General features: G+C 38.7%; 6 protein-coding genes and 1 long non-coding RNA gene across 15 annotated transcripts; 4 read left to right on the top strand and 3 right to left on the bottom strand.

The window, feature by feature from the left end:
- Nucleotides 1-19,903: 19,903 nt before the first annotated feature.
- Nucleotides 19,904-26,928, top strand: LOC105040885 (YTH domain-containing protein ECT3). Of its 3 annotated transcripts, none has more exons than XM_010917625.4 (9): nucleotides 19,904-20,690; nucleotides 21,352-21,416; nucleotides 21,606-21,765; nucleotides 21,859-21,935; nucleotides 23,047-23,502; nucleotides 23,657-24,181; nucleotides 24,668-24,880; nucleotides 25,519-25,674; nucleotides 26,227-26,928. In XM_010917625.4, the coding sequence occupies exons 1-9, from the start codon at nucleotides 20,663-20,665 to the stop codon at nucleotides 26,356-26,358; spliced, it is 1,812 nt and encodes a 603-aa protein (XP_010915927.1). In that variant the 5' UTR covers nucleotides 19,904-20,662; the 3' UTR covers nucleotides 26,359-26,928. The 3 variants fall into 3 exon arrangements, with proteins under 3 accessions (XP_010915927.1, XP_019704415.1, XP_073110531.1); XM_019848856.3 differs by having other exon boundaries at nucleotides 19,908-20,690; nucleotides 21,658-21,765; XM_073254430.1 differs by lacking the exon at nucleotides 19,904-20,690 and adding an exon at nucleotides 20,702-21,283 and having other exon boundaries at nucleotides 21,658-21,765.
- Nucleotides 26,929-30,817: 3,889 nt separating this feature from the next.
- Nucleotides 30,818-35,241, bottom strand: LOC105040887 (serine/threonine-protein kinase RHS3). 2 transcript variants are annotated; one of them, XM_029263314.2, is made up of 4 exons: nucleotides 34,815-35,241; nucleotides 33,921-34,137; nucleotides 33,275-33,797; nucleotides 30,818-32,182 (listed from the first exon to the last, which is right to left on the bottom strand). In XM_029263314.2, the coding sequence occupies exons 2-4, from the start codon at nucleotides 34,126-34,128 to the stop codon at nucleotides 31,333-31,335; spliced, it is 1,581 nt and encodes a 526-aa protein (XP_029119147.1). In that variant the 5' UTR covers nucleotides 34,129-34,137; nucleotides 34,815-35,241; the 3' UTR covers nucleotides 30,818-31,332. The 2 variants fall into 2 exon arrangements, with proteins under 2 accessions (XP_029119147.1, XP_010915930.1); XM_010917628.4 differs by having other exon boundaries at nucleotides 33,275-34,137.
- A 4,700-nt stretch (nucleotides 35,242-39,941) lies between these two features.
- LOC105040888 (cyclin-A1-4) lies at nucleotides 39,942-46,719 on the top strand. Its single transcript, XM_010917629.4, has 11 exons — nucleotides 39,942-40,437; nucleotides 42,912-43,398; nucleotides 43,614-43,747; nucleotides 44,958-45,050; nucleotides 45,130-45,263; nucleotides 45,346-45,421; nucleotides 45,497-45,573; nucleotides 45,665-45,698; nucleotides 45,798-45,947; nucleotides 46,173-46,307; nucleotides 46,393-46,719. The coding sequence occupies exons 1-11, from the start codon at nucleotides 40,225-40,227 to the stop codon at nucleotides 46,462-46,464; spliced, it is 1,605 nt and encodes a 534-aa protein (XP_010915931.1). The 5' UTR covers nucleotides 39,942-40,224; the 3' UTR covers nucleotides 46,465-46,719.
- A 2,477-nt stretch (nucleotides 46,720-49,196) lies between these two features.
- On the top strand, nucleotides 49,197-52,683 carry LOC105040889 (uncharacterized). The gene is made up of 3 exons (XR_012139996.1): nucleotides 49,197-49,334; nucleotides 50,269-50,351; nucleotides 51,777-52,683. It is a non-coding gene; the product is annotated as an uncharacterized lncRNA (long non-coding RNA).
- A 21,175-nt stretch (nucleotides 52,684-73,858) lies between these two features.
- LOC105040890 (protein REDUCED CHLOROPLAST COVERAGE 1) lies at nucleotides 73,859-105,853 on the top strand. 4 transcript variants are annotated; one of them, XM_073254428.1, is made up of 27 exons: nucleotides 73,860-74,113; nucleotides 74,253-74,419; nucleotides 74,564-74,625; nucleotides 75,293-75,385; nucleotides 77,374-77,446; nucleotides 77,672-77,947; nucleotides 78,143-78,210; nucleotides 78,318-78,449; nucleotides 78,644-78,685; nucleotides 79,390-79,914; nucleotides 80,016-80,173; nucleotides 80,253-80,808; nucleotides 81,781-81,843; nucleotides 81,942-82,043; nucleotides 82,154-82,471; nucleotides 82,552-82,644; nucleotides 82,743-82,844; nucleotides 82,943-83,047; nucleotides 83,690-83,823; nucleotides 85,650-85,833; nucleotides 86,721-86,852; nucleotides 86,983-87,095; nucleotides 87,353-87,443; nucleotides 89,137-90,298; nucleotides 90,380-91,695; nucleotides 94,587-94,650; nucleotides 105,583-105,853. In XM_073254428.1, the coding sequence occupies exons 2-25, from the start codon at nucleotides 74,359-74,361 to the stop codon at nucleotides 91,468-91,470; spliced, it is 5,736 nt and encodes a 1,911-aa protein (XP_073110529.1). In that variant the 5' UTR covers nucleotides 73,860-74,113; nucleotides 74,253-74,358; the 3' UTR covers nucleotides 91,471-91,695; nucleotides 94,587-94,650; nucleotides 105,583-105,853. The 4 variants fall into 4 exon arrangements, with proteins under 4 accessions (XP_073110528.1, XP_073110529.1, XP_073110527.1 ...); XM_073254427.1 differs by having other exon boundaries at nucleotides 73,859-74,113; nucleotides 89,143-91,695; XM_073254426.1 differs by having other exon boundaries at nucleotides 73,861-74,113; nucleotides 89,137-91,695.
- A 1,746-nt stretch (nucleotides 105,854-107,599) lies between these two features.
- On the bottom strand, nucleotides 107,600-114,694 carry LOC105040891 (uncharacterized). Of its 2 annotated transcripts, XM_010917636.4 has the most exons (5): nucleotides 114,487-114,694; nucleotides 112,065-112,574; nucleotides 109,048-109,149; nucleotides 108,027-108,059; nucleotides 107,600-107,941 (listed from the first exon to the last, which is right to left on the bottom strand). In XM_010917636.4, the coding sequence occupies exons 1-4, from the start codon at nucleotides 114,619-114,621 to the stop codon at nucleotides 108,045-108,047; spliced, it is 762 nt and encodes a 253-aa protein (XP_010915938.1). In that variant the 5' UTR covers nucleotides 114,622-114,694; the 3' UTR covers nucleotides 107,600-107,941; nucleotides 108,027-108,044. The 2 variants fall into 2 exon arrangements, with proteins under 2 accessions (XP_010915938.1, XP_010915937.1); XM_010917635.4 differs by lacking the exon at nucleotides 108,027-108,059.
- A 4,905-nt stretch (nucleotides 114,695-119,599) lies between these two features.
- On the bottom strand, nucleotides 119,600-124,559 carry LOC105040892 (cytochrome b561 and DOMON domain-containing protein At3g61750). 2 transcript variants are annotated; one of them, XM_010917638.4, is made up of 4 exons: nucleotides 124,101-124,559; nucleotides 122,368-122,764; nucleotides 121,568-121,842; nucleotides 119,600-120,461 (listed from the first exon to the last, which is right to left on the bottom strand). In XM_010917638.4, exons 1-4 carry the CDS (start codon nucleotides 124,263-124,265, stop codon nucleotides 120,201-120,203), a joined length of 1,098 nt encoding a protein of 365 aa, XP_010915940.1. In that variant the 5' UTR covers nucleotides 124,266-124,559; the 3' UTR covers nucleotides 119,600-120,200. The 2 variants fall into 2 exon arrangements, with proteins under 2 accessions (XP_010915940.1, XP_010915939.1); XM_010917637.3 differs by having other exon boundaries at nucleotides 121,568-121,851; nucleotides 124,101-124,555.
- Between the last annotated feature and the right edge of the window lie 19,620 nt (nucleotides 124,560-144,179).

The following is a 144,179-nucleotide window of genomic DNA, read 5'->3' as shown; positions in this document are numbered from 1 at the left end:
AGTGTGGCGGGGAAGCCGATGCAAAAAAGAGCGTCGGTTGCCCCTTGAATTGTCATGAGAGCTTTATAGCTCTCGAGGTGGTCGACTGGGTCGGTGGAGCCGTCGTATGGCTCCACATTCGGCATTTTGAACCGACTGGGAATCGGCTCATCGAGGACCAGTCGAGAGAGAGGCTGGGCGGTCTGGAAGTCGACGTCGTTCGAAGACTTCTGGCCGTCCATCTGCAGTTGGGCGAGCCGGCGGTCGATCTCCTCGAACCGTCGCTCGTAGTCGTCCGCTCGTCGATGCTGGGAGACCCCAGGGGTGGAGCCTCCGGAGGATTCTGAAAGAGTGGCCGACGGTGTGCGCGGTCGCTTCTCCTTCCTCGCCCGTTCCAGCGGGGAAGGAGAGGGCCGCTGAGACCGTCGGTCGTCGCGCCGCGTTCGCCCCTCCTCCTCCCCGTGGGAGCGCTGTTGAGAGCGCTCGCATGGAGGCGACGAAGGTCGGCGCGGCCGTCGGCGGCTGCTCCTGGAAGGCATAGGTCGGGCCGCCGGTTGTTGCTGGAGGCTTTTGACTGCGTCGGTCAGTACGGTCATCTGCCGTACGATGGCCGCAATCTGGGCCTCCGTGGTCACTGCAGGATGCGGAGAGCTAGGCTCCACCGTCGGTGGGGGCGGGGAGGCTTCTTCCCGGCGGGAAGAGCGCCTTGCCGACCCAGTGACTCTCGATCGTTGAGCTCTTGTCTTTGTCATGCTGCCCCCTTCCTGGCGCGCCAATCTGTTGCGGCCAATCGCCTCGTCGCCCGATCGCCGGGAGGCGGCTCCGGCGGGGACCCTCCGACGGTCAAGTCAGGGAGATGACTGGGCAACAGTGAAATGCAGACAGAGAGCTCTGAGAAGGAGAGAGGGAGAGGAAGAGAGAGGAGCGAGCCTGCGTATGTGGGAGAGACGAGCGGATCGATCCTTTGCACTGTTGCCTTCCCCGGTATATATAGTGGAGCACGGTATGGCGCCGTCATTAATGGCGCGGACAAGTGAGGAACTGTCAACTCACTGTAGGCTGTCAGAGCCGCCGTGAAAACATCATGTCGCCGTGTAGCCGTCTAATCACCAGGGTTGACCCGGCTCTCGGCGGGACAATACCTCTAGGTAACTGTGCCGCATGTCCGTGTCAGAGCTGACAACGTCTGGCGGCCGTACGGCGGTTGGTGGAGTCGGCCGACCCAAGGTCGGTGGCCAGCAGAGTGGCGTCGGACTCCTCCGTCGGTCGGCGAGCTTCAAGTGGGTCGGCTACCGGACCTCTGGGTTCAGTCGGTCGGGAATAGACCGTGGAATGGCCGTGGTTAGCCGCTGATGGCGTCCGTTGGCCTGCCGCCCGACTTACGATCGGCCAGTCAGAGTCGTTCGTCGGGCCGTCGGTTAGTCGGTCGGGCCGCCAGCCGGTCGGGCCCTCCGACAGTCGGTCGGTCGGTCGGTCGGGGCCCCGAGGTCGGGCCCTCCGATAGTCGGTCGGTCGGTCGGGCCGCCAGACGGTCGGGCCCTCCGATAGTCGGTCGGTCGGTCGGGCCGCCAGCCGGTCGGGCCCTCCGATAGTCGGTCGGTCGGTCGGTGGTATCCCCCAACACTACTAATCCATATAGTGTTGTATCTAGCTTGAATCAAGTTCATTATCAGTTGCAGACCAGTCCAATGTTGCATAGAAACAATAGTGCATGGTTTTAATATTTTGAACAATTGTACTTCAATTCTATCATAAAACTGTCGATAGCTAATGACTCAGCTGGTTAGCACTAGTCACTCTGGAGAAATCTCAATTCAAATCTGAGTGGTGCCAAGTAGTCTTTGTATTCTTGAAATCTTGCAGCATAATATTAGCTACTCAGATAAAGAAGACTTCAGGATAACCTGAATACTAAAACCAGCTCAAAGACATAGATCGAGCATCATTGTGGTACGGTGAACATAAGAAAAATCTTTATCGAATACTTTGCTGGGGCGGTCACTGGCTTTAGAAGGACACTGAGTTCCAGATTGTCACAGCTCAAAGATTTGAGGCAATCTTTTGGCAGGTCAGATTGGCTGGCCGCATGGGGCCAGGGGAGGACAGCGTGTCTGAGTCGGTGGAGCAGTGGCCAAGAGTAACATTCGAATCCGAGGTGGCGGTCGCCTCGCTCCTCCCTACTAAGAATCTACGTGATTCCAGATTCTTCCCCTGCTTCACCCGTAATTCCCTGCACCCATTTTCATCTCTACCCCCACGAAAACAGTCGACAAACCAACCTCTCAAAAGACCCAGCTGTAAACCCTTGCTTGATACAAGGGCCCGACTGCCACTCCATGTGGGCCCTCTTTATACGGAGAGCGTGTGCGTAAAAATAGGCGCGTCATGATGTTTGTCTCATGTGAACAAGGGAGACGGTGGAACGGAACCAAGGGGGTGTGGAGAGAGAAAATATTCATTGCAATGATGTAACCACGGTTGTAACAAATCAATCAATAACCAAAAATGAGTGAAACATGGATAATGAATAGTATGGGATATAATCTATAAAAATCGATCAAATACATGATAATCTATAAAATATATATAAAAATTTTTATTAGTTATTATAAATTTGATATAATATCACCATTACAATAAATATTTATTTTTTTTCATACGAAAGGATAGGTGAAATTTTTATTTTTTTATTTTTTGGTAAGAAAATAAATTTTTTATTATTTTGCTAGGAAAACAAAATTTTTGTTTGGTGTAAACAATTCAACCATGCACTAACATATACAACATGTTTATATTATTTTTTTCCTTTCTCCTCTATTTTTTTTTATCCACCTTCATACGTGTCTGTTAGTAGGTTGACTGATCTACTGCTCTGCCGATGGATTTGATTCAATTAATAATTTTTCAAAAAATAGAATTGGAGTAGAAGCCACCCGCTAGCACTCCAGGGGCTCCCCCTCTTGGATGGCTGTGATGTGGTTTGACACGGCATTTGGTGCAAGCTGGTCAAATCCGCATTGCTCTTGACCAGCTAGCTTTCTTGCATGACGAACCCGTTGTCTTAGTTGGAACACAAAGAAAGGAAGAATGAGAAAAGTTGATGTTCACAAGGTACTCTTCTTATCTTGAAGGATTATCTTATCAAATTTAGGATGAGGCAAGTTTGTCTTGCTGACATGTATCCTACACATGTTTCTTGCGTTCAAGTAACCTATTCTGAGATATACATTGAGAGAGTGGAGTCAACTCCCATAGCCCATAGAAGGAGGTTGGCGACGCTTGAATCAATTAACGAGCAGACCAGGACTCACATGAACCTTCCATTTCAACCACTCCTAATCGGTAGCTTGTCAATAAATCAAGGATTTTGTTAATCCTTCAAAGCTTAGGTAGAACGGAAGCAGTTAGCTTTGTAGAGTTGCAACGCTATGACCGGAGAAATTAGAGCATGTTCCACCGTAAATGAACAAGTATGCCGCCGTGTTTTTGATTCTCATGTTGGTTCATACATATGAAGCAATTAAATATTTTCCTACTAATAAATATTTTTGGAGTTGATTATTCTGTTTTGGTTGTTTTTGATTCAAATGGTTTTTCCATCGTAATACCTTTACATGCCCATGATCTGCCAGGTTCATAAGGTGGTAACCGGGGGCAATTTCTTTCTTTCTTTTTCTTTTTCTTTTTTTTTTTTTTGTTTTTTTGGGTTGGGGTGGGGATGTTGAAAAAGTCAGTAATGACCAGATCTAATATAACTTTCTTCACGTTATAATGAGACTTTCGTTTGTTTCGTTGGCAGATATTCCTTATAGGATCCACCTAAGATATTATGATTAATTTGCTTAGACAACATCACGGTTGTGTTTAACTAGTATAATTGATTAGCCCCACCATTCAATCAGTATTATAGTTTTGTTGACAACATTAACCTTTTGATACGACAGTTTTTCCTTCTAAATTACTAGCATTTGATAATTGAAAGTATTAAACAATCTTTGTAGCACAATGCAGATGCTAATCCATAAGTATTGTTGTTAGTTAGCGGGTGGCGTAACGGCTAGCGGTGGCGATGCGTTGGCTGACTTGACCGGCCAGAGTTGGATCTAAGGACATTAGTTAGAAAACAATTACTCCTATAGAAATTTCTGTGGAGGTATCATTAGTTTGCCCCAAAATATCGTCATCCAGTTGAATATGCCCAGCCTTTACCTGCCAGTTAGCAAAAATTTGATGATAGAGCACGGTGAAAGGTAATGGTGTAGTAGATGCTCTGGCTAATTGAGGAAACAATATTCACCGCATTATGAGGTGGGATGAAGCTTCTCTCCCATAAAGGAATTTTGGACAGTGTAGGAGACACGGTTTGTACCTATGGGAGGGCGTGGTAAGTTTTGACGACCCCAAAAAAAACCAAGGGGTGTAAAATCTGCCGCAGATGGTTGGTTAGAAGGGATCTTTTATATTATGTGTATATTTTGCATCAAAAAAAATGATACAACTATCATTATTATAAAAAAAATATTTTTATGAGAAAATTATTTATGATAAAAATATTTTTATCACCAATAAAAATATTTATGATGAAAAATTAAATTCATCATAAATAATAAAATATTTACGATGAAAATAATTTTTCATCGCAAATAGATTGCTATTAGTGACGAAAAAAAATTTCATCATAAATACTCATTATTTGCGACGAATATTTTCGTCGTAAATAATACAACATCTATTTTAATTTTAAATTTTTAAATATTTACGATAAAAATATTATTATCTTAAATAATTTAAATATTTATGATGAAAAATATTTTTTCATCGAAAATAATATTATTCCCAACTAAAATATTTCATCGCTAATAATTAAAAATAAAAAATTTTAAAAATTTAAAAATTATAGATTATTTATGATGAAAATATTACGTCATAAATAATTGAGTATTTAAAATAAAAAATATTTTTCATCGTAAATATAAAATTATTCACGATGAAAAAATTTTTTCGCTAATATTTGAAAAAAATAAAATTTTTAAAATTTAAAAATTATAGATTATTTGAGACTAAAATATTACATCATAAATAATTTAATATTTATGATGAAAAGTATTTTTTATCATAAATATTAAATTATTTATGATGAAAAATTTTCATCATCAATATTTCAAAAAAAATAAAAAATTTTAAAAATTCAAAAATTATGGATTACTTACGATGAAAATACTAAGTTGTAAATAATTTAATATTTATGATAAAAAATAATTTTTCATTATAAATAGTCTATTATTTACGATGAAATTTTTTTATGGTCAATATTTTGAAAAAAATAAAAAATTTAAAAAATATAAAAATTATAGATTATTTACGATGAAAATAGTTCATTATAAATAATTTAGTATTTATGATAAAAAATAATTTTCATCATAGATAGCTATTATTTACGATGAAAATATTTTTCTCATCAATATTTTAAAAAAAATAAAAATTTTAAAAATATAAAAATTATGAATTATTTGTGATGAAAATATTATGTTGTAAATAATTTAGTGTTTGTGATGAAAAATAATTTTTCATCATAAATAGTCAATTATTTATGATAAAAAAATTTCATCATCAATATTTTAAAAAAATGAGAAATAAAAAAATAAAAAAAATAAAAAAATAAAAAATTTATATATTATTTGTGATGAAAATATTGCATCGTAAATAACTTAGTTTTTGTGATAAAAACTAATTTTTTATTATAAATAGTCTATTATTTATGATGAAAATATTTTCATCATTAATATTTTGAAAAAATAAAAAATTTAAAAAATTTAAAAATTATGAATTATTTGTAACGAAAATATTGCATCATAAATAACTTTAGTGTTTGTAATAAAAACTAATTTTTCATCATAAATAGTCTATTATTTACGATAAAAATATTTTTACCGTCAATATTTTGAAACAAATGAGAAAATTAAAAAAATATAAAAATTATGAATTATTTATGATAAAAATATTGTATCATAAATAACTTAGTATTTGCATTGAAAATTAATTTTTCATCATAAATAGTCTATTATTTACGATGAAAATATTTTCGTCATCAATATTTTGAAAAAAATAAAAAATTTAAAAATATAAAGATTATAGATTATTTGTGATGAAAATATTGCATCATAAATAATTGACTATTTATGATAAAAAAATTATTTTTCATCTTAAATAGTCAATTATTTATGCTGAAAATATTTTTATCATCAATATTTTGAAAAAATAAAAAATTTAAAATTATAAAAATTATAAAAATATTTAAAAATTTAAAAATTAAAAAAAATGACTTCCGACACTGAAAAAATTATTCTTCTAATACTCAGACTTTATTGGATGATGCAACAAAATTTTTCACCCACAATCGAAGCAATCATCTATAAGATCCAGGAGCAAACTGTCTCAGAAAATTAAACGCAAGAAATTTGATTCAAAGAAAATATCAACATCCAACTGTATAAAAAATATAACTTTATCAATTATTCGATGGACTAAATTATGTCATTTACTTCTAAACCATCCTAAAAGAATTTGGCCAATAATCCTTTGTGATAATAAAATCCTATAATATTTTTAACAAAAAAAGATAATTTTTTGAACGCTGTTCTTAATCTGTGCCAAATAATGCACCACAGCAGTCCGATCCCTGGAATCACTAATTGATATCGATTCTCCATCATAAAGATCAGACTCTATATAGAAACTAAGGCTAGCAGATCATCTAAAAATTGATCTAAATAAGGTATATGTCAAAATATAAGAACACGATCAAAATTTAACTCACATATAATAAATATTGTGAGTTAACATCTGCAATGTATCAGTAGAAAAATGATTATCATTCAATAGTACATGATAATATGTTATCCTACTGATCCCCTAAATAGAAATAAAATATAAATAAATTGATAAAAAAATATTTTAAAAACTAGATAAAACTAGATTATGCAAATACTTAAAACTAAGAAGATTACTTATAAAAATTAGTTCACTAGTTGCCGCTCATCATTATAGGATAGAAAAGGTGGAGATTAGCCCTTTCTAATCTAGAAAAATAAAATAATAAAAAAAATATAAAAAAATATTAATTTTATAACAGCATGGCTGCAAAGATAGAAATCAAACTCTATCAGATGACAAATCTTTGTGTCGATCACAGTTTCTAATCATATAAAAAATATCATTGAATTTTCAAGCCACTTAATTGATCAACCCTAATAAAACCATATGAAGATCAACTAGGCTCTTTAATATATTTTAGATCCACAAAAGCATACATTACAAAGGATAGCCAAGCTGCATTTTTATGTACATAATATTTTTTGAAGAAAAATCATAAATTAACTATTTATATAATTTTTTTATTAATAAAAAATTAAATTTTTTGATGAAATTATTTTGAAAAATCTTTTTAGACTAAAAATTTTTTAGATTAAAAAAAATTAATTTTTTTGGATGAAATTCTTTTAGAGAAAAAAATTTTTTAGTAGAAAAATATTTTTTTAACTAAAATTAATGACAATGAAAATTAAATTTTCATTGCTAATAATGTTATTAACGATGAAATATCTCTTTTTTATCATAAATAAATTTTTTTATTTTTTTAATGAAATTTTTTTTGATAAAAATTTTTGATGATGAAAATCAAATTTTTGTTGCTAATAAAGTTATTAATGTCGAAATTTTTTTCGTGGCTAATAAATTTTTTGGATGAAATTCTTTTAGCGAGAAAATTTTTTTAGTAAAAAACTCTTTTTATTTTTTAACAAAAATTATTGACAATGAAAATAAAATTTTCATTACTAATAATGTTATTAACGATGAAATTTTTTTTATCACAAATAATTTTTTTTAGAAAAAAATTTTTTTAGTGCAGAAATTTTTTTTGACGAGAATTATTGGCGACAAAAATAATTTTTCGTCACTAATAATTGTATTAGCAATGAAAATTTTTATTACTAATAGTTCTGCATTCAATGCATGTCAACTCGACATCTCTTCGAGCGAAATCTTTCCCCTTCTCTCTCTCCTCTCTCCTCTCCTCTTTCCCTCTCCCCTCTCCATCTCCCTCTCCGTGCTCTCCCTGAGCTCTCCTATCTCTTCTCTCCTCTCTCCCTCTCCTTCTCCCTCTCCATGCTCTCCCCCCCTCTCTTCCCACCGACAAGCCCCTCTCCACCATCGCCATCGTCGTCACCATCGTTTGCCATCCATCGAAGGTAAGGTTCCAACCCTTTTTTTGTGTTGATCGGGCCACCGGGAGATGGAGGGGTTGTGGGGGGGGCATGGGCGGCCGGTGGCGCCATGGGGCCGGGGAGGGGGTCGGGGGGCGACGGGGGGTGATGGGGCAGAAATGGGGCCGGGGTGGGGTTGGGGGTGGTTGGGGGTGAGACGGGGGCGGGGCGGGGGCCGTGGGCGGCCGACGGCACCATGGGGCGGAGGAGGGGGTCGATCGGTGGAGATGGGGCCAGGGAGGGGTGGCTAGCGATCGAGGTCGAAACGGGGGTGGAATGGGATTGGGGGGGGGGGGCCGAGGGCGGGACGGGGTCGGGGAGGAGGCTGGGGGTGGCCAGCGGTGCCACGAGGCTGGAGAGGGGGTCAGCCAACAGAGATGGGGCCAGGGAGGGGGCGGCCGACGGTCGGGGGCAAAATGGGGGGGGAGTTGGTCGGTCGCGACACGGTGGCGCCACAGTGCCGCGGAGTGGGTCAGTCGGGGAGGTGACGGTGGGGAGGGGGTTGGCCGGGGAGGGGATGGGTGACGGCGGAGAGGGAGGAAGGGAAGAGAGAAACAAGGAAAAAAAAATAAAGAAATAAAAAAAATAAAAAAATAAAATATTAATCAAATATTTTATTATTTAATTAATAAAAATAAAATCTGGATCAGGATCAAAAAAAAAATTAGATCAAGGTCGGGATCCGGGTCGAGATCCCGATTCGGATTGGGATCTAGATCGAGATCCGATCAGGATCTAAGTTGGAATCTAGGTTGCGAAGGGTTGGAAAGGGCGACGGTGCCGCGGGGGATGGCTCGCGAGGGGTGGGTGACGGCGGTAGCACCGCAGGAGTGGGGGTCACAGGGGCCGAGTCGAGGTGGTGTGAGGTGTGTGACTGCGTCGGTGTCGTGGGAGCGAGGGCCACGGGAGGCCGAGTCCGGAGCTCATTTAAGAGAAAAAATATTTTTAAAAAAATATTTTTAGATAAAAAATATTTTTTAAAAAATAAAAAATCATTTATTATTTTGAGATAAAAAATATTTTAGAAAAAAAATAAAAACCATAAGATCCTCGTGATTAGGTTTCTTGTTATTATTTTACGTTAATATTATTTTGGATACTTAACTACTTATAGTTTTATTATTTTACGTTAATATTACATAGCTGTTGTTTATTACAATTTTATTGTTTTATGTGCTGTTTTATATATTTTTACTTATTATAATTAAATATAAAAAATATTTATATTTTAGAGAAAATTTTACTAAAATTTTTGATGAAAAAATTTCAATACAGTGTTACTCTTTTTTGATAAATTAGAAATCTATTTTTAAATGTATATTCAGAGATGGTTGTTAAATTACGTTGAGTCGTAGATTTCCGTTCAAGAGTCGATTTTGATCGAGATCGACTCTTGAATGTCCTGTATTCGAATTTTTTTTAAAAATAATAATCTTATTATTGTTAAAAGTTGATATTTTATTTCATTATGTGGTACTCAGTAGTTATCTATCCACTATTCTCTGGATATATAGTGGATAGGATGCGTAGGCACCATATTTACGTCGTATACTTGGAGAATCATGGAGAGATACTGTCGAAATTTTTACAATAATGAAACAAAATATCAACTAATAACAATAATAAGATTATTACTTTTTTGAAAGGGACATGACCACACCTGTTAGTAATGATTTGAAATGGATAAGATCATGCATTTTTACTTTATTAAATTGGTGGAAGGAGATTTTTTGTGTTACTGTTCAATCTGTATTTTTTAATACGTACTATTTTGTATAAAATGATCCGTGTCTAGATCCAGATCAAAATTTCATCTGAAATTTGGATCGCAATTCGTTCGAAATCTGGATCAAGATCCGATTCGGATGAATACCACTGAAAATTTTTTTGTTGTTAATGATTTTCGTGTTTGTTGTTAAATGGATATCAATAAAAGTTGGATGAATGCTAGATTAATAGGGCTGATCTGCTGTTCAATGAAGTTGAAGCTGATTTTGTATTTAATCTTGATGAGTCAGAAGATGACGATCAGTTTATAAATGATGATGAGATAAAAGACGACACATATATCGATTATTGTGATTCGGAGGAGGATCTACACATCGAGAAAGATACGAATATTGATGAATAGATCTATATTCTTTGTTCAATCTTCTCTTGCAATAATAGTATGCGATATAATTCTATTTATTAAAATATAATTTATTTATTATTATTATTATTTAATATTATATTTATTTATATGTCAAGAATTGCAGGTATGGCATCAAGAGACAGACGACGACGTTCGCTGTCTATCCCGGAGGCTGAGGCGCCTTTATCGATTTCCACTGCCACACCAGCTCCGTTGCCAGAGGGTCCTGCACTGGCAGGTCCCAGTGAGATGGGTTCGAGTGAGGCAGATCCGAGTGGTATTATTATATTTTTTATATAATAAATTTTGATTTTTTTATTTGGATAGCTATCATACTAATGATTTATTTATTGTTGTTTCAGATCAGTCTCTATCAGTAGTGAGGTGAGGACGAGGTCTATTGAAGAATTTTGCTCTAGAGCGTTGGAGATGCGAGCACCCGGAACAGCATCTCCATATCGAGATACCATCTGACTACACCAGGCCCATTAGGGGATGGTGCGAGCCGTGGCAGATATAGCTGGGCATCATATGCCGCAGCTATGCCCTCGTGATGCTTTTCGATTGAGGCATATTGTACTGGCTCAAAGAGAGATTTTCTACACCCAATTATAGATAAAATAAATTATACTGTGAATATTTAATTAGTACGATATTTTTATAATATTTGTTATTGATAGGGTGTATTTGATATTATTGATTTAAGGAGGATCGTGTGCGGCGAGCTGTGGACGCTCATTTATTTTTGCATTTCAAGGAGTATCACCACCATATCCATCAGCATTGGTATCATGTGATGCAGGATCATGGGGTGGAGGCAGCACGGCAACGACTTTATGACAGCATCACTATGGATGATTGGACTGTCATATACCGACATTACAAGGATCCGACATATCAAGTTACACATCCAAATTTCTTTTTTTTTAGAGTTTAATGATTGAATCATTTATTCTTAAATTCAGTTTGTTACCTACAAATTTGACTGCTAACTGTATAGAGAAGATGTGCCCAGAATACCGTGAATCAGGCTAGATAGATCGTACCATATTATAGGGGTTCGAGGTCGTTCACTCGTCACATGGAGCAGATGGTAGGTAATTTTTAATTAGTATATAATCTTTTAGCTATTTAAAATTTTTTTAATTAATTATTCTCAAATTACAAAGAGATGCTGAGAGTGACGAGCTTCTTGATAGGATCGATATCTACCAGCGGACCCACCAGCGATGATCAGAGAAGTGGACGACGGGAAGCCAGGAGTTCTTTATAAATTTTTTTAATTATTTTTTTTCATTCGTAGTTTAATTTTCAGTACGAAATTAAAATAGCTATAATTTTAATTTTCAGGATCGTATAATAGACATTAGATCTCAGCCTATCTCTGAAGGCTCGATCGCACCCACAGATGATGAGATCTGTGATCAGATGCTTGGTACGACATCCTATTATATTAAGGGTTTAGGGCATGGGATCACTGCTCCCTTATCCTCACGCTCATCTAGGGCTGACATCCATGCTGTCTGTGATGCTCGACTGACAGAAGTGCAGAGACAGGCTGAGTAATGAGTTGATGAGTTAATTGCACGTGTCGATGAGTACCAACGGCTTCAGATCCAGATGATGGAGCGGATGGTGCAAATGGAGTAGATGAGGGAGCAGCAAGCCGTTCCGAGCTCATCCGAGCGCTCTCCTTCCCCAGTCCGTTTTCTTTCTGCAGATGCCGACACATGACGGCCTATTTGTGTAGCTTTTTATTTTTATTTTAGATATCTTATAATTTTAATTTAATATAATAAAATGATAAAATTTATTTATAGATTTATTGTGTAAATTTTTTATTTTAATTTTTAATTTATAAAAAATATTATAAATATAAATTAAATATATATTCATAAATTATTTTTAAAAAAATATCTATAAATTATTAGCGATGGAATTATTTTTGATAAAATATTAATCATCAAAAAATATATTAGCGATGAAAAATTGATCATAAATAAATTTTTTTCATAAATTTAAAAATATTAAAATTTTATATTAAATTAATAGTAATAAAAATATACATCAAAATTTGAAATATTTGCGACATAAAATTTATGCCACTAATATTTTTTTAAATTTTATTTTCATAAAAATTTTAAATTAAATTAATAGTGATAAAAATATTTTCATCGTAAATAATTGTATTTTGCGATGAAATATTTAAGTCACTAATATTTTTTTAAATTTAATTTTTATAAAATTTTTTAATTAAATTAATAGCAACAAAAATATTTTTATCATAAATAATCATATTTATGACAAAAAATTTATGCTACTAATTTTTTTTAAAAATTTGATTTTAATAAAAATTTTATTTAAATTAATAGTGATAAAAATATTTTCGTCGCTATTAATTTAATATTTATTAGGAATAAAAGTTTTTATAAAAAAATATTATATTTACGATGAAAAATTTACATCGCTAATATTTTTTAAATTTAATTTTTATAAAAATTTTTAATTAAATTAATAACGATGAATAAAATTCATCGTAAATAATTGATTTCGTCATAAATTATCTTTTTTTATAACTAAAATTTTTCATCATAAATAGTTTTCAAAAAAAATAATTTTTTAATGATGAAAATTTTTCGTCGGTAATATTTATTATTTGTGATGAAAATTTTTTTTTATCATAAAAAATTATCAGCGACGGCATTATTGACGACTAAATATTAGCGATAAAATTTTCATTGCTAATAGTTATTAGTGATGAAAATAGACTATTAGCGATAAATTTTTTTCGTCGTTAATATCCTGTTTTATTGTAGTGCACATTATTCATATTGAAAATAGATGATTATCTCCAAAATCTAAATAGTTATGCTTGGTGCCAAATATGATATGCACATAGGATAAGCGATAGCCGTTCATTTTTCAGATGTATGACATAGCGGTTATGAATGGTCGTGCAGTCATTGTAGTGTAAAACATATACCATAGAAGATCCCAATTCAAATATGATACATATGACATCCAAACCTAAATTGCTAGAAAAAAATAGTGGTCCAAGCCCCCTTAGTACCAGCATTGGCCGTGGGATTTGAATTTGGCTCCATAGCTATTGCATACAAGAATTGTGTATCAATGTGACAATGTAGTAGGAAAAAGATATTGATATTATGGAAACATATTTCCTAATGTCATAAAACAAGCCGTAAGAGAATTATATTGACATTTTTGAGAGAAAAAAAAAATACTGACATCATGACAACATATTTGCTCATGCTGTAAAACCAACATCCACTTCCTTCTCCTTCTCCTCCTCCTCCTCCTCTCTCTCTTTCTCTCTCTGGATGGGTGGATGTCCATTATCGAGTCCAGATCCTTTGTGGTGCATATTTTGTACCACAGATTATCATACACCATAGGATAATTATCACATCACCCATCATAAAAACAGATGACTACTATTTATCTGAAAAATAGAAAGCAACGTGTTGCATGCGAAATACGTCGCTTTGGATGCCAAACACAGTAGTGAGGAGTTGAGCTTAGGGGCTTCCATTTTTGAGATGGACAACATGGCAGCTGCTCAAGGTTCGCAACTCTTTGCGGTGCAAAATATGCATTGTACATCTTGGTTCTTGATTGATACACGATGCATTTGTGTTGATGAACAGATTTGAACTTGTACAGGTATTCATACTAAAGTCTATATTGGTTCTCATATTTTTTATGCATGTGATTGCACCTAAATCATAAACATGGTGTTTTACAAGGAGGAAAAAAAAACTCATAAACATGGTAGTTTGTAGATAGGCTTTGGCCCTTTTTTTCTTTAATTTTTTAGAGACATGTGATTAACCAATTGACCCCAAAAGCCTAAAACGATGATCAAAAGGATCCACAATGTATATCAAGGTTAACACATGCATGTACATATAATTACATGCAATAAAAGGGCTAATGTTGTGATGTCTTGCATTGTCTACATTAAAGGCTGCTTTCTAGATTAATTATCATTGATATTAGATACTATCGAAGCAGTGCAAGTTATTATGGTCTTTCCTATGGCTGCATAGCTAGAATATTCCTTTCTTGTTTGTCTTTTCATCATCTATATTCTCGTCAACACGTTCCGGATACATTAAATGACCAACTTAAACACTAATGCATCAAATTTGGCGAATGCCAATATGCACCTCGTTATATACCATTTGTTTCCAACCTCTGACATGGTGCTCGATGATTGGCCCAATTAACCTCCACGTGACAGTTATCCACCGTCATATATTGCACCAATCCCCACAGAAGACAAGAAACGGAACGGGAACCCAGAGGTGATTGTGATTGTAGGAAATCCTCCCCCAACCTGTTTCCTGCTCTAACTTGGACGTCAAGGCTTCGTAATTACCCATCGGCATATATACGAAACGCGGACGGATGATAGCAATGGGTCCAGCGCGAAGGAGAAGAATAGAGGAAGGGTCAGGAAGATTGCGGGTCAAAAACGGATTCCGATGGGACGATAGATCTAACCGATGCTACTGAACTCTGTTGAGATAGTTGATCGATAGCCGAGTAAGTGCGCCTTGCTTTCGAATGCAAAATAAGTCTGTAAATAATTTTTTTTATCGAAAGTTATCTGATGGAGATCCTTAAATACTTAAATTAGTTGAAGTTAAGAAAACAGTAAAAAAGAACTAGGAGAGCAAAAACTCAGAAATATCTAGCCAAAATTTACCTTGATCCCCCTCTTACACATGACAAGTATACTTAGTATTAAACTGATGATGTTCGAAGATATCCTAATCCCCCTCTTATACATGACAAGTATGCTCAGTATTAAACTGATGATGTTCGAAGATATCCTAAACAATATGACTACTTATGGCTCGATGATTAACTTGGCAGTTGACTGATTATGTTACTCGGATGTTATCTGAGTATCTATGCGTGCTTGCAAAAAAAACAATAACTCTCGACCTCGAAAAATTAGAGGACAGGGGATTGATTATTCGACATGAGCATTAATTGATCATAACTACTGAATCATGGGTTAGAGTAACCATCCATTTACAACCACTAGAGATTCGTAACTATCATGTTTCGGTATTGAAATCAAAGGAAATTATCAGATAATGGTTGCTCCACTCTACATAAAGGGAGGTAGTAGAGAGATTAGGATAACTTTTGGCTACATATTTCTGAGCTTTTGTTTTCGTGGTTCTTTTTTATTATTTTTTTAATTTTATTTAATTTAAACATCAGAGGATCTCTGACAGACAACTTATGATAAGAAGACTTTACATGCCCATTTTGCATTTGGGAGCAAGACATACTAACTCGACTATCTCGCTAGAGTTTGGCGGTCACACTAACTTTTAGATGTTACAACTTTTGGGCTGTGTTGGACCGAAAAGTGTTGTATTGGGCTTTTGTCAGCGGTTAGTACGATACGGGCATTTGTGTATTGGACTGTAGCAGGCTATGTCACTTCTTCTAGAGGCCCTATTTGTTTCTTCAGCAGCGGCAATTCTTTTTCAGAGGAAATGGGCCAAAATCCAAATCCGTTAAGTCAATGAACACGGAACACCCCTATAATGTAGGCCACAATTCCCGATCATTTACGCCTTCAAGCTAGTCTCTCCAGTCTCCTTCGTGAGTTCAGATCCTCTCAAGTCCATGGCTGGAGAGGTTCAATCAATCACAGCCAACCGTGTATTGTGTAATGGCCATGATTAAGCAAGAGCCACCAGCTGTGATATCAATGTGCTGCATGGGCTTTACTTAATCATGGCTATTGCACCCAGACACTTGTGATTGATACAGACTAGCTCTCTCTAGTCCCACAGTGGACTGGAGAGCATTTGAACTCCCTGCTGATCATAAGCTAGTAACATGTCAAGATGTCGAGGCTAGGGAAAGGAAAATTAGATATTGACAAAATTTGACAATGCAATCGTAGTAATATAATCATGATATATTTCTTTTTAATTAGTTCAAATAGTATATATACAATTGAAATATGAGTGAGAAATTATATTTATAATCATGTTAGTAGGAACCTCCTACAGCAGCATGTGGACTACTGCATGGCTCAGCCTTATGCAAGATTATATTCAGATGCATCAGTTTTTTCGAGCATTTTGTCGCATTTTAATCATGTAAAACCATGTCAATTTGTACGATATGATGGATTGACATTGACACCAACTTGTGCCATGTTATAGGCCCCTTATAGATTAAATACATAAGTTGAATTATAGGACGCACCTGCTGTGAGAAAGGAATGCTATTTTGTGGCTATTATTATGCAATTGGTAGCATCCAGAGGATTGTAATTTACTTGCAGGATATTGAATATTAAAATATTTCCATTTTTTTCTGTTTAAATACTATTGGAAGCATTTTGAAGATATTGGAGATGAGCACTCATATCCTAAAAAAAATAGCACCTATTTGAAAACTTCATCAGCATTTATAATAGAGTAAACTAATAAAAATTTTCTATTTGAATTGAAAATTAAAAATAACTTCTCAGTTGAGTTTTAATTAAAAGTAGCTCTTCATTTTAAACATAAATTAAAAACAGCTTTTCAAATGACATAAAATGATTGAATTGCCATTTTATTTGGAATAAAATAATGATTGCTTTAAGTAGTGTTGTAAATAAACATAATAGAGAATAGGTATTCTTTGCTCACCAGCCAGTAAAATAATTTCTTCCATCGGGTATAAAAATTTTAAGTTAAGACATATTGAAACAATCGATGAGCACTACAAATGTCAAATAACAACTAATGTTCTTGCCTTTTGACTGTTTGTGATCTATTATAATAGATTACGTTACCGATCCTCCAAGAAAAAAAAAAAAAAATGATGGTTAAACGGCAGGTATGTTAAGAATCCTATTGTTAATGTACGACCCAGGAGGAAGGCTTTTGAAATTGCCATGACAGCGTTAAAAATATTAAAATGGCTATTCTTTTAAAAGCTTAGTGGGTTCAACTTTACCGAAATAAGCCAGTGCTTTTCCGGGTTTCCATTCAACAAAATGGATAGAGACTACCCAACGTGAATCAAGTCAAAGAAAAAAAAAAAAAAAAGAAGGTTTAGGTAAGACTTCTCGTGGTTTTAATTTAACAATTTGTTTATAGCAAGAGTGCTTTTTGGAGATTCGACCTGCTTCGAAGGATCAGATCCTCCCTTTAAAGCAAAAGGACATGCAATGTTTAACCACCATCCCTTTAGAATAAGTGATCTAAATGAGGCCATTTGATTCCCCAACCATGCCCTAGAATAGTGGAATAAAACAATTTGCACCATCACCACCACATCAGATCCCTAATGTTCAGATTTTTTTATCCACTGCCATCCTTTGTTGATGGTCGACCACCAATAAACAAATCAATACGACATGAAGCATCTCTCGATGTCTGATTTTAATCTGCCCGGAGAACCACAATAAACATGGCAGTAGTCCACTCTTTTGGTTTGGAATAAATGTGGCATAATTCTGGGTTCAATCGAGGTGTAATCCATGACTATCGTTTCTTGGAATAGTCATGCTCTCATAATTAAATATGTTTAATCAAGATGATATATATATATATATATATATATATATATATATATATAACTTAAATATCATTTGGCAAACATGACTGATATAATATTCCAAATTCTATGCGTGCTTTATTTCCAAACCAAATATTGTTTGAGAGTAAGAGTTTGTTTGCATGAGGGCATAGTTTATTAATTGGATGATTCATTTCAGTTGGAAAATGAGAAGAGAGGCAACAATGGGATGAGAAGGGTCACCGCATAAGGTCTCTTGGATCTCAACATGCCAAAAGATAAGGATAATCTATTCCTCTGATCTACACTAATCTTACTTTTTAGGATCTTATTCTCACCAGTCTCCTTGGAGGGGGGGGGGGAAAGAAAACCTTTTTTCCCATTAATAACATCTTCTTGTTGCAACATACAAGGAATATTTGTTGAAATAGATTGTATAGGTCAAGACAGCCGTAGCTCTTCTTGCCATCATGTTAACATAATTTGGCACATCTAGTTTTGGTCATCACACCAGAAAGCATCGATCCAACCAAGAAAACAAATACATAGACATCCTTAACGTGGATGTACAAGTATTACTAAATGTTAGTGGGTATTTCTCACTCACTTACCATCCCTTATGTGTTGATAGGGGAGTATTATCCCTCACAATCATTGATAAGGGATAAGGGAAGTCCTACCCTTCTCAAAACTCATATTATCATACTATCAAGCCATTTTCAGTAATACTTTAAACTTCTTCTTAGGTATTGTATATGTACTCATGATCAACAACTTGGATTCTTTCATATTTTTGGATTTTAATATAGTCATATTTTTAAAGGCTAGTTTGAGACTCTAATTCAAGATTTTCACCGAGAGAAAATTCTTACTGATATGTGGGACGAGATCTGAAGGAATGCATTATGCAGGAGTTGAAGCTGGATGGACTTTCTATTTATAAACAAAAGGCTATGATCATTAAGCTAATGTTGATCACTAATCAAAATATTTGAGGCACTTTCAATGCAACATCTGATGATATTACCTTTTTATTAACCAAAAAGCTTCACCTCACCTTTCCATGCCTAACTTAGAGCATTAGAATGTGATGATTGGTGGATTAATTAATGAGGCCTACCTATTACTCATGTGCCACTATATTGAACCATTTTGCAACCACCACATGGAGGAGGTGAGTGGTGCTGAGAAGCAACACTCTTTTATAAGTGTTTAAAGCATCACTTTTCAGGGCAACAATAACAGATCAGGTCTAAAATAGGCAATAAAGTATGGATTGCACAAATTGCAATAGACCATAATATCTTCATCTCTTGAAATTGGTTACTTTTAATGGACCAAATATCCGAAAAGTGATGATATTATGTAGAATATACTGACTAGTGATGGATTGAAATGAAAATAATGAAATACGGAAGTAATCAATATTAGTGAAATTCTTATAGGTATGATAGTTCCTCCAACAACTAGTTATAGTGTGTAAATATACAAGGGGAATATGAACGAGCCAAACCTTACAAGCATGAAGCTTAATTTAGCACTTAGGGTTTGGAAGAATTGCAAGTCATAGAATCCCATAATAGACAATAAAGAGATGACTATATAAATCATACACATTGACCTCATTACATGTGAATAAAGGTATTGGGTAGTTTTGATTAATATATCATATAAAAACACTAGATAATGAGGTCAATTCTAAACTCAAAGCCTCCATGAAAACAAATTTACCATACTATCTTCCTTCTACCTTGCTCTACTCCCTTTCTTCCTCTTCTTTCTGGATTTGACACTTGTTGGTTGCCATCATTGAAAGTTAAACTAACTCAGATTCTTAGCCAACCACTAATGAAACAACTAAACCTTTTTTTCTTAACCCAAAAAAAAAAAAAAAAAAAAAAAGACACTAAACTTTTGCCCAAAAGCAAACCCCACTTTCCCTATCAAGTGGATCACCCCTTTGCTTTGAACTAGTCACTACATTTGCTCCCAAAATCCTCTAGTGTGCATGTCATGCATAAATGCCCCTTCTGGCACGCTATAATGACACCTTCCAGAGCCAAGTCCAAGCATGCCCAAAGCTCTTTTCCAATTGTCCATTGACACATCGAATCTCGTGAGTTCTATTCTACCCCCCCCAAAAAAAAAAATCCTCGTGAGTTTTATATAAACTCTGGAATGAGGAAGACCAATTTAAATATTCCTCTAACCCTGGTTAAGCTACATAATGTCTCAAAACTAGGCTGTGTACCTTTCCAAATTTTAGTTCCCTCCGCTGCTTCCTCTCTCGGGGTTATCGGACGGACGGCAGTCGCGCCGTTGCGGGGCGCGAAGCGGCGCGTGCCGTTGAGATCTCCCCGCTAGGACTGACGTGGCTGTTTCTCAGCCGTTCCTTTTCCTTCCCTCTCTGTTTCCAGCTCCCAAAACCAAAGCTCGTTGTTCCCACCAACCATCGTTGTTCTTCTCTACTCTTCCTCGCTCCCCTCGCGCCAGCTCGTCGGTAGCGCTCGCCGATACGCGTCTCGTAGCGGACCTCCTTATATTTTCGTATCAGTTTTTTCGTACCGCGTTTCTTTTTTTCCTTTTCTTTCTTTTTTGGTTATACTGTTCCATAGTGGTGTCGTTCTAGGGTTTTAGAGTGGGCTCGGTGGTGGAGTTGGAGCTCGAGGGAAGAGGGGAGTTAGAGTTCTGGTGCGGAAGTTTGTGGTCCTATCTCATGGCGTCAGAGATCGAGACGGATAAGGGTATCTTTTCTTTGGTTTTAGTTATTTTTTCGTTTTTCCTTTTTTGGACCCGTTTTGCATTGGATCGGTTTGTTTAACTCTCTTCTCTAGCTGATCATTGGATTCTTGTAGAAACAGATTTTTTTTTTTTTTTTTGAATCGATAAGTGCTCTGTAGCGATTTTGTTCTAGTTTTTTTTTTTTCCTGCGAGATTTGGTAAATTGATGCTGGGATTGTTATCGAGGTTTCTGATGTGTTGGTTTGAAATATCTATAGGTTTTTGAATGATCTAGATTTTATGCAGACAAGTTCTGCCGCCTTTAGATGCAAAGATTTGTTCTTCTTTCCGTCGATTCTCTCTGGTCAGCGGAGAGGTCATGTGGATTCGATGAAGAGTCTCGTGCTTTGTTAGGTTTTATGCTTTCATTTGTGCAGCCTTTACGATTTTTTTAATCAAAGTTAGAATTTGCTGTATCTCGTCTTCTAGGCTTTGTCAAGACAACAAAGGAAATTAGCTGATTTTTTTGTCATGATGGCATTCTGATGCATTCTGTTATGATGTGAATTTGATGCATAAAGAAAGTCTGTACCTTGGATTTATCCAAAAAGATATTGTAAGTGCTCTCTTTTACTTCTTTTTTTATTTTTGTTGGGATTATTGACTTCTTCATTTGTAATCCAGTTATGGAGGATGCGATGAAAAGTTTGAAAATAGATTCATCTTCTAAAGCCAGCACCGGCAATCTGGTATGTCGAATCTGTTAGCTTCTTTGCCCTACTATATTTGTTTGATTGTTTGTTTAAATCTTTCATGATTCCTTATTCTGCTTCGCTTGAAGTGGTTGTACTGATTCTTGTTCTTCTGAATAAAACTAATCATATTCTTAGGTTTTGCCAAACTTTGATTTCTGTACCCTTCTGTTTATCTCTCTCTAGTCTGGGCCAAAAGATGGGAGCACATCTGATGCAACATCATGTATCTCTTCAGGCGATGCAACAAGCAGCATCAAAGAAAGTGACGTGGACCAAGAGGCTTTGCTGGCTGAGCAGAGCATCTACTATCCTGTTAATGGAATGTATGCATACTATTATCCAGGTGTGCAGCAACTATATGAAGCAATCTGGCATTCATTTTTTGTAAATTTCAAGAAACATTGATATATGCAATCTGATGGTGGTGTCTTCACAGGCTTCGATGGCTCATTTGGGGAATGGGATGGCCATAGTTATTTAAGGGGGACTGGAGGCTTGGAAATTCAGCATCCTGTCAGTACTCTGTTCATTTCTATCCTTCTTATAATATGAATTTTAGGTGGAGAACAATAGTTACTTCGAGATCATACTTCATTTCTTGTTGCCAGTGATCTGTGACATGCTGAAACATAGGAATGTCTAATGAACTTTCATGATATATTATTTGGATCTCTTGTACATTTTGCAATAGATTTTGTCTGGCAAATCATCCTTCATTTGTTTCAGAATTGCTTGGATAGTTAGGTATCAATAGATTTCTCTGTGTTTATGGTTCAAGCATGGCCATCTATTATGCATGGCAGCTACTTAGATAATCGGTAGGGACTTACAATATATGGTCTCAGGGACTTGCAATGTATGGTTTAACTTCAGGTTGTTGATGAATTTGTGGCCTTCACTTAATGGCATTGGGTGAATATTGTGCCAATCTTGGAAAAAATTGTGCATGAATCTCTGTATCAAGTGCACAGAGTCTTTAAAGATATTTAGGTTTGTTTGGTTCATATATCATTTTCATTTGGTTCTGCCTAGTATTGAAAGAAATAAAATAGCTCTTTATTTTCTTGTTTCCATATACAGCTGGTTAAAAAAAAAAAAAACAGCTGAAAGTACTGTTCATCTGAATTATCATACACTTTGTCTCTGGTCACCATATGTTAATGATCTATCTGCTTAGTTTGAAGTTTTCAAAGTCCTTGTACAGGATGACTCGTTTAAAATGGTCATATCGTTGCTAAATTCTCCACTTAATTATCTTCTTTTCTTATACTCTTTGCAATGACTTGTTCCAAAAAAATGAATGGATATTTTTTTTTTTAATTTTTTTGAAGCAGTGGAGCATTGTCTGCATTTAGCTGAATTGTCTTATTTGGTGCATGGGTTTTCACTAAGCAATCATGGGTCATAAGAAGGAAGCGCACACTTGAATTTTTTTATATGTATTCACTCATAAGGACCTTGCTATTCCAGCCTTATTTACTTTTCCTTTAGCCAATTAGGATACTTATAATTGTTTGCCTATTTTATCTTACTTCTTTGATTTTTGTGCTCATCATAGGAAGCATGCAACAAGAAATTTAGGAGATAAGGGGCTGTACTCATTTATGTTCCTGTTGTTTTTCAGGCTAGTCAAGCAGATAACAGTTCCCTTGTATACTGTTTTCCTGGATTTCAGCTTGGACATACCCCTTATGGTCCATTTTTACCTGTGCCTATGGTCGGTTTTGATGGGCAATTTTTGGGCCAACAGCTGTACTACACAAGTCCAATATTTTCCCCACCCTTGTTCTCTCCAGGATTTGTTTCCCAACCAGATGCTTATGCACCAGAGCTGGTTCATGCATACTCATGCGATTCGTCTCATTTATCTGCTGATGGGCTCTATGGTAATGGATTTGCTGGAGATCCAGCATCTCGACCCTTGAGATATAATTTGTGTTCACAAAATCATAGACCTACCCCTGCAAAACCTTCAGTGCCATCCAAGTCTAATTCTGTGGAAAAGAAAGGAACTTCACCAGCATCAGATGTCCCACTAGATCCTGCCATTCATAACCAGTCTTCAAATCCTGCAAATAAGGTACTATAATTATCTTCATTTATGATAACTCGTGCTTCAGAATCTGACTTTTGGATCCAGGCTTACCATTTTGGATGACTTTGTCAGCTTACATACATATTTAAATATACATACATCTGGATGCACGGCTATTTTATCATTACTTGGTTTTCAGGATGCTGTTCTGCCCAAAGTTTTTCTTCCAGCAGACAAATTTCCTTCATATTCTAACCAAGGAACAAGTGGCCTATTGTATCCGAACAACCCTACTTTCATTAAAGGAAGTGGACGTGGGTGCGCTGGGACTGAGAAGCTAAAAGCAAGAAACAATGCTCAAGGACCTGGTGATCTTGACATGCTAAGTGAACAGAATCGCGGTCCTAGAATAAATGGCAATAAACAAATATCTGAGGTCAATTCTGTTGGATTTCCCTGTGCTAAGGTGAATGATGGTAGCAATACCGCAAATGCTGCTGTAAAGAAGGATGAATACAACCTTCCAGATTTTCCAACCAAGTATGATCATGGATTGTTCTTTGTTATAAAATCATACAGTGAAGATGATATTCACAAGAGTATAAAATATAATGTTTGGTCAAGCACTCCAAATGGAAACAAGAGACTTGACAATGCTTTTCAAGTTGCACAGGAGAAAATGGCAGAAAAAGGCAGCAAGTGTCCTGTATTTCTCTTCTTTTCTGTAAGCTTACTTACCTTGAATCAATTTGGCTAGTGACTATATCATCCAACATTTGTTAGCATGCTTTCATGTATCTATTGTGCACCTTCCTATTATAGCAGTGCTAGATACATGATTTACTCGAATGTCTATTCTAATCTTTCAAACCAATTGAATCTATCACAGACCTGGACTTGATTGTGTCTACATATGACATTAGTGCATGATGGTGATAGTAATCATGACTATATTCTTATGTGCCCATTTATCATGTCATTGCTTCTGTGTATAAATTAGCTAGCTGCATTTTTTTATTTTTTTAACTTATAGTTGTTAAACATTATTATCAATTCCTGTGTTTTACTAATGGTTTCATAGCTATTAGCGACATTGCTTCTTGTGAATCATGCAAGTGCAAGATTGGTACTGTTATTTTCTTGCTTAGTAGTTGCTAGCACATTTGTTTTCTTGTAACTTTCTTTCTTCTCTTTTCTTTTCTTTCCTCAGGTAAATGCAAGTGGGCAGTTCTGTGGTGTAGCTGAAATGGTTGGTCGAGTTGATTTCAGCAAAAATATGGATTTTTGGCAACAAGACAAGTGGACTGGTTTTTTCCCAGTCAAGTGGCATATGATCAAAGACATCCCAAACCCACAGCTTCGTCATATAATTTTGGAGAACAATGACAATAAGCCTGTAACAAATAGCAGAGATACACAGGAGGTATGCACACTCTTGACTATATTGCTACAACTAGCAGATGATAGTGATGTAAGATGCATCAGATTTCCTTATGTGGCTGTTCTTATTGAATGTGGCATTGGAAGATTTACAAACAGTAATTTTTATTACCAATACCTGAACTGTATGATCCATGCTGTTGCAATATTGAAGGCTAAATGCTTGAATTTATTTGTTCTTTGGATAACCTTCTTTTTACCACTACTTGAACTGGGATATCCTCATAAACTGTTATGTTGGAATAAATTTTCTTTTCAGAAATTGACCAGCTGATTCTTTTGAAAGGCACTTATGAAAAATAGACTGCATTGGCCATGCCGAGTGGATCTGAACTGGGCCTTTGGTTGGTATCATTATGATAAGAATCAGAGAATTGGTCAACCAGTGAAAACTGGTCAAACCTGATGGTTTTGTTCAGACTTCAGATTTTCTTTGCCTTGGTTTTGTTCAAAAGTCAAATTTATCCTTTTTTATATTAATGTAAATATTTCAGATTATTCAAATCTCTATAAATTAAACTATAAGTCATTCTGACTAATTCGTTTGTTATCATAGGAATGCCTTTACTCTGAATATTATCTGTCATGTTCACTTGTTACATGTGTTCTAATATATTTCAGGTCAAATTTCCCCAAGGCACAGAAATGTTGAACATTTTCAAATGCTACTCTTCGAAAACTTCAATATTGGATGACTTTGATTTTTATGAAAACCGGCAGAAAGCAATGCAAGACAGGAAGATCAAGATACCAGCTTCAAAAATGGAGCATCTATCGGTAAATTAGCAAATGCATTCCTCTACGATCCAATTTGTTAGTTGCAAGTCTTATGATGGCAACATGGTTTTCCTTTTCTGTGGTTACTATTAGAGATTCAGTGGATAAGTTATTAAATTTTTAAACTTCTGCTGGTCCACATGCAATTTTGTAGTTTGTGAATAAATCACAACTGAAAATTAAAAGTACTTCAGCTTCTTGGGCTTTTTAATCAGTGCAAATTATTTATTATGTAAAATCTGATTGTGTTTTTTGATGAATCGTATTTCCAAAATTCATATAGCCTGGCATATGCCTTCTTAGTGATACTTGCAATATTATAGCTTGATGCGTTGATGGTGTTATTCATTCTCTTTATCTGTCTTTCGAGTATTATTCAACAACATGAAGTCTGGTAATTGTTGCCTGTGGCAGAAAGTTGGAACAAACAGTTAAGAATATTTAAGAAATAAAGTCAATGCTTGCAAATTTGTTAAAATGCTCATTATTTTAAGTTTAGTTAAGAGCCCTATGCTTTTCCTAATTGTATTTTGTTTGGTTTGGTTTCTCCAGAGAAGAGCTAATGAAATAGCTGAAGTTGCAAAGCCAGGTGATCTTAAGTCAATGGTTTCCAGTCTTCAGTCAATTGGATTAGCAGCTACCAAGACTGAGGAAGATGTCCTGGTTAATGGCATCTCTAAATAGTGATGATGATTGTTTGAATCAGGCTGAAGGGCTTTGAAAGATCAAATGAGTGGTTCATTGGCTGTGTAAATGCGTAGGTGCCACTGGTTCATGCATGGGATGACTCGGACCTCTTTCGAGCAAGGAAACATGGAGGAAATTCCCTTTTTTGATCACCTGGTGAGCAGTGTTTACTGCGATGATTGGGTGGAGACTTTTTAAGGTGGGAGCTGATGGTGGATGGTCTGGTGCTCGGTGACCATGAAATTCTCCTTTTTCTTTGCTTCTCTTTTCTGCTTCATGCCTCCTTGATCTAGTTTTCGTGTAGTGGATGTTCTTTTTCTTTTGCTTTGGTGGCTTATAGTTTGGTCGGAGGTTTTTTGGTGGGCGGGGACTGGCTGAAGTTGAAGCTTGTCCTTAAGAGTTGGTGATCGGTCGATGGGGTTGGTGGATTTTGTGCTGGTTTGCATCTCCGGGCTTTCCAACTTAAAAGCTCAGGAGCTTGTGGACGCAGTGTTGTAAAGTGGAAAAGGTGGAAGGCCGAGATGAGGATTGGAAGGCCAAATTTAAATGTATGTTTATTTCTTTTTAGCCCCCTCTCTTCTCTCTCTCTCTCTCTCTCTCTATATATATATATATATATATATGTATATTTTTTTTTTCCTTTTTTAAGCCACGATGTTCGCTTAAGCGGGTGGTGTCATTTTAGTCCTATAAGACAGTTTGACGGCGCTCATTGGTTGATTGACAATAAGTTGGGACAAATTCCATCTGGTGAGAAATAAGGATTAAACTGAAAACCGGGAACAGTTGATTTAATCATAAATGCTGATTAAAATGCTTCTGAGAGCCCACAAAAGATCCCAAGAGAAACACAGGAAGCAGTGAAAAAGGCCAGCTTTGGAAGCGTCTCTTATCGAACTCTGAGGGACCAAAACATATACCTTTGGAGCAATGGGAGCCAAAGATTTAGCTCCGGTAGCTTGCAAAACTGAACCGTTGGAGGCTGCAAGTAAATTTCTTCATGCAGTTTGGTGTTGAAATTTTTTTTTTCTCTGGGGTTGCTTCATGTAGTCTGTATTTAAGGAATGTTGTTGTACCATTGGTGAGAGAGCCTTCCAGAAATTTCAGTGCACGAAGACCACACTATTTTAGCAAATTTCAGATCTGCTAGATAGAACTACTAAATGGATAGGCACCGAGTTGTTCTGGTCTCTAAGCTGTTGTTCAACTCTCTCTCGACAGTTTGGCAGCCACGATTCCTTGGCCTCTGAACAGGAAATGGCAATGAAACGGTAGAGAATCCGTGAAACTTGGTCACCCATAGCTACAACCTGAAAGGCTGAGCTAATGGTGATGGAGGGTATTCCTAGATTATATATATATATTTCTGGTAAAATAAAAGACCAGCCTTCCAGTAACGGTGATGAAGTTGCCCTATCCCGATACTGCTTTCGATTCCAATTCTAACTTTGATTTCGCGAACCAAACACTCCCTCCACAGGAAAAAAAAGAAATCAAAGACCAGCCTTCCAGCAATCTTCATGCGAAAGATTATATTCAATTAAACCAAGCTTTTTGGACCTCTTTTTCGGGCATCCGTCGTTCAGGGCGAAGTAATGCCTCCACGGTCAAGAAGGCTACAGAGCAAGGAAATAATTCATATTGTTTGGCAGCCTCATAAATGGTTAATACTGGCAAGCTTCATTTCCTCAGGCAAAAAAATCCACCGTATGTAAAATCACGGTTTTCCTTCCAAAAAAAGAAAGAAATGAAGATAAGTTCCAACCGGAGGGATGTGACAGCAGGTTGGCGGGTCACCGGAGACTTCGGAAAATATGTTTCTTATAGTCTGAAGTAAGAAAAACCTACGGTCACACTCCAATTGGAGGTCCCAGGTTTGAAACTTTGGAGTCGAATCCCCCGGTGTTCAGACGTCGGTAGTTTATAGCAGGCCGGTAGAGGTTTTAGTTAAAGAAACCATAGAATGGTGGATAAATTTTAGCTTCTAATAAATGGTGCCTCCTCTATCCTGACAAGAAGATCCTCACGATTCTTTGGCACACCGTGTGATTGTTGCTTCAGAATAAGCATGATCAATTTTAGCCTCATGGTACCTTTGATTAATGTTTCTAGGTTGCTTCAAATCTTCTTCAATGAGACAAGAGAAGAACGTGCTGATCATCTCCTGTTCCATCAAGAACGTGCCTACATATATAACACCTCTTACTGAAACTTTCCTTCCCGTAACTGGACAGAGAACCAGTTGGATTAGTTGGTCCATATCTTTGCCTTGACGACGATGGAAGCTACACAATTAACAATTTAATCAATTGTGTCAACTAAAAAGACAAATGGTGGAGGATCATGCATAAGAAAGGCAAACATTGTAATATTATGTTACTTTTAGTCTACTAATATCCAGGAAGCGTTACGCTTTGGCAATGTTAGTATTAAATATTGTATCTAGTCAATGAAAGACTTGCTCATTTAAAATACAATTGTTATAGGAAACGAAAGCAAACGCCTACCTTGGATCAGTTGTATGAACTCTTCCAATGGTAGCGTGCTCATGGCTAGCTATTAGAATTTTTTCCAGAATTTAATTTGTTTTTTTTTAAGTACGGCAATAAAGTCAACAGTCTGGCATCAAGAAGGGCAAGGCTTCAAAATGTTGAGGGACATTTTTTGAGCCGTTGAGCATCTCTTCAATTAGTGTAATTTTAACAGATGCCATGGGAGCCATAATTTTGTCACTGACACTTGCAATCAGTACTAGTAAACAATAAGCAATGTTTTACTTGTGAAGGACCTACATGGCAAAAGCTCGTTTTATAAGATAGAAGATAACTTAAAACCCAAAAATTTGCTGTAGTCCAGATAGTACTCCAGCGAAGAACATCATGGCAGTTGCTCGAATCTTGGCACTAAAGCAGTCCCTTGATCTTAATTTCTTATGATACCATAAAAGCAGAAGACAAGAAACAAGAACATAAGAAAGAATATATCATGGATCATCATACATTATGTTTACAAGGTCAGGTCAGACGTCTAGTTCTAACAATGCTCTCTGCATATAGGTAGGTTCATAGCAACACTACTACATTCTATATTTATGCATAAACTGGGTTTCTTAGCAACAACCAACTTCAAGTAGAGATCCTAATGCAAGTGATTCCATGTTATTGCCTGCTTCTCAATGAGATTGAAGTAACTTGATTCAGGAAAGGAACAAGAAAGGCTGAATTTGTACAACAAGGAACAGTACGCCACGGAACCTGATGCATCGAAATCTCTATATTGCATCTCTTTTGCTCTAATGGTCAATAGACATTTCAGTCACAAATTATAATAACCGGTGATACTATTGACTCAAATGATTTTCTTACTATAAAACAAGCTGAATAACTGTGAAATGCAATGAGACGCATCACCTCTCTTGTCGTATATGCTTCATGCAGCGGTTCTTCGATCTGTAAAGGTGTACATCAGGGGACTTTGAAAATCCTTCACTGCAGTCAAATGGTGGTTTGTTGTTAAAGCAGGATAATCTATTGTTGTTGTGGGCTTTATTCAGAGTTCTGATTCTCCAATGAGCTTTTCTTCGAAAACTGATTAGCTAAAATGTGTGATGTTGTGATCGTTGCAAAGATCATTGATTTGGTGTAGTCTTCAGTATTGTTTCTTTTCTTTTTTGTTGGCAATATATGCTTGTTTTTTTTAAAAAAATAATAATCAAAATTATACTAAACCACATGACTTGAGATGTAGAGCTTTCGAGAATGTACTTCCACATTCTTCATCTAATATAGGTGCCAGGTCCATTAGATAGCTTAAAGTAATCCCAGTTTTTTGACAATTACCTCTCTAAACTCAAGCAATTGAACCAGAGAAGAAAGAATGAAACAGAAAATCCAAATATTTTATTGAAACCAAATCCTTGATGCAGCATGTGGAGTGACACTTCACAAAACATATCCTATACTTGACAGAGTCAATTCTATTAAGCATGCAAAGTTAATTACTGTTAATAAAAAAAAAATTACAAAAGGAAAATGATCAGACTACTGCAAGATGAAAATCAATAGCTTCTTGTAGCTAGAATGGAGAATGTGTCAATGTTTTATTTTAGACTTTTAATTATTTTAACTCTCCTATTACTCAAAATATGTTTTTGTTATAGTAAATAAAGTGCTTGCATACTTCTTTATTTCATTGAGATTAATCACTCAACAAATATTACAACATACAAAAAACAGGCAGGTCATTAATTCAAAGGAGTTCTTAATTTAGTAACCAAACAACAGCCGTATCATTGCTAAATTTAATGAAATGAGATGCATGCTCAAGAAAAGCTTCAATAACACCAAACATGAGGCATCTTAGTTATGCGATAAAACCCATAATTGCCATTGTGAGAACAATTGTTCGATTTTCCTCAAAAAAACCTATAGCAGTATCACTTGGTCTCAACAAAACCTTCAGCTCTCAAAAATCAATCAAAATCAGCTTCTGCTAGCAATGTGCTGGATCTGACTCAAGGTCTGGTGGCTAGGTGCTTCAAGCAGGTTGCACTCGACTGGAAGCCATAACTCCGATACAAAGGCCAAACGCCATGCATGCACAGGCCGGCCACAAGGTTTTAGTCATGAGGAACCAAACCTTAGCTATGAATGGTGCAGAACTTGCTCCAAGTCAGAACTATATATTACTTATAAACAATTATTGGCAGTCTGCTATAGTGGAGAAAAGGAAGATAAAAAATAACCTACCAAATATGAGCAAACAGTTCCTAAGTAATGGTAACAATCAGATGAATTTATGAAACTTCGCAGAATCACCAATAAAAAAAAAAAAGAAAGGCACTTTCGCAGAAACCTTTTAATCCTCGGCAATGTAACACTTATTGCACTCATGCCTGTAAGAATATTTGAAGCCAGCTCTCGTTTACATAAAATTCTCCTGATATCTTCCCAGACGTCAGCAAACACCTACCTAGAAATACTCAAAATCAAGGTAAGAAGAATCATTTGGATTGCTCTTGCCTCCACCAGCCCCACCAAAACCATTTTCGGTGGTCTTCTTCTCCTTACTGGCAAACTGCCCAAAGTCCACTGGGTCTGGAATATGTGGCGGTGTGTTGCTTCGCACCAATGCCCAGTTCACCCCCTCAAAGAACGGGTGTTGTTTAATTTCAGTGGCACCCCTCCTGTATGCAATTCGTTTCTGAGGTTCCTTGACAAGTAGTCCACGGATGAGATCTCGGGCAGCTAGGCTTACAGATGGTTCATCCGGGAACCTCAGTGGCTGGCCTACCACATTGAAAAGAGTGGCACGATTCCCTGAGCCTTTGAAAGGGGTCGTCCCATGCAGCAGCTCGTATAGAAAGATGCCGAGCGTCCACCAGTCCACCGCACTCCCATGTCCCTCCCCTCGAATAATCTCTGGGGCGAGATATTCGTGAGTCCCGACAAATGACATCGAGCGAGCATTCGTTGGCTCTGCCATGAATTCTGGGAGGGGACCATTGCTAAAGCTAACGTCTGATTTAGACTTGCGGTTCCTCTTGGGGAGTATACGGGGAAGGAATGTGGATGGCTGGATGCAGCTCTGCACAACATGATCGTTGTCGAGCATACCATATGCACCGCCATTGCTGCTTGATTGAGTCGAGGGGGATTTAACAAGCGTTGGGCTGACAGAACACCGAAGAGATAGATCAAAATCGGACAGCATGATATGGCCTTCTTCTCTCACGAGCACATTCTCGGGCTTCAAGTCCCTATATACAACACCCAGCATGTGCAAGTACTCCAGCGCGAGCAACACCTCAGAAGCATAAAATCTGTTTCACACAGAAGAAGAAACATGAAAGAAAAAAGAATTTAAGTTGATCAAATAGTGCAAAATGTTATGATGGAAAATTGTACCAAGGGGTCATAACTTCTAAGGTCATGGGAAGATAACCTAGAGTGTTAAAACATGCATACAAAAAAAACAAATCACTGAAGGAAGGGTGGGAGGTCTAAATGCATTTATATGACTCCAGATGAGGAATTTCTTAATATATGCAGAAGAAGGTTCCAAGGATTAATAGTTGAGTACACAAAATGATGTAAACATGTTAACTTTTTGCCCTATCAACTGAACCAAGAACCTGGAACCTGAAACGATCAGTTTGGGCCATTTCTTTGGAGCAAAAAAAAAACAAAATTTTTGTTTCTTCCATAACATGGTTCCAGAGAGACAGCTTGAATTTTGTCCAAAAGGTACCAGAAGAAGTAGAAATTATGTATTGATTATGACCTTCATATGCATTATCAATCATTCGCTGCTGATAATTTTATTTTTTTACACTTAATGCATGTTTTCCTCATTTTTAAATATTTAAAGGCCATTTATCTAATACATAAGATAATACTGACATCTCTCAGCCAAGACATGCATAGGAAGGACAAATTTTATTTCACCTGTACCCTTGGTTTCTAGAATGTAGGATAGCATATAGATGAATTATGCATACATACATGCATATGTACTTACATATGTGTGCGCGCAAGGCAATATAATAATTTCTCTCTTCAGCATTAATACTTAAATTTTAGCACTAAGATTGGCTGCAGGACAGAAAATATCACTGCTGAATCTTAGAAAATTTTTAGTTCTCTTTCAGCTGAAATATTCAGGTATAACCTCAGCAGACAAGGAAAAAATATGTAAACAAAAATACATAAAGAAAAACTACAAACACCAAGAAAGAAATAAGAGAGTGCAAAAAGGCCTAATGGACAAACGCAAAACATGAAAATCATTGTTAATGAAAGAGTACAGGCAAAATGATATCAAGCATCACCCATTAAGAGATTACTACATCTCTTTATAATGATGTGGGAAGAAAGTAGACAATTATGGAAAAGGAAAAAGCTGAAGAACTTACCGAGCAGCTTGCTCGCTGAAATACTTGTTGGGCTGCTTCTGCCGAAGAGAATGGAGATTGCCACCACTGCAGTACTCCATCACCAGGCAATAAAACTTCTCAGTCTCAAAATGAGAATACAAAGTTGGCAAGAAAGGATGGTCGAGAAGGCTGAGAATCTCCCTTTCAGTTTGAGCCCGGAGTAGCTTATTTCTACTTATAATTGTGGCCCTGTCCATCACTTTCATTGCAAAGTAGGCACCAGTTCCCCTAAGTTCAACAAGATACACACTCCCAATGTCACCATAACCCAAGCGCTTGAGGAGCCTAAAATGACCCAGGCCAATAGGGGATTCTCTAGCATTTGCCAATTGAATTGCCTCCCAGCGACAATCACCTCCTGTATGCCGCTTGACCGGGGCAGAGGTGCTGCTGTCTATGCTGTTACTTCGAGTGCTGTTGCAGCTACCTTGACTATGGTTGGTAGAGGAGTCACTCAGCATTGCATCACTGGTCTTTGTACCCACTGTTGTTGCAGTCACCCCTGTTGAGGATGAGGTACAAGGTGATGTTGAATTTGTTTCAGAAATGGCTGGCAATTTTGGGCTCGGACAAGGGCTTGGGTAATGGCTTGGGCTTGGAAATAAATTGTTTGTAAAGTTTGTACCATATTTGACAACTGGGTCCAAGTTTTTATTGTTATGCGACGCTTTCGCCGATGTAGCTTCTGAAGTTGCATGGTCTCTCGGACTTGGGCATGGATTGGGGTATATGCCTGACCCAGGGTCAGGTTCTGTTGTTCTTGATGAATCAATGTTGTTCTTGGGAACTGGATCTATTTCATTGTCATCAAATGATTCCTTATCTGATGGCATGGTATTCCTCTGAAATTTTGTGTGTATGAGAATGACATTAATAATGCGCGCGCGCGCACAGAGAGATTAACAATGTTTGCGCATATAGAATGTACAATTTATCGAAGCATACAATTCCTTTTAAGGAGAAAATAACTCAATATGAGTTAAATTTCATATACAGAATGAGAAAGAGCTAGCAATTTATTAAGCATGAAAGCGTGCAATCAAAAAAGAACCAGAATAACCCAAAGGAACAGAAAACATCAATTTTACAATTTTGTTTTTTTAAAAAATCATCAATGAAATGTTTGATGGTTTACTTGTATTAGCTCAACCTTTTTCCAGCTAATTCTTCAAATTGACTACAATATTTATAAAAATTGTATTTACTAAAATATGAATCTATCTCGAGGTCCAGGATAACAATTTCATTGAAAAGGATAAACAAACAAGAACAAAACAACAGAATTTTTAGAGAAACTTTTTCAGCTCAAGATTAAACACAATAGATACTTACAAAATACCAATCAATAAACATCTCCGCAGTACCAAATCAACATGCCAAAAATTTTCAATCAGGTCATGATGGACATTTTCAACGTCATAATAGCTTTATGACATGGTTAATTGCGACAAAAGATAAAACTTGAAATCTTGAAATTAGCAGTCATGAAGAAAGAAATAAAAAGGAGCGTGGAACTAACCAATGTACAAAATATGCTACCAGGATCTGAAGCACCTGTGAATTTGTTCTCAGAATCTCACAAAGAAATATCCTAATTCTCTGCCTTCTCCCCAAAAAATCACAGGCAGAAACCTCTATCTGCACACAAAAGAACTAATAGAAAACTTCCTCCTGGGTTCGGGCAACGGGGTTTTCTTCCTCCGAACCCATCAATGCAGCTGGGAATTACGGAGAATTCGTGGGGCGGGGAGGGGAAAGCGTGGGACCGAGGGAGAGGAGAGGAAATGAAATGGGAGGATATAAGCCGGCCAAGAATCGAACCGATGGACGGAAGCATTGCTAAATATAAGAGAGAAGGAATATAATTTTTAACGGGAGGGGGAGAGAGGGGAGAGACGTGGGAGGGGAACAGGAAAGATGGAAACGGTCGCCAGTGGGGAGAGGAGAAGGAAATGGACGGATGGGCGTTTTATTCTGGCGAAGGCGCGGCGGGAGAGAATCCAATCCCAGCGGATACAAGGACGAAAAAAACGTGTTGTGCTCCGGGAATATTTGTGCGGCTGGTTCAGCTTAACCACTTTGCCAACCACTGACGAACCCCGTGGACTTGAGTGCTTGGTTCGAGGAAAAACTTCTACTTTTCATTGAAATATATTTTTTTGAGAAGCTTCTTAGCGTGCCAATGGCACGCAGATGATCACCAATCAAAAAATCTAAGATTTGATACTGTTATGGTCAATCCTCTCATTGTCTGATCGTCGAAAATAGGTAACTGTAAAGAAAGTCCTCACTGAAGATGTCTCCGACGGAGACTCTCCGACACTCAAGTCAAAGAGGAGACTAGACAACAGTGGAAAAAACCAAGGACTCAGCTTGAGAAAGCTTAAGAGAGCTTGAGAAAGCTAACCAAAACTGTTGCCTTACCCCGTTTTATACTAGAATGTGGTATGGTCCCGCCATTAATGGTGCAGATAACTGGGAAGTTATCAAATCGCTGGAGACTGTCAAATCGGCGTGGGTTGTCAGGTCATCAGAATTAACCCATGTCCTTGGCAAGACAATGTCCCAGGACGGTCGCACAGCATGTCCTTGATAGGACAACAGCCCATAGCGGTTGTACGGCGTTTGGACGAGCTGGCCGACTATATGTCGGTATTCGGTTGTCGGGACGTCGGATGATGATTCGAAAATATCATCGCTGATCTGGTGCTTTGTAGAAGTCGGACGTCGGTTGCCACCTCCGACAGTGAGTCGGTAATATAAATTCGATCATTCGGTTGGTTGGAAACAGTATTGATCTATTCGGCTGGCATACTTTCGGCCGAATATTGTCGGCAGTCGTTGGTGGAGTCGTCTATCCGTCTGGTGGGTAGAGTCGGATGTCGGTCGGACCGTTTTGAAAATAAGTCGGCATATAGGGGTCGATCGATATATCCCAACAGATACAATACTAGTATTTGCACAACCAGCACATATCCAATCAGCTTAGGTGTAAAAGGTTTGAAACCACCTATTGGTAGAATAGATATTGTAGGATTATGCATTAATAGTTGGGTACTTTTAGCATTTTGAAATTTGAATATTTTCTTCGTAAAAAATCAAGTTACATCTAAAGGAGGAAGTACTCAGAAGGGTTCGATTACCAAATGAGAGAACTAGGGTGTGCTACTTTTGAAAGGAGAGAACTGGGATGTTTTTAATTCCCAACAAGTAAATACCTTGCATTATATATTCTTAATCTCAATACCTTAAGTTTTGATCTACCTCCCTCTATTGAGATCATGCACAGACAAATTGCAAACCCTAGCACCTTGCACTTTGAGTTGCAACACATGTTGCAGCTAGTTGTATCGGCTAGCCTTTGAGATATCCACATGAATGGATCCATGAAAGAGGGCTAGCATGCTCACGATTGCTACTGGGGTTCATGAATATATGTAAAGACATGGTTTTAACGATTTTGATATTTCAATATGAAGAGAGAGAACCCAGTGCAATGGTAATGTGGTTCTATTATAATTTGGAGATCACGGTGTTGTTCTATTATAATTTGGAGATCATGGGTTTCAAATATAAAAATAATCTTTCCGTCTCGGAGGATAAGGCTTCATATATTTGACCCTTCATGGACCTCGTAATAGTGACAGTCTTATCCACAGCTGTATCTTTTCTATATAATTCAATATGAACATATTTTAATTTGTTAGATGTTTATTAAGAAAAATGATCTGTCATGATAACGATTCGCCATGTATTTAGTGATCTTTTGAGTGGCAAAAAGTAAATTATATTTAATTATATGCCTTGATATTGTTGCAAAAACAAATCAAACTTCTCTAGAAAAATGCTCATAGAAGGATAGGGTATAAATGATCCATGAGCATAGGCATTATGGCACCAGATGTGTTGCCATGATCACTAAAGTAATTAATGATCCCTGCATCAAGTAATTATCAAGCATTGTTAATTTATAAATTCACAAGCTCTAGCAAAACTACTTGCATCCTATTAATAAGTTAATATTATTTTCACAAATTTCATCATTCTAGATCACCTAATTGTTACTCCTTTCATTGGATTTCCTGACCTTGGAAGGAAACATGACATTAAAAGAACAGCACCCACGATTCGAAGGAAATCCATATAATTAACCATATATAGAAGTTTGACAATATTTTTAAAGTGAAACACCATTCCAAAATGCATATGCAGAGTGAAAATAAAACAAAATTGAGTAAATTGCTAATTATCACTTCTCAATCTATGCACAATGTGAGATCTCTGCCCTACATATTTTTCACAATAAAAGATATTTGCGTCTAATGAATTTATTATGAACTATTCTTTTTCAAGATATCTTTCTCTCTCTTGAGATCGGTACAATTAATTAGAACACAAGCTCAACTTATTCCATCTTAAGGTTCGATTACAAACTCAATTATGAAAAAATTTTTTAGGATTCATGGGACATCTCTTAAAAATTGTGCTTAGATATGGGAACTAAAATTACTTAATTTATAGGTTTAGTACTAATACAGATTCCTAATTCAAAATTTGTTGTTTGATAATGAATCCAGTTCATCAAAAATAGGATTAGGAGCTAATATTCTAAAAATTTAAATAATAATTTTCTAAAATGAAAACTAAGTATTCTAATTTTTATTAGATTTCATTATGGTAGATTTTTGAGTCCTTGTTAAAATCCAACTTTATTACCATATAAAGATATGCAATAAGAATTGAGATATAATGCACCACTCATTACCATCTAGGCTACAGTATTTCACTGCTTTGCTTAGTAGCATGATGTTTGTATTGCTCTTCCACAATCTTATTTTTTAAGTTGCTCCTATTTTGCTCACTACTATTATAGGAATCGCTTTTGCTTTCTTTTTCCTCTAGTTACTAAGATGTTTTAGTTTGCTCGGTTATGCTTTGTCTGCATGGATGCAACAATAATGTTTTATTACTATCGAGAAATTTCATGAAACCTTTAACATTCTCTCTCCCTCCCTCCTTCCCTTTCTTGAGAGGCTAGAAATATTCCTCCATGATCTCTAAACTTTGTTTCCTAACATCCCAAGGCCCAGAATCTCAATCTCACTATAAATATAAAAACCCATTCCCCATGCTTCCTGACCAGGTCATTCAAATATGACATAGATCTCCATCAGTTTTAAGTTCTTTCTTGGACATTAAGAAGCATAGTCTTTGTTGGGGTCTTCCACTTAACTATTATCCACAAAAAAAATAACATACTACGTGGCATTTAAAAATAAAAAATCACCTTATTTTATGAACCACATTAAATTATATGTGAATTAGTACATTTTAAAGATAAAAAGTGAATTAGATAATATCCTTTTGGATTTATTTTTATATTTGAGTCTATCTAATTAGAGATATAAGTTTGAGCATTTAACTAATATTCATATCTATATTTATATTCATTAAAGAAAAATATATACGAAGATGGATAGATAACTATACAATCCGTATCCAAGTATTCGATTTTTTATTTATAGTTATATTTAATTTTGTGTCGCACTCATGAACTTAAAAAAAAAAAAATCATATTAACCAATATCCATAATTATATTCATACTTTTTAGTATCCAATATATATCAATATCTATTTAAAATAAATATAGATATAAACTTTTGTATTTGATAAGTCTCCATATCCACATCCATATTCACTAAATATAAACAAATGTGGATATAAATATACTAGTATCTGGTTTCAACCTCTATATGTCCTACACCAATTCACAAATTGTCCATATCCTATGTGTGGGAGGCATTGATATGAATTAGAATAAAAATATAGAATCATTGTGATAATGCAATGCAGATGCAAATTCTCTGCATATATTTGTATCAAAAAAACTCTCCGTATATATGTACAGATCAAGCGACTATATCCTAGATTCGTTGGCCAAGATCTGATCCTTTCTTTGCTTTTCCATTGTTCAAAGTCATGTCAAAATTTTAAACTTCTCCATCATCGACATGAGCTCGATTCCTTTCTCTCCATTTCCCAACCTAGCGTGCAAAAAGAGCTCGCCAAATTAATTGGCTTGTCTGCCTAACAGACAACCCATCAAATATTTATTATATATTACAAATTTATGTACCAATATTATATACATATATGGTGGAGACCAAATAACTTCTTTGCAGAGGGAACAAGCTACCTTTCATTAGATCCTATTCTTTTCAAATAAAAGCCAAACTCTCTCCCTCCTGGCCCCTCCATTCAACGGTCCCCACCCTATCCTCCAAACCTTCCCCTTCTTTCCCTTCCATGCTACCAGCGGCAACGTGGCTTTCCGAGCCCGTTTCCCAGTTCGAATTTAAAAGATCCGTGATCCACTCACCACCCTTAAGCCCTGCTCGCGCAGACGCACGCTGGTTATATACGCTCGGTGTGGAAAAGACGTTCCCTCTTCCCCACCGTCGGTGATCACAACCAGACCCGATTCAAATCGAGAGAGATCCACGTGGGCGAGCGCGACCACGCTCCCCCTCTGAGATCGTCGCCTCAGACGGACGGCTGTGATCTTCTGAGAATTCAAATCCAACCCCTTCCCTCCATTAAAAATAATAAAAAAAAGAAAATAAGTAATCCCCATCTCTTTCCCATTCTCCTCCCCCTTCCTCTTATTCCGTCCCCCTTGTCCGAGAGAAAACAAAAACCTTTCTCCAGTTCCCGGATCCCCCCTTCGCCCCCAATGCGGAGGATACCCCTCCAAACCCTAACCCTTACCCTCTTCTCCCTTGACATCTAGGTTACGGATAGGGTTTCTTCGTTCCCTTCTTGGCTTCCTCGGCCTTCTTGCTCGATCTCGTAGCAAGAGCAGCCGTAGAAGAGCAAGGTCAGGATCGGGTCCCTTTAGGAATTGGATCTTAGGTTTAGGGTTTCGGAGATGTCGAGCATGAACCGCCGCTCATCGGCACCGTCCTCCTCATCCGCCCCCGCTTCCTCGGCGCTGGCGAAGAGGCCAGCGGTGGAGAATGCCGCCAAGGTCGCAGCAGCTGCCTCCGATCAGGCCAAGAAGAGGGTCGCGCTCGGGAACATCACCAATCAGAGCAATGCCGGAAGGAGCGCTGCTCGGCTGCCGGGGACGAAGGGAGCCCATGTGGGTAAAACTGGCGTTGGTTCTTCTGTTCTTTCTTTCTCTGATGGCATCGTGGGTTGGAAAGATTGCTGTTTTGTATATAATCTGGATCCTTTACTGCATCCTTTTTGAGTTCTTTTATTTATATATTTTTTTTCTTGGATACGTGCTTTAAGGTTTGACGTGATTTCAGTTTGAGTTATGTTGGATTCCTGATATATATTATGGATGTTCAGAAAGTCACTGCATTATCTTTATTTGGATTTCATTGAATTGATGACTGAAAGTTGGAATTTAACCTCTAACTCTCATGTTCATTCGCTAAAGAAAAAATATGATATCAATAGCTAGAGATCTTTGTAGCTTTGTATTTATAAGCCTTTTCCCGGGGATTATAATATTATTTAGAGCGCCAGAAGTTTTAAAATTTGAGGGTTTGGAATTATCGGCTATTCTTACATATGTACATTATCATTATTATTCTTTATCACTATATAACCGAACCTCACGATGCTTATGAGTAGTTCTGGGTAGATGGGGCATTCTACAGGTATTTGCCACGAATGCTTGAATTTTCAGGTCCCTTGAAACATTTTTCTTGCAACCAAACTTGCAGGATAAATGAAAATGATAATTTTTTCATAATAGAGAACAAAATCTATTTTGCTTATGTTCAGGACCTTTCTTTTGTGGATCTTCTTCATCCCTCTGCTTGTATGATTTTCAGATTTTTGTTTCCTTGTTACCATTTACTCCTACTTCCGTTGTCAATCTTGCTGATCCTTTTTAGAGCATGCTCCTTCCTTCCTCATGCCTGTTTTGTACTTGCGTTTTCTTGAAGTATTCTCATCATGCTTGTTGGTTGAAGGAATGTTTGATGGGCTTATTTTTTATGTTATTTTAGGGCCCTTAGCCTAGTTGATTGTTTATGCGGTTAGCATTTTTCAGAAAGATCCAGTTCGTTATCATAATCTTACGAATCTAATTGTTTATGTTGTTAGCATTTTTTCAAAAGGATCCAGTACATTATCACAATCTTTCGACAGTTGATCCTTAAGAAAAAAATTGAACTGCAATGAGTTCAAATTATTTTCTGGGTATTGGTAAAGTTTCACATTACCATGATACTAGCCTCTAGGATCAAATCTGGGATGTAGTTAGTGAGAACTTCAACTATAGAGATAGAAGAAACACCAGGAAAGAATATACCCTTGATTGTTGAATGTGCCAAATCTTCAGAAAAATGGTTATGTAAAATTGTATAGTGATATGCAATGCAAACTTAAAAATGATTAGTTCATATGAAGAATAATACAAGTTGCAAATAATCATTTAGAAAATTTGCTGAGGCTGAATGACAGAAAACTCCAAATATAAGAACATGCTCGAGAGAAAATGGTAATAATGACATGATGGGCTACATCTGAATATGCACGTGTTAATGGACCATGCACACAGATACAGAATGGCTTCCAGTAATGTTTTGTTAATAACCTTCTGACAAAGTTCTTTTGATGCATCTAAAAATCTAACCTCTTTTGCAATGCATGCTCAAGAAATTGAACTGGATATAAAATTGAGTTGCAACTACTAAATGCTATGTAGAGCATTAAACCGAACCTGAAATTTATATCTAAATTCAAATGTTTTGTTATATTGCCTCTTCTTCTTCTTCAGCCTAAACAAGTCTTTTTGAGTCATTTTGCTCGTCGTCAGAATTTCCAGTTATTTTTTTTCTCATTTTCTCCAATCTCTGACTCATACAATTGCATGCTTCTAACTCTTCTTATTAGTTCAAAATTTTGTTTCATCTATCTCTTTCTGTTAATATTGTTAAAGTTGCAAGATTATTCATTGATGTATTTACTTTCTTGGAGGTTCTTGATGCTGAAACTGTTGCCTTTATCCTGATCTTAAGGCTTGGCTATTCTGTTTTGGTTTCTTTGATTTGATAACATCTAAACATGCCTGTGCTTGCGCCAATTACACCCTTCTCTGACCATGACATATACCTTCACTGCTTATATTTACATCTAAACCCTGGTGTTTTTGCAACATTGCATGGAAACAGATGCTGCCCAATCTTCTTTGTAGAACCATTCTGATTTGAACCTGAAACATGATAGTTGCTGTCCTTTTGCTGGGACTAATTGGGACTTCATTTAGAACTGTCTCCTATAGCCGATAAGGTTTCTATGCATTACAAAAATGTACAATGATTTTTATGTTAAAATTTTTGTCGCATATATTATATTTATTGAAATTCAAACTATATTTTGAATTCTGTATTATCTTTTGTGCTTTAGAAAATGGTTTGCTGGTTTTAGATTTGAACTTCGAACTCTATGTATTGAATCAGTTCCCTATTATGCACTTTTTTCTTATAACCATGGTGGGCATGGCCGGACAGCTCAGGTTGTTTCTTTTCCTTGTTTGTTGAAAATATTTCTTGTTAAATATTTAATCTGATGTTTTTTTTTCCTAATTCTAATTAGAATGGAAGCACTACAAGTTCCACATTGAATGTGAAGAAGGGATCCATGACATGTGTTCATGATACAAACTTGCCTAGAAGCTCTGCGGCTGCATCAGCCATTGTGAAGCCAGCTGCAACCATACCTGCATCAGCGGCAGCGAAGCCAGTTGCTACCGTATCTGCATCAGCTGTTGTGAAGCCTGCTGCTACCATATCTGCTTCTGCCGATGTGAAGCCAGTTGCTACTATTTCTACCAAGGACATTTCACTTCCAGTACATGATGGGCCAACATCCAGTGTTGGTACTTGTCTAGCACCTTGCAGTACTGTCATATCTCCCAATCCCTCAGGAGATTCTGTTTCATTAGCTGAAACTATGTCTACATGTGACTCCATGAAAAGTCCAGATTTTGAGTATATAGACAATGGTGATTCTTCAGCAGTTGCTTCTCTGGAGAGGCGGGCAAGTGATAATTTTCACATCTCTGATCGTGCAAATGCAGCAGGTTTGTCTTTCTGACCAAAGCACCCCTTCAACTAATTAAATTCATGACTTGTATTAACTTCATTATATGTTATTTGGTAAAAGCTCACCTTTTTCTCAGTTCTGTTCTATGAACTAGTAACTTTAAGAGCATCTATGTTCTTGAATCTTGCAGTTGCCTGTTTGTTAAATTGATATATGTTCTTAATATTAAATAAGTTAGCTATATTTTACTAGGATCTACATGGAAGAGGGATGTTCCTTGGGCAATGGAAACAGATGATATTTTTGATGTTGACAACAATCACAAGGATCCACAGTTTTGTGCAACACTTGCATCTGATATATACAAGCATCTACGGATAGCTGAGGTGACATTTTCCTCCTTGTGTATGTTTTTTATTTTTTTTGTTTATCAGTCATTGGGACTTGATCCTTGACATTTTAGACAGCGAAATGCAAATTTCTTGATGCGCTGTATGTCTTAATATATTTGGTTGCTGTGGAAGGTTTGTCAGGAAAAAAAATCTTATTGTTCATTTTTACAAGTTCTAGATGTGCAAAATTAAATACTACATATGCAAACTTCCTTTAGGAATTGCATTTTTTTTTTCAAGTTTTACAGTTTATTATAGAACTTAATTTTCTGCTAAATCTGACCAAATTCACTAATATTCTCATTCCACTCGTGCATATTTGTACGTTCATCATGTGATCCACAACTTACTATGTCACTCCTGTGTGAGACTTCTGCTGGTGTTCGATACTAAAATAATAAAGGATTTCCAATATATCTCTATCACATTCTTTAGTTCTATTTATTCCTCAGATGCAGTCTGATTCTTAGCAATAATTTCATACAGATGCAATATTTGCTGTTCCTTAATCATGTGTTGATTTGCAAATATTTTATATTTTTTCGGTATCTGGAAGATTTCATGTGCAGTTAGCGGACATGCTCAGGGAAGTAGGGTCCAAAACATGTCATTGGGGCTTGAGTTCCTCATGGTGGTGGCCCTTTAAGGGACAACTGGCAGAGAAATCCAGTTTAAGTTTCTCTATACATGGAAAGAGTCATGCATGCATAAGCGGTATGCTGAAGTAAGAATCTTCTGAATCGTACATCAACAATTATTAACTGATAAACACCAAATCTTCTAGTTGATATGTTTACGTGTCGGGTGGTCTCCATGTTATTGAAGTTTACAAAACCTTGTAGCTTGGAATAATTTCACTGATCAAATTTATCTGGCTGTTTTTTGTTATAGATTTTCTTTTTTTGCCTTGGAATGTACATGTGAAGTTGTGTTGCTGAGTCCCTACTTGTTTATTGTTTTGTCTCAAGCTTTGTGTTTTAGATTGTTGTTCAAGTTTTAAATTTATTAAAAGCAGGTAATATTTTCATACGTGCATGTCACCTATCTGGATGAACACCTGCTCAGTTGTGCTCGTATCTAAGCCTTTAAATTTGCTTTTATTCCAGATATCCCAGTTGATCTGTTAAATATTAGTAACCTTCTGTGCTGTTGGTTGGATTTTTTTAATTAATTGTTATCTGTTGCATTTTTTTCACTCTGACAGACTAAGAAAAGGCCTTCAACTGACTATATGGAAAGGGTTCAGAAGGACATCAATGCAAGCATGCGTGCCATCCTAATAGATTGGCTTGTAGAAGTAAATCTAATTTCAGTAACCAATTTTGAATCCCTTCATTCTTTCTGTGATTAAATCCCCGATTTTAATTCAATTGCAGGTTGCAGAAGAATATCGTCTTATACCTGATACATTATACTTGACTGTTAATTACATTGATCGGTATCTTTCTGGCAATGAGATGAATCGCCAACGATTGCAACTGCTTGGTGTTGCTTGCATGCTGATTGCTGCGTAAGATCTCTATGCAGTCATGAATATATTCTTTTTTATGCATTATTTTTAACCATCAACAAGGTGAATTTGATCTTTGCAGAAAATATGAAGAGATATGTGCCCCACAAGTGGAAGAATTTTGCTACATAACTGACAACACATACTTCAAGGATGAGGTCTGGCAGTCTTTCAATCCAACTTATATTTTGGTAGTTCTTCTTGTGCTGTTTGCTTAAGGTCTATCTGTGCAGGTTTTACAAATGGAAGCTGCTGTCTTGAAGTACCTGAAGTTTGAAATGACAGCTCCAACAGCCAAGTGTTTTTTGAGGTACTGTAAGTAGGCTTTATTCATCATATTATGTATATATGTCTCGCAAAATGTTTTACTGAACTTATGATCTTCTTGTTATTCACAAAAGGAGATTTGTCCGTGCTGCCCAAGGATGTGATGAGGTAACTCCATCTTTGGTTTTTCATTAGATTTTCTCTTTGTTCATTGTTGTGCAGGCTTTTTCATCCTCATTGCTTTTCTCTTTCATTTTTCTTTTCCAGGTTCCTCTGTTGCAGCTTGAGTTCCTTGCAAACTATGTCGCAGAGCTATCACTTCTTGAGTATAACATGCTATGTTATTCTCCTTCACTAATTGCTGCTTCTGCCATATTCTTAGCAAAATTCATACTGCAACCAACAAAGAGACCTTGGGTACATACCAGTGAAATTAGACCACAATTATTTTGTCTGTTGAAATAATTATCTAAGTTCTCACATTGAGGAAAAGTTCATAGATATCACATGTTTGAACTTGTCAAAGTACAACTTGTCCTACACGATCAATGTAGATGTAGAACCAACATCCGTTCCAGCATGTTCATATTCCATATTATGGATCTAATATCTTTATCATCTTTCCACTTGTTGATGTTGTAGAATGCCACACTTGTTCATTACACTTTATATAAGCCATCTGAACTCTACGATTGTGCAAAGGCTTTGCATCGTCTTTTCCTTAATAGCTCTGGAAGCAGCCTGCCTGCAGTCAGGGAGAAGTACAGTCAGCACAAGGTAATTCCACTTTTTCAGCTGCTGTTATCTTGTGTGCAAACTATCTATTCAGACTCATCACAATTACATCTTTTGATTTTCACAGTTCAAGTTCGTGGCCAAGAAAAACTGCCCTCCTTCAATTCCTTCAGAGTTCTTCCAGCATCCGATCAACTAGAAGTCATTTGTGCAGCATCAGATCCAATTCTTTGTTGGAGTATTCTGCCACATGAGTTCACCACTGATTGAGACCACTAGGCTGCGTGAGGCTGCAGTATTCTGTGGCTTTTGCATTGCTTATGCTTCAGTTATGTGTTAATTGATCGATGGGCGTTCTGATTGTAGATTTCATAATGCAGACAAACCTTTCATCCTGTTAATTTTATGATTGTGGCTTTGGCGCAATGTCAGCTCAAGGTGTGTTGGTGCATTTTGCGTAGTGGTATCACCGTAGTAATCTCTTCATGTAGATGTATATCTTGTGTCAGGTTCTAAGCCAGAAAGCATTCTAAAACAAAGTTACCTGATTCAGGGAGAGCATAAACTACTGGGCAAGCCCTTCCCCGATTGATAGCTTATACTCTTATGCGGGTGCTCTCTTGTTTTCTAGATTATCATGGGCTGTATTTTGACAAACTACGGCCTCCCTGATGCCAGATGTGAAGCAGAGAAATGGTCACAGGTCAGTTACCTTGCTGCAAGGCTGTGATAAAGGTTGGCCTGACTGGTTCGAAATTTGTGGAACAGAGACAGTAGTATCTTGTGTCTTCTAATCTGGGTGGATAACCATATTGGTTAGAGGGCTTTCTACAACTAGAGTTGATGTATACCAGCTGAATGCCAGATATCTGGTGAATCGTTCATTCCTTGACCTCACCAACATTTCTGTCTGCAGCTTAATATCATGGTGGAGAGCGCCGGCTGGTTTTATTGGTAAAGTTAGTAGGTGTGGACTGTTATCCATTGGAGTTGAAGGCGGTCCCGCGGATGGCCACCTTGGACGGTTGTGGTTGTGGGTGTCGGATGCTCGCCGAAACGGTCAGAGTGCTCAGCTGGAGGGAATACTTCAACCAGCCCAGACTCCCAAAGTCCCGTCGTCACCGGAGACCGTGCCTGGACGTCCCCATGATTATAAGGATACTGCAGTGCTAATAAACTCGATTTCTTCTACGTGAATCCTGCGCAGATTTTCGGAAAAGGGGAACACAAGAGTGCTCAGCGCCGTTCCGTTGTCAACGCCCATCAAGCTCGGCCATCTGTTGTGCCACGTTCCATGCCGCATGCCTTTTCCTTTTGCCATTAGGAATTATAGCCATAATCGAAGTCTCCCTCAAAAATCTTTTTTTTTTTTTTTTTTTTTTTTTTTTTTAATTTAAGACAGATGATTTAGTATTGTGAACAAGCCACCTTTCTTTTTTGTTTTTGTTTTTGTTGTTGTTTTGTGCGCGCAAGAAGCCGCACCAAGTCTGGAATACAAACTGTAATCGAATTAGGACTCCGCATCCAAACCATACAAAGGAATGATCCTAAAACCCTAAACCCGACCTTCAAAATCCAACACTCTGTGCCGCGAGCTCCAGTTCCTACCCCTCAAGGCCGATCTATCAATCCCAGATCCGCGTCGAGCTCGATCCTCCCAAAGGGTTTATTTCTTTCTCTCTTTCTTACGCTTATAGCCGTTTTGATTTCGCCGAAGATCTGAATATCCCCTTTTTTTTGCCCCTCATCTCGATAAATTTATCGATTGCATATGAACAAGCTTTGATCGTCGACGCCGACTTGTCGATTTTCATTACTTATATATTCTTGTTTTTCGCGGTTTGACTTGGGGTTTTGGATTTCTGGAGTCCTTTTGCCTATTCGTGGTGTCTGTCGGCTATATTCCATCATTAATTGAGTGATCGAAAGTTTCAAGAGACCGACATCTCGGTTATATCTGGTTTGCTTGAGTAGTTGCTTTGCCATGTCTCACTAATAATCTGCCTATGTTTTGAGGGTTTCTTTATATCTTGCTTTGTTGATGAAACCTAATTAAATTGGTCATCTGAATGAGGTTTCTAGGAATGCTTTCTTGAAATGAGGCATATTTTTCCCCTCGAAAAGATGCTTTCTGCTGAAAGATTACAAGTCAGAGTTTTCTTTTTCTTTTTCTTTTTTTTTTTAAAGTAACTGCATATTTTTAAAATAATATCAGTCTTAAAATATTGTACCTTTTAGCAAGAGAATCTCAATTTTGGTATTTTTTTATTCAAGTTTTCTTTAGTTATTTATAGAATAAACTTCATTCAAATTTATCTGACCATATATAATACAAGGCATTCTATCCCTGGCATTCTAACCTGTTGGTAGACCATGCACGAGGACGCATAAAATGACATTTTATAACCAGGACTTACCTGATCTTTTAGTGACTAACATGAGTTTTTTTTTTTCCAACAGTATGAGTTCGTTTTTCGTGATGTATGCTTCCTTTTATGATAGTCGTTTTGCACTCTATAATTCTACTATTTTCTTATTTTGTATTTGAAACAGAGGAAGTTTCTGTCTAATCTATTTGTTATCTCACCCTCTAAAAGGATATGATGGCTAAGTAAAAGGTTTGAGTAAGAAAACTTATTGGTGCTGATTAGGTCTAGTTGGGGGAAAAGGTAGAGGGCCCTTGTCCTTGCTCAAGTTGTAGCATTGTGGCTTTCGCAACCTCTTCGACAGCAAGTTTTTCATGCACATGCATGATGTTGGGTTGAAAGAGAAGGCGTGGGCTGCATTCTAAGTTGGAATGCTAGCCTAGACTTTTCCCAATATTTCATATACAGTCCCAATGACCATCTAATCGCTCTCAATTTTTCTTCGCTGATAATTCCTTCAAGCTGATCCTTATGGTCTACAAGTTTTTGTGTTCTTTGCCTTCTTAGCTTCCTTTTATTGAACTTTCGGTACTGAAGTAGGATTCTGAAATTAATTCTGCTGTCTACTTTGATATTATTGCTGAATTCATCATTCCTTCATGGTCGGTGGATGTACTGGACAATCTTCGGAAGTAATTTTTCTGTGAGTTGTTCTTTCTTGTCACATGATTAGTTGGTTTCCATCTTCTTCGGAGAAATAATGCATGTCTTTAAGAACATGGGTCATATTGCTAAGATACCAGAAACTTCAAGTTAGTATTTTAGAAGCTGTTAATTTGTGTTTCTTTATGTAGATTTGTTACACCATGTTGTTAGCGTAACAGCTTGAAGCATAATCATGAGTATAACATAGTCAAGGCATTGTTATATAATCTCTTTATGTGTTTGGTGGAATTGCTGTCGATCTAAACTAATGCATGCAAAAGGTTTGGCACATCTTTTGTCTCATATGTTTCAGACTTTCCAGCCATTTTATGATTTATATCATTCCTCTGATTCTGCATGAGTTTGGTAGTCATATATAAAGTTTCCATTACACCCTGAAATGGCTGTGCATCAATGTGGCAGACGTTGGTATGCTAATTTGTGATCTAATACAACCTTGTCTTTGAATGCCGGTTGTTGACATATTAATTGTACCTCCTTCAAGTATTGACGTAATGTTTATTCCCTTTTTTCCTGCTATTACACATTCCCTTTCTTTTCCTGCTAATATACGTACTGGAAGAGCACTGCATTAGGCACACCCCACAAACATATTACCAAGACCGATAATAATAAATTTGCTTGGAATACCATTATGTGCTGCTTATATCTTGTAATCTAGAAGCCCTCTTTTTTCATAAAGCCAAATGGGCAGCACAAGGAGGATTGGTATTATAATTTTCATTTATGTATCACGTCTAGTACTGAAAGAAACACTTGGACTGAGCTACATTAGGCATTATTTACATGCTAAGCTATCAAGAATAAAGAAAAAATTTCACCTTCGGTTATCCATTTGAAACCTTTACTTTCAGCCTTTTTACTAGTTTTATGATTTCCATCAACTGTAAAACCATTATTTTTGTTTTCAGGGCAACAGTGTGGAGATAAATCCTTCTTCTTCACTTCGCGCCTTTCTCAAAGCCTATCTTGTTAATAAGTTACCAAGGCAGAAGTATGTTTGTATTTTATGCATGTGATCCCAAGTTTGTAATTCCAATGTTTGTTTCATTAATACCGTTTAATGTTCCATCCTTGTATGATACTATAAAGTTTTTAAATACTCTGTTTACATTTTTTTTTTTTTTTTTTGTGGGTAAGAAAGAAAGGAATAGAATTCCAAAAGAAAAGAGTCTGTTACATCAGAATCTTCCACCTCCAAAGGAGGAGAAATAAAAACTCAAAAAGAAAGAACAAAGGATTACATAAAAAGACAAACCAAAATTAAAAGCTGAACAGTGGGAAAGTAAAGGAATGGTGCAGATGTAAATACAACAAAAACCCAAAACAGTGTGCATACAAAGGAACAACAATTGACAAGGGAGAGGAACATTAAAATACACAAAGAGATATCCTTGAGTAGCCTGAAGCAGTGCAAATATAGCCCATAAAGTGAGAAAGTAAATAAATGCCTGAAGAGATAGGTAGTAGTAAAGCAGTGCAAATACTCAGTATGCTTGATTGCTGTGTTTGGGAGCAAGTTTTTGATGTGCCTGCTTCTTTTTTTTTGGTAGAAATTGTGCCTGCTTTTGAAAATCAGGTTTTACTGGTTACTGATGTTTTTTTTTTTTTTTTTCCCTTTTCATAAATTCAATATTGCTCATGAGTTGTGTGTGGAGCTTCTGTCTATGATTTTGTCTCCATCCATTCTCTCTCTCTCTTTCTCTGTTCAATGTGAATTGGTTGGGTTCATGGCAATATCCCATGTCTATGCCGGAGTGCAGAAATGTTCTCCCACTTGGAATGCCAAGGATTTGACTGACAATTAATTACGTAGGAAGTTCCTTAAAAAGTGTCTGCTAAGAAGCCCTCCAATCATCTCAAGGAATGCTGTTCTTTTATGATCTATGTGACTTCCTTAGAACTGGTCCTGTCGTTGCTGTGGTAAGAATGACAATGGGGTAGTATTTCTTAGAAGGAGATTAAAGAGGTGATTACGTAGGATATGGATTTTGACTGGAAGTCCCAATCAACCATTTTAAAGAGAGGCTTCATGTGGGTTTGGTGATTATGATGTTCCACTTGGTCACCAGATGTCGGAATGGGTGTAGATATGAATATTCAAGGTTGTAAATCTAGTTCAACGTTAAGCAAGACTCTCAGCGAGAGAAAAAGGCAAAAAGAGTCGATTGTAGGATCGCTACGATTGATGCTTGTTATTGTTTAGATATCTTGTTCGATTATCTAATCTAACGATCAAAGTAATCCAAGTTCGGAACAAGTGCATGGTACAACATTCAATATCTCTTCTGCTTGCATGTATCTTACTGATAGGACTTTTGACTGCATCTTGAGAAGTCGTCAACGTGTCAACTTTCAAATTCTAGAAGATAAGAGCCCACGTGGATTTAAATACTAATTCAAGTCCATATTGGCTTAGGACATCAGGTATATATCCATTGATGGAAGATCTTGAAGTAAAGACTTGTCCCCGAGATCCTGACCTACCTCCAAAAAGGAAGAAAATATTTCAACAACAGAAAAACAAGCCCAGCCAGATGGAGGAGTCGTCCAGGATGACGACAACAATGTGCAGTGGTAGGAGCAGACATTGTAATCACCCATACAAAAAATTGTATACTGAAGCACAGCCATGCAAAGAGCTCAAGCAGACACTATTGGGATTGGACATTGACTGGCACCATGATCTAGTGCCTGTGTTGAGAAAAACACTTTGTGAGACCGACATCAACTGTGATCAGAATCGTCTACAACACTCGGAGAAGGAGGTGAGAGAAGTGCTCCTTGGTATGATGATGGAGGAGGAGAAGCAGCTTGTGATGCAGGATGGTGCGGGAGATGGATTGAGGGTGACGGTTCTTGATCGGCAGGCACGATTATACCATATGAACTTTAAAATGATACACAGCATTAAGTACTTTCGCTTCAGAGGCCCTGGTTATCGTAAGTTTGTCATAGACAATAACTTGAAGTGTGGTGAGATCCTTGAGACATATGCAGTCAGAGTACCGCGTCCAAGAGATGGCCAGATTAGGGAGGAGTGTGCTCAAGAGATTATGGATGGGGAGCTCCTCCTATTAATGGTAAATTACAAGGATGACTTTGACGAAAAGAATTTGAATGAGGAAATACAAATGTTATCCTTAGATGAAAAAGAAGCTCTCGATGCATTGCTGCTCTTACAAGAGAAACCAGTGATTTTTGGTCATTCATCCCTCCATTAGAATTCACTCTACATATATTGTTTTCCTATTTACTACTTCTAAGTGCACTATTTTTAGATTGTGCTTTGCTCTTCCAACTCAAGCAAAGTTTGATTTATTTCATTATTATGCTTTGCAGCTTATGTACAAAAAATTATTACATGATGTGTAGTTCCAACATAGAGGCATTGATCATAAAAATTATTGTTACAGGAGAGATGACATGTTACGACTATACAAAACAAAGATTTCACCTTCATTTTTGGTACTATAGTAATAAAAAAAATGACAGCTTTGGCTCATTATACATTAGTAATCTTTAAAAAAATAGATGAGATCCTAAGTTACAATAAGAAAAGCATGCTTTAGGGCCTAACCTTCCAAACCACTTGTCTATCTTACCATGAAATAAAAGACTCGCTAACCCTTTCAAGGACAATTGACTTAGCAATTTAAAATCTCAAAAATAAATTAGAATCTAGAGGTTTTATTCTAGCCCTACAAACGATCAAAAGATGGTAGAATTGAAATAAAGTCCATCACCCATCAAGTAACAAGAAATCCAAAGGTATCTATGCGACCAAGGTCACTGCCTTGAAAAGGCTAAACACGTAGAATTGTTTGCCGCATTTGTGAATCCAAAGGTACCCCGGACTCCAATTGGAACCAATCAACCTCGGCTCCAGCTTGGGCCAAATCATGTTGATGAGACTATTGGGTTGCATTCAGACTCTCTCTTCTTGAGGGATTGATTCTAAAGGGCTATACTGGATTCTCAGCTATGTATTGCTATTATGATAACTTCTCTTGACTAATTAATTAATGGAGACAAGAAATGAAGTGATGAAACAACAGAATTATCAAAGGATTTTAGACATGCTTCTGATGGTACTCTCCTTAGCGTAGAGTGGAGCCTAGCTAGCCTCAAGTTATATCATATAAATGCAAAGTATGCAAATAGCTAAAATTAAAATTAAAAAGTAAAATATTAAATCCAAGATATAAAACACAAATATAATAAAAATTAGTTAACAAAAATACAAAAATAAACTAAATAAATAATTTATGTAAATTAATTATATTTTAATATATAATTAGTTAAATTAAATATTGAAATTTGAATGCTGTTCCTTCACCACACATTTGTTCTTTTTACAGTTAGACAATGGAATGGAAATCGCAATTCCAATTCCTTGCCTTTTATTTCTATTCAATTCCTTCCACTCTTGAGAACCAAAATAGCAAAAATTGAATAGCTATATTTGGATTCAAATCTTCACCATGGACTTCTGAATGATTCAAGACCAGGTTAGACATTGAATTCAACCTTTCAGTTATCCTGCTAGATTTTTCATTTTTCTAGATGTTCTCATCAAGATCTTGCGGCAGACCATCAACCTTCCTCGTATATCCAATAAAATGAATGGTCCTGTTGATGGAACATGCATGTTATATTGCTACCCGATAAAACTAACCGATTAAGATGAATCAGTATTTAATAAATGGATGCGACCCCATCGACCTTTGCAATGTTCCTGATTAGGTTTCTTCCCATCAAATAATTACTTATTTTTTATTCATGTGAGTTAAGATTTATATGGATTAGTCAAGACTAATTTGTTTGTTCCGTCCCTGAAAAACAAATATGACTTCCACATTTTTCTTCCTTATAAAATAAGAGCACCACCAAATAGAATTATCTTGTCAAAATCTTGGAGAACACCTCAAAGGGTCAAATATATGACCTCCTGCCAAGTTGAGTAGGGGTGCAACCATTAGATTATGCCTGAACCTTTATGTTATCTTCTTCTTTATGGGATCATTGGCAAGTGTGATGGAAAAGAGAGAAGGCTAAGCTCAAGTTTTTGCTATCGAGGTTTGGAAGGCAGGAGGAGTATTTCGAGTCGTGAGGTTAATAGTGCAAGACTCTACTTTCTCTCCCTTATTTTCTGAAGGCTTATAGCCTATTTGTACTCGTACTTTCAACTATCTTAGTGAACTGATGCTGATCTAGATTAGGTTAATAATGCAAGAGATGAGGAAAAGGACTTCAAATGGAGGCAGCTCTCTTGGGCTTGTGGACTCTGCTCTGGGTATTGGCTTTGATGGGCTTTCTTACTCCTCCTTGTCCCCTGCACGCACCTTCTTTCTCTTTCTCCTAGTTTTATGCAGGGTTGTAACCTATTTGTACTCATTCATAATTTCACTATCATAATCAAATGGTGGTCTACATCATCATTTTTCTCAAAAAGAAATTAAAAAAAAAAAAAAAAGACAGAGAAAAGGGTCTCACTAAGCTGGATAGCATCAACATTAATATATCTATATTCTAATATACAATCAAAACGTCAAAAGCGCCTCTATGTTTATAAGGCATCAACTTCACATTGCACGTTGCTAGCTAATTGAGGGGGAGAGGATGGATGCTCATAAAGGTTTCGTGCACAATGCTCACATGCAGACTACAAGAGATTGCAAGGATAAGAAGCAACAGTCAGCACGTAGTAAATAATCCAAGAAGCCAAGCTTCTTTTGGGGCCTACGTACGTCCAAGAGTACAATGGACAAAAATACGATACTGACGTTGGATGGCTAAAGTATTTTACCTACCCTTGGCCTTGGAAAACCCTGCTTTCCTTTCGGAAAAAAGATATGGCTACATGCAAACAACCCAGATTGCTTCACCATCAAAATTAAGGGATGCCAATCAGCACTGTTGCAAATTCTAGGGGCGGGAGAGGGACATGCACAGACTTCCAAATTCTCGGTGGAAATGGCCCTCACGTTACTTTGCTTCCTTCCACATGAAAGCCGCATCGTGGTTTGTCTCCACCTGGACTTCGATTGCAAATGGAGGACAAGAGCTAGACGCCACTTCAAAATTTTTTATCGCCTACCATTTTCTCCATTATATTTTGAAGGGAACTACTCTCAGTCAACAACCGGAGAGCAAGAGATAGTAAATGGAAATTGGTTGTTCCGATCGCGCATCGAAGACGCCATTTGATGGTTGATTTGAGTTTTGGTCATTTTCCTTCATATTTTATCAAATACGTGGACTGAACAGAGTTTGGGAAAGTCAAAATTTGGACCGAACCAGGGAGTCGGGAGAGTTGTTGGCCGGCTTTCGGCAAACCAACCACATGCATGTCTGTGTTCATATTGGCCATGTGGATGCAGTGAAGGAATTGATACATTGTATGTTTGGGAGTGTTGCGGTCAATCCCCTCATCGCCTGATCGTCGGGAACGAGCGTTTGCAAAAAAAAAGTCCACACTGATCGGAGGCGGCTCCGGCGGAGATCCTCCGACGGTCAAGTCAGAGAGGTGACTGGGCAACAGTAAAATGAAGACAGAGAGCTCAATCGAGAGAGAGTGAGAAAGAGAGTAAGCCTGTTGTTTTTCCAGCCCCTGTAGCACTGTAGCCTTCCCCGTTATATATAGTGGAGCGTAGTATGGCGCTGTCATTAATGGCGCAGACAAGTGAGGAATTGTCAACTCGTCGTAGACCGTCAGAGTCGCCGTGAAAGTGTCACATCGCCGTGGGACTGTCAAATCACTAGGGTTGACAATGTCCTAGGTGAGATAATGCCCTTAGGCGGCAGTGCCGCATGCTGCTGTCCGGGCTGACAGTCTCTGGCAGCTGTACGGCGATCGGAGGAGTCGACCGACCCTAGGTCGGTGGCCAGCTATGTGGCGTCGGGTAGAGACTCGGGCCCCTTCGACGGTCAGTCGGGTATGTTGCGAGAGTCGGCCATCAGACTTCCTGGTTCAGTCGGTAGAGAGCCATTAATCGGTCGGTAATGACGTCCGGCGATCGGTCGGTCGGTCGGTCGGTCGGTCGGTCGGGTATGCCCGATTATAAGCCGGCGTGAGCGGGGTCGGTCGGTATTTCCCAACAGTTGCCCCCCTCCACTCCTGAGTCGGACGGTGCGCTGGCCGATGCCTTCGTTTGGACAGCAACACCGGACGAAAAGGAGTGGATTCACCGTGTGCCAAATTCCGACCGTACCGCGGGTTGATACGATGTCAGGCGTCTCATGAATGCCGAGCGATTCGCTGGCGTCAGGTATCCCGTCCTGTCGGCGTCAGGTGTCACGTCGGCGTCGGACGTTTCGGTGTCGGGCGATCGGGTGCCGGACGATTTGGTGTCAGGCGATCGGGTGCCGGACAATTCAGTGTCAGGCGATCAGGTGTCCGGCGCCTTTTGGGGAACGCAAACCACCGCTCAGCGCCGGTTCTGAGAGTGCGGGGCGCTGTCAGGCGTCCCATCGGGAACGCGAATCGCCGCGGGCGATTTAACTCGGAACCGCGGCCCTTTCGCCACGTGTCGGAGGTTGTTGGGCCGGTGTCCTCCGCATTAAATGAAGGCGGTGCGGCCTTCCCGGGATGGACGCGTCGAACCATCGGGCCGAAGGGAGGGCCCGGATGCCGCCACGTGTCGCCCATCCGGGGGATCTCGATCGGCGCGGGGTCATCCTGGCCATTGAACGGCCCTATATATATAGGATCACTTGTGCTTGAAGCCCCATTCTTGACGATTCGCTGCTGAGATTCTGCCCAAGTGATTCTTCCGTCGTCGCCAGCGGCTGCCCCTTCTCCCGCTCTCGCAAGGGTCCACCCGGGGTTCGTGCTTTTTTCCCGTTTTGCCGTAGTTTTCCTTTTAATCTCCTCTCTTCCTTCTCCTTCTTCTTTGGTCTCGCCTTTCTCTTGGTTCTGGTGCGATGGCCGGAAACTCATCTCGGGGGGCTCGATCGGGAAACCCGACCGATGACCCTCGGTCGGCTCCGAAAGTTGAGGTTTCCTCGCTTTCGGGGCCGAACGTTGATCGGCTTTGAGATCAGTATCGTATCCTGGAGCAGTTCCAACTTTCCGTCTCTGGGGTCGGCGGTCGGGTTAACAACCCTTCGTCGGGCCAGGTGGCACTGTACGTCGAAGATCTTCACGCGGGTCTTCGGCTTCCGATTCTGGAGTTCGTCCGGAATCTGCTGGATTATTACGGACTTTGTCCGGCGCAACTGGCGCCGAACTCTGTCCAGCTAATAATCAGCTTCGCTTTGTTGTGTCAGCTTCTGCCAACCAACCCTCGTATCTCCCTCTTCCGGACATTTTTTATCCTCCGACCCCACCCTAAGGCCCGAGGGTGGTGGCTCTTCAACCCCCGGAAGGGTCTTTCTTTCATCACTGGCCTTCCATCGTCCATCCACGAGTGGAAGAACCAGTTTTTCTTTGTTTCGTCTTCTTCTCCCTGGGGCTTCCCTTCTCACTGGGGCGTGCCCCGAACCGAGGCGAACGAGAACAGCCGGGTGGAGGCGGACGACCGGGAGGACTTCCACCGACTCAAGGACATGTCGGTCCCGAAGTAGAGGGAGCTTGTTACCGAACAAACCCTCTATGACGCTGGCCTGAGCTTGATCCTCCGTCTAGGTATCGCCCGATCCATCGGTTGTCTTTTCATTTGGCCTTCGTTCTCATGCCTATATTAATATTTCTGTCGGCATTGCAGGGACACCGCCGAGGATGAGGCCGACCGACGCCGAAATCCGACAGTATGTGGCGAGGAAGAGGCCGGCATCGGGGGCCGGACCTTCACGACCGCCGAAGAAACCCTCCACAGAGGCGCCGACTGTCGAGGCATCGACGACCGACCAGTCGGAGCCGGTGATAGCACTCGCGGCTCCGGCGGTGCAACCGAAGGAGCGACGGGCGGAGGAAGCGGCTGAAGGGACGTCGGCGGCTTCGCCGGCGGGTGTGGCGTCGGATACCGTTCGGAAACCTGAACACCATCCGACGGCCTCTGCGGCTGCAATGGGGGGTGCCGCGTCGAACTCGAGCATTCCCTCCTTACCGGATCCGCTGGCTGGGGTGGCCGATCAGGGGAAAGCCCCGATGGACCCCGCTGACGACACAACGTCGGGGAGTCGCACTGTGCCGCCCAGCGCTCAGTTCCCCGAAGGAGCGCCGGCGCTGGCCGACCACAACCTGGCCAGGAGGCTGTGCCAGGGGATCCTCCTCCCAGCCGACGTGGAGGTGCTGAGGTCTCGGCAAGTGACCGAGATGCTATCTTCGTTTTACCTGACCATGGTTGGGGTAAGTTTTACTTCGCCTCCCTTTTCTTTAGTGTCTTCATTATTTCATTTTCCTGACGTAGTTTCCGTGTTCGCAGCTGATCTATACCATGTCCGAACTTGAAGCCGGGTCTCGGAGGTTCGGGAACGTTCGGGCGGCTTGGAAGGACAGGGCGGCGGCGGCCAAAGCTGACCGGGCAATGCTGGTCGACCACCTGAAGCAGTCGACCGACCGGGAGGCGAAGTTGGTGGACGAGGTCTCTCGTCTCGGGTCCGAGCTCAAGTCAGCCCGAAAAGAAGCTAAACGCAAGGGTCGGACTGTGCACCGTCTGCGGCACGAGCGGGACGGCGTCGCCGCCGAACTCGAGGGCGAACGCGAGCAGCTTCGGGTCAGTCTGGAGAAGCTCGCCAAGGCTGAGGAGGACCTGTCGATCGCCCAGGCCGACGCCGACATAGCGAGGGCAGAGGCGGAGTCGGCGAAGGACTCTCTCGGTCGGGCGGAAGCGGAAGCAAGGTCGGCGAAGGAGTCGGCGAGTCGGACGGTGGATGACTTTTGCAGCACCGACCAGTACCGAGAGGAGCTATTGGAGTCCGGCTTCGCGTCGTACCGAGTGGGGTACGAGGATGGTCGGGATGCGATCCAAGCCCTGTACCCGGAGCTGGATCTCAGCAGCATCGTCCCACCGGGAGTCGAGGACCAAGCCATAGAAGAGATGGCTGACCCGTCGTCGGGAGGTGTCGCCGTGGTGGGAGAGGCCGTCCAGGAACAGATTGCCGAAGGAGAGACGGCCGCGACTCGTGATCCGACGCCGACCGCCAGTCCATCGCCGACCGACGACCCTGTTCCGGCCATCGACCCAGTGCCGATCGTGGTGGACACGCCGGTCATCCCCGAGCCTCCATCGATCGAGAAGATTGACTCGGGAGGATGACCGTGGCCTCGTCCCCATTTATCCTTTTTGTTTTTCTTAGAACACTTGTAACCGGGCTTCGGCCCGATTTTGCAAAGCCTATTTTGATCTTTAATGAAATCGAAGCCTTGGACTTAAACTTTTTTTCTTTGCCTGTTTTTCTCTTTTTTCTCATGTGTTGTAGAATCCATCCGAACACGTGAGTCGCTAACCCATATAGATCGGTTAAGACGTTCGGCAACTCGTGCCGCCATGAAGGTAGAACCAGTCCTGGCTTTGGATCGGCCTTCAATGGTCGAGGTCGTAAGTCGGGCGTCCTTCTCCCGGCCGTGAGTCGGGCGCGTTCATTGAGTCGAAGGCCGACCGACCGTTGGATAAAGGTTTGGCAGTCAGGTCTCTTCCGATGCGTTCAGTCGAATGTCGTCCGGCGCATTCAGTCAGAGGAACGATGATAAGTCGGATCCCGATACCCTCGTGTCGGGTATTTATACTGTGCCTCATGATATACGGTGGTAAGCCGAATATCTTCCGACCGGTCGTAGCTCGGTCGGTGAGTCATGAATGCGACTGAGGTCGCATTGTGTGATAGACGGTGGTAAGCCGAATATCCTTCGACCGGCCGTAGCTCGGTCGGTAAGTCGCGAGGGCGATCGCGTAGGCATTTCGCCTTCCTTGTGTCGGGGCTCAATCGGTAGGTTAGCCGATGGTCTGGCCCGAAAGTTCGACCGTAGAAGGAGTGTCAACTCCCGTCGCTGTGGATGGCCCTTGTGAGCGCTCGATACGTTGTCGGCGGTCGGGCCGTCGGTTTCACGCGAATACCGAGTCCGAGTCGGGACGTCGGGACTCGACCTTCTTGGTGAGCGTCGATCGTCAGTCGAAGAGTTAAAACTCCGAAATTTCAAATTGGATTTGTATTCCGAATGAACAAGTACAAGGTTCATTGGTGATACAACTTCAGGTTGTCGGCGTTCCGGGTCTGGGGAATGGGTTTCCCTTCCAGAGTCTCCAATCGGTAAGCCCTTGGCCCATAGGTGTCTGTCACCATGTAGGGCCCTTCCCAGTTCGGAGCCAGCTTCCCTTGGTCCAGGGGCTTCGAGACCTCTGCCTTTCTCAGGACTAAGTCACCAGGCCTGAAAAGCTTTGGCCTGACCTTGGTGTTGTAATATCGGGCTACCTTCTGTCGGTATGAAGCCATGCGAAGTTGGGCCTCGTTCCGCAGTTCGGGGAGGAGGTCTAGGTCGGCCCTCCGACAATCAGAGTTGTCCGGCTCTTGATACCGCTCGACCCTGATAGATGGCAGCCCAATCTCGAGTGGAATCATCACCTCCGTCCCATAGGCCAAACCGAAAGGCGACTCCCCGGTCGGAGCGCGGGGGGTCATTCGGTAAGCCCACAGAACGGAGCCTAGCTCGTCGACCCATAGGCCTTTGGCTTCATTTAGTCGGATTTTAAGTCCATGTAGTATGGTCCGGTTGGTCACCTCGACTTCGCCGTTGGACTGTGGGTGACCGACTGAAGTCAGTCGGTGCATGATGTGAAACCTTACGCAGAAGTCTCTGAAGTCTTGGTTGTCGAATTGCCGCCCATTGTCGGTGATAATGGTATGCGGCAATCCGAACTTGAAGATGATGGATTTTTGGACGAAGTCCTCCATCTTCCATTCGGTGATCTGCGCCAGGGGCTCGGCCTCCACCCACTTGGTGAAGTAGTCGATGGCGATGACTATGAACTTTCTTTGACCCGATGCTGGAGGAAAAGGATCGAGAATGTCGACCCCCCACTGAGCGAAGGGCCATGGAGCGACAATAGGAGCGATTTGGCTGGCCGATCGGTGCTGCACGTTGGCGTACTTCTGGCAAGGTTCGCACTTTCGGACCAACTCAGCCGTGCCCTTCCTCATGGTGGGCCAGTAGTACCCCTGTCGCAGGACTTTGTAGGCTAGAAATTTGCCCCCCAAGTGATTCCCGCAGATTCCTTCGTGCACTTCTCGGAGAGCATAATCTGCGTCGGTCGGTCCCAAACACCTGAGCAAGGAAAAGGAAAACGACCTTTTGTAGAGTCGGCCATCCATGATCACATATTGAGAGGCCGACCATCGGAGCCGTCGGGCCTCCGTGGGATCCTCAGGATTGATTCCGTCAGTCAGGAACCGAACAATCGGATCCATCCAGCTTGGCTCAGCTGTTAGTTGTAGCACCTCTTCGACTTGGTCGATACTCGCTTGCTCGAGGTTCTCCACGAACGTCCGGCCCAAAGAGTCGAAAGCCGAAGTCGTCAGTCTGGAAAGTGCGTCGGCCCGGGCATTCTCCGACCTAGGGATATGGAAAATTTCAAAATACCTGAGGCGCGTTACGAGATCCTTCACTTTCTGGAGATATTTGGCCATGGTCGGATCTCGCGCCTCGAATTCACCTTTGACCTGCCCCACGATCAGCTGAGAATCGGAGAATGCCCGGAGGCTGTCGACGCCCCGTTCCCTCGCCATCCTCAAGCCGACGAGGAGCGCTTCGTACTCGGCTTGATTATTGGAGGCTTTGAAGTCGAATCGGAGGGCGTGCTCGGTGACTACCCCATCCGAGTTGGTGAGCAAGAACCCAGCCCCGCTCCCTTAAGCGTTTGAAGCTCCGTCAATGTGCAGTACCCAGGTGGAGACCGGGTCTGGCTTGGAGACCGCGTCTCGTCCTGGTTTCGCACCTTCCGTCCCTTGGTCGGCCGTCGGGCATTCGGCGATGAAGTCGGCCAGGACCTGGGCCTTCAAGGAAGGTCGCGGTTGGTACTGTATGTCGAACTCGCTGAGCTTCATCACCCACTTCGTCAGTCGTCCCGACGTATCCGGTCGGCACAATATCGCCCTAAGGGGCTGGTTGGTGAGAACCACAATAGCATGCGCCTGAAAGTATGGACGGAGTCGTTGTGCGGAGACGGTCAGGGCGAAAATCATCTTTTTCGTCTCCGAATATCGAGCTTCAGCGCCGCGGAGCACTTTGCTGGTATTGTAGATAGGTTGATGGGTTCGGCTCTCATTTTTTCGGACGAGCACCGAACTGACCGCCTCAGAGGAGGTGGCCAAATAGAGATACAAGGTCTCCCTGACCTCCGGCTTCACAAGCAGCGGCGGGGAAGCCAAGTACTTCTTCAGATCTTCGAAGGCCCGTTGGCACTCATCCGACCAAGAAAAGCCCTTCGCCTGCCGTAGAGTTTTGAAAAATGGGAGGCACCTTTCAGCTGATCGAGAAATGAACCGGCTGAGAGTGACGATTTTTCCGTTCAACTGCTGGACCTCCTTCTTGGTGTTCGGATGACGCATGTCGATGATCGCCTTTATTTTTTCAGGGTTGGCCTCGATCCCTCGCTGAGAAATCAGGAATCTGAGAAACTTTCCTGAGGTCACCCCAAAAGCGCACTTAGTCGGATTCAGCTTCATTTGATGTTGTCGTAGAGTGCGGAAAGTCTCTTCGAGATCCTGAACATGATCCGAAATCTGCGTACTTTTCACCAGCATGTCGTCCACATATACTTCCATGTTGCGCCCGATCTGGTCTTTAAAGACCTTCTTGACAAGTCGTTGGTAGGTGGCACCGGCGTTCTTCAGCCCGAAGGGCATCACTCGATAACAGTAGAGGCCCTTGGGGGTCAGGAAGACAGTGTGCTCCTCATCTTCGGGCGCCATCCGGATCTGGTTGTATCCGGCAAAGGCGTCCATGAAACTGAGCAGTCGAAATCCGGACGTCGCATCCACCAGCTGGTCGATCTTTGGAAGTGGAAAGCTATCTTTTGGACAGGCCCGATTTAGGTCAGTGTAGTCAATACAAATCCTCCACTTCCCGTTGGCTTTCTTGACCATGACGATATTGGCGAGCCAATCGGGATATGTGGCTTCTCTGATGAAGCCCGCCTCGAGCAGCTTGTCCACTTCTTCGTCGATGGCCTTCTGTCTTTCGGGAGCAAAAGACCTTTTCTTCTGCCTCACCGGTCTCATCGTCGGGTCGATGTTGAGTCGGTGGGTTATTGTCTCTAGGGGGATGCCCGATATATCTGCTGCCGACCAAGCAAATATGTCGGCGTTGGCCGTTAGCAGCTCTGTCAACCGTCGCCGTTCTGGGTCAGGCAGTTGAGACCCGACCCATACCTTTCGGTCGGGGTTTCTCGCAATCGGGATTGACACGAGTTGTTCGACCGACAAGCCCCGTTCTTCCTCCTCTCGTTAGTCTAGTTTGTCGATCGTCAGGGAGCCCCTCAACTCGTCGTTCTGAGCGGTGATCTGGAAGCATCGGCGAGCGAGCTGTTGGTCTCCGCGCATCTCCCCGACTCCGTTTCTGGTCGGAAATCGAACTAGAAGATGGTACGTCGAGACGATCGCCTTGAGGGCGTTAAGTCTGGGTCTTCCAAGTATGGCATTGTAGGCCGAGGGCACTTGGACAACCGCAAAAGTCAAATAAACCGTGCTTTGTCGTGGTTCGGTGCCGGTCGTCACGGGCAGGGTAATTTCACCTTCCATCGCGACGGCATCCCCAGCAAAGCCTATCAAGGGCGTAGAGACCCTCTTGAGTCGGTCGGTTGACAGTTGCATCCGGGAGAAGGTCGAGTAAAATAAAATATTTATCGAACTTCCATTATCTACAAAAATTCTTTTTACATCATAGTTTGCTATTGTTGCCGAAATAACAACAGCGTCGTCGTGGGGAGTTTGGATGCCCCGAGCGTCTTCCTCTGTAAAAGTAATCACGTCGTTTGGGCGCAGCTTCTTCATGGGCTCCCCTTCAGCAGACATCCCCGGGCCAAGTCGTTTGGAAATCATATTGATAACCCCGGCCGTCGGCTGATTGGTGGTCGCTTCCTCAGTCGGCGGGGGTCGTCGGTCGGCCACAGGTCGAGTCGGCGGATTCCTCTGAAATTTACCGAGATACCCTCGGCGGATGAGAGCTTCGATCTCATCCTTAAGCTGGATGCATTGCTCGGTATTGTGGCCGTGGCCCCGGTGGAATCGACAGTACTTCCGTCGGTCGAGGCCTTTTGCCTTCAGAGGCGGAGGCCGTCGCAGGTATTCTTCCCCCTCGATCTCCATCAAAATCTGCGCACGGGGAGCGGAGAGAGGAGTGTAGGAGTCATACCTAGAGCGTGTCAGCCTCGGAGTCTGCCGTCGGGGTGACTTTTGGTTTCGTCGCGGGGGCGAGACCTGACCATCAGTCGGGGGCCTGCTGGATCTGGCGGGGTCCCGACCCTTCCTTCGCTTTTCCTTCAGACCCTTGAACTCGGTTGAGCGTCGGTCGGAGGCTCCTTCGTTCGCGCGCATATACTTGTACGCGCGCTCCAGCAATTCGGCATAGGTGTGGGGGAGGGTCTTGTCCAGGGAGTAGGTGAATCGGGACGCCCTCAGCCCCCGTTTCATGGCTGAGATAGCCATGTCTTCGTTGAGGTCCCGGACCTCAAGTGTGACCGTATTGAATTGCGCCACGAAGTGTCAGAGCGTCTCATTTTCTCCCTGTTTGAGGAAGAAAAGGCTGTTCGACGTTCGCGGCGGCTTCCGGCTGGTGCTGAAGTGAGCCACGAAAGAGTGCTCGAGCTGCCCAAAGGAGTGGATACTTCCGGATCGAAGATCGGAGTACCAGGCCCTGGCAGCCTTGCGGAGCGTGGCGGGGAAGCCGATGCAAAAGAGAGCGTCGGTTGCCCCCTGAATCGTCATGGGAGCTTTATAGCTCTCCAGGTGGTCAATTGGGTCGGTGGAGCCGTCGTAGGGCTCCACGTGTGGCATCTTGAACCGATTGGGGATCGGTTCGTCGAGAATGAGTCGGGAAAGAGGTTGGGCGGTCTGGAAGTCGACGTCGTTCGAAGACTTCTGCCCGTCCACCTGCAACTGTGCAAGCCGACGGTCGATTTTCTCAAACCTACGTTCGTAGTCGTCCGTCCGTCGGTGCTGGGAGACCCCGAGAGTGGAGTCTCCAGAAGATTCTGAGAGGGAGGCAGACGGCGTTCGCGGTCGCTTCTCCTTCCTCGCTCGCTCCAGCTGGGAGGGAGAGAGCTGGTGGGACTGATGGGCATCGTGCCGCGGCCGCCCCTCCTCTCTGTGGGAGCGCTGTGGCAGGCGCTCCAGCGGAGAGGACGAAGGTCGACGCGGGCGCCGGCGGCTGCTCCGGGAGGACATCGGACGTGCTGCCGGTTGCCCGGTCGGTTGTTGCTGGAGGCTTTTGACCACGTCCGTCAGCACGGTCATCTGCCGCACGATTGCCGCAATCTGCGCCTCCGTGGTCACTGCGGGGTGCGGAGAGCTGGGTTTCGCCACGGAGGGTGGCGGAGAGGCCTCTTCCCGGCGGGAAGAGCGCCTCGCCGACCCGGTGACTCTCGATCGTTGAGCTCTTGTCTTTGTCATTAGTATCTACTGCTTGTGCTAGCAAGCCCCTACCTGGCGCGCCAATCTGTTGCGGTCAATCCCCTCGTCGTCTGGTCGCCGGGAACGAGCGCCTGCAAAAAGAAAGTCCACACTGACCGGAGGCGGCTCCGGTGGGGCCCTCCGACGGTCAAGTCAGAGAGGTGACTGGGCAACAGTAAAATGAAGACAGAGAGCTCAATCGAGAGAGAGTGAGAAAGGGAGCAAGCCTGTTATTTTTTCAGCCCCTGTAGCACTGTAGCCTTCCCCGATATATATAGTGGAGCGTAGTATGGCGCCGTCATTAATGGCGCAGACAATTGAGGAATTGTCAACTCGTCGTAGACCGTCAGAGTCGCCGTGAAAGTGTCACATCACCGTGGGGCTGTCAAATCACTAGGGTTGACAATGTCCTAAGTGAGATAATGCCCTTAGGCGGCAGTGCCGCATGCTGCTGTCAGGGCTGACAGTCTCTGGCAGCTGTACGGCGATCGGAGGAGTCGACCGACCCTAGGTCGGTGGCCAGCTGTGTGGCGTCGGGTGGAGACTCGGGCCCCTTCGACGGTCAGTCGGGTATGTTGCGAGAGTCGGCCATCAGATTTTCTGGTTCAGTCGGTAGAGAGCCGTTAATCGATCGGTAATGGCGTCGGTCGGTCGGTCGGTCGGTCGGTCGGTCGGTCGGTCGGTCGGTCGGGTATGTTCGATTATAAGCCGGCGTGAGCGGGATCGGTCGGTATTCTCCAACAGAGAGTGTGTTTGCACTTGTCGAGAATGAATCTAAATCTAAAAGCAAAATTTTGAGTGTTTGACAAAAGATTAATTTAGCTTGAATCTGATAGCCTCGGTACGAGTCTTGATTCATAGGTTTATCTAAATTAGTCCAACTTCTTTTGATCTGGCTATGTTGTAGTAGAGAATCCAAGGGAAGAGCTCCTCTTGGGAGTCCTCGAGACTCCAGATTGATTGATTTCTACTTTACTGCATGAGATGGGTTGGGTTGACGGTCGAAATGGAAAAGCCTATGGCAATCACAAAGGGCAATCCTTGCAATTTCGTGTCCTTGGTATCATAATAGTTGAACCTTTTCCTTTGTTCGTGATTGAGCTCACATGCACTGTGTGAATATTATAATTTCATTACATAATATGTGTGTGTATGAAAGCAAATTAATAAGAACTAACATCACAATAGTGGCAGCTGAAGAACAGATCTAGATTGGATCCGACTAGCATGGTAGCATCACGTCGATCGCTACCAGCAGCTTGAACTAAGGACAATTGCATATGCTGATCTTTTGTATCACTGGCATTTATTAGAGGGTTCGGGCTGTATCTTTCTCATGAAAGAATTATTGATCTTCTTTGATCTATTTGCGTAGATCTCAGAGCGACAATTGCATAATCCAATGGTGAAATCATGCAAAAGGGGGAGAGTCCTTCTCCCGCATCAACCCCTATGCTTTATCAGGCATCAAGCTACTTGTTATGTTTTCATATCATGCACCAGCATGCATCTTCCTTGGCAACTCGTCCCATTTCAAGCCAAACCTACATCCAAGACAATTCATGTGGCACGTTTGGATTTATCAGCTCAGAATGGTATATAGATGGAGAGTAAAGTTCGTCCATGAGAAGTTTCAAAGCGTGTTGCTTCTTTCTATCTATTTTTGTTGAATCTTTTGTGGTAGAAAATTAATCATGATTTTTTTCATGTTTTCTATACAAGTACGAATTTGCGCCTCAACCATAAATAACATCACGCAAATTCCAAGCCTTTCTAGGATTGTTTTCCCCCAAAAACCATGGTCAATCTCATGCTAGGATATTCGGAATGAGATGAAGGAGCTTGCTTGGAGTCTTAGTCATGGAATTTTAATTGTGCTACAGTGGATGAAGATCTTCTAACATGATGCAAAGTTGAGCAATGCAAGTTTCTCATGGGTAGCATTTGCTATTCAATTTGGGGGGGAAAAAAAAAAGCTCAGCTCCATTGTAAGCAATTCATGATGGAGCTTACATCAACTGCCCAATATATCTGCTTGGTGAACATTGTTGGATGGGGTATTAATTGCAACGATGCGTTAAAGCTGGTGAGTCGCCAAAACTTTGTTTCTACTTTCGTTCAACTGCTTGAATATACTATATGGTGGGTGTTGGGATTCATTTATAGGGTTCATGCTTGTGAGGCTGTTCCCTTGCCCGTTAGAAGTTATCAGGTTCTCAACGGTTAGTAATAGTTAGCAATTAAGAGTTGTTTTTTTTGATAGATAAATATTATGAAAAAATTGATCGATTTTTTTATGAACCAATTTACTCATATTTTCACACTTCTCTAGATGAGTAAATTATTTTTCTATAGATAGTATTTACGCATGAAATATGAAAAAAAATTTTATCCATTTAAAAAGTGGGTAAGTCATTTTCCCATCAATTGAAAATTTTTTATTTATTTCATTCCTAATATACCCCTAATTTTATAATAATAATATAATAATATATAATATTATCTTATACATAATATAGTATATTATCAAATAATAATACTTTATTATTTTAATATGATATATTATTATAATAATATAATATAATAGTATAATATCTTATTTATTATTCTTATATTATTATAATATAATATAATATAATAATATATTATTTTAATATATATTAATATTATATACCATATTATTTTATTATATAATATAATTTATCATATTATATCATATTATTTATGTAACATATATTATCCATATTTAAGAATATATATATTATAATATTATATATTATAGTATATATACTATAATATAATATATTATATTATCATATATAATAATATTTATATAATAAAAGGTATTATAGAAATTATGGATAGATTTTAGCAACTTGTTCAAGAAACAAGTAATGCAAAAGAACATGAGTAACAAATTCTTAAGTTATTTTTTAATATATAAAAGAATACGGATAAACTATATTTTTATTTAAATATTATCTAAAAAATACTTATTTAGAAAAATATAAATTTCTAGATAAGTTTTTCTATCCTTAAAAGAATAGATCCCAAAGTTTTTGCTATGCAGGGGATCTAATCTCATTTAGAGAAATTCTTTGTACACCGTTTGTGGTGTAGAAAAAATACACCGACTCACATAATTGGACCATGTAACCACCATTTTCTAACACAAATTTAATACCTATATTTCTACTTTTTGTTTAAAATTTTGAATGAAAAAAAATGCTCATCCTCTTCTGAAAAAATTATGACATCCTGCGATCATATTATGACATGCTATGGTTAAATTATAATTTTCTACATATAAGATGTCATAATTTTTCTTTCTAAAGTCATAAAGAGAAAAGAATATTTTTATCATTAAAAATTTATAAAATTTTTAAATGATGAAAATGTCCCTTCTTTTTTGTATAACATCGGTGGCCAAATTATTACTTCCTATATGCAGAAAGTCATAATTTGACTGCAGGATGTCATAACATGACCATAGGATTTTATAAGTTTTTCAAAAGAGGAGAAGCATTTTTGTCATTCAAAATCTTAAACGAAAAAGTGAAATTGCAGACCCAATCAGATGGGACGGTGCATTTTTTCTACACCGCATATGGTGTATAAAAATGTACTCATCCCACCTATCAAAAGCACAATAACAAGATCAAGAGTAAGAGTTCCTACCAAAACTCTTTCACATGAGCACTACTCTTCCTTGTTGATCTTCTTTCATTTGCCTGCCTCTTCGCTAATTACAAATCACAATATATAGATCGAGTAATATTTATCTAAATCTATTTTAACACTTGAATCTATGTATGTATGAAGTATAAATACATAAATACATAGGTGCATACATACATACATACATACATGCATTAAAAGAAATTCTGATCCTATTTGCAATCATATGAGATCTTATATGGTTCTCAAAAACTTAAAATGAAATAAATGATGACATTAATATCTTCAATTTGATTTACCTTCGTAAAGTGCTATCTTTGATTTAGAGGCTCATAAAATTTAAGTAACCAATTTATTTGTATCTGTTTTTTCAACATCCGATTTGTATCCCATCCTTTTGAATAAAATATGTATACAAACCTTAGCACCATAATTCATATTTGTATCTGCCTAATAGAAATGAACATGGATGCAAATATACTTATATTTGATTTGTTCCCTCCTCAGCGTTGATGCTATCAGAATGTGATGACCAGTAATTCATCTTCCAATCCATGCCTGATGCCACTCCATTATCATTCCACTGCCGAAAAGGCCAACATATATAAAGAAACTCCCGAGTCATTCTATGCCACTAGCTCAGCTTTTCGTTTTTCTTGAATAGAGGAAAATTATTTTACTCGATGGGTTTTTTTCGTTCTTGTAGCAGTTGATTGTACAAAAAAAAAAAGATGCTCGCAGAGATCCTATTGAAGATTTTTCTTTTCCTCATTTCCCTTCTTGGTTAGGTTTTTCTCATACCTATGAGATAAGGACAACCTGGCTCCCAGCCACGGTTTGATATTAAGAGGAAACCAAACTAACGTTAATTTTGATTCACAAGCTTGCGGTAGACTAGTACGTCGTCCATGATTAATGCATGACATTTCCAAACATTACTGCCCGCACCAAGTGGCACGATCATGCCGTATTACAAAACGGCTTTCGGATGTGCCCTTACCTTAACTCTGTGATTATAAATTTTTCTCAGGTCCGAACAGAAAGAGTTGGCTTTTGAGGTGAAAATGAGAAGGTATGATTTTTATTCGAATTATTTGATTAGGAAAAGATTCATTTTTATTTTGATTGTAGAGGTATACCTACAATCATTCAAAATTCAATCCGGACTCTCTTTTAGTATGTAAATCTCATTCCAAATCTAGTCATAGACCAAACGCGTCGAAGAATATGATCATTCGAATCTTCATTTTGATTTCAATCACAAACCAAATACATCCTAAATTTTTTTAAATACAATTCTTATGGGATCAGATGATCATGTTGATGGCATATTTTCTTAAAGACTGAAATTAAAGTGTTCTTTTTTTTATTAGTTGGGGTGGAGGAGGGGTAAGCATGCGATGGTAAGGTCAGAATTAAACATAGGATTAATTCAAATTAACTCATTAGAACGTTAGTCCTACCGAAATGTAAAAATCTTGAGCAAAAGCAAATGGACTCACGAGAGATAAAACTAAGCCCTAGTTGAAGGAGAGACACTCGGAAGGAAAGAGAATTTCAGGTGCAAATTTTGAGTTAAGATTTAATTATTTTGCTCATTTCGGATGGACCAGCAAACTTGCAAATGGTGAGGGTAAGTCCTGATCTTATCTAGATCAAATTTAATCATCTTTTTGAATTCAAATGGAACAAAGAAGTTTTATTTATTTAAAAAGGAATCGATGGCTTTTCTACCCCCTCTTTTTTTTTTTTTTGATTTGATGATAGAGCATTTTTTTTCCTTTGAAAAGACTACGATTGCCGGTGAAGAGGCAAAAAATCATTGTCGGTGGTCTTCAAGTGTGGAGAGCATCCATGACGCATCGATCAATTTCTCTCGAGAAAATTGTTCTCCCAAATTAGATGATAGAAGAGATTGATCTTTGAGGGAATTAAGAGGCATCGCCAAAGCTTATGTGATGTAATGCTCACAAAATTGAGGGGCGATAAAAAGATTTGATGGAAATGAGGTTGGTGACCCTGATAGTGCGAGGTAGGTTTATCATTGACTTCAGTGGACTGGTTCCCTTGCGAGAGCTCTATAATTAATAATAGGGGACGTTGTCTCAACTATAATTTTTTTTTAATAATCTTTTATTAATATAGTGATTTCTCAATTCACTCCATAAAAGTAATTGCTAAATACACCTATATTTCCGAAAATGATTCTTTGATCCATTTCCTAGCACTGAAGATCGAGAATTTTTAGTATAACTTGATTATAAGTTGAAAGATTATTCAAATCTAACATGGCCACTATGTTTTGGACTTGGCGAGCAATACTTATTGACCTTGCATGTTATTAAGGTTGCAAAACAACACTCAATTAAGGGTTGGCAGGAGGAATATACACCAAGGAGATCCCAAAAGAAGAGGGTATTAGAGAGTCAGTGATTAAAGACTAATAGATGCAACAGGATATTTAAATTAAGGAGGAGTTTGAACTAAGGTCAAGTAAAGACAGACCTCGTGGCTTACCCTTTCGAAGGAAAAAATTTGCAAACTTGTAGTTGAAACTTTGCCCATGATAGTTGGATCGACATTATTCCCACAATCTATATATAATGAAACCATACAACTGATTCAAGAGATCCAATTATCATTTAAAACACAAGCCTTTTCTACCTTATTGAGTCCCTTCAACAAAAATGTATTGCCTCACCAAGTACTTGTTGTTTCAGAAAGTAAGGGTAAATGTCATGTATTAGTTATGTAGCTATTGATCCCTAAATTTCTAGCTTATATTTCATTCCTTGGCAGAGAGCAATGGCAAGGTGAAGCTCAGGTACAAAACATTACAAGTATCTGGTCTAACCTATTCGTAAGGGTGTCTTTCTTCTTCTTCTTTTTTTTTTTTTTTTTTTTTTTGAGATCAAAAAGGTGAGAACGTCTCTGCTGCTCTCTACTAGATACTTGGACAATACGAGATCGATTGCTTATAGGGTTAGTATTTTGCAATCCGAGAAAATCCCTCAGCAAGAGGGTTGAAGTATCGAGGATAAGCATAATTTCAAAGCTCAAAACCCTTAGTCTCTTGCTTAAAAGTGAGAGGATATACTATATGAGCTACATCTTATTAGGTACCTATTTTGCAATGAAAGGAGAATTCTCATCCAGGTATCGTGAATTTATTACTGTGCAACTAGTATCATTTACCAACAAAAAGATTTTATTCTATTTTTTTGGTACAAACAGATGCTTACACCATTTTAATATGAGTACATCCCAAAAAATTAAAAAATAAAATATTTTATAGGACATGCGGATATGTCTGATCCCATCATCTGGTTCAGTCATCGGTACTCAATCATGTAAGAAACGATTCAATCGATGTCATTGTTTATTTTTTGAAAAATACGCTAAACAGATACTATAACGAAGCTACGTAAAAGAGTTCATATGTCATAAAAGAGCAGATGGACCTCCAACTATTTTGTGTCATCTCGGATCTAATTGATAACAGTGATAGAATCTCTCTCAATAAGAATTTTCTCTATCAAAAACTCATATCTGATATATATATATATATATATATATATATATATATATATATATATATAATATTTTTTTATGAAAAAAAAAATCATATTCTCATCTTTTTCAAATTTTTGGAGCAATAAATGTGCAACGCACTAAGCCAACACTCATTTACCCGCTGACTTCACCAATTTTGGTGTTGCCATGGCATGTCATGAACGGTCCAAATCTTTGGGAATTTTGCCAAACCCGGTCTTATGATGAGTCTAACGTAGTTGCATATCGGATCTAACTGCATTTTATTTGTAAAAAATCCTAGTCTAGTGGGCTAGCATGTACAGCCAATCCAGAAGATAAACAAAAAATATAGGGGGCAAAAAATAAACCATTCCCCTCCGCCGACGGTGGAGCCGCAGAGCCTTCGGGAGCAAACGGGATCGCGCTGTCCAATCTACATTGGACGGCTGGCATGGGTGGAGCACCCATTAGCGGCCACCCCACCCCCACTCCTCTCCATCCAACGGCTCTAGTGGCCCTCCCTATCGTCTCATCTTCCTCCGTCTCTGGTGGGTTATATCCCACAAAAAAAAAAAAAAAAAAAAAAATGCAAAAGAGAAAAAATTCCTCTCCGCTCACCAAAATGCCCAGTAAAATTATTCCCATTTATCTCTCTATAAATGGGAATAAATGAATAAAATCTCCATGGTTGGATCGATTGCTGTCCCGCAGGGAAGACGCTATCACAAACAGCCAAACGTCCTATCTGACCGTTAAATCTCCACCCTTCCTCCCTTATCATGAGCCACCCCTTCTCACCATCTCGCTCCCCCTCGCTTCTTCTTCTTTATCTTTCTATCCCTGTGTCTCCCTCTTTCTTTCTCCAATGGCGACTCCTCCTTTCTTCTTAGCTTCCTCCAGCTCCTTCAGAAGAGCCAATATATAAAACCACTTCTCTTTCTCGGCGCCGAGCACCGCCTTGAAGGCAGTCTCAGTCTCTTTAATTTCTTTTCTGAGGTTAGACTTGTTCATCCAATTCTCTTCATTTTATTTATATTGGGTGATATTATTTTTTAATATGAGTGGGCTTCAAGGTAAGAGTATTTGAACACCGCCTTCATTTATCTAATTCGGTGCGTTGGTTGTCCCACAACAGCATCTCTTCGTTATAAGAAGCCATTAGAAAAGCCCAGCGGTTTGTATGTAGTTCAGTTGAGGAATTGCTGCATCTATATTTCAGAAGGAGGCAGCGAGCACCGGAAATGGCACCGAAGGGCGGCCGAGGGAAGGCCAAGGGCGAGAAGAAGAAGAAAGATGAGAAAAGTAAGCAAACAAAAATTCCCTGAAGTTTATTATTATTATTATTATTATTATTATTATTATTATTATTTTAATTATGAAAGATATGCACTTCATGGTGTTAGATTTTGTTGGCTGATTGCTAACTTTGTCTTGTTCCATTTCTAGTTCTCCCTGTGGCCATGGACATCACCATAAATCTCCCTGATGAGTCCCATGTCATTCTTAAGGTATAATTAATTCTCTCCAAACTGTCCATCTACATCCTCTCTACTTTTTTGGGGTTGTTGATCCTCTCTGTTTTCTTTTTCTACCGTGAAACATTCGATAACTTGTGAGCCATGTAAAGAAATTTGAATTGGAGATAATGTTATGAGATTAGAAACGAAGGGTTCAGAGGAGAGCAGTCACGTGAGAGACACGGAACACCAGAATTGTATGAAGAAAGATAGATGACTGGATTCAGAATATTTAAAAAATATAAAAAAAGAAAAAATAAATGGGGTGCATCCACGAAAGCGGAATGGAGTCGTATATCAGGGAAGCCATGTTTTCCCCGCGAGCTCCACTCCCCTCTCACCCCCCCGGTAGGCTTCAGGGTACGCCCGCGGGCCTCGTGGCCGCGACCCGCGCCGTACCTGGAAAGCTCAGGCTGGGAAATGAGGTGACCCGCCCCCAGTCCAATTAATAGTGTTCCAACATTAATTGCAAGCCCACCATGATTGGAAACAAAATATCTATCTTTTCCTAGTACGTGAAATAGGATGGAACCCGTCTTCTTTGTTCCATCTAATTTATCGTAGCCATAGCCATTGGATTGTAATTAGATCTTTCTTCTCTCTCCCTTTTTCTTTTTCGGACGGTGAATGATGGAGTTTGGATGTGGGAACTGTGCAGGGAATATCGACGGACAGGATATTGGATGTACGGCGCCTGCTGTGTGTCAACACCGTCACCTGTGCCATCACGAACTACTCTCTGTGTCACGAGGTACGCAACCCACCTTCCTCCCCCCTCGTTTTCAAAGATTTCTTTTTCTTTATTTAGACTTTTGGACTCAAAAGGAAAATATGGAAGGGATTTTGGCAAAGGATTGGTTGATTTTTTCCCCCTTGGTGGTAAGAATGGCTGTCGGTGGATGGGTTGATTGATGCACGAGCGGTGTGTAGAAATTTCTAATGAAAAGAAATGGTTTAGTGATGTAGAAATTTTATCATACTACTAGACAAGTGATTTGCGTGGAAATTGTGTAACACTTCCTCATTTACAGGATTTTTCTATATGTTGCACTGATTTTGTTTCGTAATCAATATCAACCGTTCAACTCATGTTTCATGGAGATCTTCTCTCTCCTTGACTGGTATAAGGAATAACGAATGAACGGTTAATATTGCCCCATCGTCTACCACATGGCTACAGAATGGTACTCCTTTTGGAACCGTATTTCATCGTAAATGAATGTTGCGTAGCAAGTAGCACGATGCGCCTGATGAACATGTCTTTAAAAGGTTCATGCAAAAAGACCATGATAGTGTCTCTCTCGGTAGGCTAGTAACCTACATAAGATTAGTTCAAAGTTGAGCAATAGAAAAGTTCCTTGTTAACCATGCAGTTCTATTATGGCATAATGACATTTCTATTTATAAATGTTCTTGTTGCACGTGTCATTCCTTTTATATGTTTATGTTGGAGTGGATTTGTTCAACTCACCATGGTCAAGAGTTCAACTTTGGTAGATCCTAACAAGAAACGAAGCAGAATTACGAGTAGAGCGACACAGTGGAAGTCTAGAAAGCTTTTTTCTTTTTAAAGAAAAGGGATTGTATGTAGTTGTGTAAAATGCGTGCCCACAAGGTCTAGAACACCATGATATGCATCAGGAGTGTAACTTCGCATGTTGGTCACAGACCACCATCCAAAGCTTATTAATTTCATTTACCAAAAAATATCCAATTAATTTCAATCCTAATACAACCTCTATGGCTTTCAAAATTGATTTAAATTATCATATGTTTGGATGATTAGAATAAAAATTTTATTGAATTTATGGATTAGACTAGTACAACCAGCTACATGATAAGAATATAGGCTCAGAGTAGGTCAGTACCCATGAGTAGTTTGGGAGTAGGCCGATCTAAATCCAATGGGAAGAAAAAGAGATTTGTTGAAGTTATATAAGTTTGGTTGTATATCATTGTGGTATTATATGAATTGCATGTGAGGATGTTGAACATCTTTTTTGACGTTGCATATAAATCGCATATGGGTATTGTATTATTATGACAAGAGTCTAACTAAATCTAAAATCTGACTAGCAATATCTATCTAAATTAAAGCCAAAATCCATATTTGGCTCTCCAATATTTGGAAAATATCATCTTTGGTTTCCATTAATTTGGAAACCGGGCAACAAAACACATTATAAATTAAGCATCCAAAACCAAGGTAATCTTGTTATATTTATGATCATGATTTTAAAAAATATTAAAATTTTTAAAAAATATTTATTATTTAAAACAAATATATGAAAGCTAAGGATAAAAAATAAAGAATAAAATACTTCTGCAGCAACCTTCTCGAAACAAAAATAAATATAAAAATTTGTCGGTCAAAGGAGCTATCTTTTTCTAAATCAACCATGTGCTTTGTGATTCAAAAATAATTTTGAGCATAACTTGCTTGGCGGAAGTCTTATGAAATATGAAGTATTTTTTTGATTAAAAAAAAAATTTATCTATAACAAAAATAGGTGTCATCATTATATAATTTTTTTGTTTTAATTCTCAAATAAATTGCAACTGATATTCCTTACTAATAATCAGATTATGTGAGACCACTTTGAAGAATCACGCGGCCAAGGAAAAAGATTTTTTTTATTTTTTTATCTTATGCTGCATTTCTACTCTCTGCCATACGCGTGGCCCAAAAAATTGAAAAAAAAAAAAACTAGTATCTCAGCATCATGCCCTCCATTTCAGATCCGGGGGCCGAGATTGAAAGACTCTGTGGACGTGGCCGCTTTAAAGCCGTGCACTCTTAGCCTGATCGAAGGTAAATACTATAACTCAGCCTCCTCCCTAATTTTCCTATATCAAATAAATAGTATCGAAATCCCAAAGGGGAAGCTTCCCGTAAATTCCGATATAAACGGTGAGCGGGAATACAATCATATACGGTAAATACGGATATCGCTCGAACCGCGATTCCCCGGACAGCGAGAAAACACCAATTTTATTTATGGACTGACCGACCGTTGCGTCGCTTTCGCTGGTGCAGAGGACTACGACGAGGAGAGCGCCGTCGCGCACGTGAGGCGGCTTCTCGACATCATCGCCTGCACGTCCTGCTTCGGCCCGTCGCCCGTCAAGGACTCCGCCGGCAAGGATGCCAAGCGGAGCGCCGCCGGAGGCGGTGGTGTCGCGGCCCCCAAGACGGCTCCGCCGCCCAAGGAGGCGCCGGCGGACGGCGAGGAGGAGATGAGCGGCGCGTGCCCCAGGCTCGGGGCCTTCTACGAGTTCTTCTCCCTCTCCCATCTGACCCCTCCTGTCCAGTGTACGCTTCTGGCTTCTTCTCTTCTTCTTCGTTTCTTTCTTTTCCGATCCAAGAATCAAGAAGTGGTCCTTTTTCCCAGAATCAAGAAGTGTTATGTTCTTTTTCTAAGAATCAAGAAGTGTTCTTTTCTCTCTCCTTTTCTGGGATTCCAGAATCAAGAACTTTTTTTTTCCCCTTGATTTATTTCTCTTGCAGTCATAAGGCGAACAGAGAAACCTCGGCAAGACGAATGTCCCTCTGATGACCATCTCTTCTTCCTTGAAGTACTTTTTTTTCTTTTCTTGTTTTCTCCTTTCAAGAATCATTTTTCTCAAGATAATTATGCATTGTTTACGAATCCTGATGCAAAATTGGATCTAAAATTGGAAAGGCGAAGCTTTGCAATGGGAAACTGGTGGTCGTGGAGGCTCGCGCCAAGGGGTTCTACAGCCTGGGAAAGCAGCGGGTGCTTTGTCATGATCTCGTCGATCTGCTGAGACAACTCAGCAGAGCTTTCGACAATGTTGGCCATCTTCTTTCCTTCTTATATGTTTTATTTACTTCTCCCATTGTTTTAAAATTATTTAGCTCAACGATGTTCTTGAGATGTAGTGATCATGGAATTCGAGCATTATGATCCTGTTGCCTTGTTACATTACACTAGCGGAATCAAGATCCCAATGCGAACTTTGACACCTAACTTTTGTGTGCTGACAGGCTTATGAAGATCTCATGAAAGCTTTCTTGGAACGTAATAAGGTTGGTATGTTGTCTAGATAGTCTGGTTGTTTCTTGTCCTTGTAAAAGGCTTGAATTGGATTGATGCTAAGTTCTGCTTCTTGGTCTATACTCTTATATTCTTATTCTTGCAGTCAGAGATGTGTTTCTGTGTAGAGAAAATTTTGAATTAAGTTACTTGGTATAGAAATCCGCTTGTGAGCTTAAAAATTGTTAGCATTATCTTATGTAATGGAGAATCTTATGCAACATTTGACATAATCACTTTCTTTATTCCTGGACTCCTACCTGTGTAGTTTTATGGTTCCCTTACTTGTAGAATCTTTTATTGGTACCCTACCCTCCACTACCACACCCTCAGTTAACAAAAAAAAAAAAAAGGAAAAAAAAGAGAGGAAAAGGTGTTCTCTATGTGCCGAAATGCTAGATGGCTAAATTATATTTCTTATAATTGCCCTGATGTGTTTCTGGGTTCATCCCAAGAGCTCGGTATACATTTTATTGTAATACTTTCAAATGATCTATAATATTCTGAAAGATTGTGCACCATCTTAATCATGTTGCTGTTGATGCACATGGTTGTCATAACCAGAAATCTTTTTGTTTGTTGGTGTCAATTTCATAACATGTATATCTTCTTCTGGCATATCTTCTTCTTGCTAATTTGATAAATGCGAGCGATCAGTAGTAAATCAAGAATTCATAATTTATCTCCCCTTTTGCAGTTTGGAAATCTTCCTTATGGATTTCGTGCAAACACATGGCTTGTTCCTCCAATTGCTGCTCAATCACCATCATCATTTCCATCCCTTCCAGTGGAGGATGAAACATGGGGAGGCAATGGGGGTGGTTGGGGAAGAGATGGCAAAAGTGATATGTTGCCTTGGGCTAATGAGTTTCTGTTTCTTACAACTATGCCTTGCAAAACAGCAGAGGAAAGGCAAATCCGTGACAGAAGAGCTTTCCTGCTGCACAGCTTATTTGTAGATGTTGCGGTCTTCAGAGCCATTGGAGCTATACAACATGTTATGGCGAGAAAACATGTTACACCTTTGGCAGAGGCAGATGGAGTTTTGCACTTTGAGACAGTGGGGGATTTTAGCATCATTGTCACTAGGGATGCTTCAGATGCAAGCTGTAAGGTGGATTCTAAGATTGATGGGAGTAAAACAACAGGGATGGACTTTCAACATCTTGCTGAGAGAAACCTACTTAAAGGAATCACTGCAGATGAAAATACAGCAGCCCATGTATGACGCATTTCCAACTTTATTTATTTATTTTTTAAAACCTTTTTCCCGCCATCATGTACATTAGGGCCAAAGGATAAACTTGTGGCTGTTAAGTGCAGGATATTACTACATTAGGTGTTGTCAATGTGAGATACTGTGGTTACATTGCAGTCGTGAAAGTCAATCATCACGAGCAAAACAAAGGGAATTTTCCTTTGCAATCTGTTGATATCAAGGATCAACCTGAAGGGGGAGCTCACGCTTTGAACATCAACAGGTACCCATAATTATTTTTTCTGTTACAAAGAAAATTTGACATGGCTTTATTTTGTTGAAGCGATCATTGGTTATTTCAGTTTAAGAATGCTACTTCACAACAACTGTACATCGGGAGACAAAAGAATGTTGAATCAGTCACAAAGTTCAAAGCAAGAAGAACTCACTGCAGCACAAGCTTTTGTGGAGAAATTGTTGGATGAGAGTCTGGTAAAACTTGAGGAAGAGAAATCTAGCTCCAGTATTTTCATGAGATGGGAACTTGGAGCCTGCTGGATACAGCATTTGCAGGATCAGAACAATGTGGAGAAAGAGAAGAAACAGACTGGTGAAAAAGATAAGAAGCAAAGTGGTGAGAAGGCTAAAAGTGAGACAAGGGTTGAAGGCCTTGGGAAGCCTCTTAAGGTTCTAAAGAATCTGAAGAAGAAAGCAGATTCAAGTGGACAAGGATCCTTTTCTCTTGACAAGAAATCTTCTGATGAATTTGTTGGTGGGGAAAGCCAAAATGCCAATTTGCCTTTTGTGGAACCTCGGGGAGATGGCAAAGCAAGTGAGAATGGATGCACACTTAAGGATCTGTTACTTGATCCTGCATTTACACGACTAAAGGAATCTGAAACAGGACTTCATCTGAAGGTAAGAATATTAATGAAGAACTAGCTTCCTTGTCTTCTCTTGGAATTAGTCACTTATATATTTTTACTTCTGATGTAATGGAAATCGAACCGGCAAGTCTTGCATGTTATGCTATAATAACAGAGGAAAAAAAGGTACTGCTTTTCAGCTTTAAACTATGTTATCGACAACAGGTTTTTCATGTTCAAATTTCTGATGTCACATTCTGGGCTTCTGTTATAATGCATTTAGGTCTTTAAATTACTCATCAAAGGTTTGATGCAATTCCCATATCAAACATTTTGATCTTAGAGGACCCAAGTATGGTTTTCTAGGTTTTGATAAGCTTTAGATTTCATGCCAATAATTAGGTCACCTACCTACCAATTGGTTCTTTATGTTTCATAGTTCGGCCCTTCTGATCCCACAGGTGCTTAGTTTAGAAATTTAGAACCAATCGATGAAGGATTAATATTAGGTTGAAAACCAATGTGAAATGCTCTCAAACTTTTATATATAACAATATAGATGGATAAGGTTGCTGTTTTTTTCTCCTTTGATATTAAATTGATTTTAGTTTTCTTATTGCAGCCAGTGCAACCAAATTGACTTCATGCTTCATTCTAATAAATTCTTTCTAAACTGATAACTTGACCACCAAGTTAGTAGCTTTGAAATTTGGACATGGTCACATGTCAACTGTACGCTGTTTTTCGCTATCATCTTATGTTTTGGTAGTTATTTAGTTTCACATTAAGCATGCTGGTCACCATGTTTTTACCCCTCATAATATGTGGAGAGACAACCCTCCTTCTGTTCATTTAGTTGTTCTATGATGTTCCACCATACCTAGCATCTGTCATCTGTTTCTCAACCAGTAAATTGCAAGTGCTCATGGAATGTGCGTAACATATATTTATACATCAGGTAGATTTAGAATTTTTGATGTGACATTAATGTGATGATGAAAGAATAATCTCTTGTGAACAACAGTCTCCACTGGAATTAACTGAGATGGCTCTGAAGTATTATGATGAAGTTGCTCTTCCGAAGTTGGTAAGCTTCAATATTTGATTTGGCTGGTATGTATTCTTTATGTACTTATTTCAACATGCCTCTACATCATGTTATTTGCTCCATGCCATGTGTTTCAGGTTGCAGATTTTGGCTCATTGGAACTTTCACCTGTTGATGGTAGGACTCTGACTGACTTCATGCATACTAGAGGTCTACGAATGCGCTCTCTAGGGCAAGTTGTAAGTTCCCTGTTTATAAACTGTCATTTTTATCTTGACCGGCCAACTTTACATATCTTTATATCCTGCTAATTATCATTTATCTCATGCATAATGATTAATTTTGTTAGGTCAAGCTTTCAGAGAAGCTGTCACATGTGCAGTCCCTCTGTATCCATGAGATGATAGTAAGAGCTTTCAAGCATATTCTCCGTGCTGTCATTGCTGCTGTTTCTGATAGTGGAGAGTTGGCCACATCAATTGCTGCAGCACTGAATTTACTCCTTGGTGTTCCTGATTCCCGAGTTTCAAATTGTGCTGCCAATGTGCATCCCCTTGTGTGGAGATGGCTTGTAGCATTTCTGAAAAAGAGATATGAATGGGAACTTACAGTCACAAACTTCCATGAAGTGAGGAAGTATGCTATTCTGAGAGGACTATGTCATAAGGTAACACATTGTCATGTCTTTCTAAAACTTGTGGATGATCTGCAATTAGTCACTGATTTCACATTTTCCTTTTTCTTTAGGTTGGTATTGAACTGGCACCCAGAGACTTCGATATGGATCATGCATTTCCCTTTCACAAATTGGATATCATTAGCATTGTGCCTGTGCATAAGGTAGAAAAAAACAAATTTTGTTATGAGTTTGGATCTGTTATTTGAAGTCGATTATACTGTAAATATGAACCACAGCATGCTGCTTGGATCTTTTGCAGCAAGTTGCATGCTCATCTGCAGATGGACGGCAACTTTTGGAATCTTCAAAAACAGCTCTTGACAAGGGCAAACTTGAAGATGCAGTCAACTATGGGACAAAGGTAGTTTTGTACTCAAATATCCATGTAGATGATACTGCTTCACCATAGTTGTCCTGTCTTTTTCTTCATTTTGCATAGTAAGCATTATGTGAATGCAGGCTCTAGCAAAGCTAATAACAGTATGTGGTCCTTATCACCGGATGACCGCTGGAGCCTATAGCCTTTTAGCTGTTGTTCTCTACCACACTGGAGACTTCAATCAGGCATGTCTTTTAATCTTCACTACTATCTAAAAGTAATGTTCTCTTATTTATTTTCTAGCATCTTTACAAAACCTTGGCAAGGTACGGAGACCATATGGGATAGTTCTCAGGTTATCATTAATGAATAACTTTAAAGCAGCCAAAATTTAGCAAAATTGTGATCCTGACTTGGAAGCAAGGTAGGTGTACCTTGATAGTGCACGATATCTTTACATATTTCATCTTTGTTTTCTCTTCCTGAACATGTTTCAGGTATAGTTTACACATGCTGGAATGCAATCAATTTAAGAGAAAAGAATAAAGCTGTTCAATTCATTATACGGATAGACCAAAACATAAAAAATATTAGGGATAGTTCACTTCTGTGTGCATGTGGATGAAGTTCATGAAATATATGATGGATAGGATTCTTCATGATGAATGTAGCATGCATCTCTTGACTTCAGATTCCAGACCATTGTTGTTGATTAAATATTACAAGTTACTGTGTTTATGTACTTATTTTAATTAATCATCTTCTTTTTCTAGCTTGCCATATCCATAAAAGTAAAATTAAATGGTCTATGCAATTTTTTTACCTGTGTGGAGTAGATTGACTTCCCAATTTGAAACTTTAACTTGGTATAGTTGTAATGTTCACAGGCAACAATTTATCAGCAAAAGGCATTAGACATAAATGAGAGGGAACTTGGGCTGGATCATCCAGATACGATGAAGAGTTATGGGGACCTAGCTGTGTTCTATTACAGACTTCAACATACAGAATTGGCTCTAAAGTAAGATTGCATATTTTCTGAAAATTAAAGTTCATCTAGCATGGACTTGTTTTGATGTTAATGTGATCAATTACCATCTAATATTCTGTCATTGCCCTTCATATTTTCATCATGTAAGAAAAATAATAAGGTTAGGTTTTTTTTTTTTGATTATAAGATAAGTTATTTTATTTCTGTCTGGTTGGCCCAAAAGACTTCCATATATCAGTTTTTATGAAATTTATTGCACTCATGTATGTCAGGCCATATAATCTTAGTGCCTTTAAATGATACATTTATTGTGTAAATGAGGCTGATGTGGAGGCTATATAATGTTAATGTCTTTAAATGATACATTATTGTGTAAACAAGGGTTATCGGCCTTTTTGAGATCATTTATTTCTTAGTTTTTATTTTTAACAACAAAATCACAGAAACGAAGGCAAAAAAACATATTTGGTGCTATTGTTTTTATTTTCAATTATTAAAAGTCATTTTCGTTATTACTAGAAAAAATAAAAGTAAAAAAAATTCTTACTTTCACTATTTTCAAAAAATAAAAAAACTTATATCTTTTACCATCAACATAGACACCAACTCCGCCGCTTCATAGGGCTAGTAATGTTGGAAAAAACATATTTATTTGTACAATAAATATTGAAAATTATTTGAAGTCATGCTCTCATAAGTTCGATAGGTCAGTATATTTGAATTCTGTTGATATAGTATATATCATGATGAAAAATTAGTTATACATAATGCATTTGTAATAGAATGATGTATTTTTTTTTGCATAAGTGAGTAGGACAAAGTTGTATTATCTGGGACTTTGTGAAGGAGATGAACTAAATAGTTTAGGGAAAATAAGGTGCAAGGAGTGTCCAAATAGGAACATAATTTTAAACTAACCCTCAATAATGATTTAATTAATGCATATAATTCTTGGTGCTGGGTCAATTCAGTATTTCAAGTTTTGTCCGGTACTGGTAGGCGTCAGATAGAACAGTACATGATGTTGCCAAAGCATCAACTTTTATTAGGCTTGGTTTCTCCTTTTGTAAGTATCCCTCATTACGTATCTGTTGGTTTCCTTTGGATGATTGAGCTTGCCCTTAACTTGGTTTGGGTTTTGTGGGTGGAACATGATGCTTTCCTAATCCATAAAGGCTACTTAAGTATAGCAGTGATTTTTTCCAGTGGTTAGTTTTTAATAAAATTTAGTTGATATATCATTCAATATTAAGCACCAAGTTAAATAGCATCATCACGTTTTTAAATATAAAAAAAAACATCGTTACCTTTTGTTGTAGTGTGATGCTATTAGAGACCCAATCAGCAACAACTATGTTTCCATAATTCAATTTGTGTTTTCCCCCGAGTAGCAATAATCTTCTATCTGGGATAATTCACCCTCCTCGAAATGTTCTTGTAATCTCAAACCAGCATGGCTTCCTAAGCACTTCTGTACTAAAAGTGTTTCTAATATATCTGCTTCCCTACACCCGCAGTCACCCCCTCCCAATTTGGCAACTTAGAGTTAGACCTCATCCATGAAGCCACTTAAATATGCCATCAATTGTTTTACAAGGTAAGTTAATCTGGTTGTTTTTTGTACCTTGTTTTGAGGTATAGACATTTTTTTTTGTTAGGAAGGTACAAAATATCTAAAGGTTACAAAGATAAAAACAAACAGCTATCAGGTTTCCTTTCATTGGACAGTAGTACATTTTTTAAAAATTTTTCATCACTTCAGGTTTTATTTGAAATTTAATTAGATAGGACCATGCTTTCATAAGATGTTAATTACCATCTTGTTGTGCTCCATTTGTTTTTTTTAATGTTCTCAGGTATGTGAAGCGTGCATTATATCTTTTACATCTTACTTGTGGACCATCTCATCCAAACACAGCTGCCACATATATCAACGTGGCCATGATGGAGGAAGGCCTAGGAAATGTTCATTTGGCACTTAGATATCTCCATAAAGCTTTGAAATGCAACCAGAGATTACTTGGCCCTGATCATATTCAGGTATCCTTTTGTTCTCAAACCTTAAAATTTGGAAGCACTGATACTTCAAATCACATGCTTGTGTTTGTATCTTATCTGAATTAGATAGCAATACTCATCACATACTTCTTGGATATGTTTTTAGTAATTGTGTTAAGTATCCTATTTTTCAAAATTAAAAAAGTATGGGAACCTGTATCAGTACCATTGTATTATAGTGTCCATATGTGGTATAGTACAAGACAATGAGGCATACCAAGTGTCAGTATAGCATGTGATTGTATGCTAGTTCAGTTCTGATATGCTCGGTACGGTATGGTACCAACATGTATGGCAAACCTTGCTAGATGCTTTTTGGATATACTTTATATAATACCCCCAAAAATGAAAGGGTAGTTCAATTTTGTAGTCTATGATATTAACTTTAAAATATGAATTATGGATTATGGTCTATTGAATAATGACTAAATGATGATATGGTAAAAGTTATTGACTATATAAAGCACGGATTATGTAGGTATAGCCTACCATGCTCTGTGTATTCTTTTTTTACACATATAATATGTATTTGTGTGTATGCATGTACATGTAAAACATATATATGCATATATGTACGTATGTAGATGTGTATATACATGCATGCATGCATGAGTTCTACCATGCATGTGTTTACACTATTGGGCTTGATGGTTATTGTCAGTAAGAAAGTGATTCTAATAAGAGGGTTAGTTCAAGCTTCCTTGGCAGCTTTTGAGTTTTGCCAAAGGAGTTTGAATATTGAGCAGTGGAAGTGAAATCCTTGTGGGGCCTTCTGATAACAACCTGTAGGCTTTTGATGTACTCTTTTTCTGTAAGATTTCACATATGTACCTCATATTAACCTCTATTATCTTACCATGAATATTCAGACTGCTGCTAGTTACCATGCCATAGCAATAGCACTCTCTTTGATGGAAGCTTATCCTTTGAGTGTTCAACATGAACAAACTACCTTGCAAATTCTTCGAGCAAAGCTTGGTCCCGATGACTTGCGAACCCAGGTATCTTGCCTGCAAATTGGTCCAAAGAAGACACTAACATATTTTTCATCTCCTTATTTTTCTTCTCTCTTCCCTTTTCTCCTGTTTATCATGTTCTCGTCTCTGGCATTTTTCTTGCCAAATTTTGCAGGATGCTGCTGCATGGCTTGAGTACTTTGAGTCAAAGGCAATTGAGCAGCAAGAAGCTGCTCGCAATGGTACTCGGAAGCCTGATGCAACGATTGCTAGCAAAGGCCACCTAAGGTACAGAAGTTTGTAACTAGATTAAATAGCTAGACCGGTCATTCTTCTCTTGTGAGACTCCTACAAAGTTGGATATTCTCTGAACCAAATTGTCACAAACTAGCAGATTCTGTTGATACTCTGCTAAATTTCAGTACATACTCATGCAGAAAATCTAGTATCGTCATTCACTGGATATGCCAAGTTGAGTTTATTTCTTGTTTTCATTGACTTTTCCTATGAGGAAATTCTAAATTTTTTGTTACTTTGCCTGGCAGTGTGTCTGATCTCCTTGATTACATAAATCCCAACCAAGATACCAGAGGAAGAGATGGTGAGTCAGCAAGGAGGAGAAACCTTGGTTTAAAGGTGTGTTGCTCAGTAGGATTTCCATTTTTATGTTTTCTTTTTAATTAAACACTAGAAGAGCCAGGTAGCTTACTTTTAGGAGGAAAATTAGCTAGACTTAGGCAGTAGTAATAGAGCAAACAATGTTCATGTTAATCTTTAGGGCAAACCAACCAAAAGAGAACTAATATAATATTCTAGAAGATAGTTTTTATGTCTAAAAATAAGGAATACAAGAAAATTCATATAAAACAATCAAGATTCTAAATCCTGTGGGACAGGATTGTCCCGATTTTCTCATGGAACGGGATGCGTCGCCGTCCTGCCCCGTCCCGACACTTGGGACAAAGGATGTCTTAAGGTGTTCCGATCGGGACGCTGGGATGCTAGCGGGATGGCCTGTCCCAATACATGGGATGGTACCTTATTCCGGTGTCCTACGAGATGTCCCGGGGCGTCCCGCTGGGATCTGAATCCCTGAAAACAATATTATCTACTCTCCATACAAAATACACACCTGTACGTGTTGTTAGCACCAATTGCTCAGTGGTTGGTACCGTGTGAATGTTCTTATTTCCTTCACTTGCTTGTTTGATTCTTAACTTTTGCAAGAAATGGGAAACATGTGAATTGACATCAAACCTGTCTACAAGGTTTTGAAAAGAAGGGTCGTGTAACTGAACCCACAAAGCACTGCTAGAATTTTCATGTTGAGATCTTCTTTCATCGTAGGTGGATAGGCACTACAGTCTTTTTATCCAGCTATGAAAGCCCCTGGCCCTGAACTTATAGGAACCACAACCACATCTGATGATCTTATAAGTTATATATGCTCTCTAACATCTCTTTTAAATCCTTCTTTTTAGATATATTGGTTTCCATCTTTTTTTATCATCATCATCTTAACTTCCAGAAATTATTCCGAGAAATTACCTGCTGCAACTATAGAGCTATATGAACCAGCTAATATTTAGTTGACTAAATTACTACATGCTGTTAATTTGAGTTCATCTTGTTCTATAGATTATACAATACCGGGTTTTCAAGTGCTGGCCCATGCTGGCACATTTTTTGCAGGGCCAATATTGGCAACAGCACATGTTGGGATGCACCAATTTATTTTTTTCTAAATATTTTTATCAAAAAAGATATCAACCCTTATTTATTTTTTTTATTTGACCGTGGTACATGGAAAGTGTGCTGGCATGCACAGCGTGTGCTGGTGCTTAAATTCTTGGAGTAATAATAGCTGACCATTACCTGGTGGGATTTGGTGTAATTTCAAAGTTGCAACTGAAGTGTGCACAGTCCACTTTACTAAGTTCTGTTTCCCAATATAGCTCTTTGTTTGTTCAACGTGCTCTGAACAAAACATTTAAACTTTGGATATATTTTCTTGCTCAGTTTAAATCTGAAATTTGATGGTACTTGTAAGTGATATTGTGATAGAAAACTGCTGGGTGTACCAGATGTTCAACTAGTTCATTCTAGTTGTCTAACTAAAGCATTTTGGAAATTTGATTTCATATTGCTATTTTTTCCATGCCTTCCTTAGGATTTTATATTCTGTATGCTGTTTAAGAAGCTAATTTGCTTTGTTTCTGAATCCAATGGCACCTTTATATTTTTTAATTATGCATTCATGAGAAAATGCGAATATACTATTCTTAAATGAAACTTTCTTACAAAAAGATAAGCAAGTGTTGTTATACAGATTCAGGTCAAAGGACGATCTGCTCAAAATGTGAATGTAGCAAGTTCTGATTTATCTTTCAAAGACTCAAATGCAACAACTTCAGATGAAGAGAAGAAGGTCACTGAACACAGTTATAGCCAAGATGATACCCAAACAAACAGTCAATGTGTTGAGCCTAAGCATGAAGAAGCTGATGTTCGGGAGCACCTAGCAGTTTCCCAACAGCCTAAAGGACTAGCTCAGGAGAATTTCACTTCTGTTAATGAGGCCTTGGCAGAGGTAAACACAGAAGCAGAAGATGGCTGGCAACATGTTCAAAGGCCAAGGTCAGCTGGTGGTTCTGGGCAGCGAATTAAGAATCGACGGGCAAATATTCGAAAGGCCTACAATTATGAGATGAATGATGTTCCCACTGAAGCTGCTCAGGCTAAGCCCAGGTTTACTTATCCCAATGGTCGTTATTACCTACTAAAGAAACGGACTGTAGTACCTGGAAGCTACACAGATCATCATCATATGAAAGTTCAGTCACCTGGTAACAAATTTGGTAGGAAAAAATTCAGGACTGTTGTGTACAGGGTCAAGTCAGTGCCTTCATCTGATAATACCAAAACAACAGATAATTCTAGGAGTGCTGGTGAGAAAATGATCACTCCATTAGAAGCTGAAGCAACACATTCACCTATGGATAATTTTGTACCAAAAGACCAAAAGAATGCAATCGGTGAAGTTACTGAATCACACAATAATTTAATTGTCAGTATTGGAAATTCGCCATCATACAAAGATGTAGCACTAGCACCTCCTGGAACAATTGCTAAGATTCAGATCCAAAAGTCCAAAGATGATATCCCACTGAACCGAGAACAATTGAGTGGTAAAATTGGAATTGAGTCCAAGGAATCATTAGCGTTTGAGGATCATGCTGAGAATTCAACTGCACTGGCAGAGACAGATGATTCAAAGCAAGAAGAGAGCTCTGTTCAGGACGTTTGCTTGCTCTCACATAAGGACATAGAAGCTGTTGAAAAGGAAGAAGAAAGCGAGAAAACTGGTGAAGGAGAAGGTCTATCCAAATCGATATCTCCAAATACAGAAGTGGCTTCAGCTGGCAGCATGCCCACCAAGAGTAATTTGGATAATTATGCTTTTGGTGATGAGGTTCAAGAAGTGCGACAAAGTAAGAATCTTGATGATAAAAAATCTACAGATGCACCATGCAACTTAGAAACTGAGTGTTCAATTTCTGATGTACCTGCAGGAGAATGTCTTGATGAAGTTTCATCCAGCAGCATTGATCCCCAAAACAATGCATGCTCTAGTGCTCATCAAGAGGATCAGGAAAAGGTTGAAAACCCTGATAAAACTGGTGGCAAGGATCCAAAGACAAATTTGTCATTGGATATCCCTATGAAGAAGTTGTCTGCCTCTGCTGCACCATTTAGTCCATCTTCGCCGGTTGTACTTAATTCAGTGGCTGTCAGTGTTGGCCTTCCACCAAGTGGTTCTATTCCTGCAGTCACACCATGGCCTATGAATGTCACTCTTCACCCTGGACCTGCAGTTGTCATGCCAACAGCATCTCCTATTTGCACCCCTCCTCACCACCCCTATCCATCTTCACCTCGACCTCCAAACATCATTCATCCTCTGCCATATTTTTATCCACCATATTCCCAGCCTCAAGCAGTACCAAACAGCACATTTTCCATGAATAGCAACATGTTTCACCCAAACAATTATGCATGGCAATGCAATATAAATCCAAATGCTTCTGAGTTTGTGCCAGGATCAATATGGCCAAGCTGTCATCAAGTGGATTTCTCTGTTATTCCACCTGTTGTCAACCCAATTTCTGAATCCATGATTGTGCCCAATGTGCAGTCTGACATCACTACTGTAAGTTTAGCCCCTCAATCAGAGAGTAGTGTTGGAGAAGCAACCAAAAAACAAGAGGATATTGAGGTTTCGAATGAGATTTCAAAGGTCAATGATCACACAGTGGCTGAGAACTGGTCAGAGAACAAGCAGGAAGATGGTGAATCTGATGGAAATGAAGCGAAGAAAATTGAATTGAAACCTGAAGTTGCTTTTACAGAAAGCAGACATACTAGTAAAGAAAGACGTATCTTGAGAAACAGTATGAAGTATGAGGGTGAGGGGAGCTTCAGCATATACATAAAGGGTAGGAGTCATCGCAAACAGACTCCTAGAATACCTGTAAGTTTGCTTAGTAGGCCATATGGATCACAGTCATTTAAAGTTATTTATAACAGAGTAGTTAGGGGAAGTGATGTTTCAAGACCTGCCAGTCTGTCTTCCAGTGAAGATGTGATAACCGGCAAGCAGTAAGCAAGATACGTTGATGAGATTCAGCTAGTGGCAGGGACAAATTTTAAGCGAGGATTCTAGTTCTCAGCCAGGAGGACTTGACGATCAGTATCTGGCATTATGAGTCTTCAGTTTTACTGCTGTTTTTTGGCATTTGTATCTTTTGCACATTAAGTCAGCTATATTCAATTCTGATCAAGCTTTCAGAAAAAAACAGAGATGAGTTTCCTTTGCTATCAAAGCTAGGTAATCTTATTACTTTGTCTATTAATCTTGTATATGTCAAAAATTCTGTGATGATATTCTGGATACTGAATTTATCACCCTAGATAGATATGATATGTTGAAATTTAATTACCAAAGTGCATGATTTTACTGGACATTGAATTTCAGGTAGAGGATAAGTTTCTCCTTTTATACTTATTATAATTCTTGAGGACCCTATCTTGTTTTCCACTTTCTTCTATTACAGTGCACTTCACATTTTTTGGTGCATAAGTTTGGTGCCAAAACCTGTAAAAAGATGAAGAGTTGCTGGAAAATTGCTGTATGGTTCTCAAGTGAAAAGGTTTTATCTGTTTTCACTTATAAATCAGAAAACAAAGATTTAGACCAATGAGATACTAGGTGAAATCTATGTATTACAAATCATTTAATTGCTAGGTCTATTGTTGTCCTACTGTAGTGGATCTGCATCTGTATAATATGCTTTAGTGCAAGCTTAGTGGGGGTCAAGGAGAATTATGGGAATTCAAAAATACAGGATCCAATATGGGGAGAAAGAAAGGAGATCAAAGAAAGAACTGGAAGTTCGGCTATGCTAAATCACATAGGTCAGAGGAGAAATATATTTGTTTGTCTCTGAAATTTTAAAGAGAAACATGAGGATGCTTATATAATGGTTTGATTTCATGGAAATCTGGAAGCATGATGTTAGAATGTTGTAGTGATTCATTATTTTCCAATTACAATTAGCTAAGGCCCTCTCAAGGCCCATACATGCACTATACATTTACAAACCACAAGTGCGAACAATACATGACTCAATAATTCAGGTATCTGTCACACTATGTATAGCCATTAACATGCCCCTTGCACTCTGCCATTGGTTTTTCTTATGTAGGAAAATTCATCCTTTGTTTTGATTAAGACCTAAAAGCAAATCTATGGTGGATATTCAAGCATATTGAGGTTTAACTTTGTTTGCATCCTCGAAAACTGAACTTGTCATGTTTTGATCCCTAAAGTTTGTCTACCTGTTGAAGTGTGTCCTCTCTTGTGTTCCTCTGCATTTAACTGTTGGCATGTCATGTCCATCACTTGGCTTTGTCTTCCTATTTTAAAAGCTCGACATGGATTTCAGTATATTGCATACAATACATGACTGCATTTTGATGATCAAAATTTTCACATGTTGGTTAATACAATGTCCACTTTCAAGTTTTTAGTAGTGTTTGGTGGTGTACCACATTTTAGATTGTTTGTGCTCCTTATCCATTTCCTGATGATGCACTTCATCAGTTCATATTTTCAGTTATAATATTTTTGCATCTACTCATCATATCGAATTGATGGATTTGATGACATGTTCCAGTTTTTTGGTGATTAGCTGTTGTGTTTGAATATTGCCTTATTATGCTAACAGAGTATGCAACCTTTGCTTATTTCATCAAATTATATGCACCTGACATTCTTTCGCATTCTCCATATGGCAACTATAATCCACTAATTCCTTGTTTTAGATGCAAAGTGGATTTTATGTTTGTGCATGACCTGCTTGTGCCCTTCATCTGTTTTGCTTTTATTTGCTTTTTCAACTGTCTGCCATTGTTCTGTTAACTAGTTGATCTTTTATGATGGTGATTTAGGCATACCTCTTTTTTAATGGGTTCAGGTTTGTACTTGTTCCTTGAGTTGTCTGGTCAAGCATTCTTATGGTTGAGTTTCAGCCTTGCTGTTTTTGTATCTTGGACCCCCAGACTATTTTGATTGGGCAGTGCTATGAAGAGGGCTTTCTTTTCTGGTAAAAAAAAATCTGTCATCCAAGCCAGAGCCAAGAAGTAAACTTGTTTCTTTTGAAAAATCTTAGCACTTTCTTCTCTCTTAACTAATTCATCTTTCATTTTTTTTCTTTCATTTTAAAGTCTTATGTACCTCTGTTTCGTGTACAACATTGCATAAGAATAGGTTTAGCACTAGCTGATTATAAATTTTGAGGATGGTAGTGGACGGATGTTGGAATGGTGCCCATGGGGTGGGTACCTGATATTAATAATTAAGAAAGAGGTATGTTGGTGGCACAAAAAATGAACTAAGAATGCAGGTAGTTTGATGGTGCATGAGATATAATAAAGGAAGGTAAAAGAAACCGCTTGCTGTTGTATTATGGTGGGAGAAAGGAAGTGATGGATGGTGGTAGATCATGGGATAGAAATGTAAAGTGATCTTATTTGAAGTACCATGAAGGCCTAGAGCATTGCTACGATTTATAGCATTTTATGCTTAGTTTTCACATCAGTCCCAAGCTGGTTGATATAAGTTTATCTGGAGCTCGAAGCATTTTAAATTGTGGCTTTGCTAGTTCAAAAATAAGCTTCAAAACAATCTAGCTTTGTCTAGAGCTCACCAATTCCATACTTATATTTGGCTGTCTAAATTGTAACTTAAACCAAGGCTTTGTCCTGGGCAATTACATTTTCCTATCCATCCTATGAGTATTCCTGCATGTATTTGGTGTACATTGTACACACCTTGATACCACCGTGAATTCTTCCAAGGTTAGTTTTTCTTGCTTTTTCATGCTTGCATCAAAATCTTATTAAATTCTTTGATTTTCCAACGCAAAAGGCTTACTATTCTCCTAAGGAGGAACTTCTACCATTGAGCTTCATGTGGCAAATATATCCTCGCCAACTTTAGTTTTTAGTCCCTTGTTCTTATTTAAGCAATTCTTATATGGTCCCTATTGATCAACCATGGGGGAAATAAAGAATTGTTTGTTGAAGGGCGGTGTAGGGTATATATACATTTAAAGTTGTACAGCAATTTGGTTTTTACTCTTAAAGTTGGCGAGTAATTTGGTTTTTACTCTTAAAGCTATTCATGAATTTTGCTGACATGAAGAGTTATTAATGCAGGTGGTTTTCTCTAATCTGGTGTCTGCATATTGCCAATGAGCCATGAAAATTTAGTTTAAATGAGGTATGCATCAGCAGCTATTCTGCCATTAAACTATATTACTGTGTTGCCTTAAATTAGCCATGAAGGCAAGGTTTGCCGTACTTGTACCTATTGCTCCTTAGCAGGCATATCATACCATACCAATACCGAATCAATACTCGATAAGAGGAGGTATCGAGTGTCAGTAAGCCGAATTGTCCTGTACAAACACTGTACCAACATAATATTGGTAGTCTGGTACGAGTATCAAAACCAGTATTATGAACCATGCTTATTGTAGGTATCCAAGATTTAGATATTGGATGGTGTGCATTGTTAGTTCTGCACATGTATATGCTGAATACATGCATAAAATGTTCACATTTATTCAGCTATTCTTTCTTCTATTTTTATGGTATGGGAGGGAGACTGCACCTTAGTAGGTATCCAAGATTTAGTAGATATTGGATGGTGCGCATTGTTAGTTCTGCACATGTATATGCTGAATACATGCATAAAATGTTCACATTTATTCAGCTTTTCTTCTATTTTGATGGTATTGGAGACTGCACCTTAGTAGGTATCCAAGATTTAGATATTGGATGATGTGCATTGTTAGTTCTGCACATGTATATGCTGAATACATGCATTCACATTTATTCAGCTTTTCTTCTTCTATTTTTATGGTATTGGAGACTGCACCTTAGTACACTTGGACGCATGTTATGTGATTTTGACTTAATGAGATGTTTTACATTTTCTCACTTACTCCAAGATATTTTGAATGAGAGATTTGGGAAGTTTTTTTGGAGTAAAAATTGTTTTGATAACATGACTATTAAACAAGTACCAACTGCTCTTTGTGCGCATGCATGATCCTCTCAAAATTTGACAACTTGAGCATGCTTAGGTGCCAAAGTGTTCATCCTAATTCTCTGAGTCAAAGTTGGCTATGCCGGTACTGGGGCCCACATTGATTGGTCGGCGGTATGGTTTGGTATGCCCCGGTGCCATTTTGTGTCGGACTTGAATTAATATAGCAAAAAGAGCAGGAGAGAGGGAGAACTGGAAAGAGGAATAGAGGGAGGGAGGGAGGGAAGGAGAGGGAGAAGTTAGGGAGGCCGGCGGTGGCCATTGGAGGGCTGCAGATGATCGTCAGAGTAGGGGGGAGGGAGAACTAGAGAGAGAGAGGGGCAGGGGGCCGACTGTGGCCATTGGAGGGTTGCGGAAGCCCCCGGATGGCCGGGTCTTCCTCCTTGTCCTCAGATTGAAATAGGGGTGACTTGCCCCTATTTTGATGACTTTTATTTTTCTGTCAATCATGGTGAAGTCATCATTCATTGTGAGTGGGCAAAAAAATAAAAATTGATTGAAATATGGGCTAGTCACCCATGTTTCAATTCAAAGGAGGGTCGGAAGGGAGATCTGAGTGGCCCTCCGGCAGCCCCCGCCGGCCTCCCAGTCCTCTCCCTCCCTCCCCCTCTCTTTTCCTCCCTCTGGAGGAGGGCAGAGCTTCAGCGGCCCTTCGAAGGCCTTCAGCGGCCTCCTTGGTCTTTCTCTCTCCCCTCTCCCCCCACTCTCTCTTTTTCTCTCTTTCCTTCTCTCTCCCCCGATCCTCGCCGGTGTCTTGTTTCAAATGCTAGAACCATCTCGGTAGGCTGTCAGTAAGGTTCAGCGCACTCGAAATCGGATAATTCAGGATGGTTCTGCCGTCCATACTTTGAGGGCTCATGGGCATTGGGAGCTTGTCCAAGGGGAATTAGTGGTACAGTTGAATCTTATAATGCATTGCCTTTTAAAATATGTAATCAATCTTCTCGTTTCCTAATAATAGCATTGGAATCTTCCACCTCCAGCAGATCTATTTTAGCTGTTTTCTTTGGGTATCACCCACGCGCATTTACCTAAAGTTCCTTCTTTACCTCCTGTATACCCAAACCAGTGAACCATCTTCTCCTTTGTTTTATCTAGGAGATTAACACATCTTAGTAGTCGTGCACTGACCGTAAGAATGATTATAATTTATACCGATAGTTGATGCAACTAGACCTCCAATCTAAATGCACACAGCACAGATTGCATGACAGAGGAGCTGAGCAGTCCCTCCAACCCTTCGATCCTTTTCTTCTTCCATTCAGCTTTCTATACCTGTTAGTCCTTTTAATCATATCCCTTTTTTCCCTCTTTTCCTCCCTCTGTAAGCTTTCTTGGCTACCACTATCACTCTTCCTACTTTCTTCTTCAACTCTTTTATGCCATTTATTTATTTTCTTGATATCATTCTTGATATTCAAAATTTATGTAAAACCTAACTTTTGATATCATTTTCTTGCTCTTTTCTTTCATTCTTTTTTTCTAGGGAGTATATATGGTGAGATTTTCTTAATTTTCTGGAAGATTGATTTTGCCTTGATCCCACTCAATAGATGGAGATGGACCATGGTGTGAAGGCTGCAAATGATTGACAATTTATCGACTGTAACAAATATGTTTTTATGTAGCATATCAAAGATATCGCTTCCTAGCTTCTTGCATTTTCTTTGGCTAAAGCCATGAGGGACCATCTTCGGGTGAGGTACGTACAACAGGCACATTCATGAGTGCTAGCTCACTTAATTGCCTTGTGACTTCCTAAGATGATTACCATTTAGGAATTTTGTTTTTTTAACTTGCTAAGTGACCACTTAGGGTAGTATTGGCTTGAAAACCTGTAATCGACGTGACAGCTGGTTGCATCAATTGTAGCCTTACATGGTTGTGGCAGTATCACTGAGGTCAATGACTATTCTAATATATGATCTTTTTTGATATTGTGAATTACTTGAACATTATTCATTACTCTTAACAGATGAATCCAAAACCTTTTTTTAGGAGACTCATCTGTGCTTACAGTCATATTCTGGAGTACTTAATCCTGCAATGGTGTTTGTGGCTCCAAAATATTCAAGCTGCATCTGAAATACTTTCCGTTCTTCCTTTGAGTGCCTCTGGCTCAACCATTTGCCATTACTGTAAAATTGCTGGCTCCATGATTGAATCTTACAGCAAGTTTATGAAGCAAGACCTTCACAAGTATTATACCTCTATTGTTTAGGTGACATCATATCCACACTGAGCTTGCTCTTCAAACTCGGATTAAGTCATTCCCTTAATTTGATTGAGTTCACTACTTTTGCTGTTTAACTGCAATCTACCTTGGCTCTGCCTTCACCACTAATTGACATATTATTACTCATTGTGTCACGCCCCAAATCCGGGACATAACACGGCTATGCTATCAAGGGATGCAGCCCTTGATAACACGAAGCCACATTCCTTTTCTTAATTATAATAACAGATGTATTATAAATAAAAGAAATAAAAAGATTCAATTCAAATTCTTAATTAAATCAAAACTGGTTCAGAGCATCTAAATCCAAAATCAAATACAAACCCATATCTCAAAATTCATAATTATTTACTACAAGTTCGTGATCATCAAATAACTAAACTTCAGCTACAAAATTTTCAAGCTTGCTATGTAGATCCCCAAGCTGGAATTCTTCATCGGTCCTAACTTTATTCCTCTGTAAAAGAAAAAAAAATAAAAAGAGTATGAGTTACACTAGTCCAGTAAGTAGAACCTACGCTGCCTTATCGGATCTAACATAAGTTTTTCATAATAATGCAATACTTAAAAAATAACAGATAATACAAAATTTAAAGCATTTCATAGAGCATATAATCAAACAAGTCATAAACCAATCATGCATGCATAAATTATGAACATTTCATAAACATATTTTGTAAATCATTCTTGTCATGTGTCCATGTCATGTTTCTAAATCTTGCTCGCAGATATTCGTGCTATGGTCACTTTATACCTGTGACAGGGCCAGTGTTCTTAATTGACAAATTCATGTTTCATATGCCAACTTTATACCTGCTGGCAGGGTCTGTGTTCTTATGGATGCTAGCTTCGGATGTCGATCTTTCCTTAGGGATTCGTTCATAGTTATCTGAGAGCCTTTGAAATCTTGACATCTTTTTCTTAAAATATACAATACATAGGTGAAAAAATCATAAAATTCATATTTCATAACCATGCTATTTTCATAAGACATATTTATGAAATTAATGTTCATAATAAAATGTATTTTTTCATATCATATACTGATCCTTATTTTATGAAAAATATAATTTTATCAACAATAATTCTTTGCATAGAAAACATGATTATTTAAAAATATATAAGGAGCGTAAGATCCACTTACCTAGATCGTCCTAGATCTTTAGTCTTCTTTAAATGAATCAGATAATCCTATTTAAAATATTAAATCATGATCAATTTTTATTCCATATATTCAATAAAATTAAATAATAAAAAAAATGGTTGATTGGGTGACCAGATCGATAGATCATCCGGATACTAAATCGATTTGGGATCATCTCACTGAGGTCAACATAGGTCCTTAGAAGAGGAAAAGATGGCTCGATACAAAATCTATAGGTCTTTCTTAGAGAGAGAAAGTAGGAGAGAGATATTCTAGAGAGAAGAAAAGAGAGAGAATCCTAGAGGGACTTTAAGAGAGAGAGAGAAAACAAGAGAGGAGAGAGAAATAAGAGAGGAGAGAGAAAATTCTTTTTCTCTCTCTTTTTCTTTTATTTTCTTTTCTTCTTTTCTTTTCTTCTCTTGGCCGAATAGGGAGGAATATGGGTGGGGGCTGATGGTTCTTGGTCGGAGGACCAGCAGCGGCTGGTTGTAGTGGGTGGTCGACGGCAATGGGGCAGGGGATGGCCGGCGGCAAGGATTGCCGACGGGAAAAACATGGGAAAGATCCAAAAACAGGGAACCCGATCTCTTTTCTTTTATTTTCATGATCATCGGTCGATCACCGACGGCCATAACCTTCGGGGAAGGAAGGTAGGGAGGTGGGGGTCATGCTACAGGGGTGTGGCATCACGGGCGGCGACGCCGGTGGCCGAAAACGAGGAAGAGAGGGCTCGACCGAACAGGAAAAAAATAGGGCATCCCTTTTTGTGGGTTTTTCGGCGAATCCGACGACCGATGGGGGCGCATGATGTCGTGGAAAGGAGGGGAAGGAAGAGAGGAGGGAAGGGCTGGGCTTACCTCAAGCTGTCTGGGGGTCTCCGCCTCCGATTTCTGGTGGGCACGAAAAGGGGTGTCAGCGGCTTCAACGGGGGAAACCAAGGAGAAAGAAGAGAAAATTGATGCTCACTGTGGCCGACCATGGAGGAGGGAAGAAAGCTTTTATAGGGCTCTTCCTAGGGTCCTCGTTGGCCCTAGGAGACCCTATCCTAATCGGGCACGAGGAAGAAGAAGACTCCCATTAGGAGTCTTCCAGGATTTTTTTTTCATGTGAGCTTGGTGGGCCAATTCCTGATGGGCTAGTCTATTTGGACCAGGTACTACATTCTATCTCCCTTAAAAAAAAATTTCGTCCTAGAAACTTGGTATATCTTCACTCTTTTACGAATAGGGATCTTAATTTTCATACTATCTTTACTAAATTTTTAGATCAGATTCCATCAATCCTAACTTTCTCATCTAAAATGAGGTAAATTTTTTTTTAAACAAGACATTGATGAAAATAACTTTCCTAAGAGAAGATATAACATATAGTGGCTTATTCAATTCTATATAGTTATTACTTGGAAGATATAAAGAAATGAGAAAATTCATAATCAAATAGTATATGAGCATCTATGGGGTGATTAGAATAATACCTGTAACTACTTGATTGCTTGCACTGGCATCTTGTTGAGTCAAGGCAAACACCCGTGCATTTCCTTATTGTTTCTGATCTGCTAGCTTGGAAGTCTTTGAACCATCTGTTTTCTTAATAGGACAATGTCGTGCCATATGTCCTATTGTGCCACATGAAAAGCATGCTCCCAGCTTTTTGAGACAAGGTCCATAATGATTTTTGCCATAATATTCATAGATCATAGCTTCTTTATTATTCTCTGCAATATTAGTAGAATTTTTTTGTTGATTATTTAAATTTTCTATTGGTCTCGATCTCTTTTTGTTACTCATCTCCTGTTCTGATCTTTTTATCTCGGATTCTACTTTCAAAGCTCGTTCTAACATATCTTTGTAATCATTAAAAATGTGAGAAGATAATTGAGATCGAATCTCATATCTTAATTCTTGCTCAAATCTACTAGTTTTGTTCCTTTCGGACTCTATAAGCTGGGGGCAGAAACGGCCTAACTCATTGAATTTGTTTGCATACTCTAATACTGTCATTTCATCTTTCTGCCTTAAAACCAAGAACTCATTCTCCTTTACTAATCTCATTATCTCGAGAAAGTATTGATCATAAAATATCTTTTTAAACTCCTTCCAAGTCAACTGGTCATCAATATTCTCATAGACAGCCTTTATCGCAATCCACCAAAACTCGGTGTTTTCTTTCAGCATAGGTATGGCTAATCTGATCTTCATGTTCTCGGGATACTGTAGGACATCAAACATCTTCTCTATCAGGTCTTTGCAACTAGAGGGTTAGGTCCACCCTCAAACAGTGGTGGATTAAGCCTTCTAAACCTCTTATAATATGACTCTAAAGATGGTGCAGGTTGAGGAGCAATTTGTCTCTACTATTGTTGCTGAATAAACTGAGCCACCACTTGGCATACTCCAGCAATATCTGCCTGTGTGGCTGGCGCATCAGGAGCATGCTCAGCCGACTGGTTGGCATCTCCCCTCGTAGTTCTTCTTGCTTCTCTCTTTCTACTGGCAGGATTCGTTGAGCCTTCATTCTCTCTGTTGCTCGTTGTCATCTAAAAATACTAACATTAATTAACTTCCTTAAATGAGCAACAGGAACTTTAAAAAAAATTTATTTATTCTTATTCAATTAAATATGATCTAGCTAAACGAGACCTATTTATCCATTACTGGACTTTAAGTCTACCAATGATCAAAATCTATTGCTCTGATACCATAAAATGTCACGTCCCAAATCCGGGACATAATATGGCCATGCTATCAAGAGATGTAGCCTTCGATAACATGAAGCCACATTCATTTTTTTAATTATAATAACAGATGTATCATAAATAAAAAAAATAAAAAGATTCAATTCAAATTTTTAATTAAATCAAAACTGGTTCAAAGCATCTAAATCTAAAATCAAATATAAATCCATATCTCAAAATTTATAATTATTTACTACAAATTTGTGATCATCAAATAACTAAACTTCAGCTACAAAATTTTTAAGCTGGCTACGTAGATCCCCAAGCCGGAATCCTTCATCGGTCCTAACGTTATTCCTTTGTAAAAAATAAAAAAATAAAAAAATATGAGCTATACTAGCCCAGTAAGTAGAACCTACGCTTCTTTATCGGATCCAGCATAAGTTTTTCATGATAATGCAATACTTAGAAAATAACAGATAATACAAAATTTAAAATATTTCATAGAGCATATAATAAAATAAATTATAAACCAATTATGCATGCATAAATCATGAACATTTCATAAACATGTTTCGTAAATAATTCTTGTCATGTGTTCATGTCATGTTTCTAAATCTTGCTCACAGATATTCGTGCTATGGTCACTTTATACCCGTGACAGGGCCAGTGTTCTTAATCGATAAGTTCATATTTCATATGCCAATTTTATACCTGCTGGCAGGGCCTGTGTTCTTATAAATGCTAGCTCCGGATCTCGATTTTTTAATAAGGATTCGTTCATAGCTATTTGAGAGCCTTTGAAATCTTTACATCTTTTTCTTAAAACATACATATACATAGGTGGAAAAAATTATAAAATTTATACTTCATAACTATGCTATTTTCATAAGACATATTTATGAGATCAATGCTCATAATAAAATATATTTTTTCATATCACATATGTTGATCTTTATTTTATGAAAACTATGATTTCATCAACAATAATTTTTTGCATAGAAAATATGGTTATTTAAAAATATATAAGGAGCATAAGATCCACTTACCTTGATCGTCCTAGATCTTTAATCTTCCTTAAATGAATCAAACAATCATATTTAAAATATTAAATCATGATCAATTTTCATTCCATATATTCAAGAAAATTAAATAATAAAAAAAATGGTTGATTGGGTGATCAGACCAATAGATCATCTGGGCACTAAATCGATTTGGGATCATCTCACTGAGGTCAACATGGGTCCCTAGAAGAGAAAAAGATGGCTCGATACAAGATCTATAGGTCTTTCTTAGAGAGAGAAAGTAGGAGAAAGAAATTCTAAAGAGAAAGAAAGAGAGAGAATCCAAGAGGGACTTTAAGAGAGAGAGAGAAAGCAAGAGAGGAGAGAGAGAGAAAACAAGAGAGGAGAGAGAAAATCCTTTTTTTCTCTCTTTTCTTTTTTTTTCTTTTTTTTTCTTTTCTTCTTCTTCTTTTTCTTTTCTTCTTTTGGCCGAACAGGGAGGAATACGGGTGGGGGCTGGTGGTTCTTGGTTGGAGGACCAGCAGTGGCCGGCTGCAGTGGGTGGCCGATGGCAATGGGGCAGGGGATGGCCGGCGGCAAGGATTGTTGACGGGAAAAACATGGGAAAGATCCAAAAACAAGGGATCCGATCTCTTTTCTTTTATTTTCATGATTATCGGCCGATCACCGACGGCCATAACCTTCGGGGAAGGAAGGTAGGGAGGTGGGGGTCATGCTACAGGGATGTGGCACCACGGGCGGCGGCGTCGGTGGCTGGAAACGAGGAAGAGAGGGCTCGACCGAACAGGAAAAAAACAGGACATCCCTTTTTGTGGGTTTTCCAGGAATCCGACGGTCGGTGGGGGTGCACAATGCCGTGGAAAGGAGGGGAAGGAAGAGAGGAGGGAGGGGCTGGGCTTACCTTGGGCTGTCCAGGGGGTCTTCGCCTTCGATTTTTGGTGGGCACGAAGAGGGGTGTCCGCGGCTTCAACGGGGGAAACCAAGGAGAAAGAAGAGAAAATCGATGCTTGCCGTGGCCGACCATGGAGGAAGGAAGAGGGGTTTTATAGGGCTCTTCCTAGGACCTCATTGGCCTTAGGAGACCCTATCCTAATCGGGCACGAAGAAGAAGACTCCCGTTAGGAGTCTTTCAGGATTTTTTTTTTCATGTGGGCTTGGTGGGCCAATTCCTGATGGGCTGGTCTATTTGGACCGGGTATTACACATTGGTTCACCTCATCCTCAGTTTTGCACCAAGTATTAGGTTCTCTACGTGAGCAACCATTGTCTCTGCTATCATGACCTCGACCTAGCTTGAGGGTAGCTATTTTGACTGCAATCTCAATTTTCTTAACACACCCTGGTTGTTTACAAATTTGCACTGTAGTTCGAGATCATGAGATGCGTCCCCTTTTAAGTGCTTCCTAGCATGATAGATATCTACCTCCTTTGTGATTTTGATGTTCATTGGTTTTTTATGTACCTTGAGGCATTCAGTGCCTTGCCACCAGTGTTACTTTTTGCAGATCTTGTCTTGTTTCCTTGAGGCATTCATTGCCTTGCCACTCACTTCATGCCAGTCTACATTATGATGGTTGACTTCACATCTAGTATTCTGTGCTTTTATTTCTTCTGTTAGCTAGATCATACTAACACTTGCCTTTGCCATATTCCTTGTCAGCTTGTTTTCTTAAACTGATGCCACCATTTTTAGCATGATAATTTTGACCCTTACCGTAGGCTGATTGGTCATATCTATCTACTTATTTTAGTCTCTATATGTTTCTTTCATGGATACTGATTCATCTTCAATACTTTCCTAGTACCATCTCAACTTGGCTAGTTCCCTTGCCAAGACCATTATAGCTTCACTTCCTTGACTTATTAGCTACATTTGTGCAGTCTAGCTCGTGACCCCATCTTTGGTTGAACGGTGATGGATCCATAAGTATGCATGAGATAACAATTCTGCATCTCGGTATTAACCTTAGAATAGATATATAGAACAAATAAATTCGGTATGTTCCTTCAAATTCATCCTCAGATAGGTTTTATTATTTTTATATGGCTTCTTGGTTTCCAATAGACTCAAGAGTCTATTGTTAGCATGGCAGTTTACATCGATATTTGTGACATGGTATCTCCGCATGCTCCTCCCTTGGTAATACACAATGAATCTGTGTCTCAGGCTTTTGTTTTAAGATCTATCTTGGAGAGAAGTAAAAGGGGGAGAAGGATGGACGTGGCATTCTTTATTTGTGGATGATTAGTATTTTTTGCACACATGTGCAACTTACACAGAGTAAAATCCTTCATGTCCTCATCAGAATATGGCATCTTATTCTTGTTTCTCAATCTTCATGCACAACTTTCTCTGGATTGTTATCTAATACAAGGTTTCACATGTGTTTATTTATTACTCAGTTAAACTTGTTTAAGGTCAGGTTATTCAATACATTTCATGTATAAGTGTGGTTGAGGTTTTGTGCATTTTCTGTGAATGCATTCTGTTTTGTGTAGGTGCACTTTTGTGTTTGAATCCTTGTACTATCTTAACCTTCTTGCCGATCATGTGCTTTACATAATGCTCAGGCAACTTTTTTAAGGTCAGATTTTATTCAATACATCATGTACAAGTGCATCGTTGAGGTTTTGTGCATCTGCATGTTGTTTATGAATGCGTTCCGGTAGTGTAGATGCGCTTTTATATTTAAATCTTCGTACCATCTTAACCTTCTTGAAGGTTTGCCAACTGCCATCACCTTCATAACTTCATCATCTGGCATGTGAGTATGGATGGTAAACTGCTTTCTGCTAACAATCAAAGTAGCATGTATTATTACTTAGATAATGATTTCATTTTCTGCATATCTGTGTTTTTGTACAACAGTACTTCGGTAATCTATGACTTGGTAGTGCCACTTTTGTAAGGTCAAACATTAATATGCACCTCATTCTGCAATAAGTATGGTTATGTTTATTTCTGTGAACCTTAATCCACAGTTTGTTTGATGGGTGGTGGTTATTCTCCTTTCTTATGCAGGTTCAAGTTGCTTTGTTGAGATCTAGGGATCCAAGAGAGCACCAGCAGTCGAGTAACATTTTTGGACAAAATTTATTAGATTGTATTCATTGACCATTTTCTCTGTTTCATTGGATAGACTGACACATTGGCCCTTTTTCTTTTCTTTTTTTTGTTTTGAGGGAACTTTCTGCAATTTATATTGCTGAACCAAAAATAATGGTAAGGACTGAGATCTTCTGGCTTCTATTTCCCTGCCAATTGAAATGCAATAATTATTTGTTTTGGTCCACTGGCTTCTGCACAATTTCTTTTGTGTGAAAAGCTTGAAGCTATTCTATTGTTTCTTAGAAGGGGACAGTACCTATATTTGCTGCCTCCAGAAAATTTTGCTCGATATTCATCCTTCCAAGTGCTGGTTTCTTACTTTCCTGGTCCTCCAAATCTTGTTAATGTCCTGATGTGATTGCATTCTTTGTGATGTTTGACATGGAAATTGTTTAACTTGGTTAGAAGGTTTTTGCAAGTTGGATTATGTTATCATCGGTAGGTGTTGAATCAACATTCACAGACTGCACCAAACCTCTGATTCCAGTTAGGTGTGTCATGAAGACTTCTGTAACATTTTCTTCCTCATCCCCTTCTCACGGAACCAGGCTTCACAGCTCTCTTCTGATTGCACTGATCAATGAAGGAATTTGGTGGATGTAAACTAGAAATCATCCTCGCAACTTAATACACCTAATTACCTCTACTACCTGCTAGTTAAGGGCAATTAGTTGTCATGCTCAGTTAACATCAATATCTTGTGGTTAGTTGTTAGGCGAGTGAAGAATTCCTTTCTAGCATCAATATTTTGTCAAAAGAATACTTTTATTTCTTCTCTTTGATGGTTGGTTCTCATTATCCATCTGATCTTAAGCATGTGACAATTTGCTGTCAGTGACCAATATTTATTGTTTTTAGAGCACCGATCAAATGATTGGAGCATATTAGGAATAAAAAAAGTGGTAATAGAGGTTGCTTTTGTAGCACTCAGATTGAGACTAACAACTTTTCGCTGTCATTTTTTGTGGCACTAATGCCAACAAATGGAAGATTCATCCAGCCATCGCTCGTTCTCATGTTCCATTAAAATTGAAAGGAAAAAAAAAGAAGGAAAGATGTCTGTTACCATGTTTTAGGTAACCTGGCGTTCTGCTCCGAGGACTCGCATAGTAAAAAATGTGAGGAAGAGGATGATGAAAATTTAATTAAGTTGAATTTTGGGTTTGCAATTGTTTTGTTGAATGACATAGCGTTGGCACGTGGTGTACGTCTAGATGATTCAATTTTCTCCTAAGTGAAACAGGAAACCTTTATACGAAGATGAGCTGTTGTGATAACCCTCATGCAGAAAGCGAGTTTGATCATGCAAGCCATCATGATTCACGTAGGGGGAGAAAAAAAAAAAGGTGCCACCTTAATAGAGAAACAATGCAGGTGTTGTTATTATAAATAATATTGTCTGGGATTTGCTTGCAGATAATTTGGTTTACTTTGTAGTTTCCTTTTTCCTTTGTGATATAGAAGGCCTCTGCTTTATGTTTGATGAGGAGAGGGAAGTACATGACTACTGCTGCACTTTGTTTTTATATCTTTTTTGAAAAATACGATAGAAATTCTTTAAGAAATTTCAGATAGTAAATAAAAGACAGATATGGCTAAGCATATCTTAGTCTTGTTAATTTTTCTTCTTTGATTTTTTAAAAGAGGACGTTAGCGAAATGGCACATAGATTCCAGCTGCACTTCCGCTTGAACAGGAATCTCCACAGCACAGAAAAAAAAAAAAAAAAAAAGGAAAAAAAGGAAAAAAAAAAGGTTCCCACAATTTATATTTCTGGGTCCTTGGATCCCTAGGTTCCTCTTGTACTCGAAAGGATCCATGCAGAAACTCAGTGAAACTAGCTCAAATGTAAGCATGTGTTTTAACTTCATGCATCCACTTGGGTGGTTATTTTAAATATAATAGGCAGCAGGACCCCAAAGCCATCATCTATAGCTTAATATAAGAATTATAGATTGATTTTATTCAAACTTTTAACAGCACTGACATCGTGATGTCAAGAAAGGCCATTATTACCTGCAGGAGATCAACCGAACAAGGGATCTAATCTATTCTATAAACTCAGAGAGAGCTTGTCCAAACTTGGTCCTTTCAAAGGCCCACCTCCCTATGGACGAGGGGTGCATGGCAGGCAATTTACCAACTCTTAACATATTTTCTAGCCAACCATCTACATTTTGCTAGGGAGGTTTGCAATCTCACTTCCCTCGGTCTTTGCAAATCTTCCACGCACGCGGGGTTGACTGTCTGCTAAAGCCTTCCTGCAGGCATACTGCAAAATGCACGACTTTTGTCATGGTAAGAGGAATTAGTGAATGAAAAGAACAGAAAAAAAAAAAAAAAAAACCGATATTCACCTGAGAGCTTATTGAAAATTAATACCTGTCAATCTGTCATGATTAGATGAATTGGTGAGTTAAAAAGCAGAGAAATTCACTGAGAGTGCAACCTTACATATGTATGTGTGTATAAAACCCACCCATTTAATAGCTACTGCCATCTTATGCACATGTTTAGACACCTTTGTTTCCCATCTTTTGTTGAAAGTAGGTGGCTCAATTATATTCAGAAAACAGCTTCACCTCTATTGTTAACATTAACTTGGCAATGTTGAGATGCTTTGCATACCCATGATGGTAGGTTTAATGATCCAATGCAATGTAGCTTAGACTGAACCCAGCTTTTTTATTATATGGTGCAGATACGCCAGGATGCTTGCCACTGCATGAGGTTATGAAGCTAACTTCTACGTGCACTCTTTCTTTGAAAAAGTTATCCCTCTCGATTCTTTAGTTAGTTAGAGACAGAAAAAGAGAGAGAGTCAAGGGCATGAGAAAGGTGTATATAACACTGAAGGTAAGGACTTTGATTTCCTTCTTTCAACTAAAATTTCAGAAAATCTAGCTAGGAAAAGAATGATATATATTTCAAAAAAAGAGGAAAAACAAAAGGAGGGTTATGGTTGTTCTAGTGCCAAGATGTGAAACTAAGACTTGGTTGGCACTTGAAATTAAGTTGAATTTGATCTACACTGTTGCTATTTATCCTTTACGTAGATTTTTAAGAACTCATATGATATTATCATAAGTACTCATGTGAGTTCTCTAGAAAGTGTTGGTGTTGCAATTTAAAAAAAAAAAAATTTACAAAGCTCTCGGAAGTAGCTAACAGTTATTCAGTTATTCTGAATATTATATGTCTAAGCTTTTCCTCTGTTTGTTAAAAAATGAATGATTTATGAAATGTTTCTGCAATAGGTAAGCTGCTGCAGAAACTACATACAGCCATCATTGCATGGTTGATGAGGAATTGCTTCTAAAACTACAAACAGTAACACGAGGGAGGGGTAGGGTGGAGGAAACGATAAGTATTAATTACCTTGATCTTTTTGCCAAAATTTCTTTTGGTTCTCTTATTCCTGTACCTGGAAAGCTTTTGCCTCCGTTCTTCAATCTTGACATCATCAATGGTTGATGAGTGCTATAAAAAAGAATGAACAATGTCCAAGTTACCAAACATTGGTTTGTTACTTCCAAGAGTCTGCCAGAAAAATTAAAAATCAATGACCTCCAACATCCTGCGGAATTGCCAGAAACATCTAAACATCTCTTGGTATTTATAGTTAATGTCAAACATGAATTACAAGTAGCTTTTAGCAGTCACACATTACTCTGCAGTTCTGTTAGGTATCTTGAACTTGGCTCTTCAAATGATGATGTATATTATGACACAGATAAAAGCTTTTTTTCCAATAATGGGGAAAAGAAATGCTTGACAGGTTGCTTCTCATATCATGTGGGAAAATATTCTGTTACAATTCACCATTCGTGATGGTGCAGACTATTTGTTTGTGGCAGAACACAGAACAAAGTTTGCATAAACTCCTATAGGTTTCCAGATTTATCAACAGAAATTACAAATTATTCTTTTAAAAGATTAGAATGAGTTAGCTTCTGCAGAAATCACTGGGGACAGCTTGCAGCATTTCAATAGCTAAAACGCATCCTATCAGATCTCAGAAACCAAGATAAGGTTTCTTTCTTTTATGCCTTAAAGGAAGACTGGAAATCGATACTTTACAAATATCTTAATGTAGGTGGCATTAGCAACAAAGATACTGAAATTTATAAGGTTAATATGACAATTGGCTTGCTAATGTTGAAACATAGTTGTTGCTGTCAAAATCCAACCTGGCCAGGATCATCAAGAGGATGCTGTTGGATCCACAGTCGTGGAAAACGATTTGTTTTAGAGTTAGATCTATGCACAAAACGAATAAAAAACAACCGGCCAGATTGGCTTCGATCGAGCCCTCCGGCTCTTAAGTCAGATCAAGCTTTGGAAGAATAGTAATAAAGAGAATATAACAGAGAATTATAATGTAAAATGTTATTCTATTCAGGTCGGCTCATTTTGGCCTTTTCGAATTGGCCTTAAAAATTACTCTTTAGGAGCTTTGCCTTTGGAAGCATGGCTTATTGGAGCTCGACTTTCTGATGAGCTTGGTCTTCTTGACTTTCTGATGAGCTCGATCTTCTCGACCTTCGAAGGTCTGCTTTCTAGTGGACTCAGCTTTTTTCATTTTTTTAGATTGACTTTCTGATGAGCTCGACTTTCTAAGATCGATTTTTTTATGGGCTTAGTTTTCTGAGGTCGATTTTCTAATGAGCTCGATTTTTCAACCTTTTCAACTTTTGAATTTGGCTTTCTGACGAGCTTGACCTTCTAAAGTCAGTTTTATGATGAGCTCGGCTTTCTTAGCTTTTTGAGATTGATTTTTTGATGAGCTCGGCCTTCTCGGCCTTCTGAGGTTGGCTTTTTGATGAGCTCTGCCTTCTCGGCCTTCTAAGGTTGGCTTTTTGATGAGCTCGATCTTCTCGACCTTTTGAGATCGGTTTTCTGATGAGCTCGACTTTCTCGACCTTCTCAGCATTCTCGACTTTCTAAGGTCGGTTTTTTAATGGGCTCGACCTTCTCAACCTTTTGAGGTCGGCTTTTTGATGGGCTCGATCTTTTAAGGTCGACTTTCTAATAAGCTCCAGCTTCTCTACCTTCTCGATCCTCTGAGGTCGACTTTCTAATGAGCTCGAGCTTCTCGATCTTTTCAGACTTCTCAGCCTTTTCGGCCTTCTGATGTGGGCTTATGAGCCTTTCATTATGAGAGCTTTGAGTTGTAAGAGTCTCTCCCTCCCAGAGCCTCTCTCTTTTTGGGTCCCTTGGCCCTATTTATATAGATGTGGAGCAAGAATCTGTTATAGTTGGAGGTAGAAACCTAGTGACGAGACATAACTTCCTCATTATGAGCCATCACTCTTTTCTTTATTTGGATTTAAATCTATCATAATTATCTTTCTATTTTTAGATTCCTCTTAATTGCAAAATTATAACTTCTCGAAATTCAAATCTTTATACAATTGCTGGCTACATGTTAATTAATGATAAGGAGGCTGATTTATATGCCATATCAATAGTATTCATCAAGGCATTGACAACTTATAGGTGGCTTAGAATTTGGCTTGACTCATCCAACAGTCAGCTTCTTGTAGAGACATCCAACAAAATTGGAGTTTGGCTTAGGATGTTATTCCTTTCATTTTTCTTATCTGCAGAAAGTACTTTGATCAGTTTTTTTTTCTAAATCTTATATAACATGGATTAGACTTTGCAATTACACCCAATCCAGATGGGTTCCAACCCGACCTGGCTTTAATAGGTCGGGTTGGTCAATATATTGACCGAATTTTAATCTGATCCGATCCGAACCTAATAAATTTATATCTTAGATTGGATCGGGTTTGGATAGTGGCCGTCCTGATCCATTACTCGATCCGAACTCGACCCGATCTTATGTATATATATTGTTCAAATGTGGGCTGGTTGTATGAAATGTGGGCCTTATAACCTTTAGGCTTGGTTAAGACCTCAAAAGCTGAAAAGTGGTAGTGAGCTATTGTTCAATACTTCTATTTTTATCTAAAAAATCTTATTTAGGTCGGACAGGTATCCGATCGGATAATCGGATATCCAATGAAATAGGGTATGGATAAAAAAAGTGTGGACCCACCGGATCACGGATCGGGTTCGGATCAAAATGCTAGGATATCGGGTCGGGTTCGGATTGACCCAAACCCACACCTGGTCAGACTCATTGCCAAGCCTAACATGATCTTACTTGGCTGTTAGAATTTGAGAAGGTAAAACTTCATGCAGCAGGGCCCATTGTTCAAAAACTCTTAAATAGAAAAGCTTTTAAACCTGCATTCTTTTATGCTTCTGATGTTCTAGAAGAATTTATCAGCCAGCACAGCAATGCCATAGTATTTGGAACAATAAAGTGAACAAAAAAAAAAAAAAACATTCAGCATATAAAAAAGCAATACTTGATTCATCCTCACCTGAATATCTCCTTCACTGTAAGCTCTTCTTATCCCAAATGCTGCCTCAAGATTCATCCCTCGAAATTCCAAAAAGCTTGGTCTCATAATGCAGCCATTTATGTAGTCTACTGAGCTTAGACATTGAAAGCTATCAATCTTCTGTAGTGGCCCCTCCATGACTAACTTATTTTCCTCGACACCTCGATCCATCTCTGGTTGAAATGCAGGAATCTTAACATCTGAAGCCTCAGGATATGGTTCTATGATAGCAGACTTGGCTAGAAGGTCGTTTCTGCACTCATAGAACACCTCACTCAGTAAATCCTCATTTTGAATTGATTCCATGGGTGTGACTTTATTTGCTTCTGGAATGATGAGATTCCCATTACTATATATCATGGACATAGCAGCTGTATCGGGATCCAACACAAGTACTTGTTCCTCTAAGATGAGCTCTGGAGCTTTGAATAGATCTCCTTCTCCTCCAAGGTCATACTCGGATAGAGAAGACGTCTCCACCAGGTTGTCCTGTATATATAAGAAAACCATCGATCTTAAGTATTCAAGGAGATCATAAATTTGAGAAATAATAACATGGTAATTGCATCAAACCCAATTTGTTAGCCCTACACATGTACCAGCGTTTCTGATCTCACAATTTGGAGAACCAATGACTAAGATTTAGCTCATCTTGTTGTCTACAATTGCACAAAAGGATCATAAACACAGATGACAGAAGGAGAACTTAAATCCTTCTTTAGTTTGAATAGGTAAACATGGCATCTAAATGTTACCATTTCTTGAATTATTTTTATGGCTTCTTAATAATGTTCATGTTAACTAAGCAATAGACTCCAAAAGCTGGAAGCTATTAATAAATTAGTCGACAATGGATACCTGACCTTAACCACACCTCACCGTTCATATGCAGCCTAAACCATGCACGCGGAGTCAGAAACAAGTTATTTTTTCCAAGAAAAAAGACTGAAGATTACAACCAGGAACAGTTCAGACAAGAAATGTCTCAAGAAAACAAATAAGTGAATGAAATAAATGATTGACTTGGATGACCTCTAGCAACCAGAGCTCTTATACCATGTTCAATAACCAGCAGACTCCATAGGTTAAGCTATTGGGGAATGGGTCAAAAATACATACGAGGCCTTGACTGTTTAACGACATCATTCCCCCTGTTCATGCAATTTAGATATCAATCATCAGAACCAATAACATATATATGTGGACATTATAAGGTAGAAAGGCGGACGGAGAATTTTTATGTACATGTATATGCATATGTACATAGGAAAGCGATCGATCATAATGTACGGTGCCACATCATACTGGTGAAAGACTGTAATTAATTTGAATATTGATACTGTGTCTACTTACTATAAACATTTGCAGCACATTACCAAATATTTTTTAACCTTTCAGAGAACTGCATGTAAACTCTTTCTACACTCTGGCCTAAAGAAAAGTTCTCAGGCCCAAGCTTGTAAGGTTATATAACAAGCAGTGACAGATGCTTGTTTTTGCAGGCCAAATTTGCTAGAATTATAGAACACAGAAGAGTCAATTATGGGTATCTTTATGCAAAAAGAATTCCATTTAGCATATTAAAGAACTGTGATTTCTGATGATATCCTCTATACCATCTCTGTTTACCTGCATTGGTGCATATGATTTTGCATATATAAATTTTATAACTTCATGGTCCTAAAATCCACGGTGCTCCACCATATTAGTTTTTCCCTCGATTTCTTCTCTATTTTAATGCATTAAGAAATTGGCAAACTTTCCAAGTCTTAATCGCCGAACAATACAAACTTCAAAATATTGGTAAAGCTGAACTGTCACTGATTAGATGTTCATTGACAACTTATGCATTTTGATATAGGATTCATCATCTTGGTACGGAATTCCATACCAATATTACCCTGTATAGTATCCACTACAGTACGGTATGAGAGTGCATACCGATTTAGTATGATACGTACCGTATACAATACGATACGTACGGTACCACACGGTACTGATTGTTACGGTAAGATGTCCTTTTTGTGAAAAATCTTAAAGTGGCCATTTGTTTTCTCTAAATATTTCTTTGCTTCATAACCTTTTACATATCTTCGAGTCTACATAGATGGAATATCGGCCAACTCATCATGCTCTTCATATTTGGTTTCCCCTCGGTCCCCATTCATGTATAGCTTCTCATCTCTCTGGATCAAATTTTAAATTCAGCATCATTGCGAGCCATTCGGAATCCCAATGAAAGTAGTCTTTAAAAGCTTGGTTAGTGTAAGAACATAATCCAGCAAAACCAAAAAAAAAAAAACCAAAAAACAAAAGAAAAGAAAAGAAAAAAGTCAGCAGGGCATTCTACTATGTATAAAAGAGAAAAGATAGGAATGAAAAGAAGAGAGATTAATCATACCAAGTGGGGGACAGCACTAGCGAAGAAGCTGGTGTGGAAGTCCTCGTCCTCCGGAAACGAGAGAAGCTGGGTTGGCGCCACTTCCTGGCCATAGCCTTCATTGAAAGGCAACAGCAACCCTTCTCCCGCGTTCATCTCTCTCTCTCTCAGGCTTTCTCCAAGTTGGAATTTTGAGAGAGCTGGGACGATGAAAGAAATAGAGGAGGGGAAGCACGACAGCTATACATGCTTGTCCAGGTGGTGCCGAAGAGAAAGATTCCAAATCCAAAGTACTGCTTCGTGGATAGATCAGATGAGACACCCCAGCACCGAACAGCCTGAGGCAGCGCATCAGCATCGAATACATGCCACAAAATGTATGCCCCACCCGAGCTGTAATTACGTAAGAGATAGTGGGGAGCATACGTTAGTGTGACCCTCGAATATTATATTAGCAGGGAGGGATAGACATGGGTGACCCATGCAGATACATGGCACAGATCGTAATGTTTTCTTTTCTCTCATATGGTCATTAAGTGGGTTCACAGTTGGTAAACTTATGCCTTCTGCGTTTGGTGAAACATATTTGCTAAATCTGATGGTATATATAGAGAGAGAGTGATAGAAATGTATATATGCTCGATCTCTCTAAATTATATTGGAAAATGAACACTGTCAAATCCACTCTCAAATCAAAAACTTCCTTGTTACACTCTATACGGATATCTATATTTTCAACCATTAATTGTTTTTATGCATCTATGCACGTACCTTATGTGAATTGACCCGTAGATTTGGATGAATTATATTTTGTGATATATGACAATATATGCCATAGTGGGATTTTGAGATAATTAATAAATTATCTAGTGACAAATGCTTGCATCTATCTCATCTCAATAGAGAGGTGCATTTGTACATATGTGCGTGATAGAAGCATTTGGCCAATGTTCTTCAAATTAATTTCGAGGTTAATCATGAGGATATTAGGTAATCACAACCATAAGAGGAAAAGTATTATGTAGATAATATGTGCGTATGTATTTAATTAGATTTGGGATTTTACTTGCGAATGCTAGAATATTGGTAGTTCAAATTTTAGAATAAACATAGCTGCAACGCTAGACTGCACTAACACGTATAAGGTGTTAATCTGATCTCATCTATAAAATAGAGCATCCATCATGCATGCCAGCTCGGGATGATAAACTTCTGATAGAAAATATCTTAGAAATTACCGTGGAGGAGAGAGGATAGAAATGAGATTCAGGAATTCCAAAATAAAACTGACAATATAGTTTATCAATTGTCTGGTGCTTCTAGATATACATATTTAACTAAGTTCTTACATACAATCTCAAATATAGCTGGAGACGAATAAACCACAGCCCATAGCTTATTTTTCTTGACAGAAGCAAACAAAAAGGAAAAGGAGAGATGTCCCACGTAAAAACAAAAGGTGTAAACGTCAGGGGCGACGCATGCTCGGCAGTAAACATGAAAGATTTGGGCTTTGGTCATTTCGATCCTGATTAGTCTGCCCCCCACTTAGTCCAAAATCCAAATGCTTCAGATTCCCTACCATTATAATGAGAAGGTCTTTTCTTTCACATGCCAGAGATGCTGCTACTCTAAAGAATTTTGCAAATGAATGTGACAGCGTTCTAGATTTTTGGTTAATATATACCTGCCGTGTTACCAGTGGGGAGTATCGGTCATGGATGCTAAATTTAATAAGATCCACTGGCCTCTACTCTTTGATTAATAGAGTAACCCCAGCAAATTGGTGTTAGAGTGAAGCAAAAAAAGGAAACTGAGAAGTACCATTCTTGATGGGTCGCTTGGAGGGGGAAATGGAAGTGTCCATAGTCGTCAGCAAATGATGAAATGGGAGTACTTGGATGTGCCAGCACAAGGGAAAGGGAGTGCATAAGCTGTTGGAGATTATTTTAGTAGGAGAATGAAGTGAAGTGACAAAAAGCAACCTGATATGCTCGCATACGGGCACAAATTAGATGTTTTAATTGACCCTAAAACATCCGAGAAAACTATTATAAGCTCCCTCTTCTTCTTTCTTTTTCTTTTTTTTCTTTTTTTTTTTTTTGGTATAGAAAACTGAGCTATTTGAGAACTTAAAATGGTTTCATGACCCGGGTTGCTGGTCTAGCATATTTTTCTTCTGGGATATTTAAAAATAAAAAAAGAAATTTAAAGAAATAGTAAACAAATCCTGTCTTAATTGCACTATCAAATTATGCTATTGAACTGTATTCGATTAAGCCTTTAAAACCTTAATGTAATGGCGACAGAAAACAACCGCATTGGCGCCGCTCGCATCATTGAGGGATGTGAAGTTTCTCGATTTCGAGCTCAAATCATGACCCAAGTGGTCCCATCGCGTAGCTCCTGTAAGAAGGGAAGGCATGCATCTTTGCACAAATTGCTTTCATCTTAGTCATTATCAACTCACCCACTGGATGTGGATTTTATCTTTATAATTGCTACCATAATTCTTAGCTTCCATTACTTCATTTATAGTCCTCTCCCTTTGGTAAGAATGATGATGGATTGGGCAGAAGGTTACCAAAGCATTATGGTACTGTTTGCTATATCACCAGTTATGTGATCATCGGGACAATATCATCATCGGACTGATGCGAGCACTAGGATGATGTGCAAATACTAAAATGATATGTAGTCACTATGTTTAATATATCATTGGAATATCATTAGGAATAAAATTTTACTATGTTTAGGATATCACTAAGTAGTGATAGTGATAACGTATAAAATACTATAAATAACATTACACATTAATATCTAATAATTATTTTAAAATTTGATTAAATATTTTTCATTCACAACTCCTCACAAAAACATATAGTAGTAGCAGTAATCATAATAATAATAATATTTATTATTATTATATATTAAATTATTAAAATAATATTACGATAATATTGTATAAATCGAGCATAACTAGGCTTAGCCAATTTTGATTATCAATATCGATGCTGCATGTTCAGAATAATTTAGCCCATCAAAATAAAATAAAAAAAAAGAATGAAGGGTTTAGCATGATCCATCCATACCAATCAACTATATTTATCTATAAAAATAAAATATGCATTCAATAAATAAATAAAAAGCATCTATGCTATTTAATTATATCTGTCAATAAAAATAAAATAAGCATATAATAGATAAATAAAGAGGACGTTATTAAAGATGAAAGATTATAGAAAGAAAACCCTCCTTATTTTTTTTTATAGAGATGGTTATTGAAAATGAAAGACCAAAGAAAAGAAAGAGATAAAGAGGATTTTTTTTTTCTTCTCAATTTAGTGGTTATGGATATTTTTGTTTTAAAATAACTTTAGTACGTCACCAATATCCAATGATGTCTATCACTTAGGATATATACGGTGACAGAATTACTGTACAATGCGGTGATGCTATCACTAAATTTATCACTGAATTTTTTATCACTGGATTGGATTTTACAATGTCAAACAAGACATCACATTTCTTAACTAGCATCACCGAGATGATGTGAAATATTATCCCCCACCAAATAATACAAAAGTTTGAGTCTTTCTTCTAATATTTATTTATCTATTTATATATTTTTAATAAAAATAAAATAGAAGATAAAAAATTAAACATCTTTCTCAGTAATATTTTGCCATGCAATGTACGTCGGTTGATGTGATTCAGAGGAAAAATTATTGATTAGAACCGTTCTACCATTTAGAGTTCGGACCACCTAACAAATCCAAAGTTTAGATGATAGAACAGTTCTAATCAATAATTCCTGAATTCACAGTGCCTTCGTGCCACGCAGTGAGTCTTCTTTTTATTTTTATTATTTCCCTGATGGGCTAATGCTGGGCCAACGACCGACTCATGGGCCCCATGCCCATTGTCCCACTCTAGTCTGGAACCGTCCACGGCATTCGCGCCAGTTGGATCACCAATTGGAGCTATTCGCGATCCTCCAATTTTACATCAGCCCTGCAGATGATCTTGACTATGGCCTTCCTTTGATGATGGAACTCCAGTGAAAGCTTTGCCCAAAACTATTCTCTTGATCCGAAGGTACGCCGACGACCGAGAGTGGCGTAACATCGAAATATTTGTTCTTCGTCTGGAGCCTAATCCAAGCTTGATAGATTCTATGAGCCGAATGGGACACTGGGACTAGGGGACCCGAAGAAGCCACGAGAACCATAAATCTCGAATTATTATAGAATTCTTCAATTATTCTTTGTTGTTTCCTTTGGCTAATTACTATGAATTGTTTACACATTTTTAGAGTAATTATTTATGCCGCTTCATACATTGTTATTTCGAGCTTAGATGAATTTGCTGCATTCTTTTAATATCAAAATTTTATCTCTAAAAAATTTGTGACAGTTTTTTGCGACGGATGCAAGCAGCTGCGTGTCTGATGGTGACTCAGGCACACTGGAGACAAACAAAGGTCCACTGGATATTTCATTCGCGAACGCTCGTTTTGTTCAGGGAAAATGGAGTGCGGCGCAGGGAATTGCGTCCATTAAACATACGGCACTGGACAAACCATCTGTTAAAATCTCCTCAGCACGTTGTAATAGTTATCTATCTAGGAAAATGTTTGTCTCCCAAAAAATCTTCCCAAAATTTGTTCATGTCAGGGTTCATATATCTATGGCCCATCAAGACATCATCATCATCATCATTATCTATCTATGGCCCATCGAGACATCATCATCATCATCATCTATCTGTGGCCCATCAACACATCATCATCATCATCATCATCTCATGTTTTTCCTGTAATTGATAAAGAGTTTGTAGACTTCTTACCAACAAAAGAGTTTGTAGACTTGCAGTGCCGTACTGTTTCTAAGTACAGATTAAACCTAGGTTGCACAAATTGTCGGCCCAGTTTGGCATGCGGCGCTACTCGAGCTCGGCTGGGTGGATTTTAGCATGGGCCACAGAACAACCCGGATAGACTTAGCTCATAGACCATAGCCAAATTTTTATGGGAAATTTGGAGCTAGAGTGAATGCAAGAGAATGAATTGAATGAGCTGATATATTTTCTTTTATCTTTTGATAGTAATGGGATGATATTTTTGAAGTGGGAATTATCGGAAAACGCACCATGCTCACCGTGTGCTCAGCCTTCTTATTCCTGACAAATGAGTTTAATTACAATGCAACTCTTGCAGCAATATAATACAAACATGTAAGATTGCAAACCTCGTTTAACATTCACATTCACTTTCACACAGCTACTCAAAGGTCACAAATCAAGCAACTAATTAGACATATACTAGGCCAGAAACACCCTTAGGAGGTTGTTCCCCCATGAATCTTTTCCGGTATTGATGTCATGCAACTACCTGTGTAAATGCAGCACAAGAAGAATCTTTCATGTCAACAAGTAGACACAAATCTTCTTTAGCTCCTTAAACTGCTGACATAGCTAGAATCCAAGAGGATAGGATGTGGAGTTTACACAAAGAATTAGAACAGGACATGCCCAACTGGCAGCAATGGTAGCTCAGCTTCAATCACTTGCAGGAAAAGAATGAACAGAGAAGACCACCAAGGCATACAGCAAGATCCAAAAATAGCTTCATAAGGATATGTGACAAAACAAGCTCATCAATAAGAACACTTGAGATCTGAAAAGCCATCTCTTCACCTCTGTAACTACAAAACCATCAACTTATGCGCTTGCATTTAAAATGTTGGAGGAGCAGCAGCGTTCTTGGACCATTTTGTCCACAACATGGTTTCAAGAACAGTAACTGCCATCAAGAGGACAGAAAGATTGATTCCATAGCCCACCTTCCAGCTATTCCCAGCATCTCCAACTTGAATTCCATAAGCAATGTTAATTGCTGCGAAAAAGAGAAGAAGCCTTCCGACCCAGTGGTGGTACCAATTCCAATACTTGCGTATTTTGGAGTCTCTATCAGGTCGCAGGAAAAATGCAATCACCTGTAAATTTTGGTTTCGATCACAGCCAAAAGAAAGTATGAGGGAAGGTAAAATAACAAATAAGTCATTTCTCCGACATCAAGTACTCAATGAGATAATCTTCAATTTCTTTCAGTAGCCAATAATAAAAGAGAACATAAGATATAACATAAAGTGCAGTCAATTGAATGAACTTGCTGACATTTGGCATATAACAAGAAAACATCTGTACTTTGATAAACACATGCTGATAAAATATGATATATGAAGAGTAAAAATGTATCATGAAAAAAAGATGCTGCATTTAAAATAAAATGCTGGCTCCTTATAGTTATAGCCCTGCCAACACTGTCAAATTGGTGAAAACTGAGAAGGTCCTCATGTAATACACAGCCGCATCCCTGCCGTTCCCACCATTTCTGACTCTTTGAGCACGGGAGATGGAAAGGAATCGTGCTCATACATTTTTCTTTTGTAACAACCATGTCTGCAGATGAGGAAAGAGAAAGCCATTGTAGTGATAACCTGGACCCCAAATGCTCCCAAAGACACAAACCAGATGTACATCACAAAAGTTCCCATGCTATTCAGTCAAATCATAGTTTTGTGCTAGAGAAGCCAGATAGGCAGCAAGTTGAAACATTTGCTTCATTATTCTTGTTTCGTAGCTGCCAAGTGAGACACACATTTCCTCTTTGCAACTTTGTCATGGAAGGTATCTGTACTATCTACAGCCATCCAACACAGATGATGTTGATGAAGCATTGCTATGGTCAACATTCATATGTTGTACCAAGAATGTTTCCTTAAATTCCTAGAGAAATAGTTGAAGGTGGCAATGATATGATAAATAGCACCAAAATTCAATTCTTAGCTAGAAATTAACATGCAAAGGCTTGATATTCCTTCCAGATTTTTTTTTTTTTTTTTGTGAAATTTTCGGGAATACAAATGATGGAACTCATATGTCTGATTCATATACCTCTCAATTTTAAAGTTCATACAGGTAACGAGAACATGCAAACATATTATACTATCACAAATCTAAAAGTGCCCAGTAATCTCTCTACATAAAGAATGCTAAAATATTTAGAATTTTTGAATTTTAGAAATATCAGATCACTGACCTGAAGAATACCTAGGACGAGGATAAAAATGCCAAGGCCCCTATGTATTTTGACATCTGAATGCAGTTTATTGTAAAGTGAAATTCCAGCCACCACACCAGCAAGCCCAAAAATAAATCCCGCAAACTGAATGATTACATGAAGGTAAAACCAAAGTGGGTCCCATTGCCTACAATATCTTGCAATAATGGCACCTATTGGTAGCAGCACACCCCAGCCAAATATGACTAGTGCCCCATGATTCCTTTTCAGCTGGTATGGATACGTAGAAGTAGCTGAAGTGCCTACGAGAAAAGACTTAATGTTAGTTATAGATTTTAAGAGTTCAGTAACCCCTTTTTCTGCTATCAAGAAAGCATCAACCACCACCATAAGTTACTTATAGAAAATGCCTGAAATCAGGAAGAAATATATGGTAAATGGTAATTCATGATGTAACTTAAACTGTTACAACAAATATTTTAGGATGGACACTAGGACTCAAAAGAAAACAAGTATTTAACAAGGGAGACATTGACAATGAAGACCACTTCAGTGAATCCATTTGGAAGAATCTGCAGGGACATGAGAAATAAGGGCTCCCCCAATATCTAACCTTAATAGTGCAGCTTTAAATTGGAAACACACCTCTTATATTGATAAACAAACTTTTTGGGATAACCAAAGAGAAATGATGGCCTGGGAAACCACTGCTTGCATTTCAAGCATCTAAGGAACTGAATTCAGAAAGATGGAACTATTGTTGTAATACTAAGATTAAAGGTAAGCAAGGAAAGAAGATAGAATGAAGGGGGACATACCTGCTGAAAAATCGAAAGAAACCGATGTCTTATCATCATGTTCTGTAAGATGGTAATTGTTTGGCGTTGCAGATGAAAAAGCAAATAAAAGTTTTTGCTGAGTAACTGGTGCTGAAAATTTCAGTTGAAAGGCTAAGTAGATATTGACCCCATAGAGAACAACTGCAGGTGCAACATCAGTAGTTAGCAACTGTCCCTCATTTACTATGACTTCTGAACTAGTCTGGCCACGCAGATAGTATTGTTTGATATGTGCTCTGCCTCCTTTACCAATAAAACCCACCATTGCACTCGAGCCAACCATCATTCCATCATTTGAAAATCCAATACCGACCCACCCAGATGTATATGCAGCAGAGAGTACAATGCTCAAAACATTTTCTTGGTTCTGGGAGTACTGCAAGAGGTAACATCATATGTCACAAGAAAAGGTATTTTGATATAACTTATAAAAGGAATATATGCCTTAAGGATCATTTATGTTGTGTTAAAATAGTTTAGTTTTAAACAGAATACTTGAAGCCTGTATAAACTATTAGTCTCTTTGGTGCAAAAATCTGCACAAAAGAGAACATAGGGGACATTTGGAAAAGCAGCAGCAGTTTATCCAAGTCAACTGTATGCTTATGTGTAAAGATAGTAAATCTTGTCACAGTTTTTCATGAAAGAGACTTTCCCCACGAGTACTCAACTACAAGGAGCTGTTTTATTAGTAAAACTATTATTTTTGTTCTGGATTGATGAGCTAAGATTGAAGCTTATATTTTACAATATATTTTCTAAAGTATCTCCTTTGCGGTAGAAGCTACTCGTTCAAGCATGACTACCAATTTATTCTCTAATCTTCTCTTTTTTTCTTATTGATCTTGTTTAGTATTTTCAGATTATTTCTTCATTGTGTTTGTTCTTTTTCCAAATCCTCATCATGCTCTGACTACTCTGCTAATTTCCCTCTCAGATATCTCCTGTGGATGAACCGGTTGAAAGTTGGTGAGCATGGAACTGGTATGGAAGCTGATCCAGGTAGGGAGTTACATGGGGGAAATGAACCACTTGAAGATTTGAAGTAACGAACACTTGGGAAGTTAAATAACACTATTTAGTGTTCGAATAGATGTAGTCATTTAAATACACATGAGCAGGATTACACATATGATTCAAACAAACAGGCCTGATTTCACCAAACCATTAGATCCATAATTCTTTTAGATTGATCCGGAAGTGATAGCATGGAAGGTAGCATGACTGAGATTTCAAAATGGTTCTGACATATCCTCCACAAGATGGGAAAATTAAATTTATACAGATGCCTTTAGTGTTCCATATCACATACACATACCCCCATATGGAACACCTCAGCCATGAAGAGTCAGGTAGCCCTATTATATATATCACCTCTAGACGTTATAAGTCCTCCACATTGGAACTGCCTCCGCTAGCAGAGGTGATGGTGGAAATTTGAAATATCGCGCTGGGGGATACTAATAACCCATATTTCTTCCCCTAAAAATGCTGGCACCAAGAATAGTCCAGTTATCCAAATAATTAGGTTGATGCAGCCTAAATAATTCATGTGATCGTGTCAAATCTAACTTCTAGTCATTTCCAGTTCCGAAGAAAAGAACGGCTATCAGAAAAATCATACATAACGGGAAATAACAGAGAGGAATAAATGGATGGGTAAAAGAAAAAAGAAAAAGAAAAATTGGGGGAAGGACGGAATGATGATATACCCTGAGGATGAAACTGTTCCAAATGGGCTTGCACTTGAGATCGGAAGCATTGAAAGGAGCGGGGAGGAAGGTGCTGAGATCCGAGCCGCAGCTGTCCACCTGAGAATGAACGGCCGTGATCGCCGCCCCCAAGGTGAGGATCAGAGTGAGAAAAGCGCGCGACATGGCCGTCAAATGAGGGGAGAGGAGGGGTCTGAGCGTACTAGAGAGAGAGGGAGCGGTTGTTGGTGGTTTTTACTATGAAGCGGTGGGTGAAGGAAGAGTAGAAGAACAAAAGTGATGGTCCCCATGGGGGCCAAAGGAGGAGGAGAGGTTGGGAGGTTGGCGTCGCTTCCAACTGAAGCTTGGAGGGAGGGACAAGGATGGATGGAATTGTGGCTAATGATGTCGGCCAGACGTGGCTGGTGGTGGTGGCTGGAGGCCGTCATCGAGTCGCCGTCTCTCCCTCCCCCCCACTCTGGGTTTGTTGATGGAAAATAACTGATCGCCTGCCCCACCTTTTTTTTTATATATATGTGAAAATATAGGTTGCTTCTTCCTTGGTTGTGATAGGATCCCCGTGATCCTATCTTTGAAATTTGATAAAATCAAAGAAAGAAAAAAAAAATATAAATATTGATCACTTCGAGAGGTCGCTCCATCAAGTTCAAAGACAAAAATACTTCGTCACTTGAATAAATTATCCATGGAGTTTACAATTTATTAACTAACTAGCAAACTACATAAGAAAAATAGTCTACACAAAAAATAGATTAATTAGATTGATTGGTATGGGATGGATTTCTAAATCAGCTACGTACCATTCCCCCACCCTTAATAGCATTTTTGTCCTTAAGATTGTGAAGCCATAAACTCTGGAAACTTTTCTTTGATTGCATGATACGGCTCCCATGTAGCATCTTCACTGGGCTAATTAGTCCATTAAACAAAAGTTTCAGCTACTGTCCGATTATGCCGCCTCATCATTCTTCGATCTAATATTGCTTGAGGCTCAAATTGAATTTATCTATTAGAAGAGATCTTGGGCAAATATTGCTGAGAGATGATGTTATCATCAAGTTTCTTTTTAAGATAAGAAACATGAAACACAGAATAGATCTTTGAATGCTTTGGTAGATCAAGACCGTAAGTAATAGAACCAATACACTCCAATACCTTGTATGGGCCAAAGAAGCACGGAAACAACTTCATAGAGGCACGGACATTAATAGAGACTTGCCTATAAGGCTGCAGATGAAGAAAAACCAAATCTCCAACTTCAAATTTCTATTCGCTTCGATGCTTATCGGCTTGATATTTCATTCGGGCTTGAGCCTCACTTAGATTATTCTTAAGAAGTTGTAAAATCCTATCCCATTCATGTAGGTCCCCATCTACCTTGTGCACCTTTGAAAAGCCATGTGAATAGCTAGTAATGATAGGTGGCGAGCGTCCCTAAACGGCTTCGAAAGGACAAAGGTGGGTTGTTGAATGACATGTAGTATTATACCACCATTCAGCCCATGGAAGCCAATGAACCCATTCCTTCAGATGATCACTAGTGAAGCAACATAAGTAATTTTTCAGGCATCGATTGATCAATTCAGTCTGACCATCTGATTGCGGATGGCAAGCAGTACTCATATTGAGTTAGGTGCCCTGCAAATGAAATAATACCTGCCAAAACTTGCTAGTAAAAATTGGATCACGATCGCTAACAATAGATCTCGGCATGCCATAGAGTTTTAGGATATTTTCAATAAAGACCTGAGCAATGATAAAGGCAGTGTAAAGATAAGATATTGGGCAAAAGTGAGCATACTTGGTCAGGCGATCTACCACCATCAAGATTGAAGTTCTCCCGTGTGATCATGGCAATCCATCGATGAAGTCCATAGATATATCTGATCAAACTTCTTTAGGAATAACCAAGGCTGGAGGAGGTCTAGAGTCACGATGGTTTCTCCTTTATTTCTTTGATAAACTTTACATTCAGTAATAAATTGTTTGATCTCCTTTTTCATCCCCTTCCAGTAGAACATCTGACATACACGCTTATACGTGCGAAGAAAATTTGAATGGCCAACTGCTGGTGATCCATGGAGTTCTTGCAAAATGATCATCTTTTGAGCAGAATTAGATGCTAAAACAAGCCATCCTTTGTAACGCAAGTCCATTAAATCCTATGAATAGTGAGGAACTGAGTCTGGAGCATGCAACAGTCGCTATATGATGCCTTGAGAAACTGTCTTCTGCCAACTCCTTCCGAATCTCTTTAAGATTGTTACAATAAGGCATCGATATCGCAGCTAGCTCTCTCTGCTCGAGAATGCGAGATAGTGCAACAGTCACCATATTTTCTCGCTCCTTTTTATACACTATCTCATAATCATAACCAAGCAACTTTGTAGCCCACTTTTGCTGCTCCATGGAAGAGATTCGTTGCTCCAAAAGATGCTTCAAACTTTTGTGATCTGTTCGAATTTGAAAATACCTTCCTATGAGATATGGTCTCCATTTCATGGCAGCATGGATAATCGCCATCATTTCTTTCTCATAAACCGATAACTTTTGATGAGTCGATGATAGGGCTTTATTAGTGAATGCCAATGGTCTCCCATCTTGCATGAGGACTCCTTCAATCTCTACACCCAAAGCATTAGTTTCGATCACGAATATCTTGGTAAACTCAGGTAAAGCCAAAACAGGAGCGGATACCATAACCTGCTTTAACTAATCAAAAGCACTTTCTGCATCAGAGGACCATCGATACGCATCTTTTTTGAGCAAGATAGTATGGGGTGCACTAATCTTGTCGTAATCCTTCACAAATTTGTAGTAGTAGCTCGTTAGCCCAAGAAAACCTCGTAACGTCTTCATTGTCTTCGATATGGGCCACTCCACTATCGCCTGAACCTTCGAAGGATCTGCAGCAACCCCATCTTAAGAGATGATGTGCCCCAAATACTTTATCTTGGATTGTGCAAAATTGCATTTTGACTTCTTCATAAAAAGAGAATGCTCCCATAAGAGAGTGAAAGCCACACATAGGTGGTCCAAATAATCTTCATATGTCTGCTAAACACCAAAATATCATCAAAAAAGATTAAGATGAACTTACGCAGATATGGCCAAAAAATATCATTCATCAAGCTCTGAAATGTTGATGGAGCGTTCGTCAGGCCAAAAGGCATCACCATAAATTTGTAATGCCCATCGTGCATTCTAAAAGCTGTCTTCGGAATATCTCCCTCATGAACTCTTGTTTGATGATAGCCCGAATGTAGATCTAACTTGAAAAAATATTTTGCTCCACCCAGTTCATCTAATAATTCATCTACAACTGGAATGGGATATTTATCTTTGATAGTGATATTGTTCAAGGCCCTATAGTCGACACACATACGCCAAGTCCCATCCTTTTTGCGCACCAATAAAATTGAAGAAGAGAAAAGACTGACAATGGATCGAATAATCTCTTGTTATAGCATCTTACGTACTATTTTCTCAATCTTTGTCTTTTGAATATGAGGATAGTGATATGGCCCAACATTGGTAGGTGCACTTCCTGATAGTAAGGGGATGTGGTGGTCATGAGAATGCTTCGGCGCTGGACCTTTAGGCTCAGCAAAAATATCACCAAACTCTAATAAAAGAGACTCTACGTCTTTAGTAGTAGGGTGCATAAACTCTTCCATACTCATTATCTCAACCAACAAACCCCGACGCTCTTTCATGAGGATTTGCAACATGCGGTGATTGCTGATGGTGGTTATATTGCCGCACCCTTTTTCTTTCAAAATTATTTTTTCTCCATCCAACACAAACTGCATAATGAACTTCGAGAAATTTCAGGTAATATCTCCAAGAGTCTGCAACCACTGAGCCCTCAGAACAATATTACAACCATCCAAGGGTAATAGAAACAAATCGGTGGCCATAATATGACTTTGTATGGAGATCTCTATATTAGAACACTTTCTTGTGCTAGGTAGGGACCTACCATCCGCTACTTTTACATCAAACTTTTTCGATTGCTCTACGGATAATGAAAGCCTCTTTGCAATTTTAACATTCAAAAATTTATTAGTACTACCCGAATCAATGAGGATAGTAATAGGTTGATGTTTGATAGAACTATTTACCCATATAGTTTGAGGAATAGAATAACCGACTGATGTATGAATAGAGATAGCAACAGTTTGATCAATACGTTCTTCGACATAACCATCATATTCCGATTCCTCTTCTTGATCACCTGCTTCCTCAAGATCTTCAACTGGTTCAATCATTAGGAGCCATTTTTGCTTGCAGTGTTGCCCTTTTTATCATTTCTCATCGCAATGCCAACATAAGCCTTTAGCAGAATGCTCCTTGAGTTCATCTTGTGTAAGCCTTCTCACATTAGTATTACAATGAGTAGTTGGTGGGTGCTCACATGATGCCTCCGAGAATTGAGCACTTGATGGCTTTTGTGAGCGATGACCTTCTTTGTTAATCTTTTCCTCCTGTAGCCTTGCAAAAGAAAATCACCATCATGGTGCGAGGCTTGTGGGCTTTAACCTCACATCTAATGTCTGGTTGGAGTCCTTCTACAAAGGTACCAATCAATTGATGCTCTATCTAATCCTGGACTCTATTAGACAAACGCTCAAAGTGGCTTTGATACTCTAAGATTGTGGTTATCTGCCGAATTTTTGCAAGCTCTCCATCAGTATTTTTATATTTAGAGGGATCAAATCTCACTAAGAGGCCTTTGACAAATTCCTCCCATGTAGGAACCCTGTGGCATGATTTGAACCATTCATACCATTGGATAGCATCACCATCAAAATTGATAGAGGCGATTTCTATCTTTGATACATCAGGGGTGCGATGGAATCGAAAAAATTTCTCCACTCAAAAAATCCATCCTGTGGGATCACCACCCTCCTATCGAGAGAACTCAACCTCTATATGGAGAGGGCCATAATTGCAATTGTTAGCCAATCCACCTCCTCATGTAACTCATCCTTGCCAATGTCGATCAAGAGACTCCTCTGTGACATGATCAGATTGGTCTTTGAAATTTATGACCGATCTCGAGCCTAGATCTTGTCGATTCTTTCGAACCACGTTTCCAAAAACTTGTGCAATGGTTGCCTGGAGAGAATCTTTGAGTTGCTCAACCTTTCTATCAAACTTTGCCTTTAATCTCGCTTCAAGTTTAGCTTCCTACCTTCAATCTCTACTATCACTACTACAAAAAGGGTCTATAACAGCACTTATACGGCAGCGGTTTCTAAAATCTCTATCATAGAACCTACGGCAGTGATTATTCGTAACTGCTATCATAGGTTATGCCTACCACAGCAGTTACAAATAACCGCTGCCATAGGTCAAACCTACGGCAGCGGTTAATATAATGTAACCACTATCGTAGGTCCAACCTACGACAGCGATTATTATAATTACTGTGATAGGTATAACCTACGTTAGGGATTATGGATAATCGCTGCCATAGGTTTGATCTGATATATCGATCATTAAAATTTGATTTGACGGTCATAGATGACTGCACGATGATCTGATGGATAAAGACTACCAATGGATCCAAAAATTTATGACGATGACCTTGATGATATTTGTAGCACACTATCAAAATTTTACTTTAATTGAACATCATTAGCATGATCAATTTAGCACGAAATAATTTTGACCGTTAAATGAAAAATGAGTAATTACAAGGCCATTCGACGTTCGATTGAGGTGATTTTTTGGATAAATAATCTTTGTTAGTACTTTAATCATTTATAAGGTGGTGATCATAAAATTCAAACCATACATATATATTAAAATCCACTTGAGCACATCTTATAAAAATATAAGTATAATTACTTAAGAAATTTAAAAATAAGTAGCAAGCGATATATAATTTTAGATCGTTCATATATGCATGATTTGAATTTTATGATCATCACTGTATAAATGATCAAAATAGTAGTAAAGATTATTTATCTAAAAAATTACCTTATAATCGAATGCTGTTTAGCCTTTTCATCACTTATTTTTTATCTAACGGTCTAAATCATTTCGTGCTAAATTGACCATAATAATGATGTTCGATTGAAGTAAAATTTTGATAATGTAATGCAAATATCATCGAGATTATTGTTGCAAGTTTTCAAATATATCGGTGATCTTTATTTATCAGATCATCATGCGGCCATTCATGACCGTCAAAATTAAATTTTAATGATCGACATATCTAGGGCTACTGATTGAGGCAATCTTTTGCGATGATACTCTAACGATAATTATTTAGATAATGAATGATGAAGATGGACTTTAAATTTTAAAATTATATCATATTTAGAAAAAAATAAGAAAAAAATTATATTCTGCCTCTATAGTAGCGGTTGCGTAATAACTACTGCTATAGATTTATGGCAGCGATTTACTAACTGCTGCCATATCGTACTTATGGCAGCGATTAGGTATAACCGCTACCATATCTCTACATATGGCAGCGGTTATCACCAACCACTGCCATAGATTGGACCTATGGCAACGGTTATCGATAACCGCTATCATAGATCAGTCTATGGTAGCGGTTATCAGTAACTGTTGCCGTAGGTCCAACCTATGATTGATTGTGATAGTCCTATGTCGATTGTGGAAGAAATGAATGATCTGTATATAAGACTTAAGTAGTCAACCATGTAGGTCCAACCTTTACCTGGGCCCCGCCACCGCCATCCCCGTCCGTCGGTTGCTGCCACCGCCGCCGGTCGCCAGGAGCCGCCCACCCCTGGCCACTGTCGTCGCTGTTCACCACCATCCATCACCACCCCGACAGGCCCGCCACCGTTGCGCCCCACCGGCCGCCCCTTTCCGTCGGCTAGCCACCGTCCATTATCTACCAACCATTTTGACCGGTGAAAGGCTATAGCTGCGGTTGGCATAACCACTGTCGTAGTTAAGTTACGACAATGATTGGCATAATCGCTGTCGTACTTAAGTTACGGCAGCGGTTGGATAACGGTTGCTTTAGCAGTGATTGCAAAACCACTGTTATACCTTTTTATGACAGCGGTTGTCATTGTTAACCACGGTCGTATCTCAAAAAATTACTGTCATAGGCCTACGGTGATGGTCACAGTGGCAGTGATTGCCTAACTGCTGTTCTAGGCTATGACAGCGGTTTTTTGGGTTACAACAACGGTTTTCAACCACCACCGTAGCCCTATATGTTCCTTGTTGATTTGTTGAAAAGAACCTCCAGAAGTCATGGTGTAAGATCCCAAATCTAAAATGCCCAACCTTTTTTTCTGTCTGTGGGTGAAGATCATGCACAGAACAAGATCGTTACTACTCCGATACCAAGATGATAGGATTCCAAGATCCTATTGTTGAAATTTGGTGAAATCAAAGAAAAAAAGAAAAAAAAATTATGAATATTGACCATTTCGAAGGGATCATTCCTCCAAGCCTACAGAAATATTTCATTGCTTGAATGAGTTATCCATAAGATTTATAATTTATTAACCAAATAGCAAACTAAATAAAAAAAATAGTCTATATAAAAAATAGATTAATCAGCTTGGTTGGTATGGTCTGAATTTCTAAATTAGCTACGTGTCATGTTGCTCGAACGGTAAGATGAACTCGAAAGAATTATTCTTAGAAAAATAAAGAGCAAACCCGAAGACTTCTATCTGATAATCTAAATACCACATCAGACAGCACATGTCAGGTGTACCTCCTCACAAGCATAGCATGCCATGTAGATCAAATGGATAAGTTTGATCAAGAAAAATAAGTTCAATATTTTAGTAAACATATCAAAAATGAATTTCAGCTGATATTATAAAATGTCAAAGAGATTTTCAGCCTACATAACATTTGAATATCAGAAAATATTAGAAAAAATTTTTAGCTAATATAACATATTAAGAAGTATCAGAAAGATTTTGCAACATATATCATCTGCACTAAAATTATAATATCCTGATTCTATTTATTTTTTTCACTGAAAATATGGGATTCCAACTTTTTGGATTTTTGTATACTTGTATATATCTATGCCATCTAGTGAATGAAATGTCATAACGAATTTTTTTTTGCTCAATTCTAATAGAATACAAAAATTATAAGAAAAAATATTAAGAAAAATTAATAATACATATTGAGAAACAACAGCAAAGAGATTGGTTATATAAAAGAAATATAATTGGGTACATCGATAAGAATTTCTTAGAGTAGATTGATTGTTATACTAGAGAACTGGATAAATGATGAGAGCCTAGGATGTGAAATCTTATTTATACTTAATTGATCTCCTCTAAGGTGGGATGGGACGTCACGTTAGAGAACTTCAGATTTTGGATGGAGAATTCTCTCAAAACTCATTATGGTGCATAAGAAAGCTTTGTCTAATCGAATATCTATGTGTAAAGTGTGAGAGAGAGCGAATGATACAATTGGGAGTTATTTCCAGTAATAACAATAATCGTTTCGCTATTTCTTATCTTGAGGGCTCTCTTCTTCTCGATGATAGCTGATGGTTACCTATATGAATAACTCTGTCTTGTCTTAATAATTTCTCTTAGAAAGTTTGCTCAGTCATCCAAATATGGTTCGTTATCTGCAACGATTAGCCAAATCTTGATCAGCTCTATTTTTGAACATTTAATATAGTTGTGCAAAGGCTAATTAGTTTTTGAATGTGCACGGGGTTTGTTTGGTTGCCATGAGTTTTGCTAAAATATATATCCATAAAACTTAATTATCCATAAAACAAGTTTTGTGAAAGATAAGAAGATTTACATTTCATAAAATTTAATTTTCAAGTTTTATGACTTATCAATTTTAATAGTATAAATTTTGTTGAAAATGACAAACAACTATTTTCCAAATAAAACTCATTCATTTGAATTTTTGTTATTTAGAAGGTGACCATGTTAATCTGTTACATCTTTTATGGATAAAAAATTTATCTGAGAATTTATATTTTTCTATGTAAATATCTTTCAGATAATATTTAGATAGAAAAATAATTTATCTATATTCTTTTATGCATGAAAAAATGACTTTAAAATCTGTTACCCATATTTTTTTGCATTACTACTTTTTGGATAAATTGTTAAAATTTATCTATATTTTTCATAATATCTTTTATACTTATTAGGTTTGGAGAAAATAGATGATTGAGTTATTAGGCATTAAATCACAGAGTTATTGAAAGTGAGGATTGGATATCTTAAGAATAAAATTAAATATCTACTTCACTGATTGATGAAAAAATGATTTGCCATCCTAGGTAGATAATATTTTTTTTTATTTCATAAATAAATACTATCCAAGAAAAAATAACTTATTCATCTTAAAAAGCGTGAGAATATGGACAAGTTGGTCAATAAAAAAATCGATCAATTTTTTTATGATATTTATCTATTAAAGAATGGGTCCTAAAGAAAAAGATATATAAGCCAAAAGGTTTACTAGCTTGGAGAGATGACTGCTACCATATGTATAATTTAGAAAAAATCATAACCAAACATTATAAAGCAAAGTCGGACCTCAGACCTCTATATTTTCAGTTGATTAAGGCACTACTATAAAAAGGAGCTATGATAGCACTTATATGGCAGTGGTTTTATTATAAAGCAAAGCTGGACCTCATATCTCTATGCTTTCAGTTGATTAAGGCACTACTACAAAAAGGGGTTATGGCAGTGCTTATAAGGCAGCAATTTTTAAAACTATTGTCATAGATCCTACGACAGCGGTTATTCATAACCCTTGCGGTAAGTCATACCTATTGCAGCGATTTTACATAACCACTATGGTAGGCTCACCTACCACAGTGGTTATTACAAACCGCTGCGGTAGGTCGGACCTACGGTAATAGTTACATAACCGCTGTGGTAGGTCCGACATATCGCAATGGTTCGTAATAACCACTGCAGTAGGTCCGACCTACGGCAGCAGTTATGGTAACTGCTACAATAGATCCGACCTATCACAGCGGCTCGTAATAACCACTGCCGTATGTCGAACCTATGGTAGTGGTTACGATAACCACTATAGTAGATCTGATATATCGCAGCGGTTCGTAATAATCACTGCCGTAGGTCAGACTTGCCGCAGCGGTTACGAATAACCGCTACGATAGATAAAATCTTTGACATAACTTTTGATCCAAAGATCAGATTCAGACAAATTTTTTTTTGATTTTATATAACTTTTTGAGATCTACATGACTGGGATAATGATTTTACTAAAAAATATCATTTCACCCCTCAAATTAGAGTTTTAAAAAAAATTTAGTCAATACTTACAAACAATTTTGGATGATTATGTCAACTTGTAATAGTAAAATTGAATTTCAAATAAATCTTCACCATTCATTATCTAAATAATTATTGTTAGAATGTCATCACAAAAGATTGCTTCGATCCGATAGCCCTAGCTATGTCCATCATTAAAATTTAATTTCAATGGTCACGAACGGTCATACAATGATACGATAGATAAAGACTACCGATGGATCTAAAAATTTATGATGATGATTTTGATGATATTTGTAGTATATTATCAAAATTTTATTTCAATCAAACATCATTAGCATGGTCAATTTAGCATGGAATGATTTTGGCCGTTAAATAAAAAATAAATGATCAAAAGGCCAATCGACGTCCGATTTGAGGTGATTTTTTGATTAAATGATCTTTGTATATATTTTAATCATTTATATAATGATAATCATAAAATTCAAATCATGTGTATATATTAGAATCTACTGGAGCACATTTTACAAAAGCATAAGTCAATTACTTAAGGAATTTAAGAATAAATAGCAAGCGACATATAGTTTTAGATCGTTCATATGCATGCAATTTAAATTTTACGATCACTACCATACAAATAAATAAAATAGTAGCAAAAATTATTTATCTAAAAAATTATCTTAATCGGACATCGTTTCGCCTTGCGATCAGTCATTTTTTATTTAATGATCGAAATCATTATGTACTAAATTGATAATGATAATGATGTCTAATTGAAGTAAAATTTTAATAGTATATTATAAATATTATCAAAATTATCGTCATAAATTTTTGGATCCATCAGTGATTTCTATCTATCATATCATCACACAATCATTTGTGACCGTCAAAATCAAATTTTAATGATCGACATAGCTAGGGCTATCGGATTGAGATAGTCTTTTGTGATGATATTCTAATGATAAGTATTTAGATAATGAATGATGAAGATATATTTGAAATTTAATTTCACTATTACAGATTTACGTAATAGTCCAAAATTATTTATAAGTATAGATTAAATTTTTTAAAACTCCAATTTGAAGAATAAAATGATATTTTTTCATAAAATCATCATCACAGCCATGTAGATCTCGAAAAGTTATATGAAATCAAAAAAAAATTTGCTTCCGACCTCTAGATCAAAAGTTATGGCCTTTAGAAGGAAAACGAGAAGGGTATAAATTTTTTTTTAAAAAAAAGATTAAAGCATAAAGGTAGGGGTAGTTCATTAGTAAAGTGAAGCACTGAACCTAAAAAAGGACTCAGATTCGAATCCCATAAGAGATGTTGACTGCACATTGATCGCTCTTTGACCATTCGTTGTTGATCGCCCGCCAGTCGGCCACCATCTGACAACGGCAAACCATTTTGATCGGTCAAAGGCTACGAAGCGGTTAACTTCTCTGAGCCACCATCTGACAACGGCTAGCTATTTTGATCAGTCAAAGGCTACAACAACGGTTAACTTCTCTGAAAATCTATGGTACTTCGCATGGTTTTAACTCTAGACTCCATCAGGGCAAGCAGGAAATGCCGAACAACTAAGCAACAGTTGTTGGCTTTAAAAGCTGCAATGTTAAACCTCACCGCTTAAAACAATCCATTCCAAACGACAATTTATATCAGCAATCCAGTTTTTTTAGATAAAGGAGTGGGTATTAAGCATGAAAAAATAAATGACACTCACCCATGGGGAGCGGGGGGACGATAGATAGAGAGAGAAGCTACAATGTTAAACCTCACCATTTTCTAGAATAAAGTCAGCATTTTCAGTTAATCAGTGATCATTCCAAACGATGCTTGAAATAGGCTTAAAACAATCCATTCCAAACCACAATTCATATCAGCAATCCAGTTTTTTTAGATAAAGGAGTGGGTATTAGCATGGAAAAATAAATGACACTCACCCATGGGGAGAGAGGGGGTGATAGATAGAGAGAGAGAGAGAGCCATCATGAAATGGTTAAAATCAATGTGTCAAACCTACCAACTACCAATTTAATTAAGAAGATAAATTTCTCAATGATAAAGAAGATTCATTCCTGGGATCAATGTCAGAAAACACTGTTCTCTCCACCGTCCTTCTCTATAACTTCATGAATCATGTTGTAATTTCTGTCATCAGGTGTTTGCCCTCCAACCTACTCATGTAACTCAAACTTTTCTATCATAATAAATCTTTTGAACAAAAATCATATAAGGCGGGCACTATAAAAGATCATAGGGGTAGGCTTCATAACGTGTCTCATGTCTTTTAATACTAATCTTAAAGTATAAATATAAAAGTTAAAGATTTTAACTACTGACAGAGTTATTAGTCCCATGATTAAAGCATTCTCTTTCTTCTTCATTTTCAGCACACAGTAATACATACTATATGACTATATGATATATATTAAATATATAACTAGGTAATACATACTGTAAACCTTTTTGATACACATCTAGTAATAATCCAATACACACCTACAGCTAAATTGATACATAGTTTATCAAACTTAGTATTCACTAGTATATAGTATATGACTAGTTGATACACATCTAGTAAAATATTTATCCAATATCTCAATACACATATTTAGATAAAGTGATATATTATTTTTAAAATATAACATTTATCAGTATACAGTATATGAGCAAATGATACATACTAGATAGCTTATTAAGATATATTATAAGCCTTTTTGATACATACCCAGCAATGATCCAATATACACCTAGAGGCCCTTTTTCCTATTCCAAATTTCTCTTTTTTTCTAAGATCTTTGTATCTAAAAGTTTATGAAAACTGTGTATCGATCATTTTACCTAGAGGTATGTATTGGGATGTCGGATAAATATTTTATTAGGTATATATCAATTGATCATATACCATATATTAGTGAATACTAAGTTTGATAAACTATATATCAATTTATCTGTAGGTGCGTATTAGATTATTACTGGATGAGTACTAAAACAGCTTTCAGGATGTATCAATAAGCCATCTAGTATGCACCATTTGCTGATGTACTGTGTATTGATGAATGCTATATTTTAAAAATTATGTATCGCTTTATCTAAAGATGTATATTGAGATATTGGATGAATATTTTGCTAAGTGTATATCAATTAATTATATATTCTATATCGATAAAACTAAATTCAATAAATTATGTATCAATTTAACTATCGGTGTGTATCAAAAAAATTTACAGTATATATCATATGGTTATATATTTAGTATATATCATATGGTCATATAATATATATCGCTATGTATTGAAAATGAGGAAGAAAGAGTATACTTTAATCATGAGACTAATAATCTTGTCAGCAAAAAAAGTTTTTAACTTTTAAACTCATATGTTAATATTAGTATTAAGGGATACGTGGCACATTGCGAAGCCCACCCCATACGATGTTTTATAGTGCCCACCCCATATGATTTTTGTTCAAATCTTTTGGTTGGCTTTTTGGCCTCTTCCTTGTCGGAAAGGAAAAAAAGAAAAAGAAAAAAAAAAGTATAATTCTACGATGAAAAAGTACAGCAGCCAGCCACAACCGCATGTTTGAGAGAGAAATTTCAAAGGGACTGGGGGTACTCCATAGATGTGGAGTAAATTTTCATGGCAACGGTGATACCACATCACAGTTGTAACAAATGAATCAACAATCGGAAAAGGATGAAATACAAGGGGGTAGTATGAAATATTATCCATGAAAATCGATGAAATATACGGCAATCAATGAAATATAAAGGCTTTCATTGATTTATTACAAATTTGACATGATATCACCGTTGCAATGAATATTTTTTCATAGATGTGCTCCTCATCAATTTTTGTCACCCATCCGCTTTTACCGCGAGGCCATCTTCTTCCAAAAATGACCCCATTCTCTTCCTCCTCTTTTCACTATTCCCCTCCTACCAGAAATTCTAGAATCATCACTCTTTTCCTATAACGGTTACATCCATTCCCTCCAGTTGGGTGCTTAACTGAAAGCGTTAGACTATTCCTCAAACCTTGCATATCCCTATGCAGCCCTTTTGCCTCTCTCCCACCGAATTGTATGCCACCACCACCGATCTCCTTTCCCCATTTCTCCTTTCCTGATCATGCCTGCACTGAGAGCAGGAGCAAAGGGATCCAAGAACAAAATTAAGATCAATGGTGTGAGATGCAAGTTGAAGTATGAGAATGCCAATCCTATATCATACAAAAAGAGGAAGACAATAGCTCAAAGAGAATGTAGAGAATGACCTGCTAGTTTGTTGTTGGTTGCTCGCTTCTCAAACTCTCTCCGTTAGTTTTCAAGAAGATGCCCGCCACACTCATCGTACGAGAAAAAGGGACTTCAAACTAATGGGCTCTTCCAAACTAATGGGCTCTTCCAAGATGGACTCTTCTGAGATATCGGCAAAGAAGATGAAGTTGAAGCCCGATGATGCCATGGTGAAAAAGGAGATTCAAAAGAAGATTGAAGATGTTGGGGCCAACTCCTCATCACCTGTCGTCAGGAATGAATATCTGCAAAACAGCATCCGCACAGACCGAATTTATATCCAGCGGAGACCCTCCGATGCTTAAGTCAGAGAGGAAAGTTGGTGAACAGAAATTGAATATAAACAGTAGCAGAGTTTTGGCCCAGCCAAAGTTTACCAGTCCCATTTTCTTTACCCTCTTTTTATAGATGAGATTTTCGTAACCGTCGGACGTGGTCTCGTATTTTATGGCGCTGAATCATCGGACCATAATCACGTAGTAGATCGATAATTCTCACTGATTACACCGTGATATACGGTCGGTCAGTAACCGTTCATGATGGTTATGGTATAACTGAGTTGACTGACCGACCATATATCGGTAGAACCGACCATATGTCAGTAGAATCCATGAGCGACTGTCGGCTAGTAGTTCTGATATGCTGATGGTCTAAGTCGTCCGCTGTCGATCGATAGTAGTCGAATCATTAGTCAGTCAGTCGGTAATAGATCAGTGCGGTTCTGATCGATGAAGAGTCGGAACCGCACATTCAGCCAATATAGAGTCAGAGTTGTATGTCCTTTCGGTCGGCTGTTGTTGAGTCAGAGTCGGCTGACTTGAGTCGGAATCTGTTGACTTGAGTCATGTCGGCCTGCTTGATCGATGTTCGATCAGTAGTCGCTTTCAGGATCATATCTGTTTGTGAGGTCAGAGTCGGGTGTCGGTCGGTCTGCACTGGAGATCAGTCAGTTTATGGGGATCGGTCGGTTTATCCCAATAATTGTCCCCCCACTTCTGAGTCCAATGGTAAGTCACTGTGTGCATCATCATGTGATCAGTTGCTTTGGACGAAAGGAGTTGTTGTCTGTCATGTCGAATCCTGACTCTGCCATTATATTCTCTAGAGTACGATCGATCAACCACTTTATTGTCTTTGAGCTGTCGCATCTGCAGAAAGATTTGGTGTCAGGCGTCGTTTGCAGAAGGTGAGCTGGCACCAAGCGTTATATCGGGAAGGCGAACCGACGTCATGCAATTTGATTCTGGCATGTAGATTTCCATCATGTGTTGGGATGTTATTAGGTCAGAGCTGTATACGCAGATGGTGGTGACGTGGTTTAATCTGGTGCAGGTGCGTCGAACCGTCGGGTCGATGATGGGTCCAGATACTACCACATGTCATCATCCGGTGTGGTCTCGATCTGCTTGCTTTCATCCAGGATATTGGGCATTCCTCTATATAAAGGACTGCTGTCAGCCAGATATCCATCCTTCATTTTGTCTCTTCTGGTAAGAGAGCTCTGCTAGAGAGCTGCTTTCGTGCGAAAATATTCCTTGTCGTTTTCTCTTTGAGTTTTTTTAGATTTTTGATAGTTCTTCCAATGAGTGAGATTCCTGCAGGAGGTGGTTACTTGGAGATTCCGACCAACGACTCCCTATCGGGCCTGGAAGTTCTCTCATTCTTGGGTCCGACTGTTGGTCGATTTTGGAAGCGGCATTGTGCTTCGGGCCGTCATCAATTTTTTATTCCTGATGCCGATGGTGGGGTCAACAACCCATTACTGTATATCCCACATCTCCGTCTCAGCTGCATGGTCATCTTCGATGGTGGATGAAAATCTGAAGCTTTCCTTTAGCTCTTATACGAGGAGGGTGTGGTCGTCGACTGGGTGAGACCCTCTCTGTTCCCGCATGAGTGGGTCAAGCTGTTGATGTGGTTGGCTGAGCAATATGATCGATCAATCATTTTCACAGCTCAACTCGAGTCGTATCGTCCCTCGAGTTGGAAGGTGGAGTTTGTCGAAGAAGCCGATTCAAGGTGGGCTAGCTGATTCTTCAGTGGAGCGAAGGGCAGCGATGAAGATTAGTCGGCATTTTCTTTGGTTTCTCTTTTTGTAAAGAAAGATATAATCAGACTTCGATCTAATTTTGTAATCTCTTTTTTTTGATAATGTAAGAAGTACTTCTGTTCTGAAATACTCCTCTGTGTCATCGAGTCTACAATATCTGTTTGTAGTATAATCTCTGAATGTAGATCGTAGATCCGATCATTTCGCAGACTTTGTAGAATCTGTTAGTCGCATAGTTTCTGACGTATTTAGTTAGGATAACGATGGTAAGTTGAATATCCATTATCCGAAGCTTGATCGAATTTATACATCGTATTGTTTGATAATCGGTAGTAAGCCGAATATCCCTCGACTGGCCGTGGTCATGTCGGTATAATTCCAATCCGACCTTGGTCGTTTTGGCATTTTGCCTTTCTTAGTTGATACTAAGTCGGTAAATTAGTCAGCCGCTTCAATGGAGATTTGACTATGAGGGCAGCGTGACTTTTATGAAAAAAGTCTGCGTCGCCGGCACTGGCCTCCAGTTGTAGTCGATAAGTCGGTTCTGCAAGAGAACCAGAATGTAGTCGATGTCGAGAAAGTCGATCCTCTGACTTTTACAGTGAAAGTCGAAGTATATTCAATGTCGAGATAGTTGATCTTCTGACTTTTACAGTGAAAGTCAAAGTATATTCGGTGTCAAAATAGTCGATCCTCTGGCTTTTACAGTGAAAGCCTACATACTTGATGTCGCTTTAAAATCACAGTCGGAACGTCGGTTTTTACAAGAGGACCAAAATATAGTCGATACTAAAACAGTTGATTCTCCGAGTAGTTGCATTCGGAAGGAAGTCGAGTAGAATAAAACATCCGTCATGCTTTTATTAGCTAATTGTCGAAACAACAATAACATCATCATGAGGAGTTTGAATTCTTCGAACATCTTCTTTCGAAAAAGTTATTACATTGAGTTGTTGTTATTTCGCTGACTCTTCTTCGGGAGTTATCTCTCAGTTCTATCATCCGGAGATCATATTGATGACTCCCGCAGTCGGCTGATTATTTACAGCTTCCTCAATCGGTTGGAGGTTGAGTTGGCGGATCCCTCCGATATTTTTTGAGGTAGCCTCGTCGTATCAGGGCCTCTATTTCATTCTTGAGCTGGATGCATTGTTCGGTATTGTGATCGTAGTCACGGTGAAATCGATAATACTTCCTTCGATTGCGGTTCCTCATTTTCATCGGTAGAGTGTGTCATAGATATTCCGTCCCTTCGATCTCTATGAGGATCTATGCACGAGGAGCAGAAAGAGGGGTATAGGAGTCATACCTGTTACACATTGGCTTTGGACTCCGTCATCGGGGTGAGGCTCGCTTATTAGTCGAGGGCCTACTTGATTCGGTCGGAGTCCCACTCTTCTTTTGCTTCTTCTTCTGACCTTTGCTTTCGGTTTGGCACGGTCAGAGGCTCCTTCGTCTGCATGCATGTATTTGTACACGCGCTCCAAGAGTTCAGCATACGTTTGAAGGAGAGTCTTATCCAGTGAATACGTGAATTAAGACCCCCTCAGACCTCTTTTTATGGCCGATATGGTCATGTCTTCGTTGAGGTCCCTGACCTCAAGTGTGGTCGTATTGAATCGAGCCACAAAATCTCGGAGTGTTTCGATCTCTCCTTGTTTGATCGAGAAGAGACTATCCAAGATTCATGGCGGCTTCCGACTGGTGCTGAAGAGGGCCACGAAGAAATATTTCAGCTATCTGAAAAAGTGGATACTTTCCGACCGAAGCCCGAAGTACCAGGCTCGAGCAGCTTTCCGAAGTGTGACCGAAAAGCCAATGCATAGAAGGGCGTTGGTTGCCCCTTGGATTGTCATGAGAGCCTTGTAGCTCTCAAGGTGATCAATTAGGTCGGTGGAACCATCATAGGGTTCCACATGCGGCATCTTGAATCGAGTCGGGATCAGTTCGTCCAAGATATGTCGAGAGAGAGGTTGGATGGTACGAAAATCAAAATTGTTTGAAGATTTATGACCGTCCATCTGTAGTTGGGCAAGTCGGCGATCGATTTCTTCGAACTTACGTTCGTAGTCTTCAAGCCACTGGTGGTGGAAAACTCCAGGGGTTGAACCTCCTGAGGAGTTAGAGGGGGAAACAGATGGTGTTCGCTATCATTTTTTCTTCCTTACCTGATTCAACTGAGAAGGAAAGGGGCACCGTGAATGGTGGGTGGCGCGTCGAGAGCGCTGCGAGTGCTACTGCTCATCCCGATGAGAGAGTCGAGACAACCGCTCTGGAGGAAGAGATGGAGATTACCGTAAATGATGGCGGTTGTGCCCGAATGGCACCGAATGAGCCACTGGTTGCTCTGCCAGCGGCTGTGGTGGCTGGGTCTGCTGCTGTTGGAGGCTTTTGACTGTTTCCGTGAGGACAGTCATGTACTGCATGAGTACAGCGATCTGGACGTCCGTGGTGACCATGGGTGGTGGAGAACTAGGCTCCGCTATCTGGCGGGAAGAGTGTCTCATCGATCCGGTTGCTGTTGACCGTTGAGCTCTTCTTGTTTTTGTCATTGCGAGTTGTCTTCTCCCCTACCTGGCGTGCCAATCTGTTGCGGCCAACTCTCCATCGTTTGTCGTCAGAAATGAACACCTGCAAAATAGCATCCGCACAGGCCAAATTTATGTCTGGCGGGGATCCTCCGATGCTTAAGTCAGAGAGAGAAGTTGGTGAACAGGAATTGAATGTAAATAGTAGCAGAATTTTGGCCCAGCCAAAGCTTACCAGTCCCGTTTTTCTTATCCCCTTTTTATAAATAAGATTTTTGTAATCGTCAGACGTGGTCCTGTGTTTTATGGCGCTAAATCATCAGACCATAATCACGTAGTGGATCGTTAATTCTCACTGATTACGCCGTAATATGCGGTCAGTAATCGTTCATAATGGTTATGGTATATCTGAGTTGACTGACCGATCATATGTCGGTAGAATCGATCATATGTCGGTAAAATCCATGAACAATCGTCGGCTAGTAGTTCTGGTATGCCGATGGTCTAAATCGTCTGCTGTCGATTGATAGTAGTCGAATCATTAGTCGGTTAGTCGGTAATAGATCGATGCGGTTTTGATCGATGAAGAATCGGAACCGTAAATTCAGCCGATGTAGAGTCGGAGCTATATGTCCTTTCGGTCGGCTGTTGTTGAGTCGGAGTCGGCTGACTTGAGTCGAAGTCGGTTGATTTGAGTCGTGTCGGTCTGTTTGGTCGATATTCGGTCGGTAGTCGCTTTCAGGATCATATCTGTTTGTGAGGTCAGAGTCGGATGTCAGTCGGTCTGTGCTGGAGATTAGTCGGTTTATAGGGGTCGATCGATTTATCTCAATAAAAAATATATAGAGAAGAAGAAGGAGGAGGAGGAGGAGGAGGAGGAGGAAATGAAGGTCCCAAGGGGCGGTCGAATCAAGAATAAGAATTGTTTCGATAGGAATCTCGT

The sequence above is a fragment of the Elaeis guineensis genome, chromosome 3 (assembly GCF_000442705.2).
Source record: "Elaeis guineensis isolate ETL-2024a chromosome 3, EG11, whole genome shotgun sequence".
NCBI classification, from domain to species: Eukaryota; Viridiplantae; Streptophyta; class Magnoliopsida; order Arecales; family Arecaceae; genus Elaeis; species Elaeis guineensis.
This window is presented reverse-complemented; position numbering and strand designations above follow the sequence as displayed.

What these genes read in the sequence shown, in the direction of transcription:
- LOC105040885 (XM_010917625.4), top strand. Translation starts at nt 20,663, where the DNA reads ATGGCGTCAGAGATCGAGACGGATAAGG. An exon ending in AGAGATCGAGACGGATAAGG is followed by an intron (nt 20,691 to 21,351) that starts GTATCTTTTCTT and finishes TTTGTAATCCAG; the next exon opens with TTATGGAGGATGCGATGAAA. An exon ending in CAAAAATGGAGCATCTATCG is followed by an intron (nt 25,675 to 26,226) that starts GTAAATTAGCAA and finishes TGGTTTCTCCAG; the next exon opens with AGAAGAGCTAATGAAATAGC.
- LOC105040887 (XM_010917628.4), bottom strand. Translation starts at nt 34,128, where the DNA reads ATGCCATCAGATAAGGAATCATTTGATGACAATGAAATAGATCCAGTT. An exon ending in TTCAGCGAGCAAGCTGCTCG is followed by an intron (nt 32,183 to 33,274) that starts GTAAGTTCTTCA and finishes TGTGTGAAACAG; the next exon opens with ATTTTATGCTTCTGAGGTGT.
- LOC105040888 (XM_010917629.4), top strand. Translation starts at nt 40,225, where the DNA reads ATGTCGAGCATGAACCGCCGCTCATCGGCACCGTCCTCCTCATCCGCC. An exon ending in TGATCGTGCAAATGCAGCAG is followed by an intron (nt 43,399 to 43,613) that starts GTTTGTCTTTCT and finishes ATATTTTACTAG; the next exon opens with GATCTACATGGAAGAGGGAT. An exon ending in AGCATCTACGGATAGCTGAG is followed by an intron (nt 43,748 to 44,957) that starts GTGACATTTTCC and finishes TCACTCTGACAG; the next exon opens with ACTAAGAAAAGGCCTTCAAC.
- LOC105040890 (XM_073254426.1), top strand. Translation starts at nt 74,359, where the DNA reads ATGGCACCGAAGGGCGGCCGAGGGAAGGCCAAGGGCGAGAAGAAGAAG. An exon ending in AGTCCCATGTCATTCTTAAG is followed by an intron (nt 74,626 to 75,292) that starts GTATAATTAATT and finishes GGAACTGTGCAG; the next exon opens with GGAATATCGACGGACAGGAT. An exon ending in CCGATGACTTGCGAACCCAG is followed by an intron (nt 86,853 to 86,982) that starts GTATCTTGCCTG and finishes CAAATTTTGCAG; the next exon opens with GATGCTGCTGCATGGCTTGA.
- LOC105040891 (XM_010917635.4), bottom strand. Translation starts at nt 114,621, where the DNA reads ATGAACGCGGGAGAAGGGTTGCTGTTGCCTTTCAATGAAGGCTATGGC. An exon ending in CTAGTGCTGTCCCCCACTTG is followed by an intron (nt 112,575 to 114,486) that starts GTATGATTAATC and finishes TTATATATACAG; the next exon opens with GACAACCTGGTGGAGACGTC. An exon ending in ACAGTGAAGGAGATATTCAG is followed by an intron (nt 109,150 to 112,064) that starts GTGAGGATGAAT and finishes TCTTTTTTATAG; the next exon opens with CACTCATCAACCATTGATGA.
- LOC105040892 (XM_010917637.3), bottom strand. Translation starts at nt 124,265, where the DNA reads ATGTCGCGCGCTTTTCTCACTCTGATCCTCACCTTGGGGGCGGCGATC. An exon ending in GGAACAGTTTCATCCTCAGG is followed by an intron (nt 122,765 to 124,100) that starts GTATATCATCAT and finishes TACCTCTTGCAG; the next exon opens with TACTCCCAGAACCAAGAAAA. An exon ending in TTCTTTCGATTTTTCAGCAG is followed by an intron (nt 121,852 to 122,367) that starts GTATGTCCCCCT and finishes CTTTTCTCGTAG; the next exon opens with GCACTTCAGCTACTTCTACG.